This window comes from Ischnura elegans (genome assembly GCF_921293095.1).
Source record: "Ischnura elegans chromosome 13 unlocalized genomic scaffold, ioIscEleg1.1 SUPER_13_unloc_4, whole genome shotgun sequence".
Taxonomy (NCBI): Eukaryota; Metazoa; Arthropoda; class Insecta; order Odonata; family Coenagrionidae; genus Ischnura; species Ischnura elegans.
Window position 1 is genome coordinate 7,350,293 of NW_025791660.1, and position 144,179 is coordinate 7,494,471.

At 37.9% G+C, this 144,179-nt stretch overlaps 2 protein-coding genes and 1 long non-coding RNA gene across 9 annotated transcripts; 1 reads left to right on the top strand and 2 right to left on the bottom strand.

The window, feature by feature from the left end:
* Window positions 1–21,525: 21,525 nt before the first annotated feature.
* On the bottom strand, window positions 21,526–23,816 carry LOC124173207. 4 transcript variants are annotated; one of them, XR_006868450.1, is made up of 7 exons: window positions 23,706–23,745; window positions 23,426–23,616; window positions 23,161–23,336; window positions 22,923–23,072; window positions 22,619–22,842; window positions 22,300–22,469; window positions 21,663–21,703 (listed from the first exon to the last, which is right to left on the bottom strand). It is a non-coding gene; the product is annotated as an uncharacterized LOC124173207 (long non-coding RNA). The 4 variants fall into 4 exon arrangements; XR_006868449.1 differs by lacking the exon at window positions 23,706–23,745 and adding an exon at window positions 23,776–23,816 and having other exon boundaries at window positions 21,526–22,469; XR_006868451.1 differs by having other exon boundaries at window positions 21,526–22,469; window positions 22,775–22,842.
* A 3,966-nt stretch (window positions 23,817–27,782) lies between these two features.
* Window positions 27,783–71,415, top strand: LOC124173203. 4 transcript variants are annotated; one of them, XM_046552737.1, is made up of 7 exons: window positions 27,783–27,895; window positions 30,398–30,487; window positions 32,971–33,061; window positions 60,378–60,457; window positions 60,728–60,809; window positions 67,020–68,479; window positions 69,296–71,415. In XM_046552737.1, the coding sequence occupies exons 6-7, from the start codon at window positions 67,163–67,165 to the stop codon at window positions 69,299–69,301; spliced, it is 1,323 nt and encodes a 440-aa protein (XP_046408693.1). In that variant the 5' UTR covers window positions 27,783–27,895; window positions 30,398–30,487; window positions 32,971–33,061; window positions 60,378–60,457; window positions 60,728–60,809; window positions 67,020–67,162; the 3' UTR covers window positions 69,302–71,415. The 4 variants fall into 4 exon arrangements, with proteins under 4 accessions (XP_046408693.1, XP_046408692.1, XP_046408695.1 ...); XM_046552736.1 differs by lacking the exon at window positions 30,398–30,487; XM_046552739.1 differs by lacking the exons at window positions 27,783–27,895; window positions 30,398–30,487 and adding an exon at window positions 31,960–32,159.
* LOC124173310 lies at window positions 36,793–37,917 on the bottom strand. The gene has a single exon (XM_046552829.1). The coding sequence runs from the start codon at window positions 37,915–37,917 to the stop codon at window positions 36,793–36,795; it is 1,125 nt and encodes a 374-aa protein (XP_046408785.1).
* Window positions 71,416–144,179: the final 72,764 nt, after the last annotated feature.

Below are 144,179 nucleotides of genomic sequence, written 5' to 3' on the forward strand. Positions count from 1 at the left end.
TCTGAGCAGTACCTAGCAACAGTTGTAATTAGTGACATTATTATTTTAACGGAAGGTCAGATATTTTCGTTTTTTAGGTATTAAGAATCTTTTCATACATTTCCCAGCGCCACATACGTGAACTAATTCACCAAATTCGAAGCCTCCCGCCTCACCCATTCTTCATAAATACCTCCCCCCCTCCACTGTCGATACCAAGTCCCTCTCCGTCCTCGTGGGGATGACTCACTCAGGGTCACGAGCATCTTCCCACCCCATCCCCTTCCACGCCATCCCCACTCCATTGGATCGGAGCGTGGGAACGGCGACGACGCAGTTTCCCACAAAAGCGGCCTGTTTACTGCAAGCGGGGCCAGCAAACGCGAACCACTCTTTCTCCTTACATTCTTGCCTCTCCTCTCACAATCTTAGTTCTTCTCTAAGATTCGGGCTTTATGAATCAAATAAATGTGGTGATTCGGTCCATTGATTCAATCACATCTTTCTTGTGATTCTCGTTTATTCGTTAGAATGCTTAACTCACCAATCACGAGAACGACTTCCTTGGTGGATGATAGAAGAATAAGCAATAATAAGCAAGCAAAGCTTCATGGCAATGGAGAATAACCTGACTATAGAAAGATCGCACTTGGAGTACGTCACTTAAGTGTGGGACCTACTCGTACGAGGACGGACCGGAAGATGAAATCAACGCATCACAGTGCAGTGCGATCAAATTCGAGATGAGTTGATACAAAGAAATTGCAGTGTTTCCGATATTTCAAACGAGATAGGAAGGGAATCTCTACACGAGCGTAGTGTGCACTATAAGTTAAGTTTACATCGCAACTTAAAGTTAATTTTTTCTAAGACGACGTGAAATATCCTTCGATTGCGGTAACACTAAGGAGTACGGGATTATGAGACGAAAATTAAAAAACACAGTGCAAAACTGAGATATCTAAAATACCATTATTTCTCGAAATAAAAGAAGTAGCAGTGGTGTCATCATTAATAAATTAATTGCGTCATTCATAAAGAAAAATCATTGCGTATTCATATTTGTTCTACCTTTCCAAGCTAAATTTAATTACGGGAGACATCAAGAGAGTGATGTTCGGGATCTGATATTTTGGAAAGTTACGACAATATGGCAATAAAACTTTAGGAAAACAATTGAATTATCAATCCAATCGATTAAAAATGTAACTGGCTGAAATTGGGTGAGGATTACAGTTTTAGTGAGCAAATGTTCAAAATGACAAGAGTGTCGATATCATCTCCTAAAACTATGTAGGTAAGGTAGAAAAAGCATCACGTCTTTCTTCCCGTGTTCGAGAGATTTTCGCATGAAAAGATTTCGTGCACCATGACTTCCCTTGAATAATCCCTCCCTCTCAAATACCATATGGTAGTCGTCTGGATAAAGGCTCTTTGGTTCGTGGGTCCCAAATTAGTCTCATTGCAATCCTAAATTCTATCTCTCTTAAAATTTTTGAAAACGTTGTCGCAACTCATCCACATTCGTTTTACTTAGTTATTTAGGATTTAGTAATACAAAACGTACGCAATGATGACGGGACGATATTAAAAATCCTACATATTTTTTCAGGGTCTGGGGGGGGGGGGGCGCAAGCACTCATTTTCCCCGTAGATTTGCATATCTTTTCAAATTAGTTTCGGGATTTTAAAAGGGACTCCGAATCGCGCCTTACCACGCGAATTAGAGGGTGTATATATAATCACTTACACGTGAATTTCCGGGTGTTATGCCCATCCTCGTCCCAGCCATTGCTGCCTATGGCAGTAGCTCATAGAGAAATAACTCAAGGGGGAAGAGCAAAAGATTTCTGGAGCTATTGTCACTTTTGTAGTAAAGACAAATAATTAAGTCACTTATAAAGTCTAAGAAAGTTTTATTTAAACTGACCATGCACATGCACGAGACATTGCCATAATGTGACATTAAAAAGTTATATTGGTGTTTCAGCAATGTAGCGTAATGCGGGCGGCCCCGCTAGAGGGAGAGGCGCACCCTATAAGTGCACGGGGTGAATCCACACGAGGCAAACTGGGATAGTATTCAGGACACGAACATGCTACCATGTAAAAAATAAAACTACTGGTTAGCAATATTTAAACGAAGGTTAGGAATTATTAATTCCTTGGTAGGAGCCTGCTAATGACATTGGAACTGAGATAACGACCACTTCCTTATTTAATTAAATTTGGTACTACTTAATCTGTGATAAATACCCTTTAATGATTTTCTGTGGTCATCACATGGCTTATTTACTTTACAACGTTCAAGAGTTCGCTTTCAAAAGCTATAAATTACCTCCGATTTGAAATTTCTGTCTATTTAGTAAATCCTTGATACCATTTCTTTCTATTCTAAATTCTATCCGATTTGCTTTCATCACCAGCATATTCTTTTGCTTGACTAAGATGATATTCCTCCATTATTCATCAACCTTTTTATTTTCTTTTGGTTTCGTACGTCAATGTTCTTCGCTGTTTCCGTGCAACTGCTATGATGAGCAAATGGTAGCGGCGTAGCGAGGGAGGGGGCGTCCGGGCCCCCCAAAAATATAAAAACCCAATCACTTCGCTTCATAAAATAAATCAAAATATCGAAAAATAATTCATTTTCGAAAGAATTATTTGAACGAAGAAGTTTATTTCGATAATTAAATGTGTAAAGTCTTGGTTAAAACCATCTACCAGCTACACCCTTTTTAAAAATCCCCCCCCCCCCCCATGGTTTTGGACCCCCCGAAATTCCTGGCTACCCCACTTGGCGTATTTTGACTCATCATCAGTTGTCTCTCCCAAGTGTTGTCTCACAAACATTTTCTTTTGCTCGACAAAGAGGGTATTCGTCCAATGTTCATCAACCACTTCATTTCTTTTTTTCTGGTGTCAATTCTCTCCGTAGTCTCCATGTGACTGCAATGACAAGAAAATGGCCGATACAGGAAATAAATAAATCAGTTCTCTCCGTAATATTATTGTTGATGGCACAAAAGAAGGAGTGGATGAAGACGAGGTGTAGAGTAGAACAAGGCCTTTTCTACGCTTTTTATAGTTTATTTGCCCGTTGTGACGTGCAACTGTGAGATTATTCTCATCCCCTCTCTGACCACACTTCGCTATTGATCACGGCGACGCACGCAAAGAGAACGCTGACTAAATTCTCCCTTGCAGAGGATATTGTTTTTTGACCGCCAGTCGAATTTTGTCCAATAAAACAGCGAAAAATCAATTCAAAGACTCGATGCCTAAATTAAATCTATTCTACGATAAATAATGTCACTCAAATGTTGCAATCAGTCAGTAATGTATGAGTAACAAATTAACCTCAAAATACTTAAACCAAAAATTTAGATTTGAGGTTCTCATACCCATATACTGAATAGCGATCTTATAATGTAGCAAAATTTTCTCATCTCAGGTTGTCGCCTTTGGTTATAATGATTAGTTTCACGAAGGAACACTTTTACCAATGTGCTGCATTAGTATTTTACTCGTTGTCTTAGAATTAAAACAAAGATGTACCAAATCCATCGATTACAAATTCTTATGTATACCTAGCTAAAGATAATTCGAGATGCAAGCTATTTACCTCTACTTCCTTTGTCCCCGATTTTCTGCAATATCTCATGGATCAAATACCATACTCTAGTATTCTGTATCTGGTGCCATCAAGCTGCTCAAGTGAGTACAAAGCATTTGAGTGGGAGAATCGCTCCGTAAGGTTGCGGATTGAGACGCGACCAGGCGATGAGGATGTTAATGGGGGTCTGCTTCCGATTACGCGGCCCCCTCCGCACTGATGGCCACCCTCAGTCCACATTAACCAGATAAGAACAAAGCAATTGGGATGATAGCAATTAGGAGACGCAGCATCCCTACGCTTTATCTCAATGGAGTTCTTGATGAGTCAAATCTCGCGTCTGCACTCATCACGGCTGGCCAGTGGTCGTCCCTGACACGATGAAGTTCTTTGTTTTAGAATCGGCGTCGTAGGTGGAGCGGAATAATATAAATTTGAAGTTCAAAGTTTTGGTCGTCTAACACATTAACACGCAATAGTAAATGTCTGTACGTATTACGTTCAGAATGTACGCCAAAATGGGCCATGGTATGCCCAACTTGTGCGAATGCATGACTTGAAAATATAACCCATTCCAATTTGATTCATAAATTCCTACATGCTCCGGTCCACGGAAATCTTTCATGCATGTTCCATTTACTTTTTAATCTTTTAAGTAAACAAGGCTTCCGTTTTCGTGTAGAAAATACGTCTTCAGTTGTCTTGAATGACTCATAGTATTCAAAATTTATTCTAATGAATGGCATAGCTATGGGAGGATTTGGTGGATAGATATCCCCAGATGTCAGAGAATAATTATTACCTTAAAGCTCAATTACCCAGGAAAAAGAGAAACGGGGGTAACCCCGTGGACGTCAGACGAAACCACTATGGTATGGAGTGAAGGTAATCTCCCTGACTGCTGTTGGAAATTTAAACTTGGATGCCGGAGGAAAAAGTTTAAATATCGCTTGGAGATGTTATGATATCCTCAGCAGCAAGGGAAATTTAGCTAAGAGACGATGAGAAGGCATGAGAATACAGGTTAACCCATTGCTGTTTCTAAGGGCCGTTTTACACGGGGCTCGGATTTGCGAAAGTTAGACCTGCATTTATTTCTAAAATGTCGTGGAATTGCGCGAATGCATGAATGAAATTAGAGCAGGGGCTATTTTGCAATCTCACGTCCACGCATTCTCGCATGTGTTGTAGCAATTCTACACTCTACACGACGCTATCATGACTGCGCCTTGGTACGCACTTCACATTGTGCAAGTACGTGCCCCGTGTAAAAAGGACTTAAGTAACATCAAAATATATACATAATCACCTACATCTAAATAATACCCTGCGAGCCACCTCTAGGGTGTTTTCCAGGGGGTGATCAATCACCAGTATGCAGCATTGCAATTGGATTTCCACATGCACACCACACGGTCCAAAAAACGTTACGCTTTATTTTCATTAATATCAGTTCTATTCAAGAAATTTTAAAGTGCGTATTCTTTTGTGCTGCTAAGTTTAATGGCGGAATATGTAGCTGCCACAATAATTATGAGACAGTAGAATGTATTCATTTCTTTAAAATGAGAAATCTTGAAATATATTTCTCTAAGAGGAAGCTCAAAGTAGAGGTTATCTAGGTTTATCACGGGAGAATGATGTCAATTAATGTAAATCGATGCAGAGGTAGACGGAGATCTGTAAAAAATTAATTGAAAAAGAAGTCCATTGAGTCTATTTCGGTGAAAAAAAATCCATTATATGAAGTATGGGGAGGCTGTATTCGGTGGCGGATCTGCGGGGGGTTGTGAAGGGGGCAATAACACCCCCATTGGGTCGAAACACTCAGTAGGGGTTACCACTTGGTACAGACATCTTTCTTCATATCTTTCTAAATATATACCAACTTTAACGAATTGAAATACTAATTAGCTCTAAACTTACTTAGGAGAACTTACTACTTAGTAGAACCCATTTTACTTGCTGTTGGTATGTTACAATCGAGTGATAGATGCGGAGATGTTCTAGGCAGTACCGCTGACTCCATGGAGCCTGAGGGGGCCCGAGCCCCCTCAAAAATTCTTCAAGGGTGTGAGGAGTAAATGTGTCGGGCTGGTCAATTTTCCCCAGAGTGTCAAGATTCGAGTTATCATGGTTCAAATTTGATCATATGACTCTTCTAAAATGCTCAAAAAACTTAGACATCACAACACATAAAATTTCTCGGGGCAAGATCTCCGGTTTGGGCCCCGCAAATATTTGTTTGCAAGTTGGCATCCTTGGTTCCTGGGGGCCTGTACTCCCCCTTGGGTATCCAATTTACACTGATTACACAATTTATAGAATCATAATCTCAGCCCCCCCTTGTCCCTATCCTGGCTGTAATCAAAGGATTATAATTGCTGTGCAGAGCATTCAGATATGCGCACATTACTGCAGGCTGGGCATGAGATGTAACTTAACATAAAATTGCTATTATTGATTGATAGGATTTTGATCTAATGATTAGAAAGGTATGAAGAATTCCTGCTAAACGTGTCCCACAAGGAGAGGTCACGTTCCTTGCTCCGCCATTTTGCGATTTCAATTTTCCAACGAATTAATTTTTAGATAAACTCGGGAGGGAACCTAAGTCAAACCATATGTTGAAAAATAGACTACATCTTATAGGTAAATTCAAGAGCAGTGTGTTTTCTGACGAAGTTAGTTATATCCTACGAACGCCAACATACTACGGTAGATAAGATCATATAAATAAAATTAGAGAGATAGACTGAAGAACAGATTGATTCAGAATGTCTCTTCTTCCATGATCAATGAGAGATTATAACGTTAGCGTTACAACTCAAAAAAGATTAGATGACTCGTGGTGTAGCCTACTAACTTACATGGGTGCAGCCAGGAATTAAGGCTGGGAGGGGAGCAACTAATACCTAGGTGTGTGGTGGGATGGAATACCCACAAGGATAAGCGGTAGGTGCGAAATTGATGAATTGCGGAATTTTAATGATAAAAATAGTGAAATTGACTACTTTCTGAGGGATTTGTTATTAATCTAAGTAAAACTTAATGCATGTTTCTAAATTTTATTATTATTTCTAACAGCATAGGGTAGTATAATTTGTTAGTACACGTGACGCTTTTTGTACCGTGTGGTGTGCATGTGGGAGTCTAATTGCATGCTGCATGGTGGTGATTGATCACCCCCTGCCAATTTTAAAGATATATGGTTCATAATTGTGATTTTTTACGGCTTTTTGAGGGTTATTTTATTCATCCTTACTCTATTATGTTAGTAATATAAATCCAATTAAGTAAAATGGATTAAACTTAAAAATTTATCTGAGCTCTGGGGGGGGGGGTTTATCCCCCAAAACCCCCTCTCGCTGCGCCACTTGAAACTTATGTAAACCTTAATACACGTTTATGAATTTTATTATTATTTTCAACAGCATGTGGTTAAATAATTTGTAATTATGCGTATGGTTTTATGTACCGTCTGGTGTGCATGTAGGAATCCAATTTCATTCTGTATGATGGTAATTGATCACTCCCTGCCAAACATCCTAGAGGTGGCTCGCAGGGTACTTTGTAGATGTAAATGTATTGTAGATTATTAACTTCCGTATACCTTAATGCATGTTTTGGAATTTTCTTATTATTTCTATCGGTGTGTTTTGTGTGTTCCACCTTTTTTGGCAGATAACCGTAATGAATAGACAAAAAATATTGCCTTTGCATTAATGAGGTATTAAAATTTGCTAGTGTCCGTGACGATATTTGGACCGTATAGTTGTACATGTGGGAATGCTATTTCGTTCTGCATGCTGGTGATTGATCACCCCCTGCCAATTACCCCAATAGACCTGTATCTACTTGTTCGACCCTATAGACGCAGCTTTGCCAATGGGCCTAATGTCCTTCCTCGGCCGCTCAGGTCGACCATACCCCATCCCCTCCACGATGTCAAACAATGCTCTTTGCAGTGTGTTTTTAAATATTTGTTGCTTATCTAGTAAATCAAGTATCTAATAAAGTTAGAAACGAATTATATTTTTTCGCCTATCAGATGGAAATTTCAAGAGGAGTTTTAGCGTTAATATCAACTGATGCCAGTTAAGTTATATATCAGTTGATGTGGAATACATAAATATACTAAATCCGAACTTCGTTTAAAATGTGGTCACGCTGAGAAAAACGCAGGGATTTCATTTTATGTGTATACAATCTACGGTAACAACAAATTTATGATCATATAAAACATGGCTGTTTCAGTCAGTTGATCGGTGACTCGCGCCATGAAGGAGACTTTAAATCCTTCTTTCATGTTCTCGTTCAGCGGCAGAGGAAAGGTATATGCGTCCCGCTGAGCCAGGTCCTTGCCTTGGGACGGCTGCTAACTTCTGCCTTTGGTCCATGCAAGAGAGCTTCCTACAGGGGGGGATAAATATTTTCAAGGGACTCGTATCATGGAAGAATTTACCTCAACGAGGCTCCGGCGCGAAAGAATTAATTGATATTTATTGTTGTTTTTATTGCTTTTGTATTTTTTATTATTTTTGGCCTCTTTTTGTAATGTAAGTAGAATTAAATAATTTTGTATATTTTATTATTTGGTTTTCCGTTTAACTATATTTTGCACATGGTACTGGAACATTAACCATTTTAATATAATTGACAATAAAAAACTAATAATAAGTGAAGACAGAGGGAAGACTCATAATTGAGGTATTTGCTGTGGCATTGTACAAGTTGCTGGAATTAATGGCTAACAATTTCAAATTTCTGTAATGAACCCATTACTGGTTTGCACTTGCAATTCTTTTGGGCGGTGAGGTTAATTTCACTTTCTTTATAATGTTATAACGGAAATGTAACACCTTTCTCCACCTCCTATTCCGGATTGCCGGCCACACACTCGATAAAAAAAATAATTAATTTGAGGTCGTGTGTGTGTGAAAGAATTGACTCCAGATTCACAATCAAGTAGCTTATTTAAAGAGCATGGTGTTCGTAACTTGGTCATAATTCAGCGAAATCGACTTCTTTTTCTCTACACACATATAAACAAATGGTTTAAGAAATACTCCGCAGTTATGTTATCAATTCAATTTAAATATTAAGTTAAAATAATATGAAATACTACCTAACGGAAGTAATAAGTGGGTGAACAAGATACAAAGGTCTGTTTACATGATAGATTTAAAGTAAGAGTTTTGTGAATTTCTTTGCGTGAATGATATTTGTGGACTGGAACAAGGGCGTACCCAGGTTCATAACTGAGGGGGGGGGGGGGGGCAGGCCAAGTTGTGACATTTGAAAAAATAGTTTTATTTTAGCTGCATATCTTATACCATACATATCATTTTTCGCGGGTTTAAAGAGAACTCGTTGAACACTTTCATTTAAATTCAGTACCGATTTTCCTGAAAGACTTTTGAGATAATTGCACCCCCCCCCTCTTCCCCTCGCTACGTATGCCCATGGACTGGAATGCAACATGTACGAATGCATTAATCAAGCAGCAACAGATTCCATTTCCTATTCATGCATTCGCACAACATGATATCACATGGTGCATTTTGACGTTCATTCTCGCTATCATACTCATAGGCATTAAATAAATCGTGTTAATGTATCGCATAACCTATAGACTTCAAATTAAGAATTTCCGCTCCACCTACGAGGCCGATTCTAAAACGAAGACCTTCACCGTGTCAGGGACGACCACTGGCTAGCCGTGATGAGTGCAGACGCGTTTTTTGACTCATCAGGAACTCCATTGAGATAAAGCGTAGGAATGCTGCCTCTCCTAAATGCTATCATCCCAATGGCTTCGCTCTTATCTGGTTAATGTGGACTGAGGGTGGCCATCATGGCGGAGGGGGCCGCGTAATCGGAAGCAGACCCCCATTAACATCCTTATCGCCAGGTCGCGTCTCAATCCGCAAACTCAGGGAGCGATCTTCTAATGCAATTCCTTGTACTCACTTGACGGCACCAGATACAGAATATTAGAGTAGGATGTTTTTTCCTCGAATTTATATAATTAGCGCGGACAAAAGAAGCAAAGAGCTTGCACTTCCAGTTCTCTCTAGTTAGGAAAATAGGCTTTCGACTCCGTCGCACAGAAATGGGAGTGTTCCCACCCTTATCAAACTAATCATACTAGCGAAAGATCATAACCCGAGTTGAGAGAATATTTTTTCATAGACTGCGCTCTTCAGTAAATGGACATGAGAATCTCAAATCTCATATTTGGGTGAAACCAGAGGAGTATTTTGCGGAGAATATGTTATTCATACGGTATTGACTATTACAATTAGCAACATGTGAGTAACATTTTTATCGTAAAATAAATAAAATTTTTTCATCAAAACGACATATTCCTTTTAAGAGCTGCATAATACAGTTCACGACAACAACAATATGCGTCATTGTATCTTCATTGCTCCTGTGTCTATTGTTAAGATGTTTATGTCTCCACGCGATGCTGTACTTACCCGTTTAAAGACAATGTGGGACACATATATCTTTTTATATCCCATTAATTCACTTACTTATTTGGGAAGGAAAAAATAGCGATAGATTCAATACATTTGTATTACAACATGCACAGGCAGATCTAGGGGTGGGAATACACGGAGGCATGGGCCCCCCCCCCCCCCCCCCGGACACTTAAAAATATGCAAGATTTTTAATACGGTCCCATTACCATTGCGTTCCTTTTGTATTACGAGGTATCCCTGTGCCCTCCCCCCCCCGGAAAAAATCTTGGATACGGCCTTGCTTGTCCCCCCCCAGAAAAATCGTTGATCCACCCCTAACAATATGCGTAAAGTCAGGAAATCAGCGAATTGATTTACCACCGTCTCCATAACCAAAAGACGTTCGATTAGCGATCGCGAAAAGAATTTGCTCCGCAACAGAGGATCTAGTAAGCGTCTTCTTTCAGTGTCTTTTCTAACGAAGTAACTTATATTTACGGACGGCAACATGCTACGGAGGATCAGATCATATAAATAAAATAAGAGAGATAGATTGCAGAACAGACAGGTTCAGAATGTCTTTTTTCCCACGATCAATAAGAGATTATAACGGCAGCGATAGAATTCATAAATAGTTTGCTTGGCTTGTAGTGTAGCCTAATAACTTACAGGGGCGCAGCCAGGAATGAAGGCTCGGGTGTAGCAACTAATATTAAGGTGTGTGGTGGGATGGAATACTCACCAGGATAAGCAGTAAGTGCGAGGTTAATGAGTTGCGGAATTTTAAAGATAAATGGTTCAAAATGGTGAAATTGACTACTTTCTGAGGGATATTTTATTATTCTATATAAAACTTAATGAATTGTTTCCTAATTTTATAATTTTTTCTTGCAGCATATGGTAGTATAGTTTTTTAGTACACGTGACTTTTTGTTTCCTAATTTTATTATTATTTCTTACAGCATATGGTAGTATAGTTTTTTAGTACACGTGACTTTTTTTACACCGTGTGGTGTACATGTGGGTGTACATCACCCCCTGCCAAACACCCTAGAGGTGGCTCGTAGGCTAATATGTAAATGTAGATGAGAGAAATTATGAATTCATTGAAAAGGTCTTGTTCTCCTCTTAACCTACCCTCCATTAATTCCTTCCTTTGTCCTGTCAAAAACAAGTTGTGAAGTTTGAGAGAAGTTGTGGATCAGAATACAGCGGCCATCTGCCATCATCGCAATTACATGGAATCTACGAAGGGAATTATTAAAATCTATCCATTTATATAACCTTGCATGGATTCTTATAGCAATACATAACCGTTCGCTAGTTTTGTCTTTGCATGAATGAGCACTATTTTATTTCTAATAAGCATAATATTTCCAAGACCGTACAGTGTGCATGTGGCGGCCCTCTTACAAGCTGCTATGTCCCCCACTGCAAAACACCTTAGACGTGACTTACAAGGTATTACCTACATAATACCCTGCGAGCAACCTCTAGGGTGTTTGGCAGGGGGTGACAAATCACCAACATGCAGCATGCAAGAAAAAGGTATTATGAAGTTGTAGATGAAGTAATGAAAGAAAAAAAAACTTGATGAACATTGGGCGAATATCCTCTTCGTCAGGAAAAAGATAATATTTGTGAAAATATAGTAGAAAGTAGATTAGAAGAGGATTAGGGATAGAAATTTAAACCCATAAAGATTTATTACATCCACATAAATAACAAATTGGAGGTAAATTATAAAATTTCATTATATAGAGCTGAACGTCGTTAATTATTTTAAGCATGGTTAACGTCACAAAAATCATTCAATGGTATTTTCGATAGGCAAAATAACATCTGATTTAATTTTTATCAGGAAGTGATCGACTTCAGCTTCAAATAGAAGTTTTATTTTAGAAGGCTACCACCAACGAATTAAGAATTACCAAATTTCCGTATAAATATTGCACCGATCAAAAGTTTTCCTTGCCTCTTAATACGTTCGCGTCCTGAGCACTCTTCCAGCTTCTCGTCTGATCCTCATCTAGCTGTCCTTTGTGTTTGGCACGTGTCTGGCGGGAGAGTTTGTTTCTGATTAAAGTAAGCACGAGTACTGCTTGCCTGTTGTAGATTCAACACGTGATTATATATGGGGTGCACGGGGGGTGCTCTTTCCCCCTCTAGCGGGGCCCCCCAAAATTGCCTAACATTGCAGAAACATAGTTGTGACATTTTAATATCATAAGATTGTTTTTTCAATTGAAATTTTTGGTAAATGCCCAAAAAAAGTGAGAGAAATGAGCTTCCTGGCTCTAGTGAGGCCTCACTTGGAATTAACTGCTAGCGCGTGGGACCCTTACGAGGTAGGACTAATACTTGAAATCAATCGAGTACAGCGCAGGGCGGTCAGATTTGAGATGAGTTGTTACGATGCGAATTATGGAAAATTTCATGAAACTGACTTTTTAAATATGAAAATAAGACATGATTCTTTATACCCATGAAGCCGGAGCGCTGTAAAAACGAAATTTTTTGTTGCGTGGGTTGGTAATTTTTTCAGAGTCGATCCAAGGTAATCAGGACGAAAAACCTCCCATTTTCGAAAGGATATAATGATTCCCTATGATAGTGGAAATATTTTTTGTACATGACTTCGCTTAATGAGGAAATGAGTGATGGTTCCTTATACCAATGGAGCCGGAGCGCTGTAAAAAGAAATTTTTTGGTCGCGTGGGTTGGAAATTATTTCAGAGACCTACCGAGGTTCTCAGGGTCAAAAAACCGCCCGTACTCGCAAGTATACGATTATTCTATGATCGTGGAAAATATCAAGAAAAAGGCTTCCTAAATAATGAAATGAAGCATGGTTCCTTATACGGATGCAGCCGGAGCAATGGAAAAACGAAATTATTTATGCGTGGGTTGGGAATTTCTTCAGAGTCATTTTAAGGTCCTCAAGGTCAAAAGCCGCCCGTTTTCACAAGCATATTATAATTCTCAATGATTTAGGAAAATTTCATGAGCCTGACTTCCTAAATAAGGAAATGAGACATGGTTCCTTATATGTATGCACCCGTTGCACTGTAGTGCGAAATATTTTGTCGCTAGGGTTGGGGATTTTTTTTCAGAATCGAAGCGAGGTTCTCAGGGTCAAAAACTACCCGTACTTGCAAGTATGTTATGAATCCCTATGATCGTTGAAATTATAATGAACCTGACTCCATAAATAAGGAAATGAGACATTGTTCCTTATACCTATGCAGCCGGAACGCTGTCAAAACGAAATTTCTTTTTCGAGTGTGTTGGAATTTTTTTCAGTGTTGAACAGACGTCTTCAGGGTCAAAAACCGCCAGTTTTCGAAGCTATATTATGATTACTGATGAACGTGGAAAATTTCATGAGCATAACTTTCTAAATAAGGAAATGAAACATGATTCTTTACATCTATGCAGCCGGAGCGATGTAAAAACAAAATTTTTTTGTCGGGTGGGTTGTGAATTTTTCAGAGTCAAACCAAAGTCCTCAGGCTCAAAAAGCTCCCAATTGTGCAAGGATTCCCTTTGTGTGTTCAGATAATTCCATGAATATGAAGAGAGAGTCGTCTTTCGAACCGTCTACATCGACATAATACCCTGCGAACCACCTCTTTGGTGTTTGGCAAGGGGTGGCTAATCACCAATATGCAGCATTCGTGAGGATTTCCACATGCACACCACAAGGTCATAAAAAGTTTACGTATACTAAGAAATTTTACTTCCACATTCGTACAAAGGCAAAACTTGCAGACTGCTCGTGGAGGCAATCTGCCAAAAAACCTAGAATACACGAGATGTGCTGTGAGATACACAAAGAAAGTTGAGAAATATGCATTTCATAATGCATCCTATGAATCTCCGCGCATTCCTCCGCATTGAGTTGTCCACGCGGAGGAACGCCCGGAAGCCGAGACTCGTATGAAGAAACTCGGCGGAAACGTCAGATCAAACTGAATGCATCAGATAGTGGAGTACACTGCATCTAAACTAACCTATAAGTAAGTCCTACCGCAAGTGCTTCGGTTGGAAAAGAAATGAGGCGGTTCTGAACAAAAATTCCAACAGCTGAACATGCATTATCCATCCGGCGGCGAAGGTATATTAACCGGCACGCTTTTAACGAGATTTGATTTTAGGGGTACGCCCTGACGACCCAACTACAGCACTGCATTCATTTGTTTAATTACAACTTGGGAATTCCTTTCTTTGCCATTATTTTCATATCTATCAGATAGTGGAGAACACTTCATCTAAACTAACATATAAGTGTCGCATAGATGAATATATAAAATTTGTTTTACGATATACATGTTACTCAAACGTTGCTACGAGTCAATGCCGTACGAATAACATGTTCTCCGCAAAATATTCCTCTGGTTTAACCAAAATATGAGATTCTCATATCCTTTCACTGAAGAGCGCAGTCTATGAAAAAAAATTTCCTCAACTCGGGATATGATCTTTGGCTGTAATGATTAGTTTGATGAAGGTGGAAACACTCCCATGTGTGTGCGACTGAGTCGAAAGCCTATTTTCCTAACAACCAACCTAAGCAATCAACGCAAAGAAAAATTCGTTTTTACAGCACTCCGGCTGCATAGGCTTAGGAACCATGTCTCATATTCTTATTGGAAGCCAGGTTCCTGAAATTGTCCACGATCATAGAGAATCATAATATGCCTGCGAGTATGGACGGATTTTTGACCCTGGAAATCTAAGTTAGACTCTGATAAAATCCCCAACCCACGCGACAGAAAATTTCGCACTAGAGCACAGCGGGTGCTTAGGTGTAAGGAACCATGTCTCATTTCCTTATTTAAAAATTTAGTTTGATAAAGTTTTCCATGATCATAGGGAATCAATATGCTACTTCGAAAACGGGCGGTTTTTGACCCTGAAGACATCAGGTTAGACTCAGAAAAAATCCCAAACCACGCGACATAAAATTTCGTACTACAGCGCACTGGGTGCATAGGTATAAATAACCACGTCTCACTTCCTTTAATAGGAAGTTAGGTTCATGAAATTTTATACGGTCATAGAAAATTACAATATACTTGCGAACACGGGTGCATTTTGACCCTGAAGACCTCGGTTCGACTTTCAAAAATCCCCAACCCACACGACAAAAAATTTCGTTTTTACAGCGCACCGGGTGCATAGGTATAGGGAACCATGTCTCATTTCCGTATTTGTGAAATCAAGTTTATAAAATTTTCCGCGATCATAGGAAATTATAATTTTCTTGCAAGCACGGGCGGTTTTTGACCCTAACGGCCTCGGATGAACTCTGAAGAAATTCCAACCTATGCGACAAAAAAATTAGTTTTTACAGCGCTCAGGCTGAATATGTGTAAGGAACCATGTTTCAGTTCCTTATTTAGGAAATCAAGTTCATGAAATTCCCCACAAGCATAGGTAATCACAATGTACTTGCGAACACAGGCAGTATTTGATCATGAAGGCCTCAGTTCGACACTGAAAAAATTTCCAACACACTCGAAAAAAAATGTTGTTTTTACAGCGTTCCGGCTGCTTAGGTATAAGAAACCATGTCTCACTTCCTTATTTAAGAAGTATGTTCATGAAAGTTTCCACGATCATTGTGAATCATAATACATTTGCGAAAACGGGCGGGTTTTGTCCCTGGAGGCCTTGGTTCAACTCTGAAAAAATTTCCAACGAACGCGATAAAAATTTCGTTTTTACAGCGCTCCGGCCTCATCAGTATAAGGAACCATGACTCATTTCCTTATTTAGGAAGTAAGGTTCATAAAATTTTGTACGGTCATAGGAAATCACAACATATTGCGAACACTTGCGGTTTTTGACCATGAAAATATCGGTTCGACACTAAGAAAATCCCCAACCCATGCGACAAAAATTTCGTTTTTACAGCACTCAGGCTGCATAGGTACACCTCAATTACTTATTGAGGTAAATTAAGTTTTCCACGATTATAAAAATTCATAATATACTTGCGAAAATGGGCGCTTTTTGACTCTGATAACATTGGTTCGACTCTGAAAAAATTTCCAACCCACTCGAAAAAAATGGTTTTTATAGCGCTCCATTGGTATAAGTAAACCATACCTTATTTCCTTATTCAGAGAAGTCATGTGCATGACATTTTTCCACGATCATTGGGAATCATTACATATATGATTTTACACTTTCCCGCGAACAACTTTAGAAAAATCTTCTCGGGATACCGCGCGGGTTAGAATATTTAAGAGCGCCGACGTTTCGGGTACCGACTCGCTACCCATTCTCTCCTAAATCATTACATACTTGAAAAAACAGGAGGTTTTTGACCCTAAGGACCTTGGTTCGACTATGAAAAAATCCCCAACCCACGCGACCAAAAATTTCGTACTTCAACGCACCGGGTGCATAGGTATAAGGAACCATGTCTCATTTCCTTATTTATAAAGTCAGGTTCATGAAATTTTCCACAATCATAGAAAATCATTATGTACTTGCACAATTGGGAGCTTTTTGAGCCTGAGGACTTTGGTTTGACTCTGAAAAATTCACAACCCACCCGACAAAAAAATTTTGTTTTTACATCGCTCCGGCTGCATAGATGTAAAGAATCATGTTTCATTTCCTTATTTAGAAAGTTATGCTCATGAAATTTTCCACGTTCATCAGTAATCATAATATAGCTTCGAAAACTGGCGGTTTTTGACCCTGAAGACGTCTGTTCAACACTGAAAAAAATTCCAACACACTCGAAAAAGAAATTTCGTTTTGACAGCGTTCCGGCTGCATAGGTATAAGGAACAATGTCTCATTTCCTTATTTATGGAGTCAGGTTCATTATAATTTCAACGATCATAGGGATTCATAACATACTTGCAAGTACGGGTAGTTTTTGACCCTGAGAACCTCGCTTCGATTCTGAAAAAAAATCCCCAACCCTAGCGACAAAATATTTCGCACTACAGTGCAACGGGTGCATACATATAAGGAACCATGTCTCATTTCCTTATTTAGGAAGTCAGGCTCATGAAATTTTCCTAAATCATTGAGAATTATAATATGCTTGTGAAAACGGGCGGCTTTTGACCTTGAGGACCTTAAAATGACTCTGAAGAAATTCCCAACCCACGCATAAATAATTTCGTTTTTCCATTGCTCCGGCTGCATCCGTATAAGGAACCATGCTTCATTTCATTATTTAGGAAGCCTTTTTCTTGATATTTTCCACGATCATAGAATAATCGTATACTTGCGAGTACGGGCGGTTTTTTGACCCTGAGAACCTCGGTAGGTCTCTGAAATAATTTCCAACCCACGCGACCAAAAAATTTCTTTTTACAGCGCTCCGGCTCCATTGGTATACCTGCCTGGTATACCTGATATACCTGCGCACCTGTAAGTTAGCAGACTACACCGCAGGTCATCTAATCTATTTTTTAGTTGTAACGCTAACGTTAGAATCTCTAATTGATCATGGAAGAAAAGACATTCTGAATCAATTTGCTCTGCAGTCTATCTCTCTAATTTTATTTATATGATCTGATCTACCGTAGTATGTTGGCGTTCGTAGGATATAGCTAATTTCGTCAGAAAACACACGGCTCTTGAATTTATCTATGAGACGTAGTCTATTTTTCAATCTATGGTCTGACAGAGGTTCCAACCCGAGTTTATCTGAAAATTGATTCATTGGAAAATTGAAGACGCAAAATGGCGGAGCAAGGTACGTGGCCACTCCTTGTGGGACTTGTTTGGCAGGAACACTTCATAGCTTGCTTATAATTGCATCAAAATCCTCTCTTGCATTCTATCATTCGATAAAAGCAATTTTATGTTAAGTTACATCTCGCGTCCAGTCTGCAGTAATTTGCGCATATCTTTATGCTCTGCGTAGCAATTATAATCCTTTGATTACAGCCAGTGGCGGATCCAGGATAGGGACAAGGGGGGCTGAGATTACGATTCTATCCAATTGAAATTGGATACCCAAGGGGGGGAGTACAGGTCCCCAGGAACCAAGGATGCCAACTTACAAAAAATATTTGCGGGGCCCAAACCGGGGATCTTGCCCCGAGAAATTTTATGTGTAGTGAGTTCTAAGTTTTTTGAGCATTTTAGAAGAGTCATATGATCAAATTTGAACCATGATAACTCGAATCTCGACACTCCAGGGAAAATTGACAAGCCCGACACATTTACTCCTCACACCCTTGAAGAATTTTGGAGGGGGCTCGGGCCCCCTCAGGCTCCATGGAGTCAGCGGTACTGCCTAAAAAATCTCTGCATCTATCACTCGATTGTAACATACCAACAGCAAGTAAAATGGGTTCTACTAAGTAGTAAGTTCTCCTAAGTAAGTTTAGAGCTAATTAGTATTTCAATTCGTTAAAGTTGGTATATATTTAGAAAGATATGAAGAAAGATGTCTGTACCAAGTGGTAACCCCTACTGAGTGTTTCGACCCAATGGGGGTGTTATTGCCCCCTTCACAACCCCCCGCAGATCCGCCACCGAATACAGCCTCCCAATACTTCATATAATGCATTTTTTTTCACCGAAATAGACTCAATGGACTTCTTTTTCATTTAATTTTTTACAGATCTCCGTCTACCTCTGCATCGATTTACATTAATTGACATCATTCTCCCGTGATAAACCTAGATGACCTTTAATTTGAGCTTCCTCTTAGAGAAATATATTTCAAGATTTCTCATTTTAAAGAAATGAATACATTCTACTGTCTCATAATTATTGTGGCAGCTACATATTCCGCCATTAAACTTAGCAGCACAAAAGAATACGCACTTTAAAATTTCTTGAATAGAACTGATATTAATGAAAATAAAGCGTAACGTTTTTTGGACTGTGTGGTGTGCATGTGGAAATCCAATTGCAATGCTGCATACTGGTGATTGATCACCCCCTGGCAAACACCCTAGAGGTGGCTCGCAGGGTATTATTTAGATGTAGGTGATTATGTATATATTTTGATGTTACTTAAGTCCTTTTTACACGGGGCACGTACTTGCACAATGTGAAGTGCGTACCAAGGCGCAGTCATGATAGCGTCGTGTAGAGTGTAGAATTGCTACAACACATGCGAGAATGCGTGGACGTGAGATTGCAAAATAGCCCCTGCTCTAATTTCATTCATGCATTCGCGCAATTCCACGACATTTTAGAAATAAATGCAGGTCTAACCTTCGCAAATCCGAGCCCCGTGTAAAACGGCCCTTAGAAACAGCAATGGGTTAACCTGTATTCTTATGTTTTCTCGTCGTCTGTGAGCTAAATTTCCCTTGCTGCTGAGGACAACATACCATCTTCAAGCGATATTTAAACTATTTTCTCCGGCATCCAAGTTTAAATTTCCAACAGCAGTCATGGAGATTACCTTCACTCCACACCATAGTGGTTTCGTCTGACGTCCACGGGGTTACCCCCGTTTCTCTATTTCCTGGGTAATTGAGCTTTAAGGTAATAATTATTCTCTGACATCTGGGGGTATCTATCCTCCAAATCCTCCCATAGCTATGCCATTCATTAGAATAAATTTTGAATACTATGAGTCATTCAAGACAACTGAAGACGTATTTTCTACACGAAAACGGAAGGCTTGTTTACTTAAAAGATTAAAAAGTATATGGAACATGCATGAAAGATTTCCGTGGACCGGAGCATGTAGGAATTTATGAATCAAATTAGAATAGGTTATATTTTCAAGTCATGCATTCGCACAAGTTGGGCATACCATGGCCCATTTTGGCGTACATTCTGAATGTCATGCGTACAGACATTTACTATTGCGTGTTAATGTGTTAGACGACCAAAACTTTGGAATTCAAATTTATATTATTCCGCTCCACCTACGACGCCGATTCTAAAACAAAGAACTTCATCGTGTCAGGGACGACCACTGGCCAGCCGTGATGAGTGCAGACGCGAGATTTCAAGAACTCCATTGAGATAAAGCGTAGGGATGCTGCGTCTCCTAATTGCTATCATCCCAATGGCTTTGTTCTTATCTGGTTAATGTGGACTGATGGTGGCCATCATGGCGGAGGGGGCCGCGTAATCGGAAGCTGACCCCCATTAACATCCTCATCGCCTGGTCGCGTCTCAATCCGCAACCTTACGGAGCGATTCTCCCACTCAAATGCTTTGTACTCACTTGAGCAGCTTGATGGCACCAGATACAGAATACTAGAGTATGATATTTGGTCCATGAGATATTGCAGAAAATCGGGGACAAAGGAAGTAGAGGTAAATAGCTTGCATCTCGAATTATCTTTAGCTAGGTATACATAAGTACCTGTAATCGATGGATTTGGTACATCTTTGTTTTAATTCTGAGACAACGAGTAAAATACTAATGCAGCACATTGGTAGAAGTGTTTCTTCGTGAAACTAATCATTATAACCAAAGGCGACAACCTGAGATGAGAAAATTTTGCTACATTATAAGATCCATAGAGGTGACTGGAGGGGGCGCGCCCTATCCTTTCCAATAGCGGGAAGTGAAGCCAGGGGGGCGTGGCCAAATTGCGCATTTAGCCATGATGCTCTGTCCTGCTATAACACAGAGTCTTACGGGGCAACGACAATTTTTTGCTTTTAACTCATTAAATAATACCTTTAGGCATTTTTCGCGAAAGGTACGATGAAAATAAATAGTAATGCATGCCCAAAGAATAAATTTATGCTGGATTAGAGCCCTTGTGACCTGCAGGAAGACAATAATCAACGGACAATGAGTTGTTTAGTCAAGCATAATTGACTCAATATTACTAGCTAAACAATGGCTGGCAATTCGAAAATTGCATTAATTTCAACTTAATGAATCTTAATCCGGAAATTAAAGATCAATTGAATATGTTGCTATGCACCGTCGTTACTTCTACGAACATAGTAATCACCATGGAACTCGTCATGAACTGCTCCTGTACGATAGAAATATTGACCAAACCCGAAGTTAAAATAAGTTTTACGACATTACGCAGAAAGAACTTACGACTTTGTTCCACATAATTCCATTTTCACTGTCAAAGCCCCCGAAAAAGAACGGCGCTACCTCTCGTAATGCAAGTTAATGCACTACGAGTGCGTACGTCCGCAGTTGACCATGCTCAAGTAAGATTGACGGTCGAAAGATTGCAAAACCACTACGTTTTCGATACAAATTATTTTATTTTTACAACCCAAGCCCCTGGAAAATATCCATACTACAGCAAGTAATGCCCCTTTGCACGCGAGTGAACTCGTCTGAGTGCGTGCCTCTGAATTTAACTTGACGAAAAGGTCGACATATTATGATTTTTCAAAGAAAAACAAAATCAAGCATAAAAATTCATTTAATGGGCAAATTACAAAAAGATTAATTCACGATACAAAAAATTTTCACATTGCTCAAGTACAAGATTCAACTTTGGCAGATCAACAGCAAATGTAAACATACACAATGCATGGGTGAGGCCAAAAATGCAAAACCGAAATGCAAACAGCTAAGGCGATTGCAATTCATAAGTTTTCCAGTGAGCAACTGCCACTCTTCATGATTCATCACAGGAAAGTAAATGGTGAAAGGTTTTCGGAAATGGCTTAATAAAAGGACCAGCAAACTTCCAAGGATATCCTGAAAAAAGTAGAAAGGCTGCGAAAGTGAATATGTATAGGTGGAAAGAAAATTCCTCTACAATAACCATTATTTTTATAAATACACCAATTCCAAAAAATATTACTATAGATAATGTATTTAAATTAAGGTTCTAGCAATAATTACCACTTCCTGCCCTGTTAAGTTTAACATATGCTGAGAATAACAATCAAATAACGTAATTAACAGTGTCCTGTGATGCCTTAAGGTAATTACAAAGGGCAGAGGCTGGACTTATGAGAAAATTGACATTGTTAACTGCCCGCATATTATTTGTAAGAATGAAGTGTATTCTACCTAATCGCCTCTTTGAACCCTAAACACTCCTCCCCACTCTATGACTACACAGATGTTTCAAATTTCTGACCTTCACCAACGCCTGCTCCTTTCATGGTTTCTATGACTTCTCTTCCTACCTTTCCCATTCACTACCCTTAAGGAATCTCTCGACCCCCCCACTCCTTCAATGACCAAACTTTTTAGTCAAACTGTCCCCCACTCCCTTGCTATCCTTCCCACCCCAACCTTTTCTTGCTGGACGATATATATAAAGCGAGGAAGGCAAAAATTTGTACCTTGATAATGACACTACGTGTCGAAACTGGGTAAGTATTCAAATAATATTGTATGAAAGTTTACCATTCATAGTTTATTCTCATGGAAATCAAATAATGATGCAATGGTAACTCTCAACACAAAATCCAAAATTGAATACAATGCCACACGATTTCAAGTTATCGCACACCTGAAAATAAACACAGAATTAAATGGTAGAGAATAAATAACAGAAATTCGCAAAATTTTCTTATGCAATTATAAAAATTAGTACAATAGAGGATCTTCAAGGATAAATCTAACACCTTATATCCAAAAATTGAATGATACCACATTTACCTTGAGTATCCTGTCAGCAAAAGGGACTTACAATGGAGGCTGAGAAAACTATATAAAAATTTAATGCTCAACTTTGACATCCAAGAAGACGATAGAACCAAATACAATGGATTATAAATAAGTGAGGTGCTAAAAAACTGATTCTTAAACATTTACCACCATCATCAACAGTTTCTCTGACATCTTTATACAACCTGCAATCTTCTGACACTTCGTAATACAACCTGCAAGGCAATGAAAAATTTCAATATCCTTCAATATCAACAAACACCAAATATCAAACAATAAGAGGAGAAAAGACTACCACTCCAGAGAGAACTGAGAATCTTCCAAGTAATAACATACAACTCCAGCAAAAGAAGGAACTAAATACAATGGATTGCATTCAAGATGTCAGAAATCACATAATTTTTTCAAACATCAATGATAACCAGCTCCAGGTACGTGATAAATCCTGCAGAAGTAAAGGAGGAGTAAATATAATTTAAGTTTATGACACGAATAGTAGGTACATATTTCATTATTAGGATACAAAACACAACCATTTCACTAGTAGTTGAAAGTTCTTTCAGATCAAAGAAGGTGATTTTTGAAACATTCTCCTCCAAAAAGATGATGGACCCAATGGATACAGATGATTTCAGGTAGACTGCAGGCAACTAATTCTCCAATTTCATTACCAGCATCAAGAACTTAAGGAACAGGTTCATGTTAAATCCTGCAGATTTACAAGAGGATAAAAATCATTTAAATATATGACAAGAATAGCAGCTGCATATATTTCATAAAATGATATGAAAAACTTACATTTCACGAGTTGTTGAAAGTTCTTTTAGTGTGCAATTTTCAGATCAAAGAAGGTGATATTAGCAACATTTACTTCCAGAAAGATGAAGGACCCAATAGATATACAGATGATTTCAGGTAGACTGCAGGCAACTAATTCTTCAATGTCATTACCAGCATCAAGAACTTAAGGAACAGGTTCATGTTAAATCCTGCAGATTTACAAGAGGATAAAAATCATTTAAATATATGACAAGAATAGCAGCTGCATATATTTCATAAAATGATATGATAAACTTACATTTCACGAGTAGTTGAAAGTTCTTTTAGTGTGCAATTTTTTTGACTATTTTATTCTATATTTTACTCACCGGTGGAAAGTAAGGCCCGTTTTCTTCCTTTCCGAGCGATTATTGCACCCGTAAGCCGAGCAGCAAACCATCTGCGAATGCAAAGTTTAAATAGCATATATCTGCCTAACGGAATGTTTCCGGATGTAGATAATAATATCCATGAAAATAAACACACTAATAAATATTTACGTACCTTTATATGACTTCTGTATCCACTGGTTTCAGAAAAAAACAGTATTTTCTTAACATGCAAGCTTACGGCAAATCGACGAAGCAGGACATCGTAAGATGGCTAAATGCGCAAAAGTACCGTTATGCCTGGTTATGCCTGGCTTCACCTCAGAGCGCTTATGCCCCCTCCAGAGAGCTCTATGATAAGATCGCTATTCAGTATATGGGTATGAGAACCTCAAATCTAAATTTTTGGTTTAAGTATTTTGAGGTTAATTTGTTACTCATACATTACTGACTGATTTCAACATTTGAGTGACATTATTTATCGTAGAATAGATTTCATTTAGGCATCGAGTCTTTGAATTGATTTTCCGCTGTTTTATTGGACAAAATTCGACTGGCGGTCAAAAAACAATATCCTCTGCAAGGGAGAATTTAGTCAGCGTTCTCTTTGCGTGCGTCGCCGTGATCGATAGCGAAGTGTGGTCAGAGAGGGGATGAGAATAATCTTACACTTGCACGTCACAACGGGCAAATAAACTATAAAAAGCGTAGAAAAGGCCTTGTTCTACTCTACACCTCGTCTTCATCCACTCCTTCTTTTGTGCCATCAACAATAATATTACGGAGAGAACTGATTTCTTTATTTCCTGTATCGGCCATTTTCTTGTCATTGCAGTCACATGGAAACTACGGAGAGAATTGACACCAGAAAAAAAGAAATGAAGTGGTTGATGAACATTGGACGAATACCCTCTTTGTCGAGCAAAAGAAAATGTTTGTGAGACAACACTTGGGAGAGACAACTGATGATGAGTCAAAATACGCCAAGTGGGGTAGCCAGGAATTTCGGGGGGTCCAAAACCATGGGGGGGGGATTTTTAAAAAGGGTGTAGCTGGTAAATGGTTTTAACCAAAACTTTACACATTTAATTATCGAAATAAACTTCTTCGGTCAAATAATTCTTTCGAAAATGAATGATTTTTCGATATTTTGATTTATTTTATGAAGCGAGGTGATTGGGTTTTAATATTTTTGGGGGGTCCGGACGCCCCCTCTCTCGCTACGCCGCTATTTGCTCATCATAGCAGTTGCACGGAAACAGCGAAGAACATTGACGTACGAAACCAAAAGAAAATAAAGAGGTTGATGAATAATGGAGGAATATCATCTTAGTCAAGCAAAAGAATATGCTGGTGATGAAAGCAAATCGGATAGAATTTAGAATAGAAAGAAATGGTATCAAGGATTTACTAAATAGACAGAAATTTCAAATCGGAGGTAATTTATAGCTTTTGAAAGCGAACTCCTGAACGTAGTAAAGTAAATAAGCCATGTGATGACCACAGAAAATCATTAAAGGGTACTTATCACAGATTAAGTAGTACCAAATTTAATTAAATAAGGAAGTGGTCGTTCAGTTCCAATGTCATTAGCAGGCTCCTACCAAGGAATTAATAATTCCTAGCCTTCGTTTAAATATTGCTAACTAGTAGTTTTATTTTTTACATGGTAGCATGTTCGTGTCCTGAATACTATCCCAGTTTGCCTCGTGTGGAATCACCCCGTGCACTTATAGGGTGCGCCTCTCCCTCTAGCGGGGCCGCCAGCATTACGTAACATTGCTGAAACACCAATATAACTTTTTAATGTCACATTATGGCAATGTCTCGTGCATGTGCATGGTCAGTTTAAATAAAACTTTCTTAGACTTTATAAGTGACTTAATTATTTGTCTTTACTACAAAATTGACAATAGCTCCAGAAATCTTTTGCTCTTCCCCCTTGAGTTATATCTCTATGAGCTACTGCCATAGGCAGCAATGGCTGGGACGAGGATGGGCATGATACCCGGAAATTCACGTGAAAGTGATTATATATACGCCCTCAAATTCGCGTGGTAAGGCGCGATTCGGAATCCCTTTTAAAATCCCCAAACTAATTTGAAAAGATATGCAGATCTACGGGGAAAATGAGTGCTTGCGCCACCCCCCCAGACCCTGAAAAAATATGCAAGATTTTTAATATCGTCCCGTCATCATTGCGTACGTTTTGTATTACTAAATCCTAAATAACTATGTAAAACGAATGTGGATGAGTTGCGACAACGTTTTCAAAAATTTTAAGAGAGAAAGAATTTAGGATTGCAATGAGACTAATTTGGGACCCACGAACCGAAGAGCCTTTATCCAGTCGACTACCATATGGTATTTGAGAGGGAGGGATTATTCAAGGGAAGTCATGGTGCGCGAAATCTTTTCATGCGAAAATCTCTCGAACACGGGAAGAAAGACGTGATGCTTTTTCTACCTTACCTACATAGTTTCAGGAGATGATATCGACACTCTTGTCATTTTGAACATTTGCTCACTAAAACTGTAATCCTCACCCGATTTCAGCCAGTTACATTTTTAATCGATTGGATTGATAATTCAATTGTTTTCCTAAAGTTTTATTGCCATATTGTCGTAACTTTCCAAAATATCAGATCCCGAACATCACTCTCTTGATGTCTCCCGTAATTAAATTTAGCTTGGAAAGGTAGAACAAATATGAATACGCAATGATTTTTCTTTATGAATGACGCAATTAATTTATTAATGATGACACCACTGCTACTTCTTTTATTTCGAGAAATAATGGTATTTTAGATATCTCAGTTTTGCACTGTGTTTTTTAATTTTCGTCTCATAATCCCGTACTCATTAGTGTGACCGCAATCGAAGGATATTTCACGTCGTCTTAGAAAAAATTAACTTTAAGTTGCGATGTAAATTTAACTTATAGTGCACACTACGCTCGTGTAGAGATTCCCTTCCTATCTCGTTTGAAATATCGGAAACACTGCAATTTCTTTGTATCAACTCATCTCGAATTTGATCGCACTGCACTGTGATGCGTTGATTTCATCTTCCGGTCCGTCCTCGTACGAGTAGGTCCCACACTTAAGTGACGTACTCCAAGTGCGATCTTTCTATAGTCAGGTTATTCTCCATTGCCATGAAGCTTTGCTTGCTTATTATTGCTTATTCTTCTATCATCCACCAAGGAAGTCGTTCTCGTGATTGGTGAGTTAAGCATTCTAACGAATAAACGAGAATCACTAGAAAGATGTGATTGAATCAATGGACCGAATCACCAAATTTATTTGATTCATAAAGCCCGAATCTTAGAGAAGAACTAAGATTGTGAGAGGAGAGGCAAGAATGTAAGGAGAAAGAGTGGTTCGCGTTTGCAGGCCCCGCTTGCAGTAAACAGGCCGCTTTTGTGGGAAACTGCGTCGTCGCCGTTCCCACGCTCCGATCCAATGGAGTGGGGATGGCGTGGAAAGGGTTGGGGTTGGAAGATGCTCGTGACCCTGATTGAGTCATCCCCACGAGGACGGAGAGGTACTTGGTATCGACAGTGGAGGGGGGGAGGTATTTATGAAGAATGGGTGAGGCTGTCATCTGGGAGGCTTCGAATTTGGTGAATTAGTTCACGTATGTGGCGCTGGGAAATGTATGAAAAGATTCTTAATACCTAAAAAACGAAAATATCTGACCTTCCGTTAATATTATAATGTCACTAATTACAACTGTTGCTAGGTACTGCTCAGAGTTTAGCAGTTACTGGGCTCCGAACTTCAAATGATTGAACTCATCTGAATTAATGGTGACGTCCATGACCAGGGGCGGATCCAAGATTTCTTTCTGGGTGCACAAGCGAGGTCGTAGGCCTGTGGGAGGGCGAGCTAAGTTGAGGTGGGGGAAATTTGAATTCGTCCGCCATCTAGTGGAATATTCTGGAAACTCGTTCTGACTTGCACGCTTGCGCGCGAACATTAGCTCATTTCTTGCTCATCGTTCCTGGTGTCAACAACGAAACGTCTTCTTCTGAATTTTCAGTGAATTCTCATCGCCTGGCTTCATATTCTCCATCTTCCTGCAATCAAAGCTTGTGGGAGTGCGCATCCCAACCTGAGTGAGTTCAAGTAATCATTTGTATGTTACTGTTTTGATGGAGTGAAGTTTTAATCGGAGGTCATAGAACTAAGTTTTTGGCGCCACTACTCCTGTTCCAGGAAATTTAGATTGATTTTGCTCTGCCCGGGTACTTGCTCCAAATGATTTTTCGCTCGCAATGGGAGAAGTTGCTTTGTATATGCTAATTTATCTCTTTCTTTTAATTTATGTTGGATTGTATTTTGGCTTTGTGTGCATATTCTGCGTACTTGCTATCACAGTTGAATTCTATCTTGGGTAAGAATACGTACTTTGCAAGGGCTTGAGTTTACGAAATGTAGAGCGTGTGCTTCTCGTTTAAGGCAGATGGATCAGTTACGTCATGTGATACTTAACTCGTAATTTCTTCGACGAGATCACTCCTTTTTTAGTTTCCTAATCACTGAAAATATGCCACAGTTATTTCATGAACTATTTGAATGGTCATGATTCATGTGATATTTAGTTGTACATAGTAACGGCGAAGGCCGTAGGTATGCGTTTATGAATTTCAAAAGTGAAAGGCCTGAACTGAATAACGCATGTTTCTTCATAACTTTTCGGAGTCTATCTATGTTGGTGTTAGCTACTCGCGGGCATTTTTGTAATACCTTCATGCATCATTTTAGTTTCTATGTAGTGCTGTACCACTGAAAGAAAACATCCGTGTCTATAAACATGTAGTTGCATTTATGAACACGGCGTCACCTTATTTTGTCAAGCGAGCTTATTTATACTCTTCGGCGTGAGCTATGATTGCGATGTTTTTCCTAGAGCACAAACAAGAAATGTTTAGGAATTACGCAGAAAAGTACTAAATAACACTTGACCGGAGTCTTAGCAACCTTTCTTAATACTGTGTGCCATGTTCCAAATGTAGGAATTTGTTATAAGATTTGGTCATTTGGGTATGACGGTAATACTGAGGTGCGAATTTTGATTTTTCTCGTGGAATTATTGTGAGCATACTCAAGACCACCATTTGTTTCGTACGCTTGTTTAACCCTTAAATTTTTATTAGTGGTGATATTTTATCAGCTATTCATTCGTATTTCAATGACGAAATAATGGAAATGGATTACGTTAGTCTCATAGTATCTAAGAAGTTTGATATAATATTTAGGAGGGTTAACATTGCCTGACGGTTCTATATCTACCACTTTTCCGACGACGTGCAAGGATTGTAACATTTAAAATTTGAACGCGGCTGTTAGTAATGAATAAATCTTGAAATTGGAATTGCGTAATTCAATGCGTTAATCAACCATAACTCATATAGATATTTATTCATTGTTTGTGAAATGCCTCGCTGGGAATAATTACGAAAATTTAATCTGTTTTTGTGTGTAGGTGTCGGTAAGTAGTCACAACGTTACTTCGATGCATGTGAAACAAGTAATGGGACAAAGAATTCCTTGTGGATTTCTCGTTTGTATGATCCATGTAATGAGTGTTTCTGTTGTTTGCTCTTGCCTGAACTTAAAGGCTTCTAGGAGTCGTGAACAAACGTATTCTTGCCATTGATTAGATGTTTTGTTTTGGCTTATTATTCTTCTTCTAGAATGCTACTGTTATTGACCTTCATTGACGAATATGATCGTATTTGGTGAAGTACTTTTTTGTGGTAAGGATCTGTCTGTTGTAGTTCCAACGTATTCAGTTGACGTTTCGTTGGGAGTTGGAAGGTTGGTGATATTTCTGAGCTGAGAGCATCTATAACTTCGCACATATGAATGCTATACTAGTTAATATTTGACAGCCCTTCAACTGTGTTTTCCAACAAATGAATTGCGGTTATTTTATGTTTGTGTTTGGGAAGGGAGTGCCTTAATGATTGTTACTATTTTCCTCGGTACATTTTCTCTTGGTGAACCATGTTTCGTCCGTAATATATAATCTTTTGATTTTCAGGACCTAGGCGTAATAAACGCTGGAAGTCTGGATTTTTATATTTTACGATTGTCTTCCGTGTGTTATACTTATGCCATTGGTGCTATTTAGTCGTGCCATTATTTCAGTCTGTTTTTGCCAACTATTTCAATCGATTTTCGTCAGTGTTAAGACAGTATTCTAGTTTAAATGTACCGTGTGCTAGAATGATTAAGTGATGGGGTAAATGTTTTCGTGTCGTGATGAAACTTAAGGACTTAATGAGCAGGCAGTCGTGTGTATCATCAATCAACTATTATGTTATGCAGGCAATTTTGTGTCCTCTGTGATTATATGGAAATGCATTAAATCTTTTCTCAGATATTGGGCCGTAAATAACTTAAGTGTTGTTTTTTAATTAGTACCTAAGCAATAGTTTGCCTAGATGAAATTGTATTCTATGGTTCATTTAAGCGTTTCAATTTGTCCTACCATAGGATGGGAGCACATTACTCAGACGTATCTGCAATTAGTATGAGGAAAGGTACTGCCTTTGTGAATGTTTTTAGATGCACCATTTCATTAATATACGGTGACCTTCCTTCCTTTTAAGGATTCTGTCCTGGTGATTGAGATTTGGCTATCTAGCCATCCTATCCTGCTTTAACTTAGCTTCCATGAACCGAACCTTCACAATCACCAAGTGGGTATCCTCATCAATTTCTTATGAATTTGTTTTTTGTGTCTCGGTGTATGGAACAGGTTGATTTTTTAGCCTTAATTTCTATGTAGGTGTAGAACATCTTACCTACTTGGTGCCGAGTATGTTTGATAGGTGAAATGTTACCGTATGTTGATGTAGCCTTGTGAATGTTTTGGTGTCAATTGCTTCTTTTTTCTCTCTCTTGGTGATGTTAACTGATTTATTAATGAGAATAAATGCAGCCAAAATCTTATTTTATTATACACATGTAAAATGCATGTTATTGCTGTCACTCATCAGAGTGGCAGGTGGGAAGTTAGTATATAGTTTCAATTGTGTTCTCTCGTATTATGTGGCTTGTGACAGGCAGTTGAGGATCTCATTGGAAATTTTTCTCATCTGTATATCAGCCATTCAAGAGAGTGATGCAACATTCGAAACCACCTGTAAGAAGTTTGATGTAGATAATTTGTCGCAAACAAACCAGTTACAATTAAGTTCATTTGTCGGATGTGAAAACGGTAGACGTTTGCAAAAATTTTCACAGTGGTTGAGGATATATGATTTACATCAGTTGTTATTTATTTTGTAAGTAATTGAATAGATAGGTATTCTTTACCTCACTTTTAACTGATGGTTGGAATTCAGGCTTGGAGTTCAAATGCATAATTGTTTGCTAATATTTTGGTTTATTTCTTATATTGTCAGAATGTCTATGGATGAAAATGGTTTAAATAAATGCACACATGGAGGTAAGAAAGAATGCTAAAATGTCTTTTATGGTAGGGACATTAAAAATATGAAAATAATTCCTTTGTTCATAAATGTTAAAGTTGAGGCAAGAACTGTATATGTACTTAGTTTGAACAGATTTAATTAATGTTTGTGATCATTGTAGTGCAATATGGCAATTTCGATCAATTAGGTGTTATTGAATTAACTAAACCCTATATGATTGTCAATATTTGGTCTTTAATCCGATTATTTTGATTTTAGAGATATATCTCATTTCTTAAATTTTTTGGTTAGTAATGTAGAAAGCAGAAATTTCAGTATTATTGAAGCCAAAGAAATCAGTTATTCTATACTCTACAAGGGTTCATATTAAAATTCCATTACTAATGGGTTATTAGTGCAATAAAATTCTGTTCCTTAAATACCTAAATGTATGTGATGTGCTGCAATTTTCACTATCGAGATATGACATTTAATATATCAAAATACTTGTTAGATTTTCAGGGGCTTGTGGTTTTATTTGTGTGTAAGGAAGCGTGTACAAAGTCTAAGTATGTCATTTAGTGTTATATGTGAGTTAAAAATCTGTTTTTAAAAGTATAAAAAAATATTTTCTCAGCTTTCTTTTGGAAAATACTAAGGTGAGTATTTAACTGTTTTGTACTGGAATTAATGTGATCTTCTGCATGTACAGACAACTGTTTGTTTCGTACAATAGGATAGCCTATGAAGTTTGATCCATGGAAATTTATTATCAGCCATTCCTGTGTGCTTGCGGTTTTATAAAAAGCATTTTTTGGGAAGTGATTCCTTTTATGTCTACTTTGATCTTCGTCCTGTGCTGAGATTTATATTTTATATATACCATGGCCATCATGTTTTCCTGTAATGTATTATCTTGTGGTATGCAGAACTTCAGCATAGTTAACATTGGAAGGTAATAATACATAATATTTAATATTCCTACTTACCGTATTTCTCTGAATAATTTCAGCCTGTAATTTTGAGGCTTGAGTTAAAGGGAAAAATGAAAAAGATGGGTTTGAATATAGTCCCCCTTTACTTTTACCATGGGTATTTTTGGAAAAAAAGGTGGGACTACATTCATGCAAATATCGCATATTATACTTTGCCGTTGTGCTATATAGTCATGCCTTCATTTCAGTTTGTTTTTTTATTGAGGATTTTAATGATTTTGGCTGGTTTTATGTCAGTTCTAAGTTTAATGTACCATGTGCTATGATGACTTCTTGATGAGGTAAAAGTTTTCAAATGACGATTAAATATTAGGAGTCACCAGTAGGTTGTCATGTGTAGCATTAATAAGCTGTGATTTTCTGTGGGCATATAAGACTCTTCTGTGATAATATGAAAATGTTTTAAATATATTTGCCAATATTGGTCAGTGATTTGCTATAAGTGTTCTGTATAGATTCAAAATTAGGTGTTATCTGTTGCTGTGGTGTCACCCGTTTTTGATTAGGGTGGAATTGCTGAGATCAAATTTGTTACTCAATAATGCAAACATTTTTGCTTTGAATTATTACTGCAATGACTATTTGTCTGCCTTGATGACATTTTTGTCTAGATATCATCTTAACTTTCCAATTTGTCTCACCATAGGATGACAACATGTTACACAGTTGAAGCTATACACTGTTTTTGTATGGTGAGGAAAGGTACTGCCAATGTGTTAGTTTTGATATACTCTGTTGTATTAATACATGGTTGCTTTCTTTCCTTTTCAGGATTCTGTCGTGTGTGATTGAGCTGCTGTTATCTAGCCATCCCATTCTGCTTTAACTTAGCTTCCCTGGACTGAACCTCTACAATCTCCAAGTGAGTATCATCATCAATTTATTATGAATATGGTTTTTGTGTTATAGTGTATGGAACTGTTTATTACCACTTATTTTTGTCTTGGTTTTTATTTAAATAGTAAGTCTTTCCTGTGTGGTATTCATTATGTTCGGTGAGGTAAATGTTTGAGAATGATAATATTTGTTTTAATTGTTATTGTGTAATTGTGTATGGCTTCTTTTCTCTCTCTTTGCCAAATTCATTGCAATAATAATGGGAAAAAAATTCATCCAAAATCTAGAATATCAAAATACCATAATCGCATCGGAGATTTAATTTATCACAGAAGCAGGTTGGAAGTCCAATGCAATGTTGCGATTCTGTTTATAAGAATCATGGTGCTTGTGGCAGGCAGTAAATTAGTGGTAATGTGGTAAATTTTTCCCATCTTTATACTGTTCATTCAGAAGTTTGATGGACTAATGGAAGCCCTTGTGACAAGTGCGATGTGGATTTTTTCTGTCCTCCAATATAGCTAGTTTTGAACTCATTTGGGGCTTGAAAGTAGCAAAAATTAGTTCAACATTTGATAGTGGTTCCGTGTAAATAGTTGACTATTGATTATTTTACCTGCACAATTACAATGTCCAAGTAGATATCATTATCAATATCTTATGAATTACTTTTTGTGTGTTTCAATGTATGGCACTGGTTTGTTGCACTCACTGTTTTGCCATGTTTTTTTTAATATCAAGTCTTATAGCTTCGTGTTTGCTTTAGTTTTTGGCCATGGAAATTCTAGAGCGCATTTATGTTGCCAGATGTATGTTTTGGTATGCTAATGGCTTCCGTTGTATCTCTTTGCCAAGTTCTTTGAATTATTAATGGAAAAAAATGCATCGTACTTTGTTTAAATGTCATAATTATATTATTTCTCTTCTTTACCATAGAGAGAGGTTTGAAGTCTGATGCATAGTTGCGATTTGTTCATAAGGATAATGGGGCTGGTGTCAGGCTGTTAAGTAGGTGACAGGGATACTTTTCGTAAATGATGTCAAGACAGAAGATGAAACCTTTTTAGTTGAAAGTAGACACCTAGATAGGAATACTGTTGAAGGATTTTGTCCATATATGCCCGGGTTTGAGAGAAAAAAAGCATTAAAAAATGAAAAATATGGTCATGTTGCATTTCAATAAAAAATTTTGCTTTGAAGTTCGATTTGCCCACATGGTAGCGTATCACAATTTTGTTTTGAAAGGCCAGTGTTTGAGACTTTGAGACAGTAATGTTTTTCTAGTCTGCCAATTTCTCCATTTTTTGTAATCTGTTCCATCTTCAGATGTGTTGATTTCAGACCGTTTACATTTTTTTAATAAATTAATATTCATGTCTCTTGTAAACCCTTGCTTCGAATTGCTCACCCCGTTGCCAAGATTTATCCAAGCGGAGTGATAATATTGTGTAGCTGGCACCAAAGTATAGGGAACTCATTTTCATAGCAAATATTTTAAGCATACGTACTGTGTTAGAAAAGTTACTCCGGTTCCTCCTGAGGGAAGATTTTTACCCATCTACCTGTGAGATCAAGTTGAGCATTCCAAGTGCTAAACGTTGCTATTGCTCTTCTTGCATTTATTTCTGTCTAGTAGTCTATTTAACTTGGCAATTGTTCTGAAATGCTTTAACTTTATTTATGTAGCTTAATAAGTTTTACCCCATGTATTTTGTTGCCAAGAACCTATTCAAGTGGATTGGATAGAACGGAGACATTGAGTCCGAAGTTAAAAGGCTAAGATTTTGTGTGTAATAGAATTTTGGAAAGGAAGAAAGAAATGTTGTTCTCAATGCTTGAATAGTTAAAGAGCTAGACAAATAGATTGAGGTTCTTTTAAAATGTAACAACCTGGATGGGAGGTTGGAGTTCTTTCTTTATGCTTGGTTGGAATTTTTTGTCTCCAAAAAGCTATTTTCGGCTACCCTGACAACCATTATTCCCTCTTCCAACTAATAGGCGAGGAACGCTTTCCTCCATCAAACTTACTCTTCTCTCTTTGTGCGATTCCTTCTCTCCACGTAGCTATGTTCCAAGATCTTTCAAACAAGCTGTATACGCTAGGGAACTAATTCGTGATGCATGTGAACTTTCAATTACTCGTACTATGCTACTTGGCCAACTTAAATTGATTCATAGGCCATATTGGTTGAGGCCTTTGCCCGTTTGATGGTCCTGTTTTTCCTGTGGTTTGTCAGCTTCTCCCTTTTCTTTTCCATGGCCTCTTCAGACTCCCACTTTCCTCCACTTCCATTGTTTTTTTGTGCTGCAGTATTATTCGGTTTTCTCTTCCTTTCATCAGACCTTATGAAATTGTTGTCGCATTAAAGATCATTAATTGGAGGAAATGCCTCCATAATATCATGCACCAAAGTATAAAATTTAATAATACTGAAAGAGGTTCCGCCTTCTACAATTTTTCATTCTCTATTTATTATTTAGCCTCTTAACAGGAATGAGAAATGTCAGAAAATGCAAAAAACACAAAATTGAAAAGCGACTTGGTCATTATATAAAATTGTAAAGCAACGTGGTCATTACATATATAAAAATGCTACCTTAGCACTAGCATTTGTTTTTTAAAGTCTTTTGTAGAATTATTTAGCCCCTTCACAGGAATTTGAAAGATAATTTTCATAAGAAGAAAAGCAAAAAATTGAAGAGCTACATGCTATATAATTGCTGTCTCAGCATTCATACTTGCATTTCATTATTTAGGGAAACCTATTTCCTTCCAGTTTTTAAAAATAATTGTGTTCTCTTCGAAGTTTGATGCATACCATTGGATGCTGGTGTGCACAATAGGAGATGCACGGTTGAATGGATTTTTATTCCTTCCATAATGTGAGGAAATGTCTCTTTTCCCTTGAAGGAGGAAGATGTAGTTCTGGAGTAGTTCAATAAACTGCCTTACTTGCAAGTAAAAATATGCATCCCACGGCTGGCATACAGAAGTGCACTTCGGTGTTATAATTTTTGTGCTGCTTATTTGTTCTCATTGCTCATCTATCAATAGTTCATCATAAATAAAACTTTTCGTTTGTCCCCCAGGAATCAATATACAATAAAATGTATTGTTGTAAAAATATGGCTTGAGTACATATTTTAAAACTTGAAATACAGCCTTGTCGTTAGTTTTCCTGATTTAGAGTACACAACATAATCTGAAAAATTCACCCTTCAGTTTCTTTGCCCACTAACAGACTAAAATCACCTCCAGGTTCTGGCATGGACAATAAAAATTTAAGGAAGCAGTTTTCCTGAGGCTGCAATTGTTTGGGTATTGAATTATAGTGGACTGTATTAATTTAAATGCTGGTTTGTTATCAGGATTCTTTTAATGAAATTACACTAGTAAGAAGAGCACAAAGTAAACTAAATGATCTTGAAAGGATTGGGAACTTTCCCACACGTCCACCCGAGACGATTGCGCGAGGCTGACTGACTCCCTTGGCCGGCCGGAGTGAGCGCATGGATACAAGCAAAAGAAATAGTTCCTCAACATGCCGCCCACCAAAAAGGGTCTCCCTTTTTTAAAAAATACAAACAAGTTAAAATAGTCATTACGTGTCACAAAACTTGGGGAGAGGACATAGTTTTTGAACTGATCGTTTCAATAGACCGGTTGATGTTTTTAGGGTCACAACTCGAACAAGTCCATCACTTCCTGGATAAGTCTCCTTGATAACTCCGGTCTTCCAGTGAAGAGGTGAGGTGTTATCTTCTTTGATGCAAATTCTTAGATGTTTCCGTCCACTTCTGATGTTGCTGTAATGTATGTAGATACTCTCTGGACCAGCATCTCCATACCCTCTGGACCATCTGCTGCACCCGCTGCCATCTGGTTAGCCTGTGGAGAGCTACATCACAAAGATCAGGTTCGGGTAATGAGGTTAATGCACCTCCTGTAAGGAAATGTCCAGGAGTAAGGAAGGAAATGTCAGATGGATCATCTGATAGTGGGCATAGTGGACGTGAATTCAAACAAGCTTCTATCTGAGTTAAAACCGTAAGCATTTCTTCAAAGGTTAAAGATGCTACGCCAACTACTCGTCTTAGATGATATTTAATTGATTTTACTCCAGCCTCCCATAATCCTCCTTGGTGTGGTGAATTTGGCGGATTGAAATGCCATTGGCATCCTTCTTGGCTCAAGAAATCAGTAATTCTTCTTCCTCGCTCTTTGTCGGTAAATAGTTTCTTAAGCTCTCGCTCAGCACCAACAAAATTTGACCCGCTGTCGCTGTAGATGTGGTTGCATTTTCCTCTTCTAGCTATAAATCTCCTTAATGCAACAATAAATGCTGCTGTGGTCATGTCACTAACCAATTCAATATGAATAGCCTTGGTTGCAAGACAGATGAATATAGCAATGCAATCCTTCGTCTGCACCTTGCTTCTCGCATTGCCTAGCTTGACATAGATTGGTCCAGCATAATCAACTCCAGAGCTGGAAAAGGGTCGACTTGGTTGAATTCTAGATGTTGGTAAGCTGTCCATAAGCTGATGAGCTGTAGATGACTTCAACTTAAAGCATTTTATACAGGAGTGGATCACTGCCTTCACTGCTGGCCTAATCCTTTGTATCCAAAAGGTTTCTCTAAGTGAAGCTATCATCAGCTGAGGTCGGGCGTGTTGTAGTCTCTGGTGCTCATATTCAATTAGCAATTTTGTGATATGATGCTTTGGTGGAAGTATCATTGGATGTTTAGAATTGTATGGTAATGCTGCAGCGTGCAATCTCCCTCCTACTCTCAATATGTCTTCACCGTCTAGAAATGGATGTAGCTGCTTGAGTTTACTCTTACCATTTACGACGCTGTTTTCCCTTAATGAAGTCATATCAGATGAATATGATTTAACTTATGCAATTCTGACGAGTTTTCTTGTTGCTGCCTTCAACTCATGCGGGGTCAATGATGCAGAGGAATGCTGTTTTTTTTTCCGTTGGCAATTGGAAATAAATCGTAGGAGGTAGGCTGTTACCCTCTGTAATTTGGTAAAGGTTGAATAATTATGAATGAATAACCTTTCAACCTTGCATGCATTTAAACTAATGATTGCATTTCTCTCATTGGGAATATCATCAAAGCACTCTTCCTTATGTCCTTGCGGCCAATTACTTGGATCTGGTTTAAGCCAATCTGGACCCGCCCACCATGAGGAACACACATGTAGCATTTCGGCTGATATTCCGCGGGAAATAAGATCAGCAGGGTTGTCTTGAGATGATACATGCTTCCAGTCTTGAGGATTTGTACTGCTCTGTATCTCAGCCACTCGGTTGGCAACAAATGTTTTCCATTTCATTGGACATCCAGACACCCATGCCAAGGTTACTGTTGAATCTGTCCATAGATGTACGCTGTCAATTTTATGAATGAGCGTTTTCTGCAGTTTCTTCATTAATCTTGATAGTAGTAAGGCTCCACATAGTTCCAATCTTGGGAGAGTTGTTTGTTTAATGGGCGCTACCCTTGACTTTGAGCACAACAAATGCACTGTGTGTTCATTGTTTTGATTGGTAGATCGGATGTAAATACATGCCCCATAAGCTCTCTCAGAAGCATCTGAGAATCCAGGTAATTCAATAGATCTTATTTGACCTCTTGTTAGCACGAAACGATTAATCATAATTTCATTCATTGCTGGGATCTGTTTGCATAGAGAAAACCATTCTTGTAATAGTTGACATGGTAATCTTTCATCCCAATTATATTTGCACTGCCACAGTTTCTGCATGAATATTTTGAAGGTTATGGTGATTGGACTCACTTATCCTAATGGATCAAATGTTGATGATATTACAGAGAGAATTTTCCTTTTCGTGCAATATGAATCCAAAACTGGCAATAGAGGTTTGTGGATTGAATTCACAATAACAAACTGATCAGATTTAGGTAGCCATTTCAAACCTAGTGTTTTCACCATCTGGCTATCATCATCTGCCAACAAATGGTTTAGCTCCTTTAATTGCGTTGGGATGGCTTCCAACACCTTCCTGTCATTACTGCACCATTTTCTGAGTTGAAATCCTCCTAGTTATAATAATTCCTGTAGTTCTCTTTGTAGTTTGATTGCACTTTCTGGAGTATCTGATTCAGTTAAACCGTCGTCCACGTAAAAATCTCTTGTCAAGACCTCTGCTGCTTTGGGATAATTTTCTCGTTCTCTCATTGCTAATTCCTGCAAACATCTCACTGCCAGGAATGGCGCTGCTGCTGTGCCGTAAGTTACTGTAGTGAGTTTATACTCCCGTAGATCTTCATTTGGATCTTTCCGCCACAGAACCCTTTGTAGTCCTTGGTCCTCAGGATGCATCAGTATCTGACGATACATCTTTGATATGTCAGTTGTCAAGGCGACTGGATGAAACCTAAACTTCATGGTGATAGACCATAGATCCTGTTGAATTTTGGGTCCAACAAGTAGCATATCATTTAATGATTTACCATTGGTTGTAAGAGTAGATGCATCAAATACGACTCGTAGTCTTGTTGTAGAGCTTACTTCCTTGAACACCGAGTGATGTGGAAGATAGTATTTGACTCCTCCTTCTTCAGTACTCAATATCATATGTCCAAGCTCTTCATATTCTTGCATGAAATTCGTATAGTCCTTCTTCAAGGCGATGTTCCTTTCCAATCTTCTTTCGATTTGGTAAAATCTCAGCAGTGCCGTCTATCGAGAGTCTCCTAGATTTTCAATGCCGTTTTTTGTTGGTAGTCATACAATGAAGCGGCCATTGTCATCTCGTACTGTATGAGTTGTGATATGTTGTTCACAAAGCTGTTCCTCCTTAGAATGAACTGGTTGTTCCATTTCTTCGATGTCCCACCACTTACGTAGCTGTTGTTCCAGCGTGGAATCACTTCTTGCAAGCAAAGTTAGTTGTTGAGTCTGATTTACTTGGTCTGGATCTGTTTTATACTCACCCCTTAATATCCAACCCAATTTTGTATTTTGAAGAACTGGGTATGGTCCAGGTCTGGTCTTTTGCTCTGGCAACAGTAACTTACGAAACAGTTCTGCTCCAATCAAGATGTTGATTTTTTGTGGTTCATAAAATCTTGGGTCGGCTAATTGAATATTTCTTGGGAAACCTAGATTCTTGCAAGAGATGACTGTTGTTTGTAAATTGCCTGTAATTTTTGGAAGAACAGCACAATTCAATTTAGCCGTGAAATCAGTCGTTATTGATTTGATTTCTACGTCCACACTGTGAGTCGTTGATGATGTGATGCTATTGAATCCTTGTAGTGGGATATCGTTTCTTTTCTTTTGTGCTCCCAAAAGTTGTGCACAATTTTCAGTAATGAAATGTGTTTGTGAGCCACTGTCAAGTAAAGCTCGACAATTGACCCACCGTCCAGTCTTGTCTCTGACTTGGATGACAGCTGTGCTCAGTAATACTTGCGATATTGATTTTCTTCTCATTGCGTGATAACTTAGCTGAGGCTGTACTGAAGCACGGGTTTCTTGATCCCGACTTGTTCCTGTCTGTTCTGAATTGACTCTTGGTGACTCGACGTGGTGTGGCTTGTCTTGGTGCAACAAGGTGTGGTGATGTCGATTACATTTGAAGCATGAGCGTTTCGATTTACACTCCATTGCATAATGATTCCCTCTTAAGCAGTTGTTGCACAATTTATGCTGCTTGATTATTCCAATTCGTCTTTGAACATTCATTGAAATAAATTCATTGCATCTGAATAAGGCATGCAATCCCTTACACACTACACATGCAGGGGTGGTGTTTACATAACTCTGCTTAAAGTTCTTGTGATTCTTGTTTTGTTTAAACTTATCCTCCGTTTCAATACCACTTAGTTTTTCAGCCTGTACTAACTGCAGAGTTTGACATTTTCCCTCCAGAAATTGTTTCAAATCTTCTAAACTGGGAAAACTTTGGTTATCGAACCTCGATTCGAACTCCATTTTTGTATTTTTGTCCAACCTTTCCATAATCATTTGTGAAATCAGCAAGTCCTCCAATGGAATGGGTAGATCCATTGCTTCCAATGCATTTTTATTGCTAACCACTTGATTAATGAAGTGTCTAATTTCTGGTTCTGAATTCTTGTGAGCACTTGGTAACGTAAGTAGAGCTCTGACATGCTGCATTGCAATTAATCTTTTGTTGTTGTATCGTTCACCGATGATTTCATATGCTACCTTGAAGTTAGCTGATGTTACAGGTAGATTTTGAATTAGCTCTTTTGGTTGACCCTTTAGCACAGATAGTATATAATGGAACTTCTGTACCTCAGAAAGTAGTTGATTATTCACAACTAGACTTTAAAATGTATCCCTGATTTGATTCCAGCTTCCTAACTCTCCGTTGAAATTAGGCAGTGTTATGCGTGGCAATTTTATGTTATTCATATCTGGCATCTCACTTTGATTGGATTGGCTCGATCGCTCAGATTTATTAGAAGATTCATGTTTCACTATTGGCTGGGAATTAATTATGGTCATTATATTCCCTTCGACTTCAAAATAAATGCGTTCAAAATCTTCTCTGTCCGCGCCATGGTCTTCCCCATCCTCAATTTCCAAGCGTAACTGAACTTCATCGTATTGATCCCATATTTCTCTAAGTTTGGCTTGCCTAGCATGTAAATTTGCTAGCTTATCATTCACGGAGAATGAGTTGACGTAGTTGAGAGTATGTGTTAATTTTCCCTTAATCACGCCCCTTTGCTTCATTAATTTGCCCTTTGTTATTGAATCCATCATATGGGAAAATGACTAATAGGGTTTAGGAATGGAAGGATCTGACCTTGGATGAGCCTCTGATTTGAGTGCGGCGTCACATGAACAGGGATGGGGTGTTGAGTTGAGTCGGCACTCTTTCGACACGGCGCGTTTCTCGTCGGCGATAGCGGAGATAGAAGGTGGCTGCGTGTTTCTTCTGCGCGGCATTCAGTCCGGGCTGGTCACTTCCCCTCGCGGCCAGCTGCTTGGGTTGATAAAGGGAACTAAAGGCTCGATTCTTACGATGCAGTGCGTGGGCGTAATTTTTCAAGAAGAATCCGGCCCGAAGGACCAAAATGTTTGGGTATTGAATTATAGTGGACTGTATTAATTTAAATGCTGGTTTGTTATCAGGATTCTTTTAATGAAATTACACTAGTAAGAAGAGCACAAAGTAAACTAAATGATCTTGAAAGGATTGGGAACTGTCCCACACGTCCACCCGAGACGATTGCGCGAGGCTGACTGACTCCCTTGGCCGGCCGGAGTGAGCGCATGGATACAAGCAAAAGAAATAGTTCCTCAACAGCAATAGCATACTGCAATGTATATGAGTGTGTTACTTTGGTCACTCTCCCAAGAGCCTCCTGAACAATTTTCTCCTTTCTGGAGAGCGTTCCCTTTATATCCCCCTCGACGGACACCCGGTGTGATCAATTGTAATTATGAAATCCCTATTATATTTGGAGATACGGCTTTTTGTTTGCTCCTGAAACGTCATTGCTAATTGCAATATTTCTTCAGCTGACACTTGATTGCTCACTGACACGTATTTTGTTATTTTACATTGTATGATTAGGTGTCTCCTCTTGAAATATGCAACCCATGAAGCACTGGCAGGGAATTCAAATCCTGCAGATGTGTGCTGAAATAGCCTATTCTATTAAAGTCCAGGTCATCACCGGTTCACTCCTGTTCCTGGCTTCCGCAAAGTGACAGTATACCCCTCTGTCATTCATTCCAAGCTTGTAGAGTTTTGTGCCCCCTGATTTTACATCTATCTCCCATATGGAACCTGGGAAACTCTTGGAAGACAGTATGTTTAAAATCATTGGCTTAGGAAATGAGTTGCGGTTACTTTGATGACAGCATCACAGTTTCACCACTCCTGCTTGGATGAATCAATAGGAAGAAAAATGCAAAGCAAGGGTTAGCCAGTGACATAAATGTTGATTTAGTTAAGTAAATGTAAAACATCCGAAATCAAGAAATCCGAAGAAGATAAAACAAATTTAAAAGAATGTAGAAAATGGAAGACTGGAAGAAATTTACTCGGGGGCTTGAACCCTTGTCTTTCAAAACAAAAATGCGTTACGTTACCACTAGGCCAAATCAACCGTGACTCAATAGGCAAAAGTTTTTAATTATATTCCACCTGAGTGTATTTTTAAATTATTAAATGGTTTTTTTCCAAAAACCCAGGCATATGTTGACAAAACCTTACAGTATTCCTATCAGGGTGTCTACTTTAAATGAAAGATATTTCATCTTCTTTCTTGACATCACTTACGCAAAGTCTCCTTGTCAGTGTTCATCATTGTTGTAAGAGTTGCAACTGTCACAAGTTGAGAATAGATCATTGGTGGTGCAGTTACTAAGGACGGGTTAACGATTTTTCACTATATTAATGAAGAAATTTGTAGTTTCTTTTAAGATATTTGATATTTGAGGGACAATCTGAGGACCACGTTTGCGAACAGTAATCAGTGAGAGGAAGAACACATTAAGAACAGACACATTTCAGAGATAAGAACTATGTATTTCTGTAAATCTGTAAAAATTAATAGCAATACCCAGTGCGTGATAAATGTCAATTTGAAGAGGATATTCTTCTTATTAGAGTGTGTAAAATGTGGCTGAAAGTAAATGTTGAGATTTCATGTTCGAATTTGGCATTAACCCCTTAGTACCCAAGTGATTTTTTACAAGTATTTAATTTTTTAACCTGAATTACTTTATTTGAACTCATTGAACCAAAAAAATCGTTTTTAAAAATTTTTGCATTATTCATACCATAGATATTTACATGAAACTGAAGTTGTTCGTGGATGCTTGAGTGAACTAAATTCATGGTCTTCATTAGTATTGGAATGATAAAGATACTTTTTTTGAATGTTGCGTGTTAGTCATTTTATGTTTGTTATATACCTTATATCTCTGAATATAGTCCCTGTCTGAATATAGCCCCCCCCCAATTTTGAGACCTCAGTTTTGGGAAAAATTTTAAAATGGAAAGGAAGGCAATTTTTCTGTGGTTAGCAAGTTAAGATTCTGGAGTCGATAAAAACTATTATTTTCTGTGAAGATGAAGAACAAATCTGTTCACATATTTTCCATCACAACAAAATAACTATACGTAAAACATGTTGTGATCCATTGCATGTATCAGTAATTTATAGTTCCTTAACCAGATGTAATGAAGAAATGAGAAAACGTTTTTAGCATCCAAGGCTATTTTATTTTTTAAACATTCACAAATTATTAATATTTTTGATTTCCAAATGACTACAGACAATGCCAGTATATAAGCTTTAACTTAAAGCCCATAAACAGTATTGCATTTGGCCCTGAAATTTCCATAGATCCAGTGTAACACACCCATCAAGTCATCACAAATCCAAGTGACCTGAAGAATTTAGGAAATCTAAATAAAATTGTGTTAAATAAATTATAAATATTATAAAAATATTGCCATCATGCCTGCTAAGCAAAATAATTAAACTACAGGACTTACAAATATCAAAGTAATAAAATTAAGAAATAAACTTTTTCCAACAAACATTAAAACTGAAAAAAAATATGATATCAATATTCAATGCCTCGTCGCAAATCCTTGCATAAGTTACACAAAGAGCTTCTGCTCTGCATTTGCGCAGAAATTCAATGATATTTTCCTCTAATTCTTTGAATCTGCCTCATCGAGACCCCGGAAATGACTTCCGTGATGTATTAGCGCTTTGCAAGTGCCGTGAATACTATGATTTACAGCATATTCTGCAACGGCTATTTTTAAATTGGCATCAAAACTCCGTCTTTGATGGCCTCTAATCTGCTGCAGGATTGATTCTCATCTTTCTACTTGATCCATCACCTCACTGTTGAACGTAAAATTATTTTTAATAAAGAAAATATCGCGGAAATAATTGCGAAACGTTATGTGACGTAATTTATCGATCCTACTTACCCTGGCGAATTGAATGGATTCCTCAATAAATTGATCACACTTTCGATTCTGAGTCACTGGAATTCGATCAAATGCAGTAATGCCGGCGCTTCTGGTTTAAAGTCGTCGATGGCACCTTTTCAGAAACAAATGCATCACCTATTGCGCATTCTTGTTCTATGAAGGCGGTAAAGGCAGTGGTTGTAAACACAAACCGCACAGGCACATGGATGTATAGTAGCTACGGACGCAATGAAATGCTAAATCGTCATAAAAGGTTCACTTTATCTGATTATTTTTCGCAATTATTAAAATCGTGTAAATATTAAATGAGCAACGGGTACATATATTATTGATTCAATTCTTGTGCTCGATTAATGTAATGATAAGTGTGCGTTTAGTTTTCATTTTAATTATTTACTGTTTTGTGTCATTAAGTGATCAGTGTCGATTGAATTATTCTAACAATACTTTTCCAAGAAAAATTAACGGCTACCCAATGGATTCCATGAAAACGCATATTTGATGTGCTATTTGGATCGGAAGAATCGTATCTTTACAACATTTGTGGTAAAAATTTTCTTAATTTCTGGTAAAACGTTGCAGTATCTACTAATGTTTCTGATTATAATCCTCATAAATATACTCAAATAGAAAGACTACGAGAACATTAGCCATTATGCCGTTATTTATAACTTTATGGTCACCTTTAGTATGCTAAACTGAATTACACTCGATTATAGTCCCCCCCCTTACTTTTCCGTGGACTTTTTGGAAAAAAGGGAGGACTATATTCGGAGATACACGGTATTCAATTAGGATGCTTCATGGATGTAATGGGTTACATTTTTTAAAGAGTTTTTACTGGGTGTTTCCACCATAGACAAAATATTTCATCATTTCTCATGAAGTGCAAAAAACATTTTAGGTGCAAAGAAGTACTTCTTATTTTGCAAATATAAACTTTTTATTTTTTTACACTGAGCAAATACTATACTTTGATGACTCTTTAGTTATCAAATGTTCTTAGTGATCAGTCCTGATTTACTCAGCCCCTGTATATGATTGTCTGAAACCACGTCCAGCTGATGGAGATCCAATATGCCTCATGAGTGCTTCAAGATCAAGAGCGCATTCTCGTCGAAACTGCAAATGGTCCATTGTACTCCCCACATGTCAGTGTAACTACCAACCCTGAACACACGACACAACTTCTGCCCAGGCAAAAAAAAGCCATAACCACTTTTATGTCCTCATGTTCACCCTGAATATGACCAATAGATGGTCGCTTAAATCTACTCCTCCCATGAATTTTTTGTATTTTGTAATGGTGAGAGGAATGGGCATAGTATGTAACATTTTTTTTCCCTTTCCCTGTGTAACGGTTTACAACCTTATTTCTTCCCTGGATACAGTTTGTCGTCATTGTTACCACTGCATTTTTGTTCCAGCAAGTAACTAGTATGTCACCATTGGTTCATTCCTCCATAGTTCCTCTAGCTTTTTTTTTTTCAATATATTTTTTACCATGAATCCATAATCCGCATGCTTCACTCGATTTTCACGTAGTGTGCCCATCCCTCCAATTTGATTTAAAGTGTGCAGTAACTTTTCAGATGTGAAAAGGTTATTGAAGGACAGCCTTCAACCTTTTTCTAGTCGACTTTTTTCCAGTATGCCCACAACTACATCACCTCCTTGCCCAAGATCAGACTTTGGGATTTGAGTTCACAATCCACAACAGGGCTCTGCGAGAATTATATCGCCATTTGATTCTGTCAAGGCACCATAGCTTGAACCCAAACCTAATTATTTTTCCTTTTATAAACAGCTTCTTGTCATGTTTTCCATAACACAGCAGTTCATCCTGTGAGGTAATCGCTTAAAATTTATGTTTAAAAATTAAAATATTGGCCGTATTTTATATAGTCTATCAGAAGTATCAAGATTTATGTTGTCTACTAAGTGTAAGTAGCAGAGAAAATCATCAAATCTATTCCTTATCATTGTGCCTCTGACTATAGTGACATTGCAGTCATCATGTTTCAAGAGAGGCGTTTTCTGGGTAAAAAATATTTTCCAGAGAATAGCAATATGCCAAGAAATTCATATATCTCCTCACTAACTATGCTGAATCCATGATTTTCTCTCAAGTTCGCATGCATATTTATTTGTTCCACTATGTGCAACACAAAATCCTCAGAAAAGAAAACCCTAAAGGAATCAAAGGGGGGTTGATTGATTGAGAAACTACTTGGAGTTGGAGGGGGGATAGACTCAGGTAATTTAAAATATAACTCAGTTAAATCGTGTGACTATTTTTAGGTCGAATATCTTAACTTGCATTCTTTGGCCATCCTCTTGCATCCTTTGGATGTTGACAGTTGCTCTGACTGTGATTCTTTTGGCTGCGTTTCCCTCGAATGAAGCTGTCCCTCTGCATCGAAAAAACGTCGTGGTAGATGCCTTGGATCCCCAGTCACTTCAGCATCTGATTCATCAGTATCTTCATCCATAATAGCCTCAGCACCTTTCTCCGCTCCAGTTATAATTATGTATTTTTTTTACCAGTGTTAGTCATCCTCTTCCTCTAGTTTATTTATTATTTATTTACAGTCAGAGGCTTTGGAGATCTGAAAATAAATCACATTATTTTATATCAATATGGAAAATCATAAAATTTTTATGATATAAATAATGTGTTAAATGAACTTGCATTTGTGTGGTACTAGGCACATTTTGGAGTTTCGTTTAAAATACATAAATTAATATCAAATTTGAGAATAGTGATGTAACTTAATAAAAGCAATGGGGATAAAATCTAACAGCAATTTTAAAAATTAGAAGAGAGAAAAATATTACCAACACTGGGACTCGAACCCAGATTACTCGATTTACAAGTTAGAGGACTAGCGCCCTGGACTGTGCCGCCGAGGCCTTAGTTGAGATATTTCGTTTCTTTAGAGAAGCAGAAAAATAAAATTTTCATAACACCTGAAATGAAACGATACCAACTGAAATAATTTTATCTCAAAAATGGATTAGGGTGTATTCCAAAGTCTGGCTGAATATTACGAAGCCTTGCAAGTGTGACACCCAAAGTCTTCTTTCATAAAGTGCAATAAGCACAATCTCAAATACCCTGAAAACATTGCATTGAGTTTTAACGTTAAAGATATTTTTTTAAGTGAGCCACTCATCATGGTGAGGTGATTGAGAGTATAATTCTGAGAGGGGATAAAGACTATTTAGACATCTCCATTACCATGGGGTGATGTCTAAGAATGCTTCATTCGCTACATTGTGCTCTCGATGGAAGTGCTCCGGAGCACTGGTCCACAGGCAATACGTTCGCTACGAGAGTGCTTTTCGGAGCGGTCAAGAGTGAAGTCAAAACGGCAGATTGAACAAGGGTGGGCTGGCTTTATTATTGGATCGAGGAGATGGTTTTCATTACGAATAGAGGCAATCAATGTCATTTAATATTTATGGTTATGGTCGAATATAATTATAATAAAATTCATTTAGAAGATAGTGGTTCCACAAAGTAATGCAAGAAACTTGGGACTACATTTCTCACACCTCTCCCCGCATGCCTCTTCTTTAATGAACTCGTTACCTTACTAAAGTGAAAAGTGGGTACTCTACCATTTATTAACTTGTAGTTTATTCACTTATTATGTCTAACGACTATTATAAAACTAGGATCGGGTACCTTAGATCCAAATATCCACGGATATTTCTCTTCATTGGATGCATCGGATCCACAGTTGTGGAAAACAGTGGATCTGGGGGGTGTTTCAGAGTCTTTTTTCTAGCGGATCGGGAGACTTTACACAGATTCTACGTCACTTACTATCGGCGAGGCAATCCATGAGTTTCAGACTTCATTCCTATTGACGTAAGACTGCTTTTGGATAGGATAAAAGTCTATTGGGCTAGAGGTGCAGGAAAGTCATTCCGGTTACAAATGGTGATATGTTATAATTCTGCTTTTTATTGTTTGGCTCTAATAAAATAATACAGCTTTATTTCCCAAGTGCTGATATATGTTAATGTTCTGATAGATTAATATAGGTGTAATTGACTTTAATTCTCTTGTAAATTTTACAATAAATGTTCAGACTATCATTCTCAGTGCAAGTTTGTTTGCATGATATTTGGATGAGTGATTTTGCAAAAAGAATGTGAAACAAGTTGGATTGCATGGCGTAATGACTTACAAATATGTAGGTAGCATAATACATTGAATACGTGTCAATGGGTTTGGAAGCATAACAATTTGTTTAGTTTGAAATGATTGTGTGCTTGACTCGGCATCATAGTTACATAGGAATTAGACTTGGTTATGAAGGTAATTGAGTTGATTTCATGGTGTACATTCTAAATATTCGTTTTAATATGAAATATTAGTTCAGGTATAACAGGAATAGCACGGTAACAACTACATATGCAGAGTCACCCTCGCTCCATCTTGTCATGCATACTTCACAAATTTCTGCATGCATGCCAGAGGTGGCATATTAGGTTGAAGCACTAGGCCATGAAGGAAAGCTTAAGGGTTCAATTCTCAATCGCAGTGATTATTTTTTTCCCCTGTTGAATTATCACACACTGAAATATAATTTAGAAAGTGCAACAATAGTAACTGTCATTTTCATGCCTAATAAAATGGTGTTATAAAAATAACCGAGGGCGAGCAAAGCAAATAAGAAACTAACTAACCACATTACTTAGCGTTATTTTAACCTACACAACTTGAGCCATTAATAATAATGGATGCCATTCAACCTAATTTAATCACTGCATTCAGTGTATCTCAAATTTTACAGAAATTTGTGAGATAATAATAATAATTGTTTATTCTTATGGGTGTTAACCCAATGTACAGAAAAATTGTTACATTAAATAGCATGTAGACATACCGTAACATAATTAAATAAGATATTTATGCCATATCATGAAGGTCATAACATTTTATGATGGTCAATATTCATATATAAATGAGATACTGAATGAAAATGTGACAATTTGGTTAGACAATTAAGTACACCAATTTTTTTTGGAAAAAAGTGATGGGTTTCGCGACAACCTTTAGTTTAGTCCTAACGATACACGAACGTAACAATCAACTATATTCTCATGAGAATGAAAGAAGAAACTCATTTAAAATTTACCTTCATTCTTGTAATTTTTTCAAAACGGCAGTGTATTACATTTAAAAAAATTACAGGCGGACAATTCTAAAATAACTTTACCCCGCAACAATGTCAATTATGTGACAATGTATCAATTAGCACTTATGTATGCCCATATATACCTCTCGCCTCCCTTGTGAAGTGTCGAACCTGGGGGAAGGTTATTTTTGCTGCTCACTAGTCTCTTGAAAACTGTAGTTTTATAATTTCCCGTTTAGGAAGACTGTTTTCGTCATACCAAAAGCGGTACTCTTCCTGATAGTATGTGTGAATCGCATGGAAGAAGAGCATAGGATAGGTTCCTGATGGACTCTGACTGAATCCGTTTCTGACGCCTTCAATCCTATGATACTCTGAAACACCCTCCTGGGTCCAAAATTTTAAGTATTTGCTCCAGTGAATAAGATGGAAAGAGTTCCGATTCTCTCTTCAAATGAACTGTCGCATGTGATTCTTGTGCTAGTTATCAACGGTTTTGTTTGAAAGCTCTCGCAGAGGTTATATAGCAGAATTTCAACCGTGGAAAATTAGAAAGGCAAAATACGACTGTCACATTGAGTGACTCTTCCCAAGAGGGTGAGCAATCATCAGGGGAATCTCAGCGTCGTAGGATAATAACCACGTCTTAACACTAGGAGGACGGGAGTTTCGCGCTACCTAGAAGGACGGCTAGGGGTCATTTGACCCCTAACATGTATTTTGGAATAAAACGCATAATTTTCAACTAATATTCAGTTTGATCGTATTAACCCCTCAACGCCATCATGCGTACCTGTATGCGCCCTTTAAATTTCGTATGCCGCCGTCATGCGTACCCAGTACGCTTCCTGACCTACTGTATATAATATTTGTTCTCCGCCAGATATTGCATGTTCAATTAAAATTAATTACTCTATCTTTTGAAGAAATGTTTTTCCTCTCCAATAAAATATTCATAACGGCTTTATGCCTTCAAGATGTTTTTAAAGTGCTTCGATAAAATTCAGTTTTAAACCAGTGCGTTGACGACTGCGGTCCAAAAACTCAACGCCTTCCTCCAACTGTTCTATCATGAAGAAATCCGCCTATTCCGCTTGAGAGCCATCAAGAAGGGTCAGCTACTTTAGCTTGAGATATGGTATCTTCTAAGCTGAGTGCCCTCTCTCCGTCTTCTCCTTGTTTGTCATCACCTCGAGCCCCAAGTGTGTTTGGTCCGCCTCGTTAGTCCTTAGCGTCCTAGGCGAAAGGGCCATGTGTTTCGCTCTGCATTTCTTTTTTTTCTTTTTTTTTCTGGACAGTAATCAACGAAGATAAGATTCCATCCAAACAGTCAGCATATACCAGGGCCCCTTCGAGATATTTTCTCATCTCTTGAGGGAGCTTCTAAACCACGAGCTTCAGTCCACTAGAGTCATTCATGCTGTGTGGTGTTCTTTCAGGCAGTGTGTTGAAATTCTCATGGGGTGTACTTCCTGTGAGTGGTATTTTTCATAATTGGGGATCCTACAAAATGGGAATAGTATTGAAAGGCAAAGTAGAGACTCGGGAGTGTTTGTGTGTTAGGTTATAGTAAATTCATTGGTGGGGTGAATTTCAAGGACCGGTTATTGCATTCATAACTAATGGAAAGAAAACGCCATTACAGGTGGTGTATGAAGTTATTTAGGAGAATTGAATGCGGCAGACCTAAATTTATATGTTGATCATAGGAAAAACATGTATAAAAATTTGACTTATCATTTCGCGTGCCATTGGTCGAGGTAATATTTTTGAAATATCCGACGTCATACGAACTGTTTGGACATGGCCGTAACTCATTGCACAATTTAGTACCAAGACTCACAGAAATACTTTACCTAAAGAAAATGTCTGCAGCTGGGAAGAAATCAAAGTCTGAAAGGAGGTGTGCAGTTTGTGCCTAATATGGGAAATGAAGAGACTGCTTGTACTGGTGTGAAAAATGTGCAGTGGGATATGTTTGGATTGCTTCAAATCATGTCACACAAAGCAGATTTTCTAAGGTAAATCATTTGATTATTCACATATTGACGTTTGAAACATTAGCACGTGTTTACCTAAATGGAATGATACGGTGATAATGGAACAAAGTCAGAGAAGTGGGCGGAGTGGTAAATTTTCAAGTAGGCGAAACGGGTAATCCTATCGAAAGTATCCAATCTGTTATGACATTTTTAACCCCAAATAACTAAATTACATCATGTAATTGCATTTCTTTTAATGCATGGAATGTTAGACATCTCGAAGCTTATTCAAATCCAAATTAAAATCTTTCAAAATTGAAAATTTATTCATTAGTTCATAAATGGAGATACATAAAACATAAATATTCTTTCAAATTGCTCAAAAAATTATTATGTAGTAGCATACTATATTACGCAAGTTTACTCAAATTTTCATTGATACTGATTGTAAATTGTGAAAGATATAAAATATTGAATGATAGTATGCCAAAAAGGCAATGAAATTTAAATCTCATCTGGCCGCGGAGATGGGATTCAATTAAATGCCCGCCACGCTTGAGGGGTTAAAAAATTCTAATAAATAAAGGAGTTGTACTGCTTTTCCTGAAACTTGACTTTCAGCCATTTAAATACCACCAGAATTAAAGCAGGGGGCGAAAGCAAAGAATTGGAACAGTTAAGGGGTTAAGGATGATCATCTCAACGAGTACATAATTACGACCCTACGGGCTCGATATTTTTCGGTGCATTTCTAACTTGGCAAATGTGAGCAGTAATAATTCCTTTAATAAATAGAATTTTTTTCTGTGAACGTTGATGTATGCTTAATCCGGAGTTAAGCTTTCTTTAAGATTAAATTATGGTTTTTTTATGCCTGTACCTAATGGATTCTGAAAGATACCGCTAGATATTGAGACGGTGTAGACAAGTCGCTTGGAGCTATTTCGCATTAGGAAAGTGTAGTAAGCCGTTTAATTCAAAGAACCAAATAAGACTTGACGTTTTTTAGAAGTATCATTCGAAAGAAATATGCCAAAAAATACGTATTCAGACGTGTGATTTCAGCAGAATGCAGGTCGTTTATAAAAAATATGTGCGTTTAGCTATTGCCACTGTCAATGATGACAATCAAATGACATTTTGTCGGAGTTACGCGGAAAAAAATGGAACTTGCCTAAAATTTCCTGATAAAGAGTTCTTTTAACGTCACAACCGTGAGGCACAATCTTCAAATACGGTTATCAAGTAAACATTAAGCGCGAATTTTTGAAGAGGTAGACAAATATTACAATAAATTATTAAATGGAGACTTACAAATACAATAATAACTGAGAGAGAAATATTGATGCATTTTGTATCCTTTGCTTTATTTAATCCTATCTATATACAGCCCTTGTGGTGACTGACTCACTCATGGATACAAATTCCCGACCACTTCTAGAAGTGCTGGAGAGCTGAAATTTGGCACGCGTGCGGGGAACCCGAAATGATCCGGAGGAAAAATCCGAAAACCGGAAGTTTCCGCCACGTGTCGTCGCTAGGACGACAAAATGGCCGAAATCGGGCTTTTTCCGGTGACCATCTTTCGGTTTTTATTTTACTGCGCGCGAACCGTGCGTGCCACACGAGTCGTTAATGCATTTTTTGAAAGCTGATAAACGTAGGCACGTAATTAAGTAAATTTATTAGTTTCCATTTGAGAAAGTTACAGCTAAAATGGCGTCCAAAAATTGATTTTTCGAAAAAAATATCAAACTTTCCCCTCCCCTCGACTTAATTTAAGGTGTTGGATAACGAAAATGATTATTATATATGCTCATAACTTCGTCTACGAAATAGAGTTAACAATTTTCTTTCATTGTGCTTGGTTACTCAGAAAAAAATTAAAGTATTCCGAAAATCACCGAAAATTACGATTCCCAAAAGATTAACACAAGGTTTTGTCAATTTTTACCCGACTGATTTCTTTCAAACTTTGTAGTTACATACAACTATGAATTGTCTTTCAGAAATCATAAACATCTTGTAAATGATTTAATGGATTTAAACGCGAAAAAATAAAAATGGCGGGCACTACTCACTTTTTTCGGGGACTGGTTTCCTTATTTTTGTATTACTCCTGAAATATGGAGTTCATAGGGCACACTACTGTTAGATATGACAGCAAATGAATGTGACCATATGGTATCGTCATATTTAAACCCCCCGAAACCCTCTAAAAATTAAAATTTGCATATAAGTAGCCTTTTCGGGTATTTTTCGTCACGATTCCGCCACTATCCCAAGCCTTGCCACTCATCACTACGGTATTGATGTCGACGACTGATGACCCCTGGTAGGACAAACCTATAAACCCCCGGTTAACCCACAAACACCCCCCTAAAAATAAAATTTTGCATATTACTCTACTTTTTGGGTACTTTTCGTGAGTATACCACCGCCCCCAACGATTCATCCCCACGGAAATTATTTGAACAGATGGTGACCACCTGGAATACACACGTAAACCCCCGGAATCCCCCTGAAATACCCCCCAAATGTAAAATGTGCCATTAAGTCTCCCATTTGGGAACTTCTCTCAAACATTACGCCGCACTTCCCGTCCCCTCTGAGCTCTAGATCCGGAATATTTGGTGAGGGCGACCCACCGTAAACCATACGGGAAAAATACCAGAAAACCCCCGATCACCTCCTGGAACATCACCAAAAAAATCCTCAATCCCAAGGCGGCGAAGCCGCCCCAGAACGAGGAACGGCGAAGCCGTTCCGAGGAGTAACTGGCGTAGGCGAGGAGGAGCTTCAGTAACCCTCGGGCGGCGAAGCCGCCCCGATGTTCAAGCGGCGCAGAAGCTGTGGACTCCCCTCAAACGAAAAACGGTGAAACAGCTCCGAAATGCCTTCGCCCTCTGGGCGGCTATGGCGACCTTAGACGAGGATCGGCGAAGCCGTTCCGAATATTAAGCGGGGAAGCCCCGGGGGGGCACACTGAACCCCTGGGCGGCGAAGCCGCCCTTCAGCGAGGAACGGCGAAGCCGTTCCGAGGAATGAGTGGGGCGCCTCCCTACCCCCTGGCCGGCGAAGCCGGCCCCAAGCTGAGGTGAGATTATTCGAACTTAAAAAGTCTTCGAGCGAACACAAATATAGACGGCGAAGCCGGAACCGGGGTTTTTAAGGGGCGGAGCCCCTTAACGAGCGCGCGGAGCGTGCGAGTTATTCATATGAAACTCGATGACATATTATTTTTATTCATGCAATGGCCTCACTACTCTTTTCCTATTTTCTAACCAGTTTCTGTTTTCAGTGTACGTTACCTCTGTATGAATTTATTTTCCCAGAAATTTCAGCCACAGCAATTCTGCGACAGTTTGACCTAGTTTTCTTCATTTAATCTGAATGTGAATGCTATAGGGTGGTTTCCCATTATTTTTTATTGCCTAAATCGAAAGATTATTACTCCTGGAGTACGCATTTCACGATTTTAGATTTTTAAATGACTATATCTATTTTCCGCGATTAAATGAAAAGTGAAAATTTTTAAGCGCGCGAAAATGCGACGGGTAAGTATGAATGCCTGGAAAACTCAGTGTGACGTCATTCTGGTTCCCGCTGCCGCATGTGAGGTGACCTTGGGGCGAGGCTTTTAGCGCTGACACGACGCAAGATGCTAGCAGGTAGCAGAGTACCCTGCTAGCTGGTAGCGCTTGGCTTAAATAAGGATTATTAATACCTTATCAAACGAAGAAAACATTCCGACCTTAGCCAGTTGTAATAAGTGATTATTAAGACATGTTTCCCTGAGCTCGGTGCCTCATGCATGCATTGGTAATCACAGATGGTGTAAAACTCCTATCTACTCGTATAGAAACTAGGTCCCTGTGACGTCACGTGGAGTGGATTCGCATGGGTGCCAATCTGGCGTTTTTCAAATGAGGTAAAAATGGGATCATTTTTTTTCGTACTCCACTACAATTAGTATTTTCAAAACCTTTTTTGTTTATTTGTTAAAAATATCGGCACAATACCCATCCCCAATGATAATGTAAATAATTCAATAGTATCAAAGAAATTAATCTTGATTTTAAATGTGCTTCCAATTATTCCCTTTTCCGAACACATCTTCCTTAGTGCTATCACCAGCAAAGGATATTTTTCCATTGCATTCATAAAGCGGCCTTTGCAGTAGTGCAGTGTTTTAGCAAGCAATATGCTTTGGGAGTAATTGGAAGTGACCTTCCTAAGAAACAGGGAGTCTGGGAAAATGTCAGGAAATAGAAATTGCTTTCTGTAGGGCAAGTTCAGTACGACAACCCGTTCGGAGGAAGAATGTGAAGTCTTTGTCACTTGAGTGCGTTTCGTTAAAAGCGGAATATAGCATAGGTCAGGTTTCCCTCTGCACTGTCTTCTCATCTTTCACCCCTATAAATGTCCATTATCATCGGGCAACCGAGTCATAAACGTTACCTTGGAACAGCAGGATAGCCTGGAATTTTGTCCGGCGGAGTCCAACGCCAGGAGGAATTTTTTTTAAACAGGGTACTAAACGAGGTTTTACACTAATTTTAATATTTTTTATTATTGAAAAAAACTTCATTCTTTAAAACTTTTTTGTAAATTAATGGCTTTTCAATATTATGTTTTCTTTTATGGAGGTGAGTAATTGTGGTCTCATATTTTGGGGGGGTGTCCAGACCCCCGGGCCTCTCCTCTCTCCACGCCACTGCCTTGGAGACCCCCTTTCACAAGATTCAATCCTTCTGGAATGCGTTGCTGCTGTGATTATCTGCACCGTGTTTATCTCTCATCTTATTTGTATTCTCCTGCTGTCCACCTCTTATCTCCCACTCCTACCGCTTTCGATCTTCCTTGGAAATTCGCGATCGCCTTCTCTAGATGGAATTCTTTGTGCGTGCCCACTTACCTCTGCGTCCCAAAGCACGTGAAAAGAAATTGAAATGGATCACAGAGATATCATTGAGTCATTTGGTGATAACGGAAAAAAACTACATTTTATTTCTTAACAATCGTGTCTTCAGTCAAAGTTTTGCAAAACGTTTTGGTCATAAGAATTTCAAAATTCACCTGCGTTATTTCTCACACTTACAATAAAAGGAAAAACTGTTTGCTTTACATTTGTTTGCATCACTTGTCCCCAATTAAGTGCTCTCTGTTGTGCAATATTTTCCGCTGAAGGGATCGAAAAGTTTCATTTTGTACTCCGCCAGGTATACAACAGGGGCAAATTTTAAAGATCGTCATCAATATTTCTTGATTTTGTTAACTATAAGCACCATGGCTATAGTATGAAGATTTCACAGCGCATCAAATGCATTGAAAACACAAATCAAAGGGCCACAAAAGAAGAGAGAAGGCGACGGTTGTAGGGAAAGAGCGATCGACTCGCACGGCTTCCCTCAAACAATGGAGGGCTGAGAGGCGAGCGAACAGTCAGAGGAGACACCGAGTGTTTATCAAAACCACAGGAGAGCGGAGAAGGCATCTATGAATGGCGTTCGGTTCTTCTTCGAAAATTGCCTGTTATTGTAAAAATTTTACTGCTAACATTCCTGGTATCAAATGGCATGAATATCATAAGGTTATATCATTTCAAGTTTTCAGAAACAAATATTTAAGCTAATTTATTTGGTTACAGCCTTGAGTTATTCAATTGTTTTAATGTAGTGTTTACGGATATTCGACGGAATTCAGTCGTTTTCACAGTTAAAGCTTCAGATGTTAAGGCACCACAACAAAACAATAGTGGGTAAATATCATTTGCTATGGTATAAAGTTGCTATGACTTCGGTAATTTTATATGTTATAAAGTATCCATAATTATTAAAATCATACCATATCAGACCATATTATTAAATATTATCATAAAATTCCAAGGTGGTGCCAGTAGCAAGTTAGACTCCGTACGCTCATATAATTCATGGAAATCATTCAAGCAAATTTGAACATGCTCTAAATTACATTCGAATAATCATTAGTAAGTAATCAATAATCAGAAAGTTTCAAATTCAGGTGGAGAATGATGGTCATTCGATTTAAAACCCACTGAGTAAAACAGCCATAACACTTTCCTGCCGGCGCCTACGAGAGGAAAACTTTTTCCATCTTACGAGTAGGATAGAATTTGAGACAAAACTCAACATGTGCCCGGCCCTGGTCAATGGGCTATGCAATGTGTTCTCATTTGATTATGTGTTATTTGAGGTCGCCAAAATAGACCTTCTAACCCCATTTTTGAGCAAGTCCATGGTCAATTCATTGAGTTATCAGTATTTTTAATTAAAATATATCTTTTGAATTTCAAAAATTTACTCATCTGAAAGAATTAATAACATTTATTAAGCATTTTGGATTTTTTAAATGATTTCTTGCATTGATTACAGCAATTTTAGTGAACACAACAGAAAAACTCTAATTACAGATCCATAATTAGTATGTATGTACACTGATTAAAAATAACTCACATGCGGGTGTATGCCGCGTGTCGTAAAGGAGATAGCCCCGACGTTTCGCGACCGACTGCTGGTCACTTTTTCAATTTTTTTTGGTCAATTAAATGAAATTCCCTTGAAATTATTCCCTTGAAAAAGTGACCAGCAGTCGGTCACGAAACGTCGGGGCTATCTCCATCACGACACGCAGCATACACCCGCAGGTGAGTTATTTTTAATTATCATGAGCCGCGAAAGCTCCAATCAAGATAATGTATGTATACTGTGCATTGTACAGGTGACTAGGGTGTCTTCACAGCATTGCGTTGCGTCGACGCGACGAAAGCTCTAGCCCCATTGGCAAATATTGCCCTTGACAGCTCTGCATTGCGAAAACAAATGAAATGCGAGAGTCGTCGGCTCCTAAAAATTGCCCCGGGTACAGGTCGATTTGTGATTTTGATAATCGCGCAATACGTATGTTGTTTTTATATTTTCGCGCCACATCATTCCTCAAAATTATCTTCTCAGCTGTTTTTGCGTTATTAAATTTGGCGATTAAAGAGTCTGTAATCATGTATCATCAGTGATGGCAATTGCCTATGCATTATTATGGCTATATTTTATTTCCTAAATCTAACTACACGAAAATAGAAAAATACGTACGGAGAGTGAAAATAAGTAACGTGGAATGGTATCAGAAAAATTTATTTGTGATCATCATTGCTAAAACAACTAGGCGCAGCCAAGTTACCCAAATTGCTTCAACTTCCGCAATCATGGGGGTACAGTTATATTATATAAATTGGTATTTAAGAGACCGTAGTCACTAACAAGGAGCTCTCACACTGTGTTCAGCTGGTAATAGCGATGATGGATGTGTGTTATGGTAATCCAAGGTTCTTTTGTGATTGTAATGTAATTTAGAGTTTAACATTTGTCTTATGTTGAGAAAATATTCGAGTTATTCATGATTAAAACTTCAAAATAATATTGAATGATGAACTAATGGCAATCATCACTCCCAATTCAGCTACTCCTGCACGTCTGCCTCCATCATACCTTAGCTTCCCATAAACGACAATCAATGTGCAATTGCCTGCGCACTGTTGCCTAAACGCAGAGAAATTCCAACGCCAAAACATTTTACTGCGGCGGCGCAGGGTGTTAGCGAAATTACGTCATCAATTTCCAAAGACTGATATCATTTTTTCAGTTGCCCAGCCATAGCCATACCCATTATGCCAAGCATTAGCCATATCTTATAATGGAGTAATTGGGAAGCTCCGATTGCCCATGTGTGTCTGCTCAAAATCCATTACCTTTATCTTCATTTCGTGATCCCATATATCAAAAGTCTCGCCAAAGATAACAACCAATCCGAAAAAAACGTTAAAAGTTATATCCATCCTTCTTATTGACTAAGTTCAGTCGAGAGAATTGCAAATATTTTTGCCCGAGCGTTGACTGGCAGTAACGTGAATTGGATATCCCTACACCTCCATTTTTTGTTAGGCACTAAAGATTAGATAAGCCCGCTGTCTGTGGATATAAAGGCCTCTTCCTGAGCCACAAGACGAACAGATCTCTTTCGAGCTGCATCTGGGAAACTAATCCGTCATCTTGTGGTTCAAATCCTGTTATCTTAGAAGTATTTGTCCATCGTTTTGGATTAAGATTTCTGTAAGTTTAAAAAAGGCATTGACAGAAGAGGCTTGCTTCATGAGAGTGAAATATTTTTCTCATGTCAGTTACAGAAGTAATTTATTTTACGTTTCAGGATTGCCTTCTCTGCATTGGGAGTAGGAGATCCGAGGAAGGAGTGAATATCAATTTCAACCAGATTGCCTAACCTATTGGGTAAGTACGTTCAAACGCATTTAATCTAAGCTTTTTTTATGAATTATCCATAACGCATTCCATATAAGTTTTCTTGGAGACGAGTGCAAGTTGCATCTCATGAATTGATCTGCCATATTTTCTTCAACACCTGTTATCTGAGAAGTATTTGTCCATCATATTGGATTGTAATTTCTGCAAGTTTAAAAAGGCATTAAAGAAAGGTTTGCTTCATACGAGTATAATAGTTTTTCCATTTCAGTAACAGAAGTAATTTATTTTATGTTTCAGGATTGACTTCTCTGTATTTGGGAATAGGATAGCCGAGGAAGGAGCGAATACAAATTTCAACAAGATTTGCCTAACCTATTAGGTAAGTGTTTGCAAACGTATTCCATATAATTTTTCTAGGAATAATGCATAATAGCGTGATTGTCTTTTTTATAATAGAATGCATTTCAAGTGCAAGATTAAATCTAATACAATCGACCAACAGAGTTTGAACGTTATTTATTATAAGAATCGATAGCAAATATTTCTTGTGTTATATCCATAGAAAGTTTTTCGCCACCATGTATTACGTACTTGTTCGAAGGTTAACAGACTTAATGCGATATCCCGAAACTCTATTTAAACGAAATATTCATTTTTACATTCATGGAGAAATAGTCTTATTGCAACGTAAGTGCGGAAAAGTAGCTTGTGGGTACTCATCTTAATAACAGGCCATCATTAGTCAGTTCTTATGAGCTGATTATTTTTGGCTTTTGTTTCAGATTCATTTTTGATGCATACAGGCCTTCGAAATTTAATTCATGTAAATTTGGCAAGTGGTCTGCGAGACCGTTGCGTTTTTTAATCGTGAATACTTTCAAAATTTCCATTTTTTATTTCAATAATCATCACATTATTCATTTTTCGAGTGATAAGGACATGAGATACTTAAAAATTAACTGTTTTATTAGTTACAAGAGGAAGCAATAAACTTCAAATCACCTTCATTTATCAAGCTATGCGTAGAAAAATCAATTGTTCTTTGTTCATCTCGCCAACATTCGAAAATGGCTAAAGCGACCTTCTCTTAACCAGGGCAGGGATTATCTTATCATTATGATAGAAAAAACTATATCAACATATATGTTTTACCAACAATTTTTTTGGTCGGTACTTTTTATAGGTTACCACTCTTAAATTCGATTATTTAATAAAACATGCTAATGTTTGGATTTAAATCGTTTCTCTGATGAAGAAGTGTTTGCAGTTCTTTGGACAAAAGTTCGCGTCACTATTTGATTGTGAGCACAACGCTTGTCAGCTTTCTTATCTGGATTACCAGTGGGGGTAGTGGCTTGCCTGTGTTCAGCTCAAAGTCCATTACCTTCATATTCATCTCGTGATCCCATATCTCAGTAATCTCGCAAAAAATCACAACCAACCCAAAAAAAAACATTAAAAAGATATCTATCCTTCTTATCCATTATGTTCAGTCGAGAAAATGGCAATTATTTTCGCACAAGTGATGACTAGCAATGTCGTAAATTGGCAAAACTTACACCTTCATTTTCTTTGAGGCACTAAAGATTACATAAAGCCATTCTCTGTGGGTGTAAAGGCCATTTCTTAAGTCATGAGATGAGCAGATCTGGCGCGAGTTGCATCTTATGAATTGATCCACCATGTTTTCTTCAACACCTGTTATCTAAGAAGTATTTGTCCATAATATTGGATTGTAATTTCTGAAAGTTTCAAAAGGCATTAAAGAAAGGTTTGCTTCATACGAGTATAATAATTATTTCATGTCAATAGTAGAAGTAAGTAAGTTTACATTTTAGGATCTCCTTTTCTGCATTGGGAATCGGAAATCAGAGGAAGAAGCGAATATCGATTTCAACCAGATTGCCTTACCTATTGGGTAATTATGTGCAAACGCATTTAATCTGAGATCGTTTTTTATGAATTATCCATTACTGCGTACTTGCCTTACTTAAATTAAGCATGCCATTCAAGTGCAAGATTTTTTCTAAGGCAATCGACCAACTGGGTTTGAACGCAAGTTATGGTAATAATGGATAGTAAATATTTCTCTTGTTATATCCAAAAAAAGTTTTTTGCCATATTTTACCTCGTTATTATTTGTAGCTGACAAACACTGTCACGCAAACCTATTTTAAATGAAATCAGCTTATTCCACGAGACGTAGTCCTATCGCAAAATAATACGTACGAAATAGCTATTTAACCACCTCACTCTGATGGCGGCATTACTCAGTTCTTATGAACTGATTATTTTTTCCTTTTTTAAAACGGTGTTAAAATCTATAATACACTCTCATCTCAATTTCGAGAATATCTAAAATTTCATTTTTCAAACAACGGGTGATTAAAGTCATGCTTTAGAAAGGCCATCTGTTTCTGTAAAAATGGGGAAAATGTTCAAGATGCGATCTCGCTGATTCTTGATACAAAAAACTTATTTAAATATTCTGCAAATATTGCCAGAGAAAATAGGCAAGAAAAGTAAGATAAAGGAAAGCATGTCATAAAAAGGCATTAGTCCACATTTTACTGTTCATTTTTTTTAGAGATGCAGACACAACTAAATTTTCCCTGCAACTAAAACAGAGCAGACCTACTGAAATTATAGTCGTAGTTAACAGTTTAAAATTCAATAACATAGAAAAACTTAGCTGTTATATGCATGAACAACTGAAATTATTCAAGGTCCACACGACATAACATTTAAGAATTTTAATTCATCACCTGATAATGCAATGAATACAGTATGTATATTAGAGATTCTTTACGGCATTTTTAAAGTTATCATGCATCATTATTCATGTTAAATTCTCTTTTTCTTTCATCCATCTTTTTTTTGACAGTTGTTTAAGAATGAAAACATTATTCTTTTACATAAATCCCTTACTGAATACCGTAAATCTTTAAAATAATATATGGAACTGCTGAAAGTTTGGCATCCATTTTGTCATTACTCTGGATGTTTGCCTGGTCGTAAGAAACCCATAACATGCTTACTTGATAAGCGTCTTCCGTATTTCTTTCTTTCACCTTATCTCAATGGCTAATAATGTGAAAGCTGGGATGCATTTAGCACAATCCCAAATACCCTGAAAACAATAGCTGAGCTTGAAAGTTAAAGATACGATCTTCAGTGAGCTACGCTTCAAGGTGAGGTGATAGGAGTATAATAGGGTAGTTTCCTTCATCAAAGAAAACGAAAGGCATTGATAGCGATTCGTTACCCACCATTAGTGTATTCATAATACACAAATTATTTGGTTTTTGAAATACCGGTTTAGACGAATGCCAAGGGTCAAATTTTATCCTCATTTGAAAAAGGCCAGATTGGTGCCCATGCGATTCCACTCCACATGACGTCACAGGGACCTAGTTTCTACACGAGAGGATAGGAGTTATGCATCGTCTGAGGTTACCAATGCATGCATGAGGCACAGAGCTCAGGGAAACATGTCTTAATAATCACCTATTAAAACTGCCTAAGGTCGGAAAGTTTTCTTCGTTTGATAAGGTATTAATAAACCTTTTTTAAGCCAAGCGCTACCATCCAGCAAGGTACTCAGCTACCCGATAGCAGCCTGCGACGTATCAGCGCTAAGCCTCGCTTCAAGGTCACCTCACCGGGCGGGAGGGGGAACCAGAAATACGACGTACGGAGATATTTCCTGGCATTCATACTTAAGCGTCGCGTTTTCGCGCGCTTGAAAATTTTCACTTTTCATTTAATCGCGAAAAAAAGATATTGTCATTTAAAAATCTAAAAGCGTGAAATACATACTCCAGGAGTAATAATCTTTCGATTAAGGCAATGAAAAAATAATAGGAAACCACCCTATTCTGAAAGTGGAGAAGAATATTAAGAAATCTCCGTTACCATGGGGTGAGGTCCAAAGAACGCTACATTGGCTATAGTGCGCTCTAAAGGGAGAGTGCTGCGGAGCAGAGGTCGACAGGCGATACGTTCGCCACGAGAATTTCTTTTCGAAGCGATCAAGAGCAAAGTCAAAATGGCGGAATGAACAAGGGCAGGCTAGCTGGATTATGAGATGGAGGAGATTGTTTCAATTGTGACTAGCGGCGATCAAGGTCGTTGAATATAAATGGTTGTGGTCGAATATACTTAGAATAAACTTTGTTTGGAAGTTAGTGGTTCCAAAAAGTAAAACAAGGAACTTGGGGCTCATTCATTTCTCATACCTAACCCCGCATACCTCTTCCTTTTTAAACTCATTACCTTACTAAGGAGAAATGTTGGTGATCTACAGTTTAATAACTTGTAATATTTCACTTATTATAACTAGCGGCTATTATAAAACTTTAATACATTCTATTTCATATATCTTCTTTTCCTTCAAATTTTACTTTGTGGCATGAGATAATGTGTCTAAATATGTTCCTACAATCGTTTCCACTGCTGTATGTCCCTTTAAATAAGTATTTGTGGTCTTATGTGCGTAAGGGATGCTTCCAGAGGCATTTGAGTTTATTTTGTAGGAGATAGGAGAATGTCTATTGAGAGATAGTGCTTGCTATATATTCATTTATATCACAGTTAAATTAATATGTTATCTGTGAATGCCAGTGTCTTCCTATAATTAGGATTATGGTCAACATACGACAATTATTGTACCTAATATTCTCTTTAATATGAATGATATTTTATGATTGATAATCAAACGAAAACAAACGCAATGATAACATATTATAAATCTTGCCTTTTTTTTAAGAATCAGTGGGAAACGTGTACATGTACTCCTCCCCAAAATCTGGATATGTACTCTCGTTGTCTGAGCATTGTGCAACTAAGGAAATTTTATTCTTTAATAGGAAACAACTGTTTTTTTTCTAATTTTCAAGTAAAAATATTCAACGTTTAATGAGTGAAAGATGAAAAATTTTTGCTCCAGTATATAATATATACAATATGAGGCGGCCTCTAAAATCTGTACAGGCTTCTTTTTTACTGAAGAGTCAGGGGGAGATAACAAGTGAACAGGAGGAGTTCATAAGGAAGATAAGCAGGGGTCTTGTGGGGTGATTGGGGCCCTCAGCTGGGGCTAAAGATCTTATCTTTTATTTCCTTACCCTGGGAGCCCTGCCTTGGAATATTTAGGAAATCCTTTGCTAAGAAATGGATTTTGACAGAGTTCTGCTTCTCAATAACTGGATATAAGTTTATGAAATATAACAATTTCGTTGGATAAAGTTCTGTGAAAGGTGGGAATATCACAGCTCATAAAATTCAATAATGTAGTAGGGCTGTGTTTGTTTAACTTCCGATGGGTTATGAACAGAAGACAAAGTGATTGATTAGAAATTATTAAATTGCTAAATACTGAGCACACTTATGGTGTTCTTTAGACATAAATGCCTCGGTGATTGAGGAATTGGTCGTGCCTGCGGACACGATTTGCTATACCTTCTTCCTAGGATGGTTCTGGTAATGACGTCCAATTATTTTGGCTTTGTCCTGAAGCTCTTCGCCCTTTTGAAAATGATTTCATCCTAGCCACGTATATCACTTCAGCGTAACATTGAAATGATGGATGGGTGGAGATGAGAGGATCACAAATTATGCATGACAGATGGAATCTTTGAAAAAGGAGCTAATGTCCATTTTCAATGTATTTCAACGTAAAGCAGTCGATTCGGTGGTCCCATGATTAAGTAAAGTAACATAATGTAAGTGATGGTGTGTATGGGGAAGGCAATTGAAAGCTTAGGTAATTTATATTTCTTAGAGGAGACAAGGAAGTGAGGAGGAAAACCTGGCATAAGCATGCTTTCAATTTATGGCACCAAGGGGAATGTGCCTGCGCTTCATTTGACGAAAGAAAAATTACGCTTGACTTGCCGTCCAGAAAGTAACCGAACAAATATTTATAATTTTTTGATGTATTTCCATACATGGCATCCGCTATGAAGTTATTACTCAGGAACATTTTTTCTATTTGAATACAAGAGGGCAGCACTTTTCCACAACATTTCAATGTGTATGACCCGTTTCAACTCACAGAGTCATCATCTGGTACAAGAATTGTTCATTAAATACTGTGGAAAAGTGTTACCATCTCTAATTTAAATATTTCGAACTTCCACCATGTAGCACCTGCATCTGTCGATTTACATCTATTGTTCTTATTTTTTTTCTGTTTTTTCAGCAGCCTATTTTCCCATCTTATCATGTCACCTAATAGATTTTCGAGCATTTCATCTATATTTTCATTCTAACCTCACTTCCCTCTTTATTATAGGTTTGGTAATAAACGATCAGTATTCCTGCTTGGTAGAAAACTGTCCCGACATTTTTTGCGTAGCTGTATCTATTTTGGTCTCAAGCTGAATTTTTATTTCCTCATAAAAACGATGGTTGTGAGTGATTGAATTTAAAAAAATGCCATTCCAGATCATTTTCCTATTTATTCTAGGTTGCATAGTAAGCGAGATATTTTTGCTTAAGTCACGCTTATGCTTTAGTTGTAATGTTTCCACTCTGCTATCGACATCTTTTAAGGTAATAATTTCATATTGATTCTTTTTCTTTGCAGTCAACATTTCATCCTTCCGTAGCAACACTGAGATCGTGTGTTACTCCTCGCTGACCAACGCCAACACGCCTTATTCCCATTGGAAACTCCCTGTATTCTGAATCCAACATACTCTCAAATAATTATTTCATTCTTTCGAAATAATGGCAAGTAACATTTCTGCTAGCGGCGCTGAGCAATTTGTTGAGGATAGGCTCATTTCTGGATTGCTGACTGGCTCATTGCTTCAGCATAAAGAGCTGCTGGACATGTTGGAAAATGTAGATGTTCGTTACCCACGGCAAAGAACACTCTTGCATGTTGGTGTGGGACTTGGAAAGGCTGATTGGGTGCAGGAGTTATTAGCAAGAGGGGCCGACACAGACATTACAGATGACAGTCAACAGAATGCATTGTCTTCGGCTGAGGAGATGGTGCGGCAGTTCCCTGATGATGTAGAACGCTCAAAAGTGTTCAATTTGGTGACATTGGTTCACAGGAGAGACCAAGTTATTATGCGTCATCTCCAAGCATCTTCGAGTAGGAGCACTGATCATGTGACACCCGTGGCTAGCCCAGAATGTGATATTGCATCTCTCAAGTCCTCCGTGGACTCATTGAGGCAAGAGATGAAATCTCTTGTGCGACAGCTGAGCTCATCATTGGAGGAACTCAAGGATCAAGTGTGTGGACGCGATGCACTGTTGCGTTGTCTGGAAGAAGCAGTGACGTCAACAGCGGAGGATGTGACGTGTATCAAGTGTGGTCTTATTGGGGAGGCATCTTTAAGTCAACCTACATCCGATCCGGTCGTAGCAAGGCAGGAGTGTGTGGACGCCATGATGCGTAGGACGAGGATAGAGTATGGAAGTGGAGTTGATTATATGCGTAGATTGTATGAGAGACTGTATGATGAAGATGAAATCACTGCTTGCATAATTAAATATTTGTGTGGGAATGATCGGGTGAAGGTGATGGTGGATATGAATTCTTGGAACATTGGAAGGATGAAGAAGAAGGTTGTAAATTTGGATGGGACTCTTAGGAATGGGAGAGAATTGAGTTCATTTTGTGATGTTGAGAGTGAGACTGTATATTTGGGTGCAGAGGATTGTTCTGATGATAGTAAATACGTAATTGGTAGGTTAGCTTGGGCCCTCTTACAATTATCCCTGAAATTAGTTTTTGATAATGAGGGGAGGCCATATAGCAAGGGAGACGTGGAACAAGAGCGTGAGTGGATGAGGGCTATAGAGGAGTTGGAGAAGAGGAGGAGGGGAGAGGGTTTAGATAGGATTATCGATGATGCATTGTATGGGAAGACACTGAAGGCAAGGGTATGTTGGCTTGCGGCAGCTGTCCCTGAAATTATCACTTGTTATGGATCCACAAAAGGAAGAGCTAAACTTCAACGACAAGCCCCTCTGCTCTTCTCTCTCTATTCTAACAATGTGATGGGAACACTTCTAGCCAGTGCAAAGGTGGGTCCTATGTCTATTTCTTAGTTATTCTTTACATCATGGTCTTCAATAAAACATTTAAATCATTAATTGAAGCTGTTTTAGCCAATAAATCGGTAAATAATAAATGTAAATGTAAACATCCTTCTGAATAATTGAAAGAATTGTTCGTAAATTAATTTTCCATGATTTCCTAAAAGTGGGCAACTCATTGGTTGGCATGTAGAGGTAAAATGAAGCTTCTGGTACATTGGTTGGCATGTAGAGGTGAAATGAAACTTCTGGTACATTGGAGTTCATTCTCTCATGTGTTCTATTAGTAGTTTGATTTAATGTGTCGGGTTTTTTAGTATTAGAATATTTAAATGCAATTCATTTTAGGCAAACATTCTACTTCTCAATATTCCAAGATGAAGATTTCTTGTTTGAAGGTAACATGTTTTTAAGATCTTATATGTCATAAGTTTAAGAAAGTGGCTTCAAAACTAACAAACTCTAATCTAATGGATAAATATCGAAGTTAAAGATAAAATAATATAAGGAAATTGAAGAGTCCCTAAATTCAAATCTATGATATATCAATCTAGTGATTTTTATGTGAATTCTAAACAATAGTGAAAGTCTTCCAATATTTTTCACTCATAAAATGAATGATTCTTGTAGAACATGGGTTTGTTCGAGGATGTTTAATAATTGTTGCTTATAGATACTGCCATTGCATTCTTGTAAATGGAAGTAATATTTTATCTCACTATGAATATTGACCTAATGTTGACATTGCAATTTGTTTGTGATTGCACTACTTTTTAATCCATTAATTTATATTTTCTGTTTCAGAGATGAATTTTGCCTGATGTACATAGGAGATTTTGATGGAGTCAGTCCTGAAGATGAACATCCCGTTCACAATCATTTATTTTCTTTAAGCCTCTCAGTTTTTTATTGGGTTAACTGCATTACTTGTGTATTTAGTGCAATCGTAACACCTATTTTATGATTATACTCAGACATTTATGTTGATTTCATGCTTGCTACATTGCTTTTTTTCATTCGGTAGGTGATCACATTTTGATTTGCATGTTGTTTTAATCTTGTGGACAGTCAATCAATTAATTTGGTCAGTCTTTTCCTAGTCATGCCGTTGGGATACTTGTATTTTTGATAATATATCATATTGCATCGCATTTGCACTGTTAGTAAATGGAAGGAATGGACCATTTTAGCTTACCAATGTAATGCTACAATTTATCTGAAAGCCATTGTGCACATAAATCTATTTGGAACATATACAGCTCTTTCCAGATTTATAATCATATTCTGCCGGATGTACTCATGTTTGTGTAGGCCTTTGATAAACATTAGTTTGTTTTGGTTCATTGCTCTGACCTTGTTTGGCCTCATTTACTTGTGAGACATTTCCCTGTAGTTTGCAATTATAATGATGTAGGCATAACATTGTGTAGTAGGCAAAACACTTTATTCGTCAAAGATTATTAATTTCAAAGATATGCTATACAATTTAAATGTGATGTAGAATATCAATTTACAATCTTGTCTTATTTGACATACAATAGTTAAGATGGGATTTTTTTCAATTTTTACTAGTTGGAAGGCATTTATGAAATGTCGTAATTAAGTAATTAGGTTCTTAAATTCATTTCCCTACATGTTTGTGACCTTAGTCCATTTATATTCTTGCTGGTCTTTTTCAAACTTTCACTGACGTTAGAGAAGATCATTGCAATCATTCATTCACGTATATATTTCCAATATTCACATATCCTTTGTATAGTATTCAGTTGACTGTAAATGTGCATTTGCTTATTTATAAGCAAAATGTAAATGTCTCGAAATCCTCAGGATTGCTGCTTGGTTTTCAAGGATTTAAGTGAATATAATGGTTAAACATGTTACCAGTTCTCTTTATAAGAAATATAGCTATTCCTATTTCATGGCTTTGTGAGGCCTCCTTTCTTTGAGTTTCATCGTATATCTAGGGCATATTTTTTAAAATGGCTCTTTTTTTGGTCCAATCTCCATTTGGTAAATAGGTTTGTTTTTTTTATTACTTTTAATGTTTCACAATTTAACTTTTTCTATTTTTTGCATTAGTATTTGTTGCTCATTCGTGTCTGTAATTATATAATTTGGTGTTATTTTATTGTCTCTCTGCTACCTGGTGACAACAGAAATGTGGTTGTTATGATGTGTAGTTTTTTCCAAAAGAAAATCCATTTACAACGATTGATTTTTCTAAGGTATTTCTGAATTGATAATTTTACCTGTGCTACACCACTCTAGTTGGTAAGGCAAGATTAACCATCCAGATTTTGTGAATATGATCCATTAGATATAAATATAATATATTTATTTCGTTAACTAATCTGCAGTAGTTTCATTATATGTGGATTTAAAAAATATTTTATAATCATATCTGATGGTAAATAATTTACATGTAAATTGCTTTATGATTATTACTTGTAATTGATTTTCTAGGATAATGAATGCATATCTATGCGAAAAACAATGCATTTCTGAATAATTCTCTTTTGAATGTTTCTCAGTTGGCTTATCTCTGAAGAGGAATTGCAAGATATCCTCACTTAAGGTATTGCTTGTTCTCATTTATTTTGCATTATTTTTCATCACATTTATTTTTCTTTTTAAAAATGTCATGATACTATGAGGAAGTAATGTATTTATTTTTTCAATAATCAAATGGATTATCATGTTGTAAATGTATGCATATTGTTTCTATAATTAAATTATATATGTGGTATCACACTATATTCTGTACGATGCCATTCAAGGCACATTTGTAGAAACAGCATTTAATTGAATGTGATATGATTAAACCAGTTTTTTTATTTTTGCTGCAAACTGTTATGGACCTTTATCCAATATTGCATTTCATGCTCCACACAGATAAAATACATTTTGTAATGCTCAAAGTTTCAGTGATTTGTTTTAGTTTGAAATGAGTATATCCCGTAAGGTGTATCAGATTCAATGATGACAAATTTTGTAAGAAAGTGCAGAAGGACCTCCTGATGTTCACCTCGTATTTGCCATTATGCTTTTTAGTGCTGTGCTCCATAGCCCACCTTATCCCTAAAAATTTTAAGTATAATCGCTAATCAAAGGTAGATATTATTATATTTTTTAAATTTTTGTTATGCATATGATATGAATCCATTTTAAGAGTAAAATAATAATTACCCAGCTGAACCCGCAGTTATTGTAACTACATTGCATTTACTACCAATCATCTATATATATAAAAGAAAGTCGAAAATCGTGTTAGTTAGAACACTTATAACTCGAGAACGGCTGCATAGATTTCAATGAGATTTGGTTCTTTGGATTCGTCTCAGGCGGGGTTAACATATAGGCCATTAAAAAAAGGATAATTTCACAAAAAAAATTCATCTCTTTCCTATGGACATGCGTTTAGGAGTTATAGTAACACAACAATTGATAAGTCGGTCAAAACTACAAATTAAATAATTTGTTTTGTTTTTACCACTTTAATAACTGAATTTAGTAACAATATAACATTTTAATTACTAAATATATTCAAAACATTAATTAAATTGAAGTTATATTTTTAAAATTTAATTCGAGCTGATTGTAAGCCCAGCCGTGGCCCAGTTCGAGTTGACACTTCACTACCGTGTTTGTAAACAAATCTCCAAGCAATTGTTGACAAACGATAATGTCCGTGTTCCTGTCGAGGAATCGAGTAGTTTTAACTCATTTCCTTGGAATGATTGCAAATTAGTTTCAGTGAGCTCATCAACAAAGAGTTCCAGAATATGATTGATCACCAAAAGAATCAAAGATGGTTGATTTAGCGAGCAAGAACGAAGATATGGATGACTGAAACGAGGTAAATTCAAATAGTTCGTACTCTGCATGGATTCGAATCTTTTAAATGTGTAACAAACGAAGACGAAATCACCAACTATGTATCTGAATATTTTAAGTCCTTGGACGTACCTGGCTTACCAAGGCACGATTTACAGAAAAATGTAGTTTCTGTGCTCATGATCTTTCGAAGCCTAAACCAACCATAACTATCCAACGGAACGTGTTTGATCATTAAAAAAATTGGTGATGAATGTGATTCACGCAACTTTACTCAAAGGAAAATTCAAAGGTTAGGAAGTCCTCATTCCGTAGATTACATGATCTCAACTCATATGCCCTTTTGAGTTTAAACGTATTCAATTTACAATTCGTGTTGCATTCGTGATAACGATTAAAACATCGCATGGCCATTCTTTCAGTTTTTGTGTTGTTTGTGCTCATGTGCTAATGAAAACCCATGATTTTCTCATGGTCAATTTAGCGTGCTATGTTCACGAGTCGATAAACCATCCTCTGTATTTCTTCCTTCGCTTCAAGTGCGTAGCTAGGATAGGGGGTTTTGGGCGCAGCTAATACCACGGGTCTGTAGGGTATAGAAAACTCGCTAAGGTAAGCGGGAAGTGTGGGGGCACTTCCCCCGGGCATTTTTTAAGATAAATGGTTCAAAAAAGTGGGTTTTGTGGCTGTGTGAATAGTGAAATATGTTTTGTTTGTTAGTCATCCGTCCCCCCAATATTAATAACAAAATCTTTCATAAAAAAATTCTCTAAGCTCTTGGGGGGGTTTATCCCCCAAAATCTCCCCTCGCTGCGTCACTGCTTTGCTTCGCTATATTTATTTAGCTTCATCCGCTTCATCTTGCGCCTGATAACAAAACAAAAACTGTTGTTTCTCAGAAGGTGCTTGACGCAAGACGTTAAACCCGAATGTGTAGGTCTCACCGTGGTGCGATTACGCATGCAGTACGTTTACGCAGTGCATTTTTTCCAAACAGAGATACTATAACTGGCGCGCCTTAAGTCATTTAATGCGAATGCTGCTTCATAGGAGCTTTTCTTGCACGATTTTCAGCATCAGTCAAGCGTCGGTCTGGGGTCGTGTCAACCTGCCCCCTGAATGGGCCAAGTGCATGCAACAGACTTGGACCTAAAAACATTTTTTGACAGCTAATAACGCAAATAGCCAACAACTAAATGCGTATAATTTTTATTTCATGAACTGCTTTATTAAACCACAATGCCCAATATTTCTTAAGCTAAAACGTAAGAAAATTTGTTGAAAAAAATCCGCGTAAACGTGCTCCGATCCACCCTATGTAGCTTCAATAAAGAAAATTTCTTTCTGACAAGCAATTTTGGTACTCATTGACGTAGTTTTATTGAATTTGTATCCTTATTTTACTATAATAAATTAAGCATGATTAAAAACGATACAGCCACTCTTGATTTATAAATGGTGTAAGTAATCTGTAAGTTCATTGATTGTTAGGCGGTACGAAGTTCGCCGGGTCAGCTAGTGAGTTTATAAACTAGGACCTCCTTTCCCTACGAATTTGAATGTGGTATTTTGAATTTGCATTATCATTAATGTACAGACCTTTTATCTATTTACTACACTCCCCAATAACTCGAGGCAGTGGAATAGTATTTTTGTCTGCTGAAACGTTTCCCTTTTGCCCAATGTAAGCACAGAACATGTATTGCTGTCTACAGTGACATTCGAGTTATCATTCCATCAAACAATACTGACCTACAGCTTCATCAAATGCTTGTTTTCACGTTCCTCTCGGTTTTATACCGATGTTTCGCTAAATTATATCAGGCACTCCCCCTATCTATTTACACTAATGGTGCCAGTGTCAAAAATCCTTTTTCTTTCAAAACAAATAGTTTTTTAAGATGTAAGGAAGTTATTGAAAAACATATGCTGATTAGTGGGATCAGGGAAAAAATTGAGAAATTTGCTTAATTAAAAAAATTGCTTATTTTCATGTTTCTCTCGGTTTTATGTCGACGTTTTTGCTATATTCTATCAGACACTTCCGCATTCCAGTGCCAAAAATCCTTTTTCTTTCAAAACAATAAATAGTATGCGCGATATAACGAAGTCATTGAAAAACATGCGATTGTTAGTGGGTTCAGGGAAAACCTTGAGAAATTCCAGAATAACACTTGCTTCCTAGCCTTACTTTCGATCAAAGTCGTTTACCATCGCCTGGTTGAATCCTAAAGTGGTCTAAAAAACATAATTACCGAAGTTTAAAGCCAAATCTAAACGGCTTGTTTTTAAAGAAAATTTTTGCACTGCGGCGAAGTGATGTATCAATTGAGAAATGATGCGCAAGTATTCCGAATGTAAAAAATTTAAAATTCAAGTCATCAAATATAGGCCATGATTTATAAATCTGTCTTTTTCGTTCAGACAGAATATGTTTGAAAAGTTTATTTTTTCAATAATATAAATATGCTTTGGCTCAATGATTTCCTAATCAAATCCACGCCTTAATGTCCTCTTTCGACCAATATATTGTTGTGAAAGTCAGTGATAACTTAACACTAGAACTACCGATGGAGTCATTTTGTCTCCTCGCGATTTTTATTTCTCTGCCCTGACTAAAATTTTCCAAATTCCGGCCTGAAATTTCGTGACTTTTATTCATTTTTGACATGAAAGAAAACTTTGCGATGAAAATAGTTCTAGAAAGAAAAATAGTACTTATTTTTTAAAATTTACCTTCGACTACCGAAGGGAGTCATTTTGACTCCCTATTGTATTTTGCTCGTCTTTTCGCCAAATAGTAATATTTGTTCAAGAGTTTATTTCTTCTTATGTTAATAATTAATTTAAATCAACCGATGGCTTAAATATATAATTATTTCGCTTTCAGGCCAATATTTGCAAGAATTTGAAGGCATTTCTAATTTTATGGGTCCGTGTTTGGAACTACAAACCATATGAATGTCCTGATATAATTTTATCCTGCGATAAAGTGGTGAATATGCTATTCATATTGAGCATTTTCAAATTCATGTGTTTAGAAGCCGTCGTGTCTTGCCCTCATCCCTTACCCCTCCCTTCTGCCCGCCAATCAGGCTCGCTACAGCTCAATACTGTGTACACAGTATTGCACTGCAGCGCTTTTATTTCACCCTTGATCTTGTGGAAGTTCGTTTTCAAACCTGAAAAATTACCTTTGTATCCTTCCATTGATACAAGGATGAACCAGGAAAATAAATCAGTAGAATGAAATAAAGTTATTGTCCTAGCATTGTCGGCTCTGACAGCGCTGGCTGTCGCGCGCCGCACAGGAAAATCACGCGCTGTCCTTCGCATTAGTAAATCCAGTGAACTCTGGAATGGACTGCAGAACTCTAGTGAAGTAAGGCTTTCATTTTTCCTGACTAGCAGTATGACCAGAAGAAGTAGGCTAATGCGTGAAGTCCTTTCTATGTTGCATTCTATACCGGAAGGTAAATCGGAATGCAAAAAGGAACATCATTTCGTCTCTGACGAAGTCAAAGATTTTATTCCTCACAACGTTTCTAGCTAGTCTGAAGATTCAGACATAATACGTGCAAAAGACATGCAGTAATTTACATTTACTTTCCCTTTCATAAGGAGGTACAAAACAAAGATATTATCTACAATTATTTATCGATTCGTGTACACTGACTCACATAAAGTGATGTAAAATTGTGGAAGCACGCAAACAAAATTATGAAGATTTTGCTCTTTTCGGTGGGGAGCTAGATGCATGTATAGCCATATTTTATGCCCGTTGAATATCAGGTATAAATGATCTCTCCATTTCAAGTATTTGGTCAAACGATGGGGAATACCATTATCTAAAATGAACGACCGTGAACCGGTTTGTAAAAATTTTGCATTATCTAAGATTTGATGAGAAATCTAATCGAATCCAGCGGCTCAAAACTGTCAATTATGCCATCTTTTCAATAGTGTAGGATAGATTCACAGATAATTAAATTCCTTGTTACAAACCTGGTCAATACATCACGGTTGTTGAACAAATTCTCCCCAGTAAAATCAGATGTATTTTACTCAGTACATTCCATCCAAGCCGGACAAATACGGCCATGAATATTGGCTAGCTGTTAACAATGATAGCAAATATCTTGCAAATGCCTTCCCTAATGATGTAAAAGATTTTTCACTTCATGCAGATTGCCGTTTAGTAGTACTGAATATAATGCAAACGTTTCTGAAAAAGGGTGAAATGTTACTGTAGATAATTACATTACCTCAGTCAAACTCGCCGAACAGCGAAAAAGCTAGGGTACTAGCATTATAGGAAAGGTAAATAATTCGAAGAGAAGTACCAAAAGAAATGAAATCACATTATTACCACATGAACATATACTCAGTGATGGCCTATCCACTCGTTGGAAAATGCTTCCGACTTAGCAGGTATTCATGGATAGTGTTCAAGGAGACTACCTAAAACATTTCGCGCAAGACGCTTTTGAAAAAGCTCGATACAGAGTTGGCTGATACTCATATTAGATCTCGACATAAGCGTGGCGTGTCCAATGCTGCATATTTTTCTGAAGTGATTCTGCAAAAAAATATTTCCAGGCAATACCAAAGTGCAGAAAGAATCGCTCAGTTTGGAATTGTATGACCTGCCAAAAGTATTTGTGTGGGAAACTTAAATGAACGACAATGCTTGAACTGTAAAGCACCTTAGCCAAATGCGTGGCTTATCAAATGCAGTTTTTTTGCTGTATTTAATTATCTTCCCAACTTCCATGTAGCCAAGGTAATATTTTTGATCATTCAAACATGATGATAAAATGTGTTAAAATGTCTATGTTTGCTGTTTTATCCAATTACTCTGTGAAAATCCTATTAAAACAACATAACATGTAGGAAAAAAGAATTTCAAAGCAATACCGTCGAAACTCGCATTTAAAAAAATATGATTTTTTTGTTTAAATAACGTCTGAAAAAATGCAATAATAAACAATATTGATAAACCAAAGCACTGTATAAATAAAAACACAGATAAACTTGAAAAATAAACAATTATTAGGAAGGAGTCAAAATGACTCCATTTGGTAGTTCTAGGAGGGGTGTCAAGTCCGGTATTCCTAGTGTTAATGTGGAAGATGTACATGTAAATGCTTTTATTTAGCCAACTTTTACTGTGACTTGAGCAATTATTGAGAATTTGACAGTAGCCCATGAGTCTGCAATGGAAGCAGTGGGTGAGTGCTTTCAAGGGCTAAAAATAGATGTATACAGATAAGGCTTAGGCGACTTTCAGGTGGCAAGGCGCCGTGCTTTCGTATAACCTAATGTATGTACGGATGCCTTCAAACGAGTCAAATGACACCGTTTTCTCCGCTGCGCCCATTACTATCCGGCCAGGCACTGCACCATCAACAGCATCAGCTGGTCGTGAAATTCAGACCGCTTTCAGATGAGAAAACTCTGGAATTCCTTGTGCCATGCGGAGAATGTAGGAATGTGGAAAGTGGGCTCTTCTGAAATCGGCCTTATTGTGACTGATTCAGAAAGATGAAGAGCCTGAATTAGTCATCCATACATTATTTCTGATATCTTTATTTTAAAAGATAATGGAAGAGGGGAGAAGTGTTATATTTACTTACTTTTTTTGTAATCATCTGTATCGTTTTTAATGGTCTTCCCTAACAAAATATTTTTGTTTCACTGAAACTGTTGGGTATGTAACTGACATTTAGAGTTTTTTAATTTTAAGAATTTTTATTTATGGCTAAGAATTTTATCTTAATTTTCTCTATTTGGCATTTTTGACAGTTAAAGAGTCATATTAAATGAATAAAAATAATGCTGCCTTGCTTCAACCAAGCTTTGAGACTAGTTTATTGAAAGAAAAAAATTTACTCGTAGTAGCCACGCACCTTTTTTCCAGAAATGCCGGTGAAAAAGGGGGATGTGCAAATCCTCAGAATTATAAACCCAAAAAGCCAGAATGGAGCATTTTGTTTGAGAATTGAGTATGAGAAGTAAATTTCAGGGTTCATTCAAACATGGAACTTGGTCAAATGAGGGCAAAAATTGGCTTTGCTTTTGGACCATTTTGAATTCGTGGGAAAATTAGCAAAAATCTTTTAAATGAGTGCATTCCTGTTCACCCTTTTGTCCTTGGGATTAGCAATGGTGCTTTGTTAGGTTTTAGTGACAACTAGGCATGAAGCTTCCTTGGAGGAGAAAATATGGTTGACATAATATTAAATTTATAGGTATGCTCCAGAAATGAAATCAGTATGGCTAAGAAACAGCCTAATTCTTAAAATCAATCAAATAATTCTACGTTCAATCTGCATAATAACCTGAAAGGCGTGCGGTAGGGTGTTAGGACTTCCGCTGTTCTTACATAAAAAGGATATGCTCTATAAGAATTAGGACTAGCGTTTATTAAAATTCTTTACGGCTCGGGGAAAAACGAATTCCCGTATCTACCCATTCCGCAAAACAACTCTTAATTTATCGCTTCTATCGGACCTGGAAATATAGTGGGGCTCTAGTATTTTGTCCTCCGTGTCGCTTTTAAAGAAATCCAATCTCAACTGTTCAAGAAATCTTAGCCTAGCGTGCAGCATTCGAATCTCCAGTGGATCCCAGTCCAATTCACATAACATCTGGGTAATGCTTTCTGTACAAAGGTAGCTGTTTTTGACGAACCACAAAGCCTTCCTTGGGATTGTTTTCAGTTCGCCGATTAAGTCTTTCTTCGCCGGATCCTATACGCTCGTTGCATTATCGAGGTGCGGTCGGACGAGTGCAAAATAGCACCTATCTTTTACTTTCTCATCGGAAAACCTTCCTTTAATACGCTTGACAAATCCTCATTTCTTCAGGGCTATGCCGCAAGTATTTTTTATGTGTGTTCCCCACAATAGGGTCACGGTTATCATAACTCCCAGGTACTTCACTTCGTATGTTGCCACTATGTTAACACCATCCACTGCATGAACATGGTTATAGTTGTACGAATTCAGCAATAAATGTACCGTCATGCATTTTTTCAGATTAAGTTCGAGTCCCCTCTCTTGGCTCCAGAAATGAACGTTGTTTCAGTCCAATGATAGAATTTCATAGTCTGAGTGATCTCTAATTTCCCGATAGATGACAGGGTCGTCAGCAAATAAACGTATTTTATTGCTAATGTGGGAGCATAGTTCATCAATGTATATAATGAACAGCAGGGAAGAAAAATCTATTGTTCCCTTAGCCAAAATAATTGCTGAAAGAAAAAGGCCTGCGTTAGTGCAAAAAAAGAAATAAGTGGTGAATTTAGAGAGAAATTTTCCCTTGCAAAAGCAAAGCAGGGGATTTATCTCTCTTAAGTTCACAGAAGAATTGTACGATAATGTCATACTGACCCAAAATAATAAATTAGTCCTTATTCTTTCTAAAATGCATCATGATTATGCCATTGATGCTGAAAGGGATAGCCAAAATAAATCTGATATGGTTACATCCTACAACAACGAAAATTGACGTCGATCTAGTGGACCCATTCTGTGCAAAAACTACACTGCAGGACGTAATACAAGATGGCAGCCCTCGGTCATTTTTTACTAATTATTGAAAATTTCTGTTTCCATTGTCCTTGGCATTTTTAAGGTTCATTAAATATCTTCTCAAGTTATTAGGAGTGGTTTTCTGCAGAAGATAGCTTGGGAAATGATTAAACTGCATATAATGAAAAAGAGTGGAAATGCTACTATCCCAACACATATAAGAGCTCAGGCTTGCGTGCCATACTTGGAATATCTGCCCCCGTCGCCCCTCCAAACCATTGCTTATCTCATGACAGTGGGGTATATTTCACTCAAGGGAGTTTCTTTTGGCTGTTGGTTCATTGCTTCTATCTTTAAATTTTTAATTACCTCTATGTAAACTAATCCAGGAAAAAGACAAAATAATTTTTCTAGATACTCATCTGCAGTACCACAAAATTTATTGTGATTGCCATTGTTAGGAACCTTTTCAATTTAGAAAATACTCACCAATCATTAAATATTCGATTGAAAAGAAAATATTTTTCCTTTTTAAAGGACCAATTCTAAAAGGGGTATAATTTTATTATTTTCCTGCAATTGGAAGTCATATGTGTGATGCGTATGTGTGTGCTTGATTATTTGTATACGTAGCATTTTAACCCATGATTTCGTCTTTTTTGTTCTACTACACCCCTGTTGCCCTCGTCATTTTTATGCTGTGCTCTTTTCCCCTCCATTCATTCATATCGAGTCTCTAGGTTCAAGTCCAAGTTGGGCAGCTATTGTTCAACCTGACTTGTGCATTTTTCCATCCATTAAATGGATTTTAAGTAGAAGATGTTGTAGTCTTAAATTTTATGTTTGACTGTGTTAGTTGCTATTTGAAATTTTCTTCTAGGGGTCCCGGCTGCCGAAGAAATGCCCGAGCAAACAACATCAACTTCATATCTGCTTGCAGAAGGAAATCTTAGGACTCATTCAATTGATGAATGTATTAGTACCACACCTTTGGCGACACAAGTTATTTCCAAGGCTGGATCATCCCATGAAGAGATAGAGAAAAATCTGATAGATGAAGACTTGGGGAAATGTGGTGCTTCTGACTCTGATAAGATATCAAGTTGCTCAATTCCTGATGACAGACAATGTAATACCAAAGACATTGAATCACTTAAAAGCAGCAGAGATGGAGCCGCAATGGCTGTTGTTGGGGAGAAAAGTGGTTGTGATGCACCAAATACCTTGCATAGCCTTAGGTTTATCAGAATAAGTAGAAATGACAGAGGTGGCTGTGAGACCATCATGGGAGGCAACAACGAGGTACTTAATTGCTTGATCGAAAATCCAGGGAACAGTTACAGTTCAAACGAAGATTCATATAATTGTTTTAACTGCAGAGATGTGTTCAGCAACAAAAAGGAGCTTATCAAACACATTAAAATTCATTGTGTTGCTCGTAATTTTGATGCTGCAGCAGAATCATCAATCGTAGGTGTGTCTCTGGAAGCACTTCCATCAAGCGGACACAGCAGTTCTTGCGAGCCTACCACCTCAAAGGGTTTAGAAGAGCTGGATAGGAAAATGCTAGAGCCCATGCAAAAAGAAAATGTGCTCAACAAGGAAACCAGTGGAGGAAAAGGGGACGAGACAAATATAAGACGATTGACGAGAAGTTTCGCAGTAGGAGAGAAATCAACTACACAAATTTTATCTTCAAATTCATCTAGCATTAGAAATGTACGCAATCACGTGGGTCCATTTTCATGCAACGTGTGTGAAAGGTCTTTCTCGATTAAGAGCCTCTTAGTTAGACATGTACGCGCGCACACGGGAGAGAAAATGTTTTCTTGCAACGATTGTGAAAAGTCTTTCTGGAATAAGAGCAACTTAGTTAGACATGTTCGTACGCATACGGGGGATAAACCGTATTCTTGTAGCATTTGCCGCAAGTGTTTCACTCAGAGGAGTATTCTCGACAGTCACTGGCGAACACACACGGGAGAGAAGCCTTTTATATGCAATGTGTGTGAAAAGTCTTTCGCTAGGAAAAGTAATCTCACCTTACACATTCGAACACACACAGGAGTAAGGCCTTATTCATGCAACGTGTGTGAAATGTCTTTCTCGGATAAGGGTACCTTAGATAGACATGTTCGTACGCATACGGGGGATAAACCGTATTCTTGTAGCATTTGCGGCAAGTGTTTCACTAGGAGAGGTCATCTCAAGAGTCACATGCGTTTGCATATAGGGGGAGAGGGGCCTTAAATCATGACACGAGTGTGAAAAGTCTCTCTCGAAAAAGAACCACTTAGTGATACATTTTCGTATACACTCGAGAGAGAAGCCTTAATCGTGCAAAATGTGCGAAAATTCTTTTTGTAGAAGGTATCTGGTGGGACACATGCAAACGCACGCAGAAGATGGACCTTTTTCACGCAGAATCCACAAAAATAATCTTTTACTCAGAGTCGTTCACTTAAGAGTCACATGCAAAACAACACGTAGGAGAAACCCTACTCGTGCGGCGAATTAGAGTGTGCCTCTCGACAAATAGCCTCTTTGATATAGACATTTGTACCAATAAAGCGAGAGTTGCTTTATTTCTGCAACATCCGCAGCAAGTCTGTCACTCCATGATGCAACCTAATAACCCATTAGTATACACACAGTAGATAAACCTTGTCAATGTAACATTTGTTGTAAGTGTTTTGCAGTGAGTGGTTACCTTGACAGATATACATACATGCTCACACGTGTGAGCGCAGCCTTGTTTATTCATAGTCCGCATCACGTCCATCACTGCAAACAGTGGCCCTGACCACCACATGTGTAAACATAAAATTGTGATGTATTATTATTATTGCGTATTTTGCACCAAGTCTCTCACTGTTATTTCTAATCCCAACCTCCACACGCGCTCTAAATTGAGAGACTATTCATGTTGTGTATGTTGCGTGGTTTCACTCTGATAAGTCACGTTTACGCATGCAACATTTTCTTGCGGACAGGATAATTTAAAGAAATGTAACAAATGTTCCAATTAAACCTCATGCAAAGCTACACGGAGGTGTGTAATGGTTAATTTTCGCCTACACAACGAGAAATGAATGATGATATTGTGTCGATGGGCCATCTACATGTTTCTATGAAATGCGTGCCCAGTAATGTGTTTCTGGATTTTCATAATGGATATTGAAAGAGAGTAGTTGCAGAAAAGGGCACACCCAGGCTATCAGATTAGGATGAAGCAGCCTAGACTACACATTTTTGTTTTAACACGTCCACAGTATTCACTCCAATGTTTCTGGCCTTAAGTCCAGTCTTAATTGGCATCTTCTAATTGGTTCCGAATTTTCTTAGAATTAATCATGTTTTCTTTGAATATTCTTTGTATAAATAATTATTCTTGTCCACATTTTGTAAATAATGTGATATCAGTGCACAATAAAAGGCCTATGGCCGAGTTTGTTAATTTAATGAATTCAGCATGTCATTTATTTTCATTGTTAAAAGATATGCAATTTTATTCCTATTTCTCTGTTTTCACTCGCGGCTGAGCGATTCGTCACGATTTGTCGGAATGCACCGTCAATAGGACAGCAAGGATAATCGTGGGCCATTAACCTTAGAACGGTGAAGTTGCGAGAAAAGCCAGCAATGGAGGTGGAAGATGTACAAACATTGGCAGAGTAAATGGGGATGTTATCGGAGGGTGGGAGAGTAAGCAGAGGACAGAAGGTGGATGCTAGGTGGCGCTGAGCGCACTTGCAGGGTTTGGTAGTGAGAAAATGATTCAGATGACACGTCGGACGCAGCCAAAAGTAGCACTACGGAGTGAGCGAGCAAGGGATTCACCAATGTACAAACTTTGGCCGCAATCCGTTCAGCCGTATGGAAACGCATAGCAGGTAGCAAACAGACATCCTCTTTTACGTGCAAAAAAGATGAAGAGCATCCTGGCATTATCACATCGCCGAGGAATGCCACACGTTCCTCCTTCTCAGAAGCTAGGTCCACATTATTATAATTAGAATTTTTGCTACTTTGTACACAAATGTGGTTAAACAATTTATCTCAGGAAAATAAAGAAACGTCCAGTCTACTTTCAAATTTCAATACCTTTTCAGACTGTTCCATCTGTTTTAAAAGTTCTTCCAGCATCTCCCTTTCAACTATTATTTACAGAGAGAGTGTATTTAATTCGAAATAAAGATATTATTTTTTATACGAGAAGTAATGATGCAATCTCTGATTCTCGAGTACACATGTAATAACAGTTTTCCTTCAATATACATGTTGGTATTCTCGACAATTTTTTCAATCGCGTTCAGTAAAATCGTTTTCGGCAACAATTCGAGTTCAGTGGCGGCATTCTTAGGAAATGATGTTGGCCCTGGTGAAATACGAACAATGTACTTAGCTTTTGTTTGGGTGTTTGCAAATTGTATCTAAGAGTTCAGCCAAAAAGTTTCACCGTTTTTCGTTGATCTAGACAAACGTTGAAATTATGTGGGCGGCTAACAATATTATTATCATCAGACTGCTAACTCTCGCTGAAATGTAATGCGTCTTAAAAAAATTCTTCCTCCCCTTCACTTTCATGTGAGAAATCAAAAAAATATTTTCCATATCGTGGTTTACCTGCCCTTCCCTCCCATCTTCATTATCAAGCTTTTGAAGCACTCGTTAGAACTCATGAGGGTGATAAGTACGTACTGGCCTTGGAATATCATATACTCTACGTTAGTCATCACTGGCTAAATTTGTTCACAATTCGATAATATAATACAATTTACGTCCATAAGGAGGTTACGATGCCTGAATCTTGATATAATGCCTTTGAAGCATTATGTTCTTTTCCCGTAGGTAGATACAAAAAGTGCCGACTCTTGGCCTTCAAACTCCAATGCATGATACATTATAATAAACGTGCATCACTTAGTTTTCGGTCACTAGTAAAGTGTAAATAACGGAGTTTTACACCAATGTAATTCATATTTGAGCATGAAGATTAAATTTTTGAATTACGTCAGGTTTGAGGTTGAAATAAATTATATAAATAATAATAATAACAAAATAATAGTGCCATTGCATACAAAAAATATATTAAATACGAAACAACATATTAGCATATTGTTGAAAAAATAATTATGCTTCAAAGTGTCCTCGGTAGCGACAGATTATCAGAAGTTCCTTAGTATTGTGTGAACGCCATCTAGCGGCAAATCACACGAAGTTGTCGTCGTTCTCACTTTGTAAGATTCTAACGCAATAGTTGGTCGTCACATTGACGCAAACATATGTTCATCGTGGAGGGGAAAGTACAGAAATAGAATACCAAAGTGTGCAACAAGTGATCCATTCACAATAAACGCGCCATTTCGAATTTTTGAAAAATGCTGCAAAATCCCCGCTTAGCGTGCACCTAAGGGTTAATAGTCTGGGAGTGACAATAGTCACTACCAGCTCAATATCCAGCGGTATCTTTCTGAATCCTTGAGGTATAGGCGTAAATAAAAAGCATTAACTAGTCGGAAAGAAATAGCGCGGGATTAACCGTAGACCAACGTTCATAGGGAATATTGGCATGGAATCTGGTTTTAGTAAAGGAAACATTACCATATAATTTGGTCAATTTTTAGGAATACACCGAAAAATATCGAGCATATAGAGTCGCAATTATTCACTCCTTGAGATGATCATCCGATTTTTTTTTCAAGCCGAGAATGATGGAAGAATTCTTGAACTGAGACGTAATTAAAAGAGTATGAAATAGAGACTTATCCGCAAGCAGATGTTGATTACATATGAGACGCTGATATGACGTATCCCTTAAGCAATCAGTCGAAGTTTCGATTTAGTTATTGTTTGGTATGAAGTCATTGAGTATGTTATTCAAGCCAATCTTCCAAATTCTCATCGCTGTGCAAGTACTCCAACTCTCGTGGCAAAACTCATTTTCAGCGTTCAAAGATAAATGGAGAGGCATTGAGGTCGTGAATTCGGATATATCTCCGTTTGCGATACCTTACCTCCCCACCTCATAGACTCTGCCTTCATCTATCTTCTGCAACCAACGAGGAAAAGCCTCCAAGCACACACATGGTGCAGGAGCCGCTTTATGGAAATGATGGACAATTATCCTTTGCAAGCGGATGTATTAAAGTAGATGGGCTAACTCAAAGACAAACGGGAAATAGATTTACACGCCGCACGTATTTGAGATGACATAATTTCCTCCACATTTTTTCTACATCATTTCAAAAATTTCTGGAACTGGGAACTTAAGAAATCAACCCCATACTAATTAACTATCCCGACTCATAGTACACATTTTTTATTCTCCTTCTTAGTCGTATTGTATTATCGTATTTTGAATGCCTTTTTTTCTCATCACACCATGACTTAGCACATATTTTAGCTAATTTATGATTTAATTACGCGAGCCGTATGCATTTATAGCTCACCTTGACATTTTTTGAAGACGGCATATTTTAGCATTTACAAACCATAAATTTCAAACACATTTGCCGTTCAGCATATATTTGGATGTAACGATCTGTGATTTATAGAAGCTGTCTCCAACTACGCAATTGTTTACTAATTATGTGATCAGTCTACTCATATTTTACAGTCTTGAACTAAACCAAACTAGAACTAAAATCAACGGGAAGTGTTGTCCACAAAATTATTATTTTAGGCATTTGTAACTCATTTAGTTACTTCAAAACATTACAAACTCAATTAACTGCTTTTTGATGACATTCTGTTTGACCCCAACTAGCCACGTATTTGGGATATTTTCCAAACATTACGTTCTACTAATATACTAAAATTGTTCGGTAAATATGTCGAATGTAGAGGAACAAATAGTTCGTATATAAACAAAGAATACTTATAGTTTTGAACTGAAACACATACCAACTGCGTTTGAGTCTGAGTTCTGAGTCCTTGAGGTGTGAGCATAAAAGTGCCATTATTTATTCGTAAAGAAAAGTTATCGCGGGATCAATCAAATATCAAGAAAACTTTCACAGAAAATTGTATTACAGCAGCTTGTTTCAGTATGCGAAAAATTAGCATGACAGCTGGTTCAAGAAACGAAAAAGTTATAATACGACTCCGTCGACTTTATTGTACACCGAAAAATATCATTTTATGGGGCGATAAAAACTTGCTATGATCTTGACACAGCAGTATTAATGTTTAATAGTTATTTCATCAATTTCCCCATACTCTATAGCAGTGTGATAAGAATGAAAGTACACAGGAAGTGCAATCCTAAAAAAATTATTTAAGTTAGTTGTAAATGAAAATTTGTGGTTTGATTTAGTTAAATTCAAGAATTATATACAATCATAAGCTTCAGCGTAATCACATAATATTGCCAAGTCGCGTCTGAAAATTTGGAATGAATATTTGCGAAAATTTGCAATTTGCCAACATACTAAAACGTGCGGTAAATCTGTTTACTGGAACAAGTTTTTCGAATGTCAACGAAGAATATTTACAGTTTTGAACTCAAATTGATGTCAAATTGATTGCACATGTCTCTGGTCCGTATTTAGCATTAAAATACTCTTGTTTTAAGCTGACGCTGTCATGCATTGCGAAATAAATGATCGTTTTGACAACCTATCATCGGATTTAAACAACGGTCATGTGTGCAGCCAAGACTCGGGACTCTAACTTAATCGGAGTGAATACACGACGGTACATTTCTTGCGGAAATCGTCCAAATCTATGTTTATGCTGTGGATACTATACGCATAAAGTCAACAGACAACGGGAAGTAGGTACCTGGGAATATTGATAACTACGAATCTATCGTGGGGAACGTAAATATGGAATATTTGTGGCATAGCCCTGAAGAAGTTATTCAACCGTATTATGAGAACATTTTCAGATGAGAAATCAAAATCTCGAAGCTATTTCGCCCTCTTCCGACACTACCGTGAATATTCAACGGAAGCATATTGGATTCGGTTCAGGAAGACTTAATGTGCGAACTAAATAAAATACAGACGAAAAATTCCGAGAACTGAATCCGTGAATGAAATAAAATACGTACAAAATCTGTGCGAATCGTCAAAAATTTCTACGCGTGTACGGACAGCGTTACCCAGATGTTATGAGAATTAGGCTGGGAGCAACTGGAGACTGAGTCTGCGAGCTAGGCTTACTTAGTTTGCTTGAGTAATTGTATATAGATATCTCTAAGAGTGACAAGGAGAACATCATTTATCAGCCCCAGAATATTACCAGATCAGACAGAAACGGTAAATTAAGAGAGATACTTTGCCTAACGGAGAGATAGATACAGGAAACCGTTTTTCTTCTGAACCATAAATGATTGTAATGAATGCTAGTCGTAATCTTGTTTTAACATTCGCTTTTTATGGGTAGACGGCTGATGTCCTAACATCCCCTGCCACGCGCCTTTTTAGGCGGCTTGCGGGGTAGTATGTAAATGTAGATTAGGTATTGAGAGGGAGGAGAGAATGGTATTTGTTGACACGTTGTGAACGTTAGGCAATGTATTTTTTAATTATTACTGCCTAAATATAGCAGAGAGGTTCCAGGGATGAGGGTTTTTGTTTGGATGGAATTGGCAGGATGGAAGCGCGATAGATTTCAATTGCGAAAAGTAAGGAGTCTGAAGTGCACGGAGCTCTTTTACTTCGATTGTGTATTATCGTGAATGATGGTGAATAGCGGATGAAGTAAATAATTGCGACCTGGCGAGCTCGTAAATTGGGGCAATATTTTTCATTTTTCTGTGTATTTTCTTCTTTTTCTGCCTTTTTGAAAATTTTCTTACTCTCTTTTCATCTATTTATTTCCTTGAAATTTGCAAAAAAAACTTGCAGTGAAACATACAGTGGCTAACATACCATTGACAAGAAAACATTACATTGTAGCTGTATAACAGTTAATTTTTTTAGCAATATTAGACAGAAGCAGCTCAGTGGACCTAGCAACGCAAGGTCTCGTCTGAAAAATATTAAATTAGCATTTTCTGCTTTAGTTGTAATAAATGAAGAAAACCACTCTCACATCTGTAAAATCTACTTTCCTTTAGCCAGAAAGAGGATCCTTCGAGGATAAGTGTATTATTTGTTCGGGCCGAAACAGCCTTATGTTTTTCTTTTCTTTTAAGTTGAATTTCCCTCCTTTCCTCTTTCTTCCCACCTGCCTTGGTTTTTGTTTCTTTTGTTCCTCTTCGCCTACAGAGGACTCTAGAAGCCCACGAAGAATTTCGTGCATGCCTGGCACCAGGGCATTTCTTCGCCTGTGTCAAGGCGAAGAGGAAGGCATCGTTGTCTCGCCAAATCTCGAACGAGGAACAAGTCGTCGACGGACGCATGTGGTGCAGAGTTCGGCGGGAGCCAAGGTAAGGCGGGATTCCTTTATATAAAATGAGAACGGCTAATTAATAGGAAAAACTAAACTTATTATGTTTTTCTCTTTCCTTGATGCATTATACAGCAGTGGCGTGAGGTCTCTCAGATTACTAATCGAATTCTGTCGGATATGTACAGTAATAAATAATGTTCTATCCGTAGCATACAAAAATATAGGGATGAGGAAATTTATTAAAATTTAAAATAGCAATTTTAAAAGTATTCACATTGAAAAAAAACAGCGGTCTATCTGACCGCCAGCCTCCGCCCATGGGTTAAAACTCTGTGAATCAAAATAAAAAATATTCGGCTCATAAAAACTGACTGATGTTGGCCTCCGATTGAGATAGCCAAGAGTGCTCGCAAGGTATTTTGCGCACATTAAGGCTGCAATATGATTATTTCTCGATGAATAGAAAAATCATGACTCTGAAAGACAGTTTCGGAAGAAATGTCTAGGTCTGTACACTTTGGAATCAGCATGAGGTATACTGTGGCAAAAAAATATTTTAAAGATATAAAACAAGAAATATTTTCCAGCCATTCTTAGCATATATTACGTTCAAACTCTGTTGATCAATTGTATTATATTAAATCTTGCCTTGATTTAAAGCAAGGCAGTCACGCAATAATGGAACAATCAAGCTAAAGCGTATATTAAATGCATTCACAAGTAGGTACTTACCTAGGAAGTAAAGCAGTCTACTTGTAATATATATTATATCCTCCTTTGCCTTTCCTATTCCCAATAGAGAAAAGGCAACACTAAAACGTAGTATAAATTACTTCGGTTGCTGACATGAGAAAAGTATTGTTCTATTATAAAGCAAACCTCGCTCTAACTGAAATCTCTATCCAATATAATGGAAAATACTTCTCAGATAACATAAGATGAAGAAAAAAATGGCGAATCCGTCAGATGTAATTCACACTGAAGCTGCTCGTCCTCCGGCTTAGGAAGGGGCCTTTATACCCACAGAGCTTACGGGCTTACCTTATCTTTTTTGCCATAAAAAGGGGGTTTAGAGATCCACAATTTACGATAATGCCTGCCATCGCTAGGGAAAAACTAATTGCGATTCTCTCAACTGAGTATAATGGATAACAAGGAAGAATATAACTACTTACGGTTTTAACTTGGGTTTATTTGCTATCCTAAACCGGTTCATGGGGATATGGGATCACGAAATGATGATAAAGATAATAGATTTTCATCTGACTACGCAAGGGCTGTCTCTGCCTCCCAATAATGTCAGGGAAGTCGTGGCGTAAGAAATGCAATGGTAGGCAAAAGGAGACCTCCACGAAACGAATCTATCACCTATAGGATCAAGGAGGCTTCTCAGTTCGGCGTTGCGTCGACGCCACGGCTCGCGAGCCAATCAGAATCCGTCTTTGAAAATTGATGACGTCATATTGCTAGCTCGATGCATTGTCGCAGAAAAATCTGTACATGAAAAAATAGCCTTATTAGTGTTAACATTAATTAAAGGTAAGACACACATCTGTCTGCATACTATATATTTTATAAAAGGTCTTTATAAATGATCTTAAGTGGATGGGCGCGTGATTTAGTCCACGGATATGAGGAAATTAAACCACGGTTTAATCCGTTATTACCTGATAACTAAAGTTGGAAATAAAGTCATGCTTTGGCCGTGGCTGGACTCGTCATTTACAGCAAGACATCAAATTGTAACTATGTAATGAGATATACTGAAGAGTAATAAGTAATAGTGTATCAAATAGCTTTTCCATGCAATCTCTGTTAGCTGAAATTGATAAAAAAGGAAAGCCTACTCTTTTACCCATTAGAACTACTTTCTATAAATGATTCAAAGCTTAATATTTCATGAATGTGTACGTGAATGAAGACAGGATCGTAAAGAAATAAAACAGTTTTTTCCGTTATCATCAGATGGCTCAATTTGCCATCAATGTTATCTCTGTGATCCATTTCAATTTCTTTGCACGTTTGGTGGGTTACAGAGGTAAGTTGTCACGTACCCAGAATTCCATCGAGAGAAGACGATCGCGAATTTCCGAGAAAGATCAAAAGCTGTTTGAGTGGGAGATAAGAGGTGGACAGCAGGAGAATACAAATAAGATAAGAGATAAACACGATGGAGATAAGCAGAGCGACGGCGCATTCTTGAAAGATTGATTCTTGTGAAAGGGGGTCTCCAACACACCAAGGGAGTGGTGAAGCGACGGTAGAAGGTCGAGGGAGGGTCCGGAACCCCCCTAAATATGAGAACATAATTACTCTCCTTCACAAAAGGAAAAATATTAGGTGGTAGTGTATGAGGTGCGTGGGCAGTTCAGAGAAGGCGTGGCGGCGGACGGGTGATGCCGCAGCACCTGGATGGTATGTAGGGAGGGGAAGCAGTGGGAAAATGGGTCAAGGAATTTTGAGATCCTTCCATGACTCGTGCGTTTGAAAGAAAGAGAACTTCCGAGATGAGATTTTTGTTTGACACAGATTTAATTTGATCCCAAAATTCTTGATATACACAGAAACACATAGGATTCATACTTCTAATGTCAGCGTACATTAATTAACGAAACTTATCAGAATAATGCGAACAATAGGGTACAAACGAAATAAAAATTGAAATATTTTCTTTCCTATTAGTTCGTAATTGAACTTCATACAAGCTTTCCATGCACTCGTAAATCTGCATTGAATAAGTACTCATTAATTAAACATTGCATGTATTTGACGATAGGAATATTAAAAGAAATACTGTGGCGTTACGTCGTAAATCTAGTTGATTTTTCAACGTAGGCCCAGACAAGGGAAATACTCCAACCGTCGGTCACATGCTGGATCAGGGAAAGACTCCACAAACAAGAACATCAGCTCACAAGAAAAAAATTGCCAAGAATAATTTACGAGTATTTTCGTTCTATATCTATTCAAAAGTAGAGTATTCAAAATCACAAGTATTACAGAAAACAATGATAGTAATTCATGATCCCAAAGGAAACATTACCAGCTAAATACCAGCAGAAAATTGCTCTAAAATTTGCCATGTCTCACAAGACATGTGACTCCCAGCAGGCCACGATCAGAAAAAGAGGCTCCCCTATTCAGTACAACCCAGGATTTTGAGGGGAGGCATTCTTCCAGGGAGTGGAGGGGTAGGCAGGCGAATTCAACTACGGCGCCACTCTGCATAGAACGGCCCCTCCACAAAATCAACCTTCCCTGGTTTTGAGACAACAGCCAGCACCCAGAATTTTCCCCTCAACTTCTGGGTTGGAGACATCAGAGGAATCAGAGGGATAGTTCATTGGAACACATGGAGGGGAAGGAGATACTGGGGTGAGGTGCTGGAGGGAGAGAGAGTTGTGATAGGACAATGGTAAAACTTCTCACTCCAAGTGCAATACTAAGGCCTTAGCACCGATTTCCCCTTGCTTGCCAAGGAGAAGTATTTCTCCGCAGTAGTCCTATATAAGTCTTGCATTGCAGGTAGGCTGGTTCGGGGCTGCTTCGGAGGCTGTTTCAGAGGCTGTTTCCAGAGGCTGAGTTTCCAGAGGCAGGGTTTTCAGAGACAGGATTTTCCAGAGACAGGATTTTGCGAGACAGGATTTTGCGCGAAAATCCTTTGCGCGAAAAACCTTAGCGCGAAAAATCCTTAGTGGGAAAAGTTCTGCGGATAAGTTCGGAGGAAGTTCGAGGAAGTTCGAGGAATTTCTGGGGGGGTTACCAGAAATTTGGGGGGGGGACACTAAAAAATGCCACATCCTCTGTGGGAAAATGACCACAAAAATTGCTTGAACTTGGGGACCAAGACACGTCCACCAAGAACTGATTAATGCCTAGAAAACTTATCGAGGCATCACAGGTCCACTGGTTTTCACTGGATGAACCCCCACTGTTTAACCCCCCATGAAATTTACAAAAAACCATTATTCAGTGGTTAGAATTGAACTGAATATTGAAAAGTTTATTGATTGAGGTAACAGTTTTCAAGAAATATCACTCAAAAAATAGTTTTGAGAAGAAAATACATTTTTATCACTCTAAAAAATAACTTCAAGAGTGATGTTTGTAATTCAACAGAATTCTTAAGTGAGTAACATGGCATAATTACAAGAGTGAGACAAGAAATATTGCTGATTGATATAGAGTAAATTATTTAGTATTACATAGCAAGAGAATAAAATTAATAATCAATATGTCATAAAGTGATGCTTGTTTCGGAGTACCAGAGAATCAAAATTACAAATAATTACCAACAGTAATCGAAGGAACTGGGAAGATTTTTATTGGTACAACACCAGTAAATCTTTACCAAACTCAAATGTTCCTTCTCTCATCAGAGATATAATCTGTTTTTTTATAAACCAACCACTTAAAAAATGGGCAAAATTGGGTTGGCAAAACAGTTGGGTTCATGAGAACCCTGGGTTGACCATCGAGTTGGGTTCAACCACCTAAACAGAAAATAACGATTGACAAAAATGGGTTACTAACTTCTACCCATATTCATATTGCAACCCAAGAGAAAGTTAGGGTCGACCAACAAAATATATACCCCAATTATATAATCATTAAGTACAAGTTTATTCAAATATACGGTTATTCACTAAATAATTATTAGTTATCAAAATAGCAGCAAAAATATTCAGCATAATATGTGTCTCACTCAAATGCTATACATTGGCATTATTAATTCTCCCTTTAAACCCTCCATGTTTGTGAATATTATCAGTCCAAAATTAGTCATCAAATAAAGAATCCTCCAAAATTCAACAAGATTTACATAAACAACAATAGATTGCACTAAATTCCTCGATTTTCCAATAATTATTAACAATTTACAAGGCATATGGTATTCATGTCAGATATTGATCAAGTACTGACTAAATTTAATCAAGATGTGTATATATATATATATCCCTCAGTATTAATTAGACAAGTCAAAAAAAAGAATCATAGGCGATGCTAACAAAATGAGAACTGCATATTGCATCAACAAAAATATCACTCTAAATTTCACTCTTCAATTAACAATAGAAATAAGAGCTACATGCTGGTTGCGACAAGATGAAAGTTCATACTTGTCGGGCGATGAAGGTCGCAACTCAACGCCAAAAGCCACACTAAAATACAGTAGGCAGTCTTAAGATCAGCTGATCAATTCAATCACTCAGCCATCGATAGAATATTGAACACTGTAAAATCACGACACTTATCACTGTCAAGAATCACTAATTGTGAGAAAGTCCATAAAGTCTTGGTGGAGGAAAGGTGACACAAAACAATTGAATCTTAATAACTGGGGCCACCTCCACGGCTTATCTGGAAACGAGCCATCTCGGGGATTTATCCCCAAGTTATTCTCCCGTCCTCTCCCTCCAAGCACCCATAATCCTCCACCTTACCCCATCTCACAACCACGGTAGACCAACACTAAATAACATGAGTGATTTAAGCAGTGAGAATAAGCATGTACAATACAATATTTCAGAACAATTTCAATTACAAGCATAGAAATAGACTTATTATTCATTATTCAAAACAAATATTATTATGAATCAATAGAAATACAACCCCGAATCAAGCATCAAATAGTATTTGAGAAAGCAAACATTAGCATTCATTGAGAAAAATAAAAAAAATAAAAAGAAATCAATGATATTTCTCTCCTTTTAATTACTGGAATTAGCAATGCCACCATGATATGCCTTTAACACTAGAATGCCGAAGGGTGTCATTTTGACACCCTACGCGTACATTTTTTACGGAGCTGGCCCTCAGAGAGTGCTCTAGAAAAAAATCTTTCGTGACTTTTATTCATTTTTAGATCTTAACAAAACGACAGTAAAAGGGATACCCCCCCTAATTTTTTTCGTCTCAAAAATTCAAATTTACCTTGAATGCCGGAGGGTGTCATTTTGACACCCAGTATATTATATCATGTCTTCCTTCAGTTTAGGTGTCTCATGGGATGCGGTTTGATAATTATTTGTCAAATTAGTATAGTGCAGTACATTATCTTCATGTGCAGTACCTTTAAGTATAGTATAGCATAGTATAGTATATTTTAGTATAGTATATTACCTTCATGATTGTTTTTTTTACATAATTTCAATGAGCATCGGCTGTATACTATTATTTTCGAAAGTTTAGTAGCTCGTAAGGTAATTATATTCCGCTGTCTTTTGCGAATGATACGCCTTGAAACCAACTAATTTTTTTACCGCGGTGACACTTATTTGCCTTGAAACATAGCAGTGAAGTGATGCTCGCGACAATGCAGTTAGCTGCTGCCGAGCCTCTGAGTTGGGCTGCCTGGCTCGCTCTCGTGTTTGGCGGACTGGGTCGCTGTTGTGTCGCGACCTGCTGCTTGACTTGCTTCGGCAGTTCTGTCTTGATAATGGCACTGCATAGACGTGTTATGACGGAGCAAAGTATGGCAATACTAAACGATATGTCAGGAGGCGTGTCAGAGAAAGGGTCTGATGAAGATATTGAGTCGGACAACGATTGGGTTGCACCGGAGGTGCAGTTTAGTTCATCCAAAAGCAATGAAAATAGTGAGCACGGTCAGTTTCAGTGTTTTTTATATTTAAGTTTAGTAATTTAATCACGAAAGATAAACATATTTACTTTACAATACGCATATACCCATAATTGAATTGCTGGATCTGCACTGGAAATCGGACAGAAAAGAAATTGTGCGTGGTCGTGACGTGGTGTGCAGACGAGGAAGGGACGCTGGGTAGACTTCAAGGCGACGTCAACTCCTTGTTAAAGATCCTGCCACAGAAGGAGATGGCCATGCTGAGGAATCATAGCCTGGGCCTACCATAACCATTGACGAACAGCTGTTTCCAAGCAAAGCTAGATGTCCATTCAAGCAATTCATGGCACCAAAGCCTGATAAGTATGGGAAAAAATCCTGGTTTGCACTATGTAAAGACAATATGTATTTGGTAAACTGATTTTTGGTAAACGTCAAGAACGGCTCTCGTCAAGCTGGCGATCGCGTTTCAGATCATGTTGTATTGCAACGTATGCAACCGTACATGAGCAAGGGCAGGAATGTAACCACTGGCAATTATTTCACATCACTTTTGCTGGCTCTAATCGAAACAAAAGGGTACATGCCTATCGGGAACCGTAAATAAGGGGAGAAAGGAAATCTCTGGTGAAATAAAAGCTTCTCGGGAAGAGTTGTAATCAACTAAATTGTACAAAAATGGTGACGTAACACTTACTGTTCATATGGGCAAACAGAAAAGGATGAGTTCTTATTCTATGATCTTTTCGCCCTCATATTAGTAACAACTGTAACAAATCGCCCGAAACTGAAAGGTGTTGTAATAAAGTAGATATTAGATAGATAATCTTTGAAGTAGATATTATTGATCATATGGGGCGGAAATATTTGGTCAGAACTAGAACCAGGCGATTGCCTGTTTTTTCTTTCCAGAGTACTTTTCACTTGGTCGCTATAAATGCCTGGATAATATATAAGGAAATAATTTCACAAAAGATGTCCCGAATGATTTTTACAAAATTTATCAGAATAGCTTGCTTTTCCTTACATTTCGTCAACGAATATCTGGCAACCAAATCCAGAACTGACTAGGGATTGTCAAGTATAGATAAAATGCAATAAAAACAGAACTGTTGCTTTTTGTAAGCTTAGTAAAAAGTGAGCAAATCTACGGCCAAAACAGACCAAAAGAGCCAGAAATGTAGATAATCTACTATTTAGATACTGCTTTTTGTAAGTCTGTATTCTACTTTTTGTAAGTCTGTATGAAAAAGTATTCGATTTTTTGGGGTTCCTACGGAGTTTTTGTGTTTTATTTTAAAAAATTTCATAGATAAGTGGTCGCAATTGTTTTTTTTTTAATTTTCGTCTTTCGATTTTAAATTTCGATTCGTCTTTAAATTTTGAAGCACACTTCTGTATTCTAAGACGAAAACCTAACGAAAAAAGTTAAAAATAATAATAAAAAGAAAAACACTCCTGTCATGTTCATTTTAATTTTTTTATGCTTATAAAATTTAACCAATTACAATGAACAATAAATACTAAAAAAATTTAATCAATGATTATATATTGGTATTATTACACTTTCATGCGTCCTCCGACGTTTCAGCGCAATCTTATCGATGGATGCAGCATTCCAGGGGAGTATTTTTTGTATAAAATTTTTTACTTCAATGGTTCTCTATTAAAAAATATATTTTTTTTAAATATTACGACTCAAAACCAGCATTGAAAATAAGTTGACACTATCGACTCCGAAATAAAACTAATCTGCAACGTAACATGCATATAAAAACATGGGTGTCAAAATGACACCCTCCCGGCATTCTAGGGGATACAAATTTCCCGGCATTCTAGTGTTAAGACATGTTTCCCTGAGCTCTGTGCCTTATGCATGCATTGGTAACCTCAGACGATGTAAAACTCCTATCCCCTCGTGTAGAAACTACGTCCCTGTGACGTCACGTGGAGTGGAATCGCATGAGCGCCAATCTGGCCTTTTTCAAATGAGGATAAAATTTGACCCTTGCCATTCGTCTAAACCGGTATTTCAAAAACCAAATAATTTGTATATTATGAATGCAGTAATGGTGGGTAACGAATCGCAATTAATGCCTTTCGTTTTCTTTGATGAAGGAAAGTACCCTATTGGTATCGCTATCCCGGAATGGCAATTAACAAGAACTATAGCCACGCCGGCATCGGTGTCTACAATCAACCAGGCAGAAGGCATCGCAGCCCTCACGGCAGTGAAAGAAACTATTTTGTTGTTAAACGATTTTAATTTGACAAACTGTATTATTGATTTGAACCTACATCTGGAGTATGCTCCTATACGGAAGTGAGGCATGGACAATGACCGCAGCGGAGAAAGCAAGGATAGAGGCCTTCTAAATGTGGTGCTACAGAAGAATGATGAAAATCAAATGGATCGACCGAGTTAGTAACGAGGAAGTCCTAAGAAGGGTAGGAGAGAAGAGAAGCCTCATGAAAACCTTAATAAGAAGACGGAACAACCTTATAGACCACATCTTGAGACATGATGGCCTGATGAAGACAATCGTCGAAGGACAGGTGGAAGGCAAGAATGGAAAAGGAAGACCTCGAACAAAATATATGGAACAAGTAAAGAGAGATGTGAAAGAGAAGAAATACATAGGAGTGAAAAGATTAGCTGATAGGAGAACTGAGTGGAGAGCTGCGTCAAACCAATCCTAGGATTGTTGACCAGTGATGATGATGATTATTTTTTTGCACACAGATTCAAATGTTGTTGTGTATTCTTTGCAGCGTGGCCGGGGCCAACTTTTTCATCTCCCTCCGTTTAAATCTATGTACAAAAACATCCTAATAAATGTACAGTCACGCAGAGTGACCTGGTCCCGGGTATCCACCGACTCCAATCCGGCCGACGAGCCCTAAAGGGCCGTGCCTCCCTGAACCTACGTACGTCGGCGGCCATATTGGCTGCCGGTGCATATAAGGAAGGGGAGGCGCTAGTTCCGTCGAAACCGTTGGTGGAGTCGGGGGTGCCAGGGACCAGCAGCAGCATTCCTTGTTCCAACCGTGGCCACCACCAGAGGATTAAGGCCACCACCAAGAAGGAATTTTGGCTGGGGGTGGAGGGGTTTAGGTGCAACTAATACCGGTGTGTGTGTGTGTGGTGTATGGAGTACCCACGTAGGTAGTTGCGAAATTAATAAATTTTAACCCGGTAACGTCTGATTTAATAAGTTTCTGCGATTTTTGTGTGGTGATCATGTATCTAAAATATCAATGAAATTCAAAGTCATCAGGTGCAAAGTTTATTCTTTTACCACTAACAATTACGCCGAATGGTAAGTTACCACTTAAAGCGTTACCATGTGGTACCACTAAATTGTTTTGCATCGTTACATCCCAAATATTATGCTCACATCAAATAACCGTACTTTATATGTAACTTTATATGTAACAATCATGATTTCACAATAAAACCTTTGTATTAACAGTGCACCAAAGAAAATCGAAATGCATGGTCTGAAAATTCCGTTTTTTTTGGGCTGGTTGATAATTGACAAATTTCAAACGGTTCTAATTGCGTCAATTGCGGCTTTAAAAAATACAAACTTTTGTTGAAAAATGATATTAAAAATATTCTCATCAATTAAAAGCTCTCAAAAATCCTAGTAAATTACGATGAATGACAAATAGGTATGTTTACAGCTAGACATTAACGGGTTAAGATAAATGGGTCAAAATGGTGAGTTTTACGGCTTTCTGAGGGATAATTTACTAAACCTAACACTATTCTATTAGTAATATCAATCCAATTAAGTAAAATGAATTAAACTTAAAAATTTCTCTTACTTCTGGATAGGGGGGGGGGTTTGTCCCCCAACCCCCCCCCTCAATCGCCATTGGTGGGGGCGTCTTCCCCCATGAGTAATGGGGGTCAGGGGAAACTTTTGAAAAAAACATGCCTGGAAAGACATTTCAGACATTATTTTAGCACATAAAATTTACCTTTAAGCAGATGCAGTTACTCTATGTCAAAAATAGACAATAGTTTTAAATAATATTTTTATTTTTTTTAGTCATTGAGACTTAGCGGGGCCTAGATTGTTATATGTTAAAAGACATGATGGAATATGTATATATTGTTATTAATAAACTATATTAATGACAAAAAAAACAAATAAAGTTTTTTCGACTATGAAAAATAAAAAAAAAATTCTCTGAGGCTTTAAGGGGGGATATATACCCCTTAATTAATACACCCCACCCCGTAATTATGCCATGCCAAGATAACTGTGTTTGATGGTTTATATGATTAAGATGATGCTGTAAATATTGCAAAACAGCTAAAGAAAAGGGGGGTTAATTAAAATCGTTTAAATTAATAAGTTAAACAAGTGACTACGACAATCAAGTCTCGTAAGTTTCAAGGAAAAATCAGTGTTGTAGGAAAACTCCTCATGACCATTAATTTCAACCAAGAACCTTTCAATAGGGTTAGTAACAAGGGCGTGCCCAGGATCAATTTAACTAGGCGGTGGGGGCCATGGTTTTTCAAGTTGTAGGTAAGATTTAAGCACGGAAAAGGTGAATGAAATCAACATTTTAAGGAAACTGTAACAGTTCTTCATTAATATTATTTGCTTGAAGGAATATTATTTTCCTTCAAAGACATTTGCGGTTTTTGCTTCTAAGGGGGCAGCTAGCGGCCCCTCGCTGGGTACGACCATGGTTATCTTTTTTTCAAATAATTTTACCAAAGCCCATGCCATTTTTTTCATTTATTTAAACAGATTCTGCACTAATTTGCGTTTGAATTAAAAACACACGAATAAAAAGTTCATGATGGAAACAGTGGTTGACTGACATTCCCAATATCGACCAAAAATCGTCTGAATAACTGTTTGTTCAATTACAATAACCAGTGCCTGTCGTTTAAATCAACAGAATAGGGTGGTTTCCTATTATTTTTTTATTGCCTATATCGGAAGATTATTACTCCTGGAGTACGTATTTCACGCTTTTAGATTTTTAAATGACGATATCTATTTTTCGCGATTAAATGAAAAGTGAAAATTTTCAAGAGCGCGAAAACGCGACGGGTAAGGAAATCTCTCCGTGTGACGTATTTCTGGTTCCCCCTCCCGTCTTGTGAGGTGACCTTGATCGAGGCTCTGAGCGCTGATAGGACGCAGGCTGCTACAGGGTAGCTGAGTGCCATTCTGACTGGTAGCGCTTGGCTTAAAAAAGGTTTATTAATACCTTATTAAACGGAGAAAACTTTCCGACCTTAGCCAGTTTTAATAGGTGATTATTAAGACATGTTTCCCTGAGCTCTGCGCCTCATGCATGCATTGGTAATCTCAGACGATGTATAACTCCTATCTTCTCCTATAGAAACTAGGTCCCTGTGACGTCACGTGGAGTGGCATCGCATGGGCGCTAATTTGGCCCTTTTCAAATGAGGATAAAAATGGACCATTGCCATTCGTCTAACCCGGTATTTCTAAAACGAAATAATTTGTATATTATGAATACAGTAATGATGGGTAACAAATCGCAATCAATGCCTTTCGGTTTCTTTGATGAAGGAAACTACCCTATTGTGAATATTTTACATACTGCATTGTGGAAATATGTTTTATGAGTGGTATATCTTCATAAATATATCTAACGAATCTGGGCTTCATTTTCAAGTTCCGCTTAGCACAACGCTTATGGACATTAAGAGTTGAAAAATAACCACAAAATCGACACTATCTAGAAATGTTTAAAATCATTGTTCAATTGTGTCTCAATGCTAACTGTAACCTATTCATAGAATGAATTATCCGTCAAATGAAATCCTTTTGAACATTAAAAATCTTTTATCAGTGAACAATTAAGATCCTTTCCCATTCAATAAATGGCGGGGAAATTTTTGAATATTTAAAACACTTATGGACACAATACTCGACAACACGTGACACAACAATGTTCCCACCCCCCTAATTTTAGGCTTGATGAATTCAAGCGCCGATACACTCGGAACTGAGACTCCCAGCCCTCACAGTTTTGTTCTTTAAGTGCTCTGACACCTTACCGACTCCAGAATTCTTATTTAAATAAAAAAATCAATTTATTTAACACATTAAACATTCCACAGGAATTCCCTTTCCGCAACTCACCAACGTATATCAACGCAGAGAAAATATAAAAATGGCGGGCCATGCCAGTTGCGCATGCGTGAAAACAAGTTCAATTTTAATGACATAATAATAATAGTTATAAAATATATAGCTAATTAAAAAAAATAAAAAAGAGCGATAAAAATTTCAAACTATATCGTAATATATGATATTCGTAGCGTACTACAATGAGCAAAACCAAAGGTACTACACAGGGGTGCCGACTTACAAAAAATATTGGGGGGACCTTGCCCCGGTAACAAGGGCGTACCCAGAATCAATTAAACTAGGGGGGTTGGGGGGGGGGGTTGCACGCCATGGTTTTTCAAGTTGTAGGTAAGATTGAAGCGCTGAGTTGAGTAAATATATTAATTTATAAGAGTACTGTCCTGAATTTCAGTAATTTTTAAAATTTCTAACTACTCTGTGTTGAGTCCAATTCGCGGCGGTCATTGCAAAATTTTTAATTACTCATATTAAAATCGTTCCTATGGCAGTTCCAAATTAAATTCTTAGCAAAATAACTTTTTTCATCTTTGTTATTTTTGTAAGCACTTAAATGTTCTTTCTTCCTGACTTCAAAACTTCTTCCTGTCTGCAACGCCATTGCAATCGCTGTTTTTCAATGAATGCACTCCACAATATCTATCCGATTGGTCCATCTGTTCCTTACATTTAACAATCAGTCTGTCCCGGTTCACGCTCTGTAAAAAATAAGTGTTATTAGTAACTGTGTTATATCCAAGAGAACCAATAACACTTTTTATGGCAATTTTGAAAGAGTAAAGTTCGCCGTGGCGTAGCAGAGAGTTAACTTTTACGGATGCATTCGCGGTGATTAAATTGATGAAGGTTTTTTTGTGGCAGGGGTGCCGACTTAAAAAGAAATATTGGGGGGGGGGCAAACCGGGGACCTTTCCCCGGTAAATTTAATAAGAAGTGATTTTTAAGTTTTTTAAGCATTTTAGAAGAGTCATATGATCAACATTAGAACCCTGATAGCTCGAATCTCGATATCTGGACACTCCGGGGAAAATCGACAAGCCTGACACATTTTTCCTCACATCTATAACGAATTTTTGGGGGGGCTCGGGCCCCTCAGGCCTCATTTAGTCGGCGCTACTGTTTTATGGTTAACATAATTAACCATCAAAAAGTTTTTTTCCTTCAAAAATGAGTCGACTCGGAATTATCGCGAAAAAAATTCGTCAATGAATTTACGATTGAAATGGAGGCTATTGATGTTCGCCGGTGAAAATTTATTATTTCGGGATTTCTTTCGCAGAGTTTTTATTTTCTTACCATTCTTATTGTTTTTTTACGATAGCCTGAATTACGCTATCATTTTTTTCCGTCCTATTCGAGGGACAGGCTAAAATGATAGCTCCAATGATCGCATCAGTGATAGTGGAAAATGACCGTTTCGCTTATATCACCATTTTCCGCCTGTGCTCCGTAGGGATGTCAATTCCATCCCTTATCCCTTCATTGGACACGCCCCTTTTCCCATCGCTGGCACGGTCCTTCAGCCAATCAGAAAGCACGGCTGCTTACATCGATCGTAACGCCACGCTCGGATTTAAATTGAATGACAGGGCTAAATTCGGAAGCAGACGCAATAAGCGATTTAAGAAAAAAACTACGAATTTGAATGTGAATGAACGAATGATGAGTCAGATAGTGATAGGTCAATGAGCAATCACATTCAATGCCCCTTAAAAAACCTATCACAGGAGATATCAGTCAATACCGCTACCTACTACCACGGAATTAGCCGCCACAAAAAGGCGTGTGGCAGGGGGTGTTAAGACACGAGCCGATTACAAATGAAAAAGGCAACACTCCAATGAAATTACGACTAGCATTAATAATAAATAGCATTAAGTTATAGCATCATTAATTTTATTATACGCATTGTTTATTGTTTTCCTTTGGTCAATTGAAACGCAGTTGCCGTTGCGCAATGTTTTTGCCTACCATTTGATAGCACTTATTGTCAACACACGAATCACCCGTTACTATGCATTTGTTGAAGGAAAACGAATTCCCATATCTATCCGTTCAGCTAAATATCTTTCTTATATTATCGTTTCATTCGGACCTACAAAAAACTTCTGCTTGCCGGCCTCGGTGGCGCCGGGGTAAAGTCCCCGACTGCTAGCATAGAGGTCGCGGGTTCGAATCCCGCCTGGGTGGTTTGACCACCATCTAGGGTATGGATGTATGTGATTGTCAAACAAGTTAATTGTAAGAGAGGAATATCTAGTCTTAAATTCGCTTGTGAAATAAAGTCGGCATTATCATAATTATTATTATTATTACAAATATCATACGGTTCTTTATATGTCGCTATGAAAGATATCCATTCTCAATTGTTCATGCAATCCAAGCATTTAATTATATAAATAGGATATGCTTAAGCAAAATTAATTACGACTATAGCATTCATTAAAGTCTTTTATGGTTCGGGGGAAGAGCGAATTCCCACATGTATCCTCTATGACGACATCTGTCAAAAATCTTGTCACTGTAAGATCCGCGGTAATTAAATTGATGAATTTTTTATGGTTGACGAATCGACCGATTGATAAATAATCATTCTCCCTTGGGGACATGCAATCCCCTTTTAAAAACTATATGGCAGTGTGCTCAATGGGAAATATTTTTATGGATTCCGTACACGAAGACATCGGGAATAATCGCTAGCATTCACACGAGCGGTTGTAACGCGATGCATCACTGCAGTTCAACTCGCTGCGTTATCGCAGAAAAATCTTATCGCGTTGGATTTTCTCTGAGTGAAAGCGGCAGTGCGCATGCTATTTCGAATTTGTGTTTGTTTGTGGGGAGCTCATAGGCATGCAAATATTCAGGATAGGCTATAATGGGAGCGACGAATGCTATTTACCGGTGTTTGTTTATGGCGAAACAGTATTAACCGATTGTTTTAATAAACAAGGGCGTATCCAGGATATAAAAGTAGAGAGGGGGAGCAAGCAGTGGTCGTTCAAGATTTAACAAATGAAAAAGGTTTAGAAAACTAAAAACTTCAAGAAAGTTATAAGAACGCTTTCTTAGTTTTTGAAAATTCTTGCTCATAAAAAAATCATTTGATTTTAATGACATGTTTTATAATGGTATCTTTTTCTTGGTTTCAAATAAAATTTGTTAAAAAATTACTTTTGATCTTTGGGGGGGGTCCCCTGCTGGGGTACGTCCATATTAATTACATTTGTAACTGATTGTCTGCATACGCGAGGAACAGCGTGGAAAGGATATGAATTCGATGCATTGTGTCATCTTGGATGTAAATTTCAGTTATAATCCCTAATCAATGCTGGTAAAGGCATAGGAAATTAAGTAATTGAGTTATTTAAAAAAGTATTTCACCCCTTTGTGCTGTAATGAAGAGTTTAGCTCGTCATGAACTTGTGATGCCATCTCGAGTGTATCTCTTCATCGTATTTTCATAAGTTTAGCACTATTTAGAGGAACGATATAATTATTTTGAAACTTAAAAGCGTTAAAACATTCGTAGCATACATAAATAATTCGTATTTCATGAAACATCAGATGCATTGGAAGGATGAAAATGATTTCATTCGAGTATGGCGATACCTGTGTTCTCCTTGTTTAATGATTGTATTTTATTCCACGGCTCTACGTTTATCACAAATTAAAAAATATCATTCCATTAACTACCATTTAAAAGAGAACCACAGAAAAAATAAATAGGGAATAAGAACACGATCCCACATAGGACAAAATATCTTCTAGATGTCAAGAAAATATCTAGAATAGGGGTTCCCAAACTGGGGGGCGCGCCCCCCCCGGGGGGGGGGCGTGGAGAAACTCCAGGGGGGCGTGTAACCCAAATGAAACAAATAGAATAATTGCAAAATTAATTTTTTTCAGATCTTTGAAATAAAGTCTTTCCAAGTTTTCATGATTGTTTTTGTAAAGTTTCAATAAAGTTGTAAACTTTGTAAAAGAAGGTTACAGTTTTGAAAACTACAAAACACAGAAGACTTCAAGGTTCTCAAAACTGTCCCCCTCCATAGCAGTTACTGTCAGACGCGACTGCTTCACCGCATTCAACAATGAACAAAAAAAATCTAGCTACTCACCGTATCAAGTAGGCACATATATATAATATAGGAATATTGGGTATTGCAAAATGGAAAGCTGATATGTGTAACGGGGGGGGGGCGTGGTACAAAAAAGTTTGGGAACCCATGATCTAGAATGTCTTCAGCTAATGTCTAGAAAATATCTTGTAGATATTAGATATCTGAATGTACGCTTTTCCGATATCTACGAGATATCTTTGAGAAGAGATTTTCTAGACATTCATATTCCAATTGGATCCATCGGGAAAATTCAGGGTAAACGATTCGCTGATGATCCCAGCCAACACATGGGGGGTGTAGGGGGCACGTGCCCCCCACCCAGATGGTTTAAAATTAGGTAAGAATTTTAAACGCAGTTTATCATTATGATAATTTTATTTTGTGTATTACAGAGCCTCAAACAGTGGAATAGCGAGTGGGTGGGTCTGGGGGGTCCGGTTTACCCCCAATTTCCACCCCCCAAATTTCAAATTTATTTTCTTTGATAAGGCAAGATATGTGTTTTTATATTTGGGGGGGGGGCGGACCCACTGGACCCCCCGAAATATAAAAATTGATGACTTTTTCAAATTTTCCTTTTATGAGGCAAAGTGAATATGTTTTTATATTCCGGATTTCGGGGGGGGGGGGGGAGGGGGGAGGGGGTCGAAGGATCCCCTCCCCCCAACGAGGTATAAAAATAAATATTTTTCATTTTTTTTTCTTTCGTGAAGCAAAGTAATAATGTGCTTTTATTTTTCAGGGGGGGACGGATTCCTGGACCCCCCCATAATTTAAAAACTAAGGATTTTTTTTTCTTTTACGAATCAAAGCAAACTTGTTTTCACATTTAGAGGTTGGGGAGGTTCGAACTCCCTGGTCCCCACTGTGCAACACTAGAATATTCTAGGCATGATAAAGTAGGATATATTATTTAAAGTATAAAAGACATTGAAGGCATTTTCTAGACATCTAGAAGACATTTAAAATGTCCAAGACATTGAAGATATTTTGTAGATATCTAGAAGATATTTAAGATATCCAAGACATTGAAGATATTTTTTAGATATCTAGAAGATATTTTGTGCTATATGTGGGATATTCGGAAAATTAATCGAAGGGGTTAAATCTATACGCTACAGCTGATGGTGAAATGTGGCGATCGCTATTCAATTGTTTGTATTCATGAGACCTCGTCTCTTGTTTATGATTTTGATGTTGAGTCTACGCTATCGCATGCCGCAGCGAGGTCTTCACATTTTATCCTTTGCTCCAAATGAAAAACTATTTGTTAATGCGATCAAAGGGAAAGATTTCTCTGGATTCCGTACACTACGAACACATCGTGAATATAGCCTCTGTCGTTTAGCTCGCTGTGTCGTACAAGAAAAATCCGTTCGTTTTTTATATTCTCTGCTGGAAGGCGACAGTACGCCTGCGATTTCGAATTTGTGTTTGTTTATTCAAAGCTTTTGGGTATGCAAATATGGCGAAATGGTTCTAATGGGAGTGTCGAATGCTATTTATTCCATTATTCACTATTATTTCGAAGTTTTAAGCATGGATATTTCGAATATTCACCAAACATGAAATACATTTTAACCCTTGAATAGATTACAAAGCATGACACATACCCAAAGAATCAATGTGGATCCCTTACGAAGTCAATGTGAATGACCGCTAATATCATTCACTCTGATTGTGAACATGGCGAACAACTGCCGTTCGGCTGGCCGCATTTTCTTCAATGTTTGCTTAAAATGCAGTGAACTGTGGTCACGTACTAACCGTAGGAAGGGACCGTGAGTCTTTAGGCCTTCGGAATGACGCAATTCAGAGTTGAGGGTGGTTGAGAAAAAACATCGCATCGACTATGCGAAGCGACTCTGAATATCGTTCAGTTGTTGGGTAACCGTGTGACGAGTCGAGTGTTGAGTTCTATTCCTGAGTGTGCCTTTTCTTTCTAGTGAAGAAATAATTCCCGTGTTCTGATGACATGAAGGAAGTGTTTTACAGCTTTATAAGATGTTAATCTTTCGTGGTGCAAAGTGAATAAGTGCATTGTTGAATGTGGATTTATAAAATAATGCGAATTTGGAAATCACTGGATTAGCGCATGGTGCATATAGTGTCAAGTGTGTTCGATTGTGTACGTGCGGAAGCACCTTGTGGTGAATGTGTTATATTGTGTAGCTTGTTGTTTTCAAAAGTAAGTATCAAACGATTATCGGATCTTACGAGATGGCTTCTTTCTTTGGAAAGCGTCTAATGGCTCCAAATATAAACAAATAAGCAAGTAAGGATAATTTTTATCTTTTAAAACTAATTATATTATATTTATCAATACTCTTGCTTGTGGGAATAAAATTTTATTTGTTTTATTAATCACAGTGAGTATATTTAGAATTCTTTATCGCCAAGGTGTAGCATAATTATACTATAAAATCCACTTCTGACCGCTGACTTACTGATTTGTACTAATGTTTGGTGTGAACGGGACTAGATACGAAAAAAATCATGGTATCTACCCCTTTTGAAATTCTATGAAAAATTTTTAGGGACACTATACTTTCTGTCTAATTTTAATCAAGCGAAATTAAGGTATCACCTAAACAAATCCTTATTGTTATACCAATAGAAATCCTCTTCCTGCATCCCCTCCGTGGCGAAATCGGCTAGTGCGTTCAGCTCTTAACCGAAAGGTTGGTGGTTCGATTCAAAACGGGGCGTTATTTCATTTTGTTATATGCTTCGTTTATAGATTTCTTTTAGTTCTGTTTGGTCAATGAAACGAAGTCGCAATTCCGCAACGTTTTTTTTAAATTTTTTGATAGCACTTGTAGTCAACACATGAATCACCTGTTTCTACGCCTTAATTGAGGAAAACCTCCTCTTGATATGTAATTTCTCGTTCTGAATTATTAGAGTTTATGACGTCTTTTGACACGTACAGGTTTGCAACACTTTCCGCCTAAGATATTAAGAATAATATCAACTGATTTGGGCGTTACTTGATGAAACCACCCCTAGATTAGATTGGAGATAGATTGGATATTAGTAGATTGCAATTTCAAATGAAAATTCCATTTTTTTACTCACGTGTATACAATTATTTCCCCAGAATTTCTGCTCCGATGCCATACTCGTACCAAATGTCGACATCGTATTTCTCCCTGACTATTTCTCATATCCGTGACAGCAGCCCAGACGAACACCAGGATCAATGCCCAGGAAAAACGATTGGTACAGCGTTTATGCAAAATTACACCAAAGAATAAATACAGCATTAGAAAGGTTTTTGGAAGTAGATATAAGTATTAGACCTTGTACGAAACCGATAGCTGGATTACATTTTATAGAATTATCGTTATCTACATCACTTGCTAGAAATATATTCATAAGATGATTAAACAAAGTAATGGTAATCTAAAATGTCAATAAGTGAGTACATGTTATACGTGGAATAAATATTGCTGAGATTCAGCAAGGTAATCCGATAAATTGAATAAAGTACGTGTAATATATTATGGGACTGAATTGTGAAAAACAATTTCGATAATCCATCCAATGCAACTCGATAAGTTTATGGGATATTATTGAGGGATGATTATTGACATAGCAGCTCATAGTGCGGCATTGAATTGTTGCGGTGGGGCGTAGAACTATATTTGAGGGAGATCACGAGAGTATAATTATAATGTCATCGATCTCTCAAACGCTGCCTCAAACGGAAGGTTGCCATGGATAGACGTAAACATGGAGAGGACATACCTGCAATAAAACAGCTCATTCCGTACTCCCAATTCTCTGTAGGCAGTAAAGCAGATCAACCTTAGGATCATTTCCCGAAAAAAGTGGCAATGAAGACTTCACCTGAAAAAATACTCACAAGAGATTGACACTTACAGCCTGTTTACACGGAACATCAACCATTACCACTTAACGTCTGAATGTATTTGAACGCGTGAATGAACACGAAAATGCACCGGATAAACACCCAACTTAAACGAATGCATGTACTGAATAAAGAACCTGTTCTAATTTGGTTCATTGATTTGTGAATGTTCCGTTCATATCGACGGAATTCGTTCATTCATTCACGCGTTAACTCGTGCGTGTTAATGTACCGTTTAAATATGCCTTAAGAAAGAAATAGCGTTAGAAGGGAAACCGATTTTCCCGCTGATAAAACGCAGGGCGGCCAGATATTTGTGATGAGTTGTCGAGTCAAAAAGTGCAGCAAATTGAATCATAAGATGTCAACAGTTGACCGTATTTATGTGTTTTGATGGATATTAGCCAAACAACGACGAATGAAACAATGAAATGCATATTATACGATGGCAATTGTAATGATAATACTCATTAATAATAATATTCTACTCACGGACCCAAACAATGCCAATCACATCAATGTCGTCCCAGCAAGCCGCTCTTTGCACCAGGTTTTCTTCCAACTCTGACCTCTCATGCACACGTTATTTCACTGTTTTTAAATTTCTCCAGCAAACTCTGCGTGCACGAAAAACAGTAACGTCGCTGCATCCGTGTATCCATTGGGTCGTCGTACAGATGTCAATGGAGTTAGAAACAGTTGTCCGTTGATATAGACAATTTTACGGTATGTCGGTGTGCAAGCAGTTTGAAATGAGACAAAAGATAACGAGTCATATGGTTTGATGACGGTTAGGAAGACCGTTGATATGTGGGTGGGGGAAGAAAGCCAGGAGGTGGGGAGGATTCGAAATGAATGAGTAGACGCTTACAGTTGAATAGAGCATTTAAAAACCGTCGGAGAGTCAAAAGGGCCCAGACATTGAGACGGCCGAACTTGTTCCGCATGACAAGGAAAGCAGACGTGACGTCAGGAAAACAAAAGCCAATCGGTGTTCGAAATCGTTGATCAAAAAGTGGCAAAATAGTTTTTCAACTTATATTAAATAAATTTATTAAAAATATTACATTTAAAAATTATTTTAAATAAAATATTACTTATTAGCTGAACACTCATACTCTAATTTTATTCTTTTACGAAATAAATGAGACTCAAAGTTTTGTGACGTCATAAATGTCCTTCACTCAGGTGACGAATCGTAGCCACGGAGCCCCTATCCTTCTCAGTTTCCTGCTAACCGCCGTGGAGTTAAGACGTAAGTAAGCAAGCCATTCATAAGTTTACGTTTTTATCGTGTCATACATATGCCATTGCTATATTATTTTAGTGTTTAATATATCAGTGAATCTGCTTTTATCAGTGCTTATAATAATTTGTGAGTTTCTCTACATTATTGAGATTTATTCCGCCTTTGATTGTTTTTATTACCCTTTGCAAAGAACCTCAAAGGTTTGAAGGTAGCGTATTCGTGATTTATTCGCCAGTGATTTGTGTGTTTCCATGGTTCCTGCCAAACGATAGGACTTTATTGGGGATATATTTTCTTTTTTCGATTTCCAATTTTTCCCTTACAATCACCGCTTATTCGCTTTCACGAGTTCAATTGCTATTGCGAAAGGAGATACGTCTGAATTGTTCATAAATTGAGTTCGATGTCTAGTGATATACTTTCAGTAATGTCGTCAGAAAGTCTCGCACATCAGATGTTCGTAAATTGTCCGTTGCAGCGATCCATTCGTCATATTGCGATCTTATTTTCGCTTAGGCGGATTCTGATTAATTAGTCCTGATTGCGATATAATATGTGAATTGCTTACGAAGTGCTTTTCCCCAAGGCTATACGTACTTACTACTCCGGTGATTTCTGTAAGAGGTTTTGAGAATAGCTTACGTTAAGGAATTCGTCCCTCATCGTTTGGTTTCAGCGATTGTTATTATCGAGCATTCTCGTCTTCGAAGCTATTGCCGCAAGAATATTCCGAGTTTTATGGGGCTTGTCACCGAGGTGATGGAATTCTCGCAAGACTGCCCCATTTGACCGCCGACTGCTAAACCCAGATGTTTTCAGTCACGAGACGTTATATAGAGATCTCACTAGACTCATTACAAAATATATTTCCTATTGATATTTGAAGTAGACGTCTCATTCCTTTGTGTCTTCGACAAGCAGTTGTGATCGCTTAAATTTATCACAGTTATTCGAATATTTCGTCTGAATGCAACCGGCAAAAGACTTCTCATATTTCTTCGCTAACTTTCTCTTATTTACCGTTGAATCATGCTACTGTTGCAATTAATAAGAATTTAAATGATTAATTAACTGGATTAACTATCATTTTTCACCAATTTTTAATTTCCAACATAAACTTTTCCGTCTTCACAATAGCCGATAGTTACTTCAATAACAGATAAATATTCACCTTTGTGCATACTGTACTGTTTTTTCGTGCGTTATGATAGCATCTTGTTAACATGTGTCCATTACTCAATATTTCCAGTAAATTGTTTCCGTGTGAAAATAGTGCTGTGTCAGTTGGAATGGAATTTCTACGAGTGGAATTTCTGGGAATCATACGTATTACGTCGGAGAGATATCCTGAGGGGAGAAATGGTGAGTAGATTTCAATTTTTTCTACTATTACACAATGTTTCATTATGTTATAAGCCAAAAAGTTGCCATAAGTTTGCTAATATTTACTTGAAATTGAAGCAATTGTTTTCTATTTGCACGGGGTTGTATGCTTTCGTATACGAATTAAAGATTTTATTTTTCTTTGTCTTGTTCCTCCGTGAATGGAATTATTAGTAACAATTATAGGGAAAATAATAAATAAGATCGATAGATCGTTTTATGCGTTTAGGTTTTTTTTGTAGATCTCAAGATGGAGGTGACGATTTTTTTTCAATTTCCCGTGGCATAGTTAATTGGTTTGAAAATTAATCATTTCACCACTTAGTGGCTTCTAGAACTTTATCTACACTTGAGTATTCGTAATTGATATTAGCGTCTTATGAATGGGCTTTATGATTGATCTTCTGGGTGTTATTTCACTTGGTGAAGGATTGGCCATTTTCATTTCGCTGTTGTTATTATTTGTGGACAGTGGATTGTTTCCTTGGTGACATTTAACACGCATATGCTTCAATGCTACTTATTGATTCGCCTGCTGTTATTCGATGAAATTTTGAATAGTGATTAAGTAATTTAAATGGTCATGTCTAGCTGGCATTTACTGAAAACCTACTCGTTAGCCTTTAATGAACTCCCTTCTTTGCAACGGATATGTATTTTGATAAGATATTGCGTCTATCTCTACTGAATGTTTGAAAGCATGGCGAAGGCTCCTAACATAACTTTTCCTTCTTCCGAATGCATTTAGTTATTAAATCAGTTAAGTATTCTTTGTCATTAGGAGATCCTTGCTATAGATATACAAGGTTAACTCCCAAACAACCTATTCAGCTGTTTTCATTTACACTGCGAGACACCTACCGTCACTGTATGTTTTTTACGATGTCATTCTAACGGGCATTCTTGCGTCGCGAATTCCAGATTTGGAGATCTATTCCTCCGCAATAAAAAAGTCAACACAATGTTCAGCAAAATCTATGGTTGAGAGTACGATCGAATGAAGATAACTTGTCTGCTTACTACTTTACGAAATAGAGAGGGACGATGACCTTAAGATTTCATGGCTTGAATTTTAGTCTTTCGCAAAGCTTCGCCGATTCAAAACACTGCTTGGTTCAGGTTCTTCTTCTCTTGAAGGTCGCCCTTGTTGATGCAGACATGACTCCGAGCTTAACTGCATTTTTAAACTACCTATCCTTTCGCTTTCTGATGCCATTGTTGGACGTGAATCTCATTTCTGTCGCAAACACTTTTACGTATGGAATTCTCAATCGTCATTTTTTTTCTTTTTCTACGAATTATTTCTTCTGTAGTACTCTAAATGAAGAGATGGGGTTTGAGTAAGTGACGGATAAATTTTGCTTTCTCATGAACTATTATCTTCTCTGTTTTTATGCTAAAAAAGCGTGTGGCAGGGGGTGTTAGGACACCAGCCGTTTACACATAAAAAAGAAATGCTTTAACGAAATTACGACTAGCTTTTATTAAAGTCCTTTACGGTACGGGGAAAAACGAATTCGCATATCTATCCGTTCGGCAAAATATTTTTCTAATTTTATCGTTTATGAGTGACTTGAAAGTATAATGCGGCTCTAATATTATGTTCTCCGTATCGCTCTTAAAGATATCCATTCTAAATTGTTCAAGCAATCTAAGCCTAGCGCGCAGCCTCCGAGTCTCCAGTGGCTCCCAGCCTAATTCGCTAAACATCTGGGTAACGCTGTCTGTACGCCCGTAACAGTTTATTGACGAATCGCGCAGCCTTATTTTGTGTTTTATTCAGTTCGCGGATTAAGTACTTCTGCACCGGATAACATTTGATATCGCTGCATATTCAAGGTGCGGTCGTACGAGACCGAAATAGCACCTTTCTTTTACTTTCTCATCCGATAAAATCTTCCCACAATACGCTTGACGAATCCTAGTATCTTCATGGATCTGCCTCAAATATTCCTTATGTAAATTCCACATGACTTGCCCCTTTTGATTGCCTGCTTAGTAAGAAAAGAAAACACAATGTTTTGCAAGATATGGTTGAAAACACGATCAAATGATTCTAACTTGGTTGTTTACACCTCTGTGATAGAGAAACGCAGGTTTTCACAGTTAATCGACTGGATTTTAGTCTTTCGCGAATCTTTGCTAGTTCCAAAGACTGGAGATTTTAGGTCTTTGTGTGTTCCTTTAGAGGTTGTTTAGGTGTAGTTGCCATGACTACAAACATAACTTCATTTTCAAAAATTTCTTCATTTTTCTTTCTATAGTTCGAATTGCATATAAATCATACCGCAAACACTTTTACGTATGAAGTTCACAATCGTCATTTGTTTCTTTAATAGTTAATTTCGTCTATAATATACTTGGTCATGATATATTGCCTGTGTGAGCGACAGATGAATTGTGCTTTCAGTTGGGATAAGCGTATATACACCTGTATTTGTCGCACAACAATGCTCTTTATTAATTTGTTTAGATTTTTTTTTGTGGCCCATGGATACCATTGCTTTGGTTATTATTGTAATTAAAATGGTTCTGACATTTTTAGCTTCGTCCACTCTTTTAGGCGGTGATTGCGTTAAATGAAATAAATTCTCATTTTCATATTTTTTATAAATTATTTCACAAATTGGACGTCATTTGGTATTTGCTCAGTTAGTTTTCTATAGGTCCACCTTTTTCTTGCACTTATAGCCTCAAAAATGAAATTCCTGCAAGTTTAAATTTGGTTACTTATGTTAACCATATCGTTCTTAGTGTCCGCAATCATATCCATGCATCATCTAACAACACACGAAACTATTCATGAATTTCTTCATAGAAACAGGACTAATCATAGTGATATGTTCTATTTGCGAGGAGATAAGTATTATATGTGCATACATTATACGTGGCACGTCAAAAATATAATTATTATTATGGAGGCAACATTATTTAGAAATCTGGTTAATATTTTACCGTGAGCGTTTTCTGTTGTTTTTTTATAATCCCTACTTTTAGGTTGAGATGATGTTTTATTCTCGACTTATTTCATGCGCGGAAATTTTGTATCAATAATGCATTCTTAAAATAATGATGCTAATTTGTTTATAATTTTATTACACCTACCTCTATGACGTACATTTTGTGCCGTTTTAAGTTCGATAGACTTAGTTACGAACCAATATTTTACGCAATAAAAATGAGTAACGCTTTACAAATATCTATTATTTGTGTCATTTTGAGTGAATTTTTTGTCCTTTTAAGTTCAAAAGACTTGGTTACGAATCAGCATCTTGCGAATAAAAAGTGAGTGACTGATTACATAGTATATCTATCGGAGAATAGAATTTCTTATATTGTTGTGATCCGATGAATGATCTTCCATTGCGGGTATTTGTCTATTTTTTTAGTTTGAGTTTATAGTGATCCCAATCCAATGAAGAAGTTTGTTTTAATTTCTCAATTATCCCGTGAACAGTGTTTGATGGAGTCTTTCCTATGCCTTTGCATAAGAAAATCTATCCAGCAACCCGCCGATTACATATACAACTAAAAAGGTCGTCATATTTAAGAGAATATTTGTCATACTATCCTTCCTAAGGCATTGCTATTGCGTGTTGTTGCACATGCTGCTAATACTATATGCTAATTTGGTCACCTGGCTTGAGTCTCGTGTACTTAGGGCCTTTTGGAGGCCCGCTAAAGTACCTTGAAATTTACCACGACCAAATCCTTGTCCCTTGTGGAAATCACACCTTGTAGATTTGTGCAATCGAACGCCTTTTGTCAAAATGCCGCGTAATTCATTCTGGATAATCCTTAAGAACTCTGCTTAGAGTCGCATTGTGCCTCGCTTGGTTGACTTTTGTATCTTTAGACATGAAATAGATCCGCAGGACACAATCTCTGACCCAGAAGAGGTAAACCAATAATCATGCCCGATGATTTGAAAATGGAGTAGTTTCCTTCATGAAAGAAAACAAAAGGCATTGATTGCGATTCGTTACCCAACATTAGTGTATTCATAATATACAAATTATTTGGTTTTAGAAAAACCAGTTTAGACGAATGTTAATCGTCAATTTAGCCGCATTTGAAAAGGCCAGATTGGCGCCCATGCGATGCCACTCCACGTGACGTCACAGGGACCTACTTTCTATACGAGTAGGTAGGAGATATACATCGTCTGAGGTTACCAATGCATGCATGAGGCACAGAGCTCAGGGAAACATCTCTTAATAATCACACATTAAAACTGCCAATGGTCGGAAAGTTTCCTTCGTTTGATAGGGTATTAATAATCCTTATTTAACACAAGCGCTACCTGCTAGCTGGGTACTCCGCTACCTGCAACCTTCCTGCGTCGTATCAGCGATCAAAACCTCGCCCCAAGGTCACCTCACAATGCGGCATCGGGAACCAGAAATGCGTCACACGGGCTTTTCCCAGCATTCATACGTAGCCGTCACATTTTCGCGCGCTTGAAATTTTTCACCTTTCATTCAATCACGAAAAATAGATGTCGCCATTTAAAAAAAAACTTAAAAGCGTGAAATGCGTATTCCAGGAGTAATAGTCTTTGGATTTAGGCAAAGTAAAAAAATATTAGGAAACCACCCTATTCCATTGAATTTCGTGAACGATGAGACGGCGAGCAGTAAATTTTCTGCACCGCTTCCGAACATTTTTCAAGCGAATGCATTTTGGGCTTTGTAAACTTCTTTCAAACTGATGATGAATTTCAATCGAAGCAACCATTTTGACCATGCAGAAACTTAATGACAGACATCTGATCTCACGGCAATCGGGACGCCCATCGCCAATGGATGTCGCGCCAATTACTACCTTGCCAATGCGTAACTTAACCCAATAGTGCTCAGCGTCCGATGTGTAGGGGGCGCGTATGTAATATTTCTCTGGGCTCTAATTGGCTTGCGCTACATTTCGATGCTATATTAAGTTCAAATGGATGTCTGTCTCTTCACCGCCTCTCTAATATTTTAGTTAACTCCCTGAATTTATCGACTTGAGAAGCATTTATGTATAGACATGGCATTGAAAGAATTTTCAGTCACCCGCACAGGGGCAAGTAAATTATTTTTTACTGTAGTATTTTGCTCAGGATGTTGATAACTTCTATCACAATTTTCATCTAAAGGTTGATCTTTTTATTTTTTCTATATTATTTTATTTAGTTTTTTTCGTACTATTTTGAATCTGTAATCAACACTGAAAGCTGACAGCCCGATACAGTGTCGCAGCGAGAGGGGGGGTTTGGGGGATAAAACCTCCCCCAGAGCTCACAGAAATTTTTAAGTTAAACCTATTTTACTTAATTGGATTAATATTGCTTATAGAATAGGGTGATGATTGATAAAATATCCCTCAGAAAGCCGTAAAAATCACCATTTCGAACCATTTATCTTAATTTCTTTCCGGCGGAAGGCCTCCGCACCTCCAGCTTACCCTGGCGGGTATGCAATACCCCCAAGCCCCCCAGTAGTAGTTACGCCTGAAACCCCCCCTAGCCTTAATTCCTAGCTGGGCCCCTGGTCCGACATATCGGAGGGGCTGTATTATTTAAACTATCGATTTGAAAAATTGCAGAAATAAGTTAAAATGAACCTCATTAACCGGAATAATTACTTTTGAAATTAATATTTGACAAAAGTAACTTTGTGCAACAATGGGTTAATGCGACGCCGCGGGGAAAGGACATGCGATAGGCGATACACGATAGGGAAGTTATTGTTTGCGTAGTGCTGCATTCGGCGACTGCAACGCTTTCGCTATAAAAACAGCTGCACCCCCGAAACTACTGATGTATATACTTGCACACATAGGATTCATCATACTTTCAAATCGAATCGGATTCATTTCCCCACTCTGTCGGTAAACCTCTGTAATCAATGCTGGTGGTAAATCAGCAGTGCTGGCGTGATGCGTCTGCTCCCAGCGGGCTTACCCCGCTCTTTTCAATGCAGGTCCACAGAGGGATAGGCGCGTTTCTAATTTTAATATGTAGAAATAAAGGCAGGATCTTATGCACAAATTTAATTGGAATATCCATGCACATATTGAGGTCAGAGGACCTCTTCAAACACAACATTGGAAGTAATTACACTATCATCTATTCATACTTGTTTAGCGTTTTCCTTAATATTTACAAATATATTTTGAAAACATCTTACCCTAGAGAATGCTACATAAAGTTGGCCATGAGAGAATACAGGGTCAGGCAGGAATAAGGCAGCTCTTTGCAAAGTCTGACCCTGAGCCTTGTTGATAGTCATCGCATAGGAAACCTAAACGGAAAATAATCTGCGATTCAAATTAAAAGGCATGGTGGGATCCGACGGCATTAACTGTATTCTTGGGATGAGGACAATCTTGCCGTAATCGATTATTTATTTTTTTCGATTATATTGTACACCAATTTTAGGAAACAACAGCAATATTTAGGAAGTAAGATATGCCGTCGCATGTTCTCTGATAAATTCTGTGCATTTTGGTACCTCATTTGTAGAGATTGGTTGCGTATAAGTTGAGAAAAAGGTATCTATACAGTAGAAATAATATAGAAGATGGACTCATCAAAATTTTCCGTATTTATTTATCTGATAGGTATCATGGTTAAGCGCAATGTAAAAAAACAGTTCACTTTTTACTCGATCGGGTCGCAGGTCGAAATAATAGTTAATACAGCTGCGAGAGTTCAACCCACGAATTAGCGATGGGCATGCACACATTGGCTATGACGGAGATTGTGAAAGCACGCTCAACTGCTATTGATTGATTAATTTATTTAATCAGCCACAGTTGATTCGCGCTTTTGCAGTAAATCGGTGTTATTGGTTTAAAAATCGATTTTTAGACAGCGGTGCGAGGAAGGTTGATCGACTACGTAATAGGGTACAGTTTCCTTCAGCAAAGAAAACGAAAGCTATTGATTGCGATTCCTTACCCACCATTAGTGTATTAAAATATATACAAATAATTTGGTTTTAGAAATACCGGTTTAGACGAATGTTAATGGTCAATTTTATACTCATTTGAAAAAGGCCAGATTGGCGCCCATGCGATGCCACTCCACGTGACGTCACAGGACCTAGTTTCTACACGAGAGGATAGGAGTTTTACATCATCTGAGATTACCAATGCATGCATGAGGCACAGAGCTCAGGGAAACATCTCTTAATAATCACCTCGTATTAAAACTGCCTTTGGTCGGAAAGTCAAGTCAAGTTTGGCCTTCGTTTGATAATGTATTAATAATCCTTGTTTAAGCCAAGCGCTACCAGATAGTATGGTACTCAGCTACCCGCTATAGCATCTGCGTCATATCAGCGCTCAAAGCCTCGCTCCAAGGTCACCTCACTTGCTGCAGCGGGAACCAGAACGACGTCACACGGGCTTTTCCCATCATTCATACACAGCCGTCGCGTTTTCGCGCCCTTGAAAAATTTCGCTTTTCATTTAATCGCGAATAATATAGATATAGTCATTAAAAATCTAAAAGCGTGAAATGCGTATTCCAGGAGTAATAATCTTTTGATTTAGGCAATAAAAAAAATAATGGGAAACCACCCTATTATATGCTAAGATATTTTGTCTCGTATTACGGACTTTATTTCAAGCCTGTTCATTGTACTCCAAGGCCGTAGCCAGAAAATATTTTCGGGGAGGGTTTATGGAATAGTAGGCAAACATTAAATTACTTTTATAATATAAATAAAATAGCGTTTACGTTTGAATGTACATATTTATTATAAATCTTTAATGGAAAATATAAAAATATTATTATAAAATTGAATTGAGCCCTCTAGCTTTTTTTGCAGCGACCAAATGAATTAACTCCTCGGTGTTGATGTCAATTCTGCGGTCCCTCATGAGGCTCATAAGCATCTCACCTCTCTACTAATTCACAGCACTATTATTTCACACACTGCACCTACAAATTTGCTTAGATAATTATTGAATTAATTCGCATTGGACTACTAAATGTTCCATAGGGCATAAAGTACTACTAACTACTTAAATAAAGAGAAATTCTGAAGGGCATTGATCAATTTTGACTAGTGTGGTAATAAGGAGTTGTTTTCACATATTTTTTCGTTGAAAAAAGGAAGGACTGATCTTATTTTTAATCATAACTCGCTCAAATTTCATGATAAAATTTTTTTTGTCATTTTAAAAAATTAAAAAAAAATACTTTTAAACAGATTGCATAACTTTTCCTCGAAAAATACATTTTTCCCGTTATTTGGTACTGAATCTTTCAAATTTAGCGTATGACAAACAATAGATAATCATCAACAAGTTGTAGCTCGGTCCGAATTGGTCATAAAGAAAATGTAAAGTAAGATTTTTATTTAATTTTTTACAAGCCACTGTTTTGTAACTGTCAATTTCCTGATTAAATTAATACTTTTCAAGTTATTTGCCTATAACCGATTAAAATCGTTGATTTTTTTGTCAAAAAACTGTTACTTTCAATCGCAAATAACTCTAAAAATATTAATTTTACGCAGAAAATGTAGAGAATATTTTATTATTAGTTTATTTTTCTATCGATTTCAAAATATATTTAAAATTTTCCACCCCCGAGATGGGGTGGAAACCACCCCCAGGGTAAAAGCGCCCGTCGGCATGATATAGATTTTGATTCTTGGTATATTCCCTACTTATTGTGAAAATTTCAAGAAAATCGATCCAGTTTGAAAAAATTGCAAGCCAAAATGCTTCATTTCCTGGACTATACAACTACACGTACTGTACCTACAAATTCTCTTAGATAACTATTGATTTAAGTCGCATTGGACTACTAGATGTCACTGCGCCGCTATTATAATATCGTCGTGTGAGAACCAAGCAAGCATAAAGTATCTATTTAATTTTTTTCATTTCGAGGGGGATCAATCCCCCTTGATATTCCCCTGGCTACGGCCTTGTTGTACTCCTTCATCGTGTGGAGTTTGGTAGAAATTCTAAATGGAAAATGATACGCGAAATTTGAAATTCTCCCCGTGAGTAGATATCGCATCGAACGTAAAACGCTATTTGAACGCTATTTTTCCATATGCCCCTCGTATGTATCAAATATCAGCCGCAACATAACCGCAAATGATGACACTGTATGTTAAAAGTCAGTTTTCTTCATAAACAAGAGAGAACTGGTTCCTTCCCATGCATGACTTAGGAAAGCTCGTAATGAGACACTATATAAATCAGTGAGTATGTTGGCTTGGCGGTTAAGTAGAGGATATAGCAATATGAAGTCGGATGATTCGAACCTCTGTGCTGAATTTTTTTCTGAGACATAAGATGTCAGGAACATATTTTTCTTACCCTCCTTAACGAATATTGACCACTTCTGTTCAGGTCCGCTTAATCAATTAGGCACAGTAGGCACTGTGCCCAAAGGGCCTACGAAAGCCAGAACATAATGTGAAAACAAGTTCAGTATGCCAGTTAAATTTAATAATGTATGCATTAAAGTAACTATATATAACCGTGTGAGATGAGCGCCTGAGCAAGTCAAGCTGCAGTGCTGTAGATCTGTAAATTACAGTGTGTTAACTTTTCGGCTCTCTGTCTTAGCAAACTCACATATGACGTCCTCAAATGTCATTTCCCGCATCAAATCCTTTTCAATTGAGAGTAATGCCAGGGAGGATAGTCGTATATTGTCCCTTCGTTGACCGAAGATACGCTTTTATCAATTTGAGTTTAGAAAAGGAAACTTACTTTAAATTTTTTTAAGAAAAAGGAAGCACACGATTAACGATAAACAACGAATGCGAAGCGCATGATGTAACACCGGAATCACTACATCATCACTGCATAGAGTCTGCATAGAATAATTAACAATGCGGAAAGTTCATTTAGATTTCAAATCGCAAAGACGTGTGGGTGCATTTTTGAAAAATATTAAAATTTAAGTCGGGGAGGGCCTACGACTTTGAAAGTGCCTGCCATGACCTTAGAACGGCCCTGCTACTCTCGTTATAAAATTTTTCATGACGAAAATTCATTTTGTATTCCACGGATATCGTCATTCGAAACAAAATCTCATTTCAAGAAGAATTTGGGAAATTTTCGAGACAGTTATTCTTGTCCATCATGTTCTTTTTCGTATTATTCGAGTGCTCTATTGTTTTCAGTAATATGTAGACACCCACGAGACCCACTTAACTGATGGGGTCGGGTCGGTTAAAAAATTGGAAGGCTGGCACATGAAGCAACCTGCATCCTTCACGGCACTTAGAGACTTGGGAAAGTTCGTAATGAAACACTATTGAAAGCAACGAGTGAGTTGGCTTAGTGGTGAGGCAGATTATTTTTCACGTTACTATTGCTAATGCAAATGCTATTGCTAATGCTGCTAATTCCATACTGATTTGGTCACCTGGCTCGGGTCTCGTGTACTTGGGGTCTTTTGGAGGCCCACCAAAGTATCACAAAACCCTGAAATTTACTGCGAGACTTTTCTTTAGATGAAACACTTTCTTGCCTGAGGATTTACTTCCTTTGACCTCAGAGGAATAGTTGATATTATGTTTGGGGAATTTTCACACCCACAAGAACACAGTCCTTGCACAGTTGGATTCAAAAGTACTGCAAAGAATAAAGCGGCGCCACTTTCGCCGCAGTTTGGAAATTGAGTTTATTTATTGTCAATGTTACCAGTGAGAGAGAAATTTGAACCACATTCCCATCTTTCGCCATATCTTCATCATAACTACATCTTAAAAGAGAAATTCATACGTGATATGAGCAATATTTAATGCTACATGAATTGAATTCTGCTGGTTTTTCCGGGTATTCTTCCGCGTTTATCCATTTTGAAGGACGATATTTCGCCAACGTTCCAGTTGGCTTCCTCAGGTCCACTGAAGTGTTGATGCAGAAATTTGTTCACCTTATATACACCCCGTTTGCCGCCTTTTTTCTCGAGGTGTGCCCTGATTGGTCAGGATCTTTGAAGACCCTTTTCCACGCGCTGGCGAGATTGTAGCCGTCTTCACGGTTGAAGTTCTTTGTCGTTTTGGCGATTTCAATTGCCTCCCTGATTATTCTCGGGTAGTAGCGGCCTTCTTTGTTCAGAAGAGAGGCGTTGTCAAAATCAATATTGTGTGTCGGTCCACTCCATTGGTGTTCCGCCACCGCTGACTGGGTGAAATGTCTATTTTTTTACTGCCCTTTTGTGCTCTTGGACTCGGCATTTCAGTGCTCGTGATGTTTGGCCGATGTAGGACTCACCGCAGCTGCATTTAATTTGATATACTCCTCCACAGATGTCATTAGGGTGGTGGTCTTTCGTGTTGACGAGGATATTCGACATCTTGGTGACGCATTTGAATCTGGTCATGATGCTGTGTTTCTGGAGGGCTCTCGCGATCTTTTCCGTGGTACCGGCGACGTAAGGTAGGATAGCGTGTGCCCTCGCCTTTTCTGTAGTAGGGCTCTCTTCATTGGTCCTTTTTGGGGCCATCCGCGACTGCTTACGTTCCATTTTGTGGAAAATCTTCAAGATGTTTTCTCGCCGGAAGCCGTTCATCTGGAAAGTTTCCATTAAATGCCGTTTTTCTTTTTCGATGGAGGCATTTAATGATCGCTAAACCATCACTGCAAATATTGGCAATGCGTGTTAAAATTCATTTTGATTTAGTGACACTAGAAGACTGGTTAGTTCTATTGAATGACTTAGGAAAGCTCGAAATGAAACTATATTGAGAGCAATGAGTTAGTTGGCTTAGTGCCAAAGAAGATTATTTTTCTCGGCAGCAATTTCAAATCGGGGATTCGAATCTCACCGAAAAAAAATTTCCGAAGCATATGATGGCAGTACCATATTCTTCTTATCCAATCTAACGAAAATTAATCACTGCTGTCGTTATAAAATTTTGAATGGCGTAAATTCATTTTGTTTTCCGCGGATATCGTCATTCGAAACAAAATCTCATTTCAAGAAGGATTTGGAAAAATATTCCATACAGTTATTCTTCTCCATCACGTTCTTTTTCGTATTATCCGAGTGTTCTATCGTTTTCAATAATATGTAGACCGCGATGACTACCACTTAACTGATGTAGCCGGGTCGGTGAATATGTGGTAGGTTGGCACATGAAGCAACTTATATCCTTAGTCTTCGCGGCACCCAGAGCCGATGAGGACGGACGCGACAGAGCTACCGAAGCAGGAGTCAAACTCCAGGAGCATAAGCCCAATCAGAATTAAGATTAGTGGATGGAATGCACTGAAGAAACTCACGTCCCTGCAGGCATTTGGGCCGTCGGAGTGTTTTCTTTCGGACTCCGTGGCGAAGTTTTTTTCCTATCGTTAGATTCACATTACGTCTTGCTGTTTATGTCTCAGTAATACTTAGTTCCGTAGCTGATTGTGTCTACGCTATGAGTAGATGTGGTTGAGTTCTGGGAGAGATCGAGTCTGAAGTAATTACACGTTTTCCAATTTTTAAAAGAGGCATTTTTAAAAAATGAACATATCTTATATGCACATTGCTCAAATAGGATGTAAATGGCGAATGCATTTAAACGACGAAAGTTATTAAAGTAATGATTCCATGTTGTACAGTTTGTGGATTGGGTTAATCAACATGCTTTGAAAGAAAGGTTAAAGGGTTCATGTCACGACCATTACACCATTCAAATAAACATTCTAGTTAGTAATAGAGAAACGAAATATTACCGCAGTGAGAGATTCATGCATGAGTTATAACATGCCAAGAGAAGCTTGCATATATAACTAGCATTAGCTACTAGTTGATAATACTAGCTATAGTTAGTATTGACAAATGCAGTTAGTTATTAACTGTAAATGCATAAGCTATATTTTACTTAGTCCGTGTAAAGTCATTGTAGAGCTAAACTGTGAAGTGTTGTGAGGTGTGGGGGATGTCGCGTGACTACTGAATTCTCAAGCGATTAATTGTTTGTTGAAATGCTAAACTCCGACATTGCATAACCTTTTGGACAGTTGACTTTGTAGTGATTTTTGACCACCCTTTTCTGTTATCTTCAGGCCTTATTACGGTCTCACTAGCGGTTCATATGCGATGCATCACGGCCTCTGCTTCCTCCACCATTTGAAGGACAATTTCTACGAAGTTCAGCGGAAAACAGAGCATCAGAATGACATAAAACCTTATCTTTCAATTTTCAAATACCAGTGTGTGCATGGCTCATTGCATATATAAGGGTGACTAACTAATATTTTTATTTACCTGAGTCGGAAGATTATTATTCCTGGAGTACGTATTTCACGCTTTTAAATTTTTAAATGACAATGTCTATATTTCGCGATTAAATGACAAGAGAAAAATTTTCAAGCGCGCAAAAACGCGACTGCTAAGTATGAATGCTGGTATTAGCTCGTGTGACGCATTTCTGGTTCCCGCTGTCGTCGAGTGAGGTGACCTTGGTGCGAAGCTTTGAGCGCTGCAATGTTGCAGGCTGCTAGCAGGTAGCAGAGTACCCTGCTAGCAGGTAGCGCTTGGCTTAAATAAGGATTATTAATACCCTATCAAACGAAGGAAACTCTCAGACCATCAGCACTCATCCTAACCTTAATCAGAAACGCTCACACACCCCCCCTCCCCGGGAGACCCTTATAAAATAAATAAGATTTTAAAGGCGGCTATCATTTCATTCGTTTGGTTTGTGCATTACATAGCCTTAGTACACAATGTAAAGAACACTTTCATTGTGCGAAAAATCCACAGAGAAAAAAATCATTCGCCTTGACCGGGATTCGAACCCGGATCCCTGTGTCTCCCGTAAAGTTATCACCGTGGCTAGTCCCTGTATGCTTAATAACACTTTCAAATTAAAATTAAGATCATACATTATATTCCGTTTAATTGGTCCACCGGTAACTAGGGGCAGCCGCTTAATTGGGGCAGCTCTTGAACAACAGAACCCAAATGAGGGATATCCCAGAGTATCCTCCGCTTATTTGGTACACCATGCCGCTTTATTGGGCCATGAGTCGGCGACACAGACTCTATACTCGCGACGAAATTGAAATTTTTTGTTTTCAGAATATTATTTTTTTATATTTTCCTCCTTTGATCTACTCTTATTTTTCACAAATGTTCCTGTTCTTGCCCTATTTTGAAAGCTCATGTTGTTATAATATTCGCAAGATGATAGAACTTTTCTTTGATAGGACTTAGTAAAAGACATTCATTCGGCGTCGCCCGAGGCTGTTAAAAATATTTTTAACTAAATTGTTATAATTCTTAAAAATGATGATAAATTAACTAAACTCGCTGATTTTTTAATCTAATTAATAGTTTAATAAACTTATATTGCATTATAAACATTCTATAGTCTTCTTTCTATCAACGTTTGTTTATGCCCATATACAGGATAGTTCGCCTAATTGGGGAAGCCGCTTAATTGGGGCAATGTGCACAAGTCCCGATATGTCCCAATTAACCGGAATTTACTGTACTTATAAAATTGAATGAATTGAAGTGCATACATGACAGTTAAATAATATAGCGTGAGAAATTGTCTCTCGCCATCTTCCGGAGTTAATTTCGAAATCTCCAACTTATTTCCATCTACTAAAAGTTGTTTTATTTTCGCTAATTATTCCGTTGAGCTGAAGAAATGATACTTTTCGAATGAGTTGCTATGATACGGTCACTTCCCGAGATGAAAACTCTGCTCGTTCTTTGAAATCAAGATGGAAATTTTCAGCGATCGTTTAAGAAACAGGAAGTGGGTCAAGGTGGTTTGGTTCAAGGACGAATTGTGTATAATGGACAAGAAGAATTCGCTATGGCTTTTTGGAGCACTTCAACTCACAATTCACATTTACCTTTCCCTTATTTCGGTTTTACTATAACTATTATTAGTTTCACTTGCGACGCATCATGGTTTAATCCTCCTCATCCATTTCAAGGACTAATTCCTCGAATTTAGGCGAAAATTAAAAGATAGAGAATCGTAAACCCTCAGTTTTCCATTTTGAACCTTCGGGCGTCCGTACAATACTTGTATTTCATCCGAAAAATTGAGCAAAAATTTGTTGGAAAGAAATGAAATCTGAAAGAATGTGCATCGCCATTTAATTAATTACTTTCGTTACGCACATTACATGAATTATTAAATATTTTATGGACACGAAGGGAGTATCGTAATTTCGAAGTATGAGAAGTATTTAACCCGAGGCGTTTTCTGCTGTTTATTTAAACTAGATTTTACAGATTAGCATGATTCGTTCAACTGAACGGGGATATCGTGTCAATAATGCGGATATAAAATTATTATGTTGTTTTATGATGTTGGTTTGTTTACCAATTTATCACATCTACATACAGTAAAACCCCTTTAAATCGTAATGGAGGGGACCAAAATTTGGGCAATATGATGTTTGGAGGTTCACTATATAGAGGTTTCATTGATAGGCACCATTTTTCATATCCCTCGGAAATTAAAGGCACTACTGGCTTCTTAACAATTTTATTTGTGAGTTTAAACAAAAATGAATCCATTATGTGAACATATATTAATAATTTAATGATAACAGAAAGCGAGCGCTATCACGTGATTCTTGCCATGATTCAAGAGAGAAAACGATGTGATATCTTTTAATTCAAATTCAATGTAAAAAGGTTCACTACATAGAGGTTTTACTGTAATATGCTTGCGATTTTTGTCATTAAAAGTTAAATCACTTAGTTACGAACCGAAATCTTGCAACTAAAAAATGAGTAATGGATTACAAATGCGAGGGTCGTTCGATAATTCCTTATAATTTCCGAGAGATGGCACTTCTAATATCAGAAATTACTTTTCCCGGTAAGCATTGCTCTTGACTAGTCAGCTAATACAGTTTCAGTATAATCCATGTCACAGTTCCATTGTTGTTGCCGATTGTAGTGGACAACTTTCATTTGTTTAGAGGAATCGATGAAAGTGAGTTTCGTGCGGTAAATCAAATACTTGTTTTCGAAAGATTTATCTCCGAAATTAAGCAAAGCTAAGCTGCACGAAGTTCATGTCACATCTGCTTTTGTGTTTGCAACAATTTGTAATTAGATAAATGACTTTATACGTGGCCGTTCATAAAAAAAAGAAAATCGTTCCGGACGCCCTGTGGCCACAGGCATATACGCAATGCGCAATGAATTGAAGTTTGCTCGTTAAATTGGGTGTAAAAATGATATCTGCGAGAGGGGTTGGCTAACATTGGAGAACATATGAATGAAATCGCGTGGTCATATTACGCGTGGTCGCGTGGACCCTTACGAAATAACTCTCTGCTGGGTATTATAGTGGGTATTTTATTAAAGCGGGTGGTATTAAACCCCACTGATGAGAATCATGTGTCAATTGCAAGAAATTGTATAACAGGAGGTGTTGGGCGACATGGAATTAATGGTGGTATGCTTGTTCCTGCCTATCATTTGGTATAGTTTAGTGAAGGAGAGCCACTACAATGGAGAGAGAACTGGAATTAATTGTGGATTGCCACTATATCGTCTTACGTCTTGTGATCAGGCTGTCTTCTGTCAGTTTTTATGTGTTTTTTATGCCCGAAACGTTACGCAAAGCCAAGCTACAGAGTAAGGACAATATCTAAACTGTTATTCTTCATTCCGATATTCTGCGTCGAACTCAAACTTTAGCGATGTATTTTAGGGAAGCATTCATTTGTTTATTTCATCACCAAAAACGACACAAAGGCTTTTACATTGGCTGTTCATTAAATAAATAATACCTCAAAGATAACAAACAATAGCACAGAAAGTAAAAACTAACAGAAAACAAAATTTTTAAACATAAGAAGGGGCACTATTTATTACACAGCGGTGAATTATTCATATGTCACTTTAAGGTGGCTTTGTAACTAGTGGCAGAGGAAAATAGGTCAAGGGAAAGGATTTTTGAAGCTATGGAGTTAAAACAAGGAGGGGATTCGGTAGAACAGAGATCGTTGAGAGATGGAGAGACGGAATCGCGGAATGTGAAGCAGAGGGTAGTTTCGTGAGGGGCGAGGAGGAATATGAAAACGGAAGAGAGGGAGAATTTCGTTTGTCCGTAAAGAACCGCTAAAGATTCTACGCAGAAAAATGACGTCAGATAAGACACGGCGGCTTGTTCTGCTAGATATCCTGAGGGAGGAAAGGATAGCGTCACGGGCGTAATATCTGAGTGTAGGGATTCGATGGCGGGCAACAGCAAGAAAGAAGTTTACGGGACGGTTGAACATGTTTATAGTAGTGGGGCAGGCCTACCAAACTGCTGAGCAGTATTCTAGTATAGGGCGAATGCATCCGAAAAAAACTGTTCTTAAAGCGGTAGGGTCGTGAAGGTCTGTTAGTCGATATAGCATACCAACAAAGGTCATTGCTTTTTTCACTATCATCGAAATGTGATCCTAAAATTTTAATTTGTCATCAAAGGTCACACCTAGGTTGCAGTGGGAGGTTACAAGAGGGATAGGCTTATTTAAAAGGCTGTAAGTTAAGTAAGCTTTTCATCGTGTCATGCTAATACATCACAAATATCTTTTTTCTCAGAAAAATAAGCTTTAATTAAAAGAATTAAATTAAATATTAATAAAAATAGGATGAAAAATTACTAAACGGAAATAAAAGTTAGTATTTTCGAAATCTCCCTCCCCATCACGAAAAGAGCATGAAAACCTAAAAAATAGGGGTCATTCAATTTTTTAGAGTTACCATACATACAAATATCTTTTTTCTCAGAAAAATAAGCTTTAATAAAAAGAAATTTAAATAATTATGTTCATCATTAGTCTCCAAAAATATTTTCAATTTAAACTAACCTCTGACATCAGACAATTAATATGTTTTATTTTTAGGTATATGAAATAGAACTATTTTCACATTAATGAAACACCCTATATCTATAGGAATTACCCTTCCTCCTTAAAATGTTAAAATAATATCATTTAAATACAAGTACTATTCGTAGGAAATTAACCTTCACAGATGAATTCTAAATCTATAGGACTTTTCTGCCAAAATAGTAATAAAATTGAAAACATGAAAAATATTTTTCAATTATGGTCCTTTCGTACTAATAACTGATATTAAATTGGGAATAGAAACCGACCTGGCTTAAAACCGGTCTGAACTCAGATCATGTAAGAATTTAAAGGTGGAAAAGACCTATTAATTAAGCTACTGCACCTAATTATTATCTTAATCCAACATCGAGGTCGCAACCCTTCCCGTAAATGTGAACTCTGAGGGGAGATTACGCTGTTATCCCTACGGTAACTTAGTGTAATGAAAGATTTGAAAAAGGCAAAAAAATAAATACGCATTCAAATGTAATCATACATCTAATTTAACCAAAGTGTTTTATCAATCGCATACATCGAAAATGTAGGATAAAAACACGCAAAAATCGTGGTAAAAGTTCGTATTTGTAGCCGTGGGGCTCTGACCAGAACGACCAAATCCATATTAACATGCAGTTATATGATTTAGTGGTAGTGTTGGGGGATGCTGGTGCTAGAAAGCGTCTAAGCTTGTGCCTTGTGGGAGTCTTGGGACGCCGTCCGAGCATGCGCAGAGCGACGTATCTAGTGAGCTGACATCGCCGCGACGCCCGGCGGCCGTATAATCTTGGTGTGTTGCAGAATACATTGTTTTGGTGACCAGTTGACTTATTATGTGTAAATTGTTTTAATGTGAATAGGCCTTAGTTGTAGTTGATTTAATATAGTTAGTGATTGTTAGTGTTTTGGTGTTAGTGATTGTTTTGTGTACTAGTAGACTCTAGATTACCTGAAAACCTCACTAAAATATTCAAAAATGTTAACCGCCCGTGGAGTGTGCCCCTCCCAGCATTTGACTCACGAGCCGTCACTGTGGATACCTGTGACGTCTGCCTCGCACTATGACAAAATACAATTCTGCACTGCAAACCAACGAACCTCCACAAAGAAACTGTCATCATGGATAATCATGACTTGATCAGACAATAGAGTAGTTACCTTCATCAAAAGAAAACGATATAAAGGCATTGATTGCTATTCCTTACCCACCATTAGTGTATTCATAACATAGGTACCAATTATTTGGTTTTTGAAATACCGGTTTAGATGAATGGCAGGGGTCAAATTTTACCCTCATTTGAAAAAGGCCAGATTGGCGCCCATGCGATGCCACTCCACGAGACGTCACAGGGACCTAGTTTCCATACGAGTAGATGGGAGTTTTATATCGTCTGAGATTACCAATGCGTGCATGAGGCACAGAGCTCAGGGAAACATCTCTTAATAATCACCTATTGAAACTGCCTAAGGTAGGAAAGTTTCCTTCGTTTGATAGGGGAATAATAATCCTTATTTAAGCCAAGCGCTACCAGCTAGCAGGGTACTCTGCAACCTGCCAGCATCCTGCGTCGTGTCAGCGCTCAAAGCCTCGCCCCAAGGTTACCTCACGCGGCGACAGCTGGAACTAGAAATACGTCACACGGACTTTCCCCATCGTTCATACTTAGCCGTCGCGTTTTTGCGCGCTTGAAAATTTTACACTTTTCGTTTAATTGCGAAAAATATATGTCGTCATTCGAAATTCTGAAAGCGTAAAATACGTACTCCAGGAGTAATAATCTTTCGATTTAGGCAATAGATAAATAATAGGAAATCACCCTATTCACTTATCAGTCGTCTTTCCTTCTCGTCTACTTTCTTCATCTTCATAATTTCCTTCAGTTTCTTCCAAATTACCCTATCGAAAGCCTTTTCCAAGTCTATAAAACACAGACATATTCCTTTTCCTCTTTCCATATATCTCTCACCAACCATCCTTAGTAGTCCTATAGCAAACCCCCCCCCTCCCGTTACCTGGCCGGCAGCTTTGCCTAACATTGCAGAATCACAATTGTAACATTTTTATATCATAGGATGTGTTTGTCTTGTATATATTTAAAATCAGTTAAAATAAAATAAATTCATTTGGCTTGATTATTGCTCATTACGATAAAAGTTAAGGAAGCTCAAAATTTCTTTTGCGCCCATTGACTTTCTTCTGTTTTCGCTACTCAAGTCGATAAGAGTGTAGAATTGCGATTGATTTCCAATTGTTGATAGGATTATAATATTTATTCTGCAATTTTCTTCACAAACAACTCTTTACACGCCGTTTATTTACTGCCTTACTGTTTGGCAGTCTATTTCCTTGTTATTCTTCTCGTCTATTTACTGCAGAACCTTCAAATCAGCTTCCTTCATGCATCAGCCACCTTAATATAGATCAGTTAATCCTCAAGTGATGCATATCGATTATATATTCTTTCGAGTGTCATATCCGTAAGCGACTGCTGCAATCTGATCTCAGCGAGGGCCTTATATCCTATGGACTATTGCTGAAAAAAGTATCTACAAAAATCCGTGCCACCGCTATCGCTATGGGGGGAAATTGGTTTCCTTTCTGACGCTATTTCTTTCTAATAAAACGAGATGAAGGAAGTTCAAATGCCACCTAAAGTTGAGACGGAATATGCCCCACTCCAAGCCTAATTCGTGGTATAGTCGGTAAAAAAAGAGGTGCTGTCGATGTGCTTGTTAGTAAAATAGGCGTTCTATTCGACTTCCATTTCATCGCTTTCTCGCTCTGCTCATATATCTTTCGATGCGTCGCACTTTCACTTTTCTTTCGTGCCAATTCACTCCTAGTCCAAACCAACTCCTTCGATCTAACGACTCTGAAAGTTCTCGAAGACGAAAAGCAGTCTCCAGACAGATGATAGCGATATTTATGAGTCCCTTTCAGCATAGAATAGAATATAGAATATAATATTTATGCTCCAGCCGTCACCCTTGGATCAAAACTCATTACACAATGATAGGCTAACCAAAAAGCTCATTAGGTACATATACGAACAATCAAACACAAGTGTGGCGTGATAATTATATTTTTATATGGTTTTGTTTCATTATTTTATCGTTTTTTAATTTCATATTGGTCATTTTCCTTTGTTGCTATGCAAGTTATTACGTTTAAAATAAACAGACATTCGTTGTTTAGCGACATAAGAGTGCACATCGCATTGAACTAAGTAGGAATTGTTATTTAAATATTTTATTTTAATTGAGCTATAAGAACTCTCGTAAGAACCCATAGAAGTAATAACGATATAACAGTATGATAAATAAATTAAAATAAGATAACAAAGAAGCAAAGATTGTAGTTTAGCCTCACGTATGAGATCTGTAGGATGTGTTTTGTTAAGCAGAGGTTAATGTTGTACCTCTGTATTTCTTAGAGGCTGGAGTAATTTATATTTCAATGCATGACCGGAGCCTTTCTGTTTTAAGCCCTCAGAAATAGAATCCCAAAATTTAGATGCCGTAACGAGAAAAAAGTTTTGATTGGTATTTGAACGTAGAATCGGATGACAAATAGAATAGTCCATAATGCAAGATGTTATCGGAGTGGTTTCTGAAACATTCTTCAACATTTCCCTTAGAGAATATAGAAGGATGGAGAATTATTCTGAATATCTCAATAATCATCATAATATTATCACCAATGGGCATTCATATGCTAAGTATCGTCGTGAACAATCATAAGTGATCCAAAAGATTAGTTTGCCTCTAATCTCCTCTGCGCTTACTTCACTAATAACAATTCAATTCATATTTACCTATTTATTCTCTTTTACTTTCTCTTATATACTTGCATTATGTAACTCATCGAGACGTTCCTTTGTTTTTCTGTCTATCCACTTGTCCTTCGACGATTGTCTTCATCAGGATTCATCAAGCGTATTGTGGGAAGATTTTCGGATGAGAAAACAAAAGAAAGATGCTATTTCGCACTCGTCCGACCGCACCTTGAATATGCAGCGGTATCATATGGGATATATTGCTGATAGACTTAATCCACGAACTATATAAATTACAAAGGAAGGCTGCGCGGTTCGTCAAAAAACTGTTACGGGCGTACAGACAGCGTTACCCAGATGTTAAGCGAATTAGGCTGGGAGCCATTTGAGACTCGGAGGCTGCGCCCTACGCTTAGATTGCTTGAACAATTGAGAATATCTTTAAGAGCGACACAGAGGACACAATATTAGAGCCACACTGTATTTCCAGGTCCGACAGAAGCGATATATTAAGATATATATTTTGCCCAACGGATAGATACGCGAATTCGTTTTTCCCCCGAACCGTAAAGGACTTTAATAAATGTTAGTCGTAATTTCGTTAAAGAATTTCCTTTTTATGCGTGAATGGATGGTGTTCTAACACCCTCTGCCACACGCCTTTCAGTTGGCTTGCGGGATAGTACGTAGATTCAGATGTAGATGGTGTGGCAGATGAAATTATCCCGTCTTCTTCTTAAGGTTTTTAAAAGACTTCTATTGTTTCCTGCTTCTCTCAACACTTCCTCATTATCACTTCCTATGGCGGCCTTATACGCTGTGTACTATTGTAGAAAAGAAAGTATCTCTGCCAAATTTGTATCTCCGCTATCGCTTTGTGGAAAGATAGGTAGATATCCTATATTGACGGTATTTCTTTCTAAGGAACGAGATGAAGGACATTCAAGGAAAGTTGTCTTTTGTCTACTCTAAGGTTTTGACGGAATATCCACGCGATCCAAGCCTAATTAGTTTGTGTTTTTTATTATTGGACCAATCGCTGATATCCAGCATTCAAGACATCTCCACATGGACACCACACGGTCATAAAAACGATACGCATTATAACAAAATGCAAGACCGCAGTCACGCAAAGCGAAAACCATATCAACGGCTATTTATACACGTAACATATCCATTCAAGGGTATAAAAACGGATCAACATTCAACGAGTCGTCTTAGCGATTTCCGCTATTCATTTTATTGATCGGGACACCGTTGCTATAATTAATAGTACGAGGAGAGAATGACATTTTAAATCTATCTGTTTTTCACTCTATTTTCTATATTTTTTCTCGTGGTCGCATCTACCGTAGTAACACGGTAAACAAAGGATATTATTCACGTCGTCTGAGGAAAAAGCACTTCTCCGAATGAATGGACCAAAATGTAAGTGTTCTATCTTCTAATAATGCATTCACAAAAGTTGTGTGGTTATCCATGCGATGCACTTTCGTGTCAATTCACGCACATTCGTTCATTTAGACGTTAACTCGTTTGGGTCGCTGTACCGTGTAAACAAGTCCTTAGAGATGAGGGAATTTCAAATGAGGTCTTATTATTATAGCAACCAAGGTTGTGACGGATCGTGCACTGCCCACCCGCTATGAGCTTACTTCCTGCTGGTCGCTATAATGGTGGTGGTGCATCAGATATTTTTTTGTTTTAATTAAAATTATTCGACTTCCTTATCTTTACTTTATCCCTTCTCTCTTTCGATGCTTCGCACTTTCTTTTTTTACTGGAGAAAATCCCGGAATTCGTTCCTCGCCAAACCCACTTCTTCACTTAATCGTCCCTGAAAGTGTTTGAAGAGGAAAAGAAGTCCCTAGACATAAATCCTTATACATAGCGAGCGTAGCATAGAATATAGTACATGTTGTAATCTCTAGAGGGATGGTAGTGTTAGCGATGAGTCCCTTTGAGCATAGAATTGAGCAGAATATAGAATATTTATATACGCTCTGGACATCACCGTTGAAGATAAACACAATTAAAATGATTGGCTGTCCAAAAACCTCATTATAGGTACATAAATGAAAATTCAAACGGAAGTAATAACGACATAAAAGTATGATGTATAAATAACAACGAGATATAAAGATGCATAATAATTTGAATATAACAACATGCCTCATATCAGAGAGTCTATAAATCAAATCCTCGGTCATAAATAGGCTGTCTTTTATTAAGCAGCGTTTAAATTTGATGCATAATGATAAAAGCCATGTGTACTTTATATTTGAACACATGATTGGAGACCTTTCGTTTTAACGAGAAATGATTTTTGGAAGGCATTCGTACATGGGATTAGAAAACGTAGAGAATGGAGATTAAAATTAGTGCGAGATGTTATCTTTGTGGACTTTTTTTTCATAATTTGTTTCTACTGTTCAATTCACGGAAGCCTACTATTCAACATCATTTTCATTATTTTCACAGAAAATTTTCTTTTTCCGCGTTGAAATATTTTTTTAGCAATACGGAAGACTCTGCTGTTTTCTTAAGTCAGTGCACGGGAGAGAACCAGCCTCCTAGCATCACAAAATCCAACGAAATTGTAACATGACGTTTTATTATTTGCCGTGGAATCGCCGAAGACGTTTAATATGTTGTGCGTTCTTCACGTCCCATCAATAGACTAAATTGTTAATCGAAAGAAAGTATAACTGGACGAATGGGCCTTTTTGCGAGAGAAAGTAAAAGTTCTGGCAGCGGATATTTTTTTAATATACCATGAGCTGCACATTTATTCATGTAGTATTAAACATTTGACATCATCATCACCGGTCAATAATCCTAGGATTGTTTTGACGCAGCTATACACTCAATTTTTTTATCAGCTTATCTTTCCACGCCCACGTATTTCTTCTCTTTCACATCCATCTAACCTTTTTCATTCTTGCCGTCTTCCCATGACAATTATCCAGGGATGCTGACTTACAAAAAATATTGGGGGGGCCCAAACCGGGGATCTTGCCCCGGAAAATTTTATAAGTAGTGAGTTTCAAGTTTTTTAAGCATTTTAGAAGAGTCATATGATCAACATTAGAACCCTGATCACTCGAATCTCGATATCTGGACACTCCGGGGAAAATCGACAAGCCTGACACATTTTTTCCTAACACCCATTACGAATTTTGAGGGGGTTCGGGCCCCCTAAAGGCTCCATGGAGTCGGCGCCAGTGCAATTGTCTTCATCAGGCCATCATGTCTCAAGGTTTATCTTATAATATTGTTCCGTCTTCTCGTTAAGGTTTTCATGAGGCTTCTCTTCACTCCTACTCTTCTTAGGACTTCCTCCATACTAACTCGGTCGATCCATTTGATTTTCATCATTCTTCTCTAGCACCACATTTCGAAGGCCTCTATCCTTGCTTTCTCCGCTGCGGTCATTGTCCATGCCTCACTTCCGTATAGGAGCATACTCCAGATGTAGGTTCTTATAAATAATTGTTTCTTTACTTCCATACTTAAGTTTCCTGCTGTAAGCAGGTCTCTCTTTTCGTGGAATGCTCTCTTCGCCTGGGCTATTCTGCTGATAATTTCTTTCTTACTTCTCCCGTCGCTAATTATCTTGCTTCCCTAATAACCGAATTCATCCACCTCCTCTATCAGTTTTTGCTTCCCTATTTTAGTGTTAGTATTGACTTCTTCTCTTCTATATACCTCGTGGTAATTCTCCTGGAATGTTGTTGCGCTAAATATATTACGGGAGATGGGAACGTTATACAAGTTTCCCTCCTACAGATTCTACAGAAAATAATAGAACTCCATTTCCGAACTGCGGTGAAAGTGGAGCCGCTATCGCAATTCGTTGCGATATTTTTCAATTCGAGCGTACATAATACCCCGCAAGCCGAAACAATTGGACAATTCTTCGTTATAACTTTTGCGTCGCGTCTATTTTTGGGTAACTCAACGTTTCCCGACAGATGCTGGCACCACGTAAACCTATTATTTACTGGACTCTGACGTCACGCTCAGCCAACATGGCGACGGGTCATTTTGAGTGCAAGATTAATATTCAATTTCCAAATTGGAATTTTTAAGAATAACAAGCAGGTTAAGGAAGAACTGCTTTCACTGTAATTTTCAGCGCGAAGGATATTTTTTTATCGCATAAATATCCATTTTCAGTGGAATTCCCAATTCTTCTGACGATGACTTTTTCTGCTGATTGAATAGAGACTAGCGCGAATTACGCTTGGAGCGCATGGGCAGCGTATATTCCGTCAGAACCTTGGCTGCTATAATAAGACCTCAATTGAATTTCTACCCCTATGAAAAAATTGTATAAAACTGTTTCAAATTTTTATACATGGCCATGGTAATGTATAAGAATGTATAAAAATTTGAAACATTTTTATAGAATTTTTTCATAGGGGTACCGCCTCGTTCCTGAGGAAGACAACCTTGAGAAGGAAAGTCAATTTTCCCGCATTATAGTAAGGCTCAGAGCGGCCATGTCAATTTATTTCGTTACAAATTGCAGCGTTTTCAATATGTTTGGCGAGTTGCCATGGGAATCTGCACTAACAATAAGTAAATACGGAGAAGTTTTCTTTTCTTATGTTATTGGACGTGAAACACATCCTTGGTTTGTCGTCCTACTAAGGTATACGTGATCATTAGAGGACAATAAAGGAAATAAAGAAATAAAAATAAAATAGAGAAATAAATAAATATAATGGAAAACAGAGAGATTTTTAAGTGTCATTCTTTCCTCGTGCTATTGAGGGTAGCAACAGCGTCTCGATTAATGAAACAAATGGCGTCACTCGCTTAGTCGGATCGTTGCATGTTTATTTTCTTCCATAGTTCAAACTTTGAATAGATTCACTCTAGGAATTTAAGCAATCTTAAATTTTCTGTTATTTTCAGAATGATACCATTAATTTAAAACAATTGGTAATCCAGCATACCTCCCCGAACCATAAAAGTTTAAAAAAATGGTATTCGTAATGTTGTTTGAGGATTTGCTTTTTATGCGGAAACGGCTGTTGTCGTAACATCCCATGCCACGCACTTTATATGAGGATTGCGGGGTAGAACGTAGATGTGGATGAAATCGAAAAATATTGCGGTTAGTGCGTTTTCTAAGTCTAATTTAAAAGTTTGTTTTACAGCCTTAATATATATTTTACTCCGCAAGATGCTTCAATAAGCTTATGGCAGGGGATGACAAGGCTTCAAATAGACATTAACCTAGAGGAGAGATTTAAGTGTGTGTTGTGGGTGTTACGACGCTTGTCTAGTTTATTTAACAACTAATTAATTGTGCGCAGGAAATGAAATTGCTATACGTATCTCTTGGGCAAACTATCTCTCGCATTGTCTCGTTTCTGACCGATCTGAAATTATATTTCGGTTCTTGCATCATGCATCCTTTTCCACGCATTTTAAGTGTCCTTCTTCGATTTTTCAATCTGTCAAGAAGTGACTTCCAGTTTTTGGTTATTTTATTTGCCCATGTATCACTTTATATTTACGGTGTGTGGTAGTATTTAGTTTGTTGATATTCCTTTATTATTGAAGTTCTTATTTTAGCTTGTGTATTGTGTTGACAGCGGAACCGATTCGCGATCTCACAAACCAATGAAATGGTGGTACTCTGTCACATTGCCATGGAATAAGTTTCTTTTAACAATAAGGACATGTCTTGTGTTTCATTAACTATATATTGCTTCTTCGTTAAAACTTTCGTGAGTGCTGGTCAATATGATTAAAAACTTTTGGGCTATGTCGCCGCGTCAATTCTTTGTGTGGCACCAACGTTTCCCGACCAACGCTGGTCGCTTTTTCAAGGGATTATGAAGAGATGAGAATTTAAAATCTTTTATATAGGTATCTTATCAGTTGGTGGGGGGAAGGGAGCGGGAGGTTGGGGGAGTGGGTTGTTTTTTCCTCACTACGGGTTGCCAAGTACGGCTAATTTTAATTTTGGCACTGGCTGTATAAATAATTCTTATCTTCATTGGATATTTCAATAGCTTCTCGGACGAGTCTCTGTTTAAAACCTTTTTACATAGGCGAGGATTTTGGTTTCCTCGCGGTCTATTGTGTGGCCAAGCGCTGCGTTTTCGGCTACCGCGGACTTTGTTGATTGCCCCAGTCGAATCGCTCTCGCGGCGTTCTCTTCTAGGCGTGTTTTGACCGACCTGCCTCATTCGCCGATGTAGTTGTTCCCGCAGGTCTGGCGAAGGAATTTCGTAAACCCCTTCAACTTGTAGTGGAGTTCTATCCATGACGGTCTTTAGGAGATGTTTTAACTTTATGTGAGGCGAGAAGATTGTCCTTATCTGGAATTTTCGAAGGATATTACCTATTACGTCTGTCGTCCCCGTTAATGTATGGCAGGAAGGCTTTCTTCTGATCGCTGAGGTCGATTGTGGATGAATTCGCGGCTTCTGCGGTGTTGTTTTTGATCTCGTTCTTTTTGACGGCTTTATTAAAAGTGCGAGAAATACCTCTGTCGGCGAATCCATTTCCCCGTAGAATGGCCTCAAGCTTCCGTCTCTCTTCGGCAAAGTTGTCCTGGTCACTTATCGTGTAGGAGCGGTGAATCAAGGCGTTGACCACTCCATTTATTTGGGCTGTGTGATGGTGAGATAAAGCGTGCAGGTACCGATTTGTTGCTGTTGGTTTTCGATACACTGTATGCCCCAATGTTCCATCCGTCTTCTTTTCCACGAGAACGTCCAAGAATGGAAGTTTTCCGTCTTCCTCAACCTCCACTGTAAACTTTATGTTTTCGTTAATCCCGTTCAAATAGGTATAGAATTCTAGAAGCTTTTCTCTGCCGTGCGTCCAAATTATAAAAGTGTCGTCGTTACATCTGACCCAAATCTTGGGCTTGTGGGCGGCGCTCTGAATTGCTGTTCCATGAATATGTTTGCAATTGCTGGGGAAAGAGGGGAACCCATCGCTGCTCCAGACGCCTGTTGATAAAAATTATTCCTCCAACGGAAGAAAGTGCTCTTAAGGCGGAAGAAAGTGCTCTGCCGGCTTGGCGATGTTTTCTCAGAATCTGTCTTTGATGACATTTACTGCCTCGTCACATGTAATATATTTGTGAAGAGCGATGTCATGCCAAAGCTGACTAGGATGTCTTCTTTTTTGACCTTGATGCCGCTAACGATCCGAAGAAAATGTTGAGAGTTTTTCACGTATGATTTCGCCTCTCCTATTGCGGGCTGTAAAATCGGCGCCAGGTATGTCGCTAATTTATATGTTGGTGAGTCAATAGCGCAGACAATGGGCCTAAGGGGCACTCCTTCCTTATGAATTTTTGGCAGGCCGTAGATATAAGGAGTTTTCGGATCCTGTGGGCTGATTCTTCTTCTTCTTTCGGCGGTATACGGTACACAAGTATTTATTATTTCTGTCACTATTCTCTTGTATCGGGAGGTTGGGTCTCTGTCGATCTTTTGATAAGGTCCTTCCGCAAGTAGTTCTTCTTCCATCTTCTTATCTTATTTTTCTTTCCCTAGGACGACCGTCGTGTTGCCTTTGTCTGCTGGTAATATCACGACGTTGTCATTTTCTTTCAATTTTCGAAGCGCTTCCCTCTCTGCAATGGTGCATGGGCGATTGCATCACAAGTTAGCACACAAAATATGAGGAGTAGCACTTGAAATGATGCTAGTAGGGCCGGATTGACATGGATCGGATACCAAATACAAAGGAACCAAAAATCAACTTGATAACATCAAACTAAGTTTAAAATGAACTGCGTTTAAATCTTCCTGCAGGGTTTAAAGGTCCACTGCTACACATTAGAAATTCAGGGTTCACTTATTGTTCCAGCGCAACTTGAAACAGGGGGGAAAAGTTCCACTTCTTTGCCAAAATAGTTAGGCATAGAATCCCTCACTTACGCAATATGTCCTCTGATGCTGTGTTGTCTTCTCTTTCATTGTTTAATCTTCAGAATCTCAGGCTTACACGGACTTCAACTTCGTACACAATATCTTGAACTCGACTTTTGACTGCCCTGAACTTCTCAATCTGTTGAATTTTAGAATACCGACTCTTTCCACCCGCTCGCTATAACTACTCCATCTACCTGTTATTCCCAGAATTTCCCTCACCAAGCGCTCACCCTTATATCGCCTCTCCTCCCTTCTAAATTCGCTCCCTCCTTCCATAGATCCTTTTTACCTGTCACGCAAAAAATTCACCGCACAAGCTATGACCCATATGTCTGCTAATTGAATGCTATACTTCCCTACTGGTTAATTCTTTGTTTGTTTTTATGTTGTTATTGAATTGTGTCTAATTCATGTCATTGTTAAAAATTTCACCGTAAACTGGCGTTGCTGCTGTACGTGAAATTTACTTAAATAAATAAATGGTGGTATTATGCTTCTGGTTTTTCTTATTCATTCTGAGGATTCGGCAGGCGTCTTGTTGAACCATCTCAGCATCGCTGGGTCGTAGGTGACCAATCGCGCTCTCTACTCCGCTAATGATTTCTTCCACTGGAATTTTCTTTGGCGTCAGCGCGTAATTGAATCCTTTTTGAAGGATCGACTGGGCGGCCGGGTGCAGGGGGTGTTTTGACGGGTTGACGACGACCTGTGCCTCGCATTGTGGATTGTGTGGTTTCTGCGAATTTTGTAATCTTGTGTAATTTCCTCTTCTCCCTCATAGTCTCTACCACCGCGATCATGTGTGATGCCGTCATCCTGTCGAGCCTCTCCAAATCTTCCTTCGTCATGGCATTGGCGAGAATGATGTGTACTATGTTGAAAGGCTCCTTGTCGACGTGGTCCAGTTCGCGGCGGGTACCTTGAATAGCTTGTCTCGTGGTAATTGCTCGGTGGCATTGTGAAGAATCCGGGGTGTGCGTTGAGAGCGAAGGCGGTGCTGCAGTCTCAGAAAATTTGGCGGGATCTGCTGGTCTCGGCAACGTAGTAGAAAAAAGACAGTTATTGGTTCGCAGTTTGTCGAATTCGTTCGATCGCTGTCGGAATTCCTCCCCATGGAAGCGTCGCAATTCTTCGTTAAAAATATTCGCGGGTGCTCGTCATTATGATAAAAAACTTTTGGACTATGTCGCCGCATCAATTCTTTAGGTGGCCCCAACGTTTCACGATCGATGCTGGTCGCTTTTTCCAGGGATTATGAAGAGATGAGAATTTAAAATCTTTTATATAGGTATCTGTGTCAGTTGGTGGGGGGAGGGGAGCGGAAGGTTGGGGGGGGTGGGTTGCTTCTTGTTTTTTCTCACAAATGGTGGGTTGCCAAGTATGGCTAATTATAATGCCGGTATTCCTGTTAAAATTGTTCTTTTCTTCTTTGAATATTTCATTAGCTTCTCGGACGAGTCTCTTTTTAAAACCTTTACTTTGGCGAGGATTTTGACTTCCGTTTGGGGTGCCGGAAGGCGCTTGATGGGGCTTACGGACTTGGGTCGGGAGACTAGTACTCTCCCAGGCGACAAATAGTCTCCTTTCTCCGGCGAGACGCGCTAGAGACTTGGGGCGGGCGACAACTCTCGCGCAGGCGCTTCACGAATCTCCTTTCTCCCATTTTCGGGAGAGAACAGAGTTAGAGACTCTCCCTCCTGATCACCGTTGCTATGTGTTCAACCTGTTAAGATTTCTATGAAATGTATAATTACGTATACTCCTGGACAAAGCCGTTTTTTTTATCAACAGAAAAAAGTGTCTTTGTACTTTTTTGTAGTCAAGGGTTTGTTGTTTTACTTTGCTGTGAGTCTTTTTACAAAATGGTTGAGAATAAAAATTCGAAGAAGATAGTGGATCCTGATTTTTCCGGACTAACTGCCGAAGCTTGTATAGTTGCACGAAGACTTCGTCCACGGGTTACCGAAATAATAATTTTTATCAGGTTATGGGCCCAGCAGATATAAGTGCGGATAATTAAACGTGTTGGTGAAGAGGACTATCGCTTGCGCAAACGGTGATAAACTTCGAGTACAAATCAACCAGAGTCTGGCT

Coding starts and splice junctions, on each gene's coding strand:
- LOC124173203 (XM_046552737.1), top strand. CDS start 67,163: ATGGCAAGTAACATTTCTGCTAGCGGCGCTGAGCAATTTGTTGAGGAT.
- LOC124173310 (XM_046552829.1), bottom strand. CDS start 37,917: ATGACTTCATTAAGGGAAAACAGCGTCGTAAATGGTAAGAGTAAACTC.